At 50.3% G+C, this 142719-nt stretch overlaps 1 protein-coding gene across 1 annotated transcript; it reads right to left on the bottom strand.

Annotated features, from left to right (window-relative positions):
* Nucleotides 1–22225: 22225 nt before the first annotated feature.
* Nucleotides 22226–94823, bottom strand: NECTIN1 (nectin cell adhesion molecule 1). Its single transcript, XM_072884469.1, has 6 exons — nt 93996–94823; nt 45340–45690; nt 44330–44632; nt 43782–43899; nt 39426–39577; nt 22226–29325 (listed from the first exon to the last, which is right to left on the bottom strand). The coding sequence occupies exons 1-6, from the start codon at nt 94075–94077 to the stop codon at nt 28784–28786; spliced, it is 1548 nt and encodes a 515-aa protein (XP_072740570.1). The 5' UTR covers nt 94078–94823; the 3' UTR covers nt 22226–28783.
* Between the last annotated feature and the right edge of the window lie 47896 nt (nt 94824–142719).

The raw sequence follows: 142719 nt of genomic DNA, 5'->3' as shown, positions 1-142719 counted from the left end.
CCTTTCCATCCCATTCACTCCTGCTTAAAATAAACCAAAGCTTTTACGCCACAAGAGCTCAGAGACAAACGCTGCAGGCAACCCCATCACCCTTATATGCCCACTTCTGCACCCTTAATTTTCCACTGCACTGTCCTTGCATAGTTCTGTGCTGTCAGCTTCATGTTATCTTTCCCACAGTTTGCAACACATAAACATACATATTCATTTGTAGCCTCTGACACAGGGCCCACCCCTGCTGCCTTTTGCAGGTATTCTGTCCCTGCAGACATGCCCCAGCCTCTCCCCTTCACCTGGTCCCCTGCCAGCACGCATCTGCACATGTCTGCACACACATACCTGCACACCCTCTTTGAGGATTCCTCCTCCACCTGCCTCTTTTATTTTCTCCTGGCACCTCTCCCATTTCCCCCTCCCTTGCTCTTTGCCATCTCTAATCACTTTCTGACTCCCATTCTAGTGCTGTGAAATTGTCAACCCCAGGCAGTGGCTTTCATGCCGCCTTGTGATGAATCTAGTTTATCCCAGATTACGAGGTTTTGCACAATTCATTTAAAGCTGAATGCACCCGCCCCACTTTCCTGCAGAATCCGTTCCCTTCAACTCTCATCTTCTTCACTACCCTCCCAAGTCAAATCTCCAGATGAACTGCAAGCAGAACAAGAATAACCTGCTTTTCTCTTGTGCCGTCCCCTCTAAAGGATCCCAGAACCACATATACAGCAGAGCAGCTGCCTACATCTGCATCTGAACACAGTGGGAGGGGGGCTGTATCAAAATGAGGTTGGGAGAGACCCAGTGAAGCTGAAGGGAAGGTGCGTCCCTCCTCATCCTCCAACTGACCCATCTCAGGCAAAAGACTCTTAAGGCCTACGTTGCCTTCGTCAGTCCCTTAGCATGCTGTTGGAGTATGGTGACTGGGCCTGAGTGTGCTGGTTTTGGTAACCACCACTATCCCTGCTGCTGTTCCCCGGAGGTTTCCATGCAAGTGCTATCCCAGCCAGACACTCCTCAGCATCTCCTCTGCAGGGAAGTGCATGTCTGCGACATGAGCAGGAGGCCTCTGCGATGCTTTAGGGGTGAAAAAAGTGACATCTGTGAGTGGTCCTGCAGGGAGGAGGGCAAAAGCTGGCTCCCTTCAAAGCGTGGCTGGGCTACGTGATGCACACCTGGCCATGGCTGTGGCAGCATATACTGCCTGTGTTATCTGGGAAGAATCCAGCAAAACCAGCACTCCTTGGCAGCAAAGTGACACCCTCCTTCCCCTTACCAGTCACGAACTTGAATAGCCTGCCTGCCCAAAGGATACAGCAATTTAGCAAGAAATGGGAGCAAGCCTCATCTCGTTCCTGGGGCAAAAAGCCAAAGCATGGTGCATGTGTGTGATGGGGGAGCCTGATACCATTTACAGGGACTGCCAGCCAAGCTGACCAGAGGACAGGACAGGTCCAATTCACAGCTGTGCTAGACTTGTGCCAAGAGCGGGCACAGCTGTGGCAGCAGCGGTTGAGTCACCCGGACACCGCATCCCTACTGCAAAGGGAGTTTCTTCATGGGCCAAATGAAATGAGAGCTCCACAGTCCATCACCTCTTGGCTAAAACCACGGGTAAGGAGCAGCAAGTGCCAAGCGTGGGACATAGAAATGCACCTTCTCAGACCAGGATTGAGAGCAGCGAACTCGGTTCCCATGGTTACAGAGCAGCTACCCATCAGGCCCCATCTCACATCACTAACTCTGCCACTTAATTAACTGACTACTCGTTATTTCCCGAAACGAGCTCCTCCATCCTCCTGCTTGCCTGAAATTCAGCTCTCAGATGCTCTCCACAGAGCAGCCTGTCTGGCTCTAGTGTCCTGTGTTTCATTTAAAACTCAGCTACCACTCAGCAAGGATTAGAAAGAGCTGGAGACAAGCCCCAGGACTGAGGGAGGGCTCCAAAGGGAAGTTTTTCTTTAGGGACACCAGCCATGTTCAGCTAGGATGAAGTAAATAAGATCACATCAACACAGCTCAGCACAGAACTGTGTCTTTCTATTTCCAATGCCCTCAGCATCTGTCTCGCTGTAGACTTCTGCTAGCTAAAGGTCACTGGGCCCTGTCCTTCCATTATCTGCACAGGAATATGCATTAAAGGGTCATACCAGGATGAACTGGAGGGAGGGTTATAATTAGTTACGTTCATAAAATATTACTCTAGTATGGGCTGATAGTTATACTGCTTTCTCAAACAAATGGGTTCACATTGCTGAGGTCTAGAAGCACCGGGCTTGGTGTGTACCACTCTGAACCACCCCTTGTGGAGGAAGAGTTTGAGAGAGACCTGCAGCATTTAGATGGGGATCCTGTGTCTCCCGTGGAGGATGGGGGAGAGCAGCCTCATGCCACGGGGTGAGGGAGGGAAAGGATGTTGTCCAAGGTCTGGGAGGAGGAATGTTTTCTGTTTTCTCATCAAGGGAGGACTCTAATCCTACCTGTTCTCTGTTTCCTATGCCTTTGCCCTTTGAATCTAACATTTCCTCCTTCAGCCTCAGTCCTTGAAAACCAGCCTTTCCCGCATGGCTGCTAATATCTCTCCCTGACCCTTAATCTCTCTGCTGCCACTGCCTCACATTAGTGTCTCCCTATCTGAGGCTGAACAAATCCACACAAAAAAAGGGGTTTAAAGAACTTGTCAATTGAGAGTCAAACACTGGCACACTCTGCCCTGCAGATAATTGCTTTGTGAAGCTCCCACTGCAGTGCATGCTGCTTTTTAAGAGCTGCTTCATTCAGCTGCAAACTCTAACAGGGGCTCAATTGCAGGAGGTGAAGAGTGACCAGGGTGGGATAGGTGGCTTGTAGGCTTAGCTGTCACATGTAGGTAAAGATGAGATTACCACAGGTTGTGGTAGTCCTCTGATGAAGATTTGGAATAAGCAGGGTGTTTTACTGAGGAATGACCCATAAAGGCACAGCTCTAGGGCCTATGGAAACCAAGGGCAAAAGGGGCAAGTGCTGAATTAGGGCTAGCGGTATTTGAGAGGTGGGCTGAGATCAGAGTGTGGAGGTTGCCTTCCTCCAGGAGAGGATACTCCTGGACTGTGAAGGCTGCTTGTTCACCCCTGTGGATGGTGGGGGTCTTTTGTTTTTTAGGGTGAGAGATCCTGTGTGAAAGGCAGTGGGGCTGGCGGTGAGGCTGAGGCCAGGAAGCACTCTTAGCACCCTGATCTCCTTACCAGTTTGTCAGTGTAGGGAGAGGGCTCGGTGGCTGCCATGTCATAGTATGGAGTCTGCAAAGGGAGTTTCTGGATTTCCTCCTCATGTTTCATGTTGTCTAAGTGAACAACCTGTAACAGAGGAGAGAGAAGAGGGATGAGAAGAGCAAGTAGTATCCTTCTGTCACAGCTTGGGGCAACATCTGCTTCAGGTGACACCACCACAGGATATCACCATGAAGGGCAGTGCATTTTACTTTCTCCTTTGCTCCTACCATATTATTTGCCTCCTCTTCTCTTTCTTTCATTCTCACACCCCTCACTACCACTCGAGACATTCAAAATGGTGGGAATGCTCAAAGTCCTCACACCTATAAGCCCATCTGAACACCATCTCATTTAGAATTCAATCCCCACAAAAGGGAGTAAGCAGGATCCAAATTACAGCTTTCAATTAGTGCCAATCTTTGGGAATTCTGGGCAGACAAGTCCTTTCTTGCTGTCCCTCAATCTTAGGCCATGAGCTTCTTTGCTCTTGCAAACTCCATTTTCCAAAATTTAGGCACTGTGGACACTGCTTGAAATCAGTTTTCCTTGCCAGAGGAAGGAACTTGCAGCTGGGCTGGGGAGGCATACCTGGATGTCTTCTGCAGTCAGGTGGCTTTTCATCTCCTGTTTCCTCTTTGGTGGGGGGGCAGGTTTGTGGGATGGAGGCAAGTCAATTCTGCAGATAAAGAAGTGGTTGCCGATTAGAGAGAAAGAGAAAGGGATCTGCTTGCTTTGATGTGCTGTAACAAGCTGGATCCTGCATGCACCAAAGATTGGATAGTGTTTGTCACAGAACTGCCAATATAATCATATAGATGATTCTCCGTAACCCCCCCGTGCCCTCTTTCTCACCCCAATTAGAATTGTTAATAGAAATAAACTCCATCCTAGCATTCTGTTCCTAATTCCAAGCAAATCCCCATGTCGGATTGCAGATCCCGAGGGTGCGGCTGGGATACCTGTCTCCCAGCACTGTTTTGGAATGGCTCCAAATCATCCCATGGGAGGTGGTTCATTTTATGGCTGTAGGGTACCAGAAAGTGTCTGACAGTGGTCACTCCAAATCAACAAGGTAATGTCAGCCCCATTCGGGAGCTTACCTGGAACGGTAGCCCCTGCCACAGGCTTCCCAGTAGGAGTTTGAACCTTCCTCATAGACATGCTATGCCACGCAGGAAAGTTTATCCCTGACCCCCAGTCAGGGGATCAGCTTTTGCCCCAGAGCATAAGGATTGGCAGACATTATAATCCCAGCCTAGAGACTGTCTCTGCAAATTCTGTTCATAGGCACAGATGTGACTAATCCTTTTACAAAACTTATTAAAACTCTGATCCACTAATTAGCTGGCTCCCCCTCCCTTGTCTCTGTACAAACTTCACCAGATCTTCTGATAGAGATGGGTGACTTTCCTTGGTAACCCAATGGATTCCAGCATGGCACCAGAGTGTACGGGTGAGGGGGAGAGTAAAACGGGTCCCTGAGGCTCTGGAAAACATTGACTAAAGAAAAGAAATGCTATTAACTTTCGGAGGCTTTGGAGCAGACTGCACAATAGAGGCAGCACCTCTGCAGGCTAGGGCACCATTGTGTTTCTATTCTCGGCTAAAGTGGCTCTTCCCTGTGCCTGAGTGGAGGGCCATTGTGGGAAGTGGCTTGTCTGAATGCATCTCTATCATAGGGCCGATGCTGTTGATGCAATTTCACCTTGTGGTGCTATTTTTTTATTTGCGTGCCTTTCTGTCTCTCCTCCTGCTTTTCCCGGTTCTCTTCCCTCCCTCTCCTGCTACCCTCCAATGCCCTCTCTCAAATGGGGTTAAATGGAGCACAAAATGTGACCAAGATGTAACAACAATGAGGTAGGGGGTTGTGGAAGATAAAAGCAACTCCTAGCCTTTGGGCTTTCTGTGCCTCCCCTATGAGGTGGGACCGAAGGGAGGGGGTGCTCAAGCCCCACTGCTCAAAGGCGGTGTCAAGATAGAGCTTTTCGGGAAGAGGCCAGGGTAAACTGAAGAGGGCTCTGTTCATGCTGCATAGGCTGAACTCCGCACCACCGAATTCCCTGCCTGGGGTCTGTGCTGCACAGTGTAGGGCAGAGCAAAGCAACTCCCTGCCGAAGAGGAGCCCCTGGGGTGTCCTCTCTCCCTACTCTCATATTGCCAGAGTTCATGTCTTCAGGCTGGCACCGTATATACAAAACTGGAATGCCGAGTGGATACATACAGCTCTTTGGGATACGTTCAGAGCTGCTCAGACCCTATCAGAGACCCCTCTCTGATGACAGAATGTGATTCAGTCTAAAACAGGAGCCTGAAGCCATTTCTCTGAAAAAGGAGGAATAGAATACCACTGGAGGCGGGAGTGGCCCTGAGCAGCTGCACCGTGTCCAAGGAAAATCAGCATCTTGGTGAACACCGTTGTGCTTCAGTTTCCAAGTTAAGGCTTGCGATAAGAGTTCTAAAACGGGAGAGAGCAGGATGGAATGCACTTGGGGGCCCCAAGGAAGGGAAGAGAGTCAGAGGAGTGAGCCAGGTGGTGGCAGACAGGAAGAAACGGCAGGAAAAAGTTTGCCGCCAGGCTTTTCTTGTGTGCAGGTAGTGGAAGGGCCAGCGGTGCTCTCTGTGTGCTGCCCCATCCAATAGCCCCTGTACCATCACTCTGCTGTACTTCTGCGAGCATGGGGCTACTTACAGGTCATTGTCCGTTTCATTGCGGTTCTTTTGTTGCCGCCTGTAGACAATAATTACGGTGACAGCCACGCCGATGATGAGAGCTGCTGCGATGACTCCTCCCACAATCCCAATAATGCCTCCTGGGGCACCCTGAGGTAGTGGCTTATCTGCAACACACAGGAAGGCACAGGAGAGAGGGTTAGAGCATCGGACAACACAACCAGTAAGGCACAAAGACCAGTAGAACCAGGGACTCCGGGAGCAAAGATGCTAACATGCTCTGAAACTGCCTCAGGTAGCCATGTGCGGGCAGCTTCATGGGGGGAGAACAGGTCATACTGAAATGTAGTAGTCAGAGCTCAGGAAGAACAGAAATCTGTGGCTACAATCGCAGCCCACTGTGTCTCCAAGAGCTAACCACTTCCTTACTCTATTCTGCAATTCCCCCTTAAATCAGGTGGTTATTCCTGGATCTGTTTTCCTGCCTTTGTTCTGTCCTCGAAGAAAGAAGGGTTTAGGGAATAAAGGTTCTTCTAAGCAGCCACCCCATGTGGTGCAGAGGGACTCATGCGGACCTGCTACTTGATATTATTTAACTATCTTGAAAGCCTTCTGCAGGGCTTTGTCACAGTCGCTTCACGGAATTTCTGGCGCTGTTGAAATGAAGGAGAGCTTTGCTATTAATGTAGACCTGGAAGACCTAAGGACCAATGCTCAATTTATTGAGGTGGAGCAGAGGTATGTGCACCCCTAACCCTTACAAAAAAGATGTCCTGAGTGTAGGATTTAGGGGCGAGGGGGAGGTATATCATATCTTGCATTTCATCTTCTGTTTGCCCCATGGCTGGAGAGCTCTGTGACTTGGGCCAGCTCCTCGGTGACTAACGTGGACCTCATTCAAAGGAAACATATCCCATGGGCCTGATGGAAAAGTGCTTTGAAACGTACGATAAAAGGATTTAATTTGCTCTACCTTCCAACCTAATTAAACTTGAAAACTAGCTAATTGGTACTTTGTACTTACAGCTCCGGCAGTGATGAAAGACGGAGATAATTGGAATGGAGGAAGAAGGAGGAGGAAAAGGAAAATAAATTCAGGGGAGGGGAGCGAGGCAGGGATGAGGGAACAAGGTGCTTTGTAGAACTTGTCTGTCACACCTAATTTTTGTACTTTTCTTAATGCACTGGCTACTGGCTGCTCTTAGAGACTAGATACTGGACGATATGGACCTTATTCTGCAACAATTATGGCTTTGGGTATCATAGTGGTAGCCAGTATCTCCACTAAACTACCTATCCCCAAGGTCTCAAAATTATACCCACTTTACATGTGTGCATGGTCATAAAATGTATATACACACATTCCCAAACCACACGGGACAACTTATACAGGACTTTTCAGGGTGAAAATCTGCCACTTACTCCCACCTCACATGCATGGATTCAGCACTTGCTTAGCTCGAAGGCTGGGCTCCCTGAAATCCCACGTACCAGGTGCAATTGCAGAACTGACTGTGCTGAATCATTGCCAACAGCCTATTCCCAGATCTCTCCTCACAGCCAGCCTTCTTCACCTTTCAGATTTGCTGCTGTCATCCAGAAGTGAACCGAGGTGTATAAACATTTCCCAGGGAAATCCCCTCTCTGGTCAATACCAACAAATTGCACAGCAGAGAACTGGCATGTTTACTGTATCAGCACAAAACACTTGAACTCCCAGCACCGTGCTGAGGCATTGCTACCAATGAAGAATTTGCCCTGGGAATTGTCTTGATGCTGATCCCCTATCCCTTTCCATGCAAACCTGGTTTTCTCTTGCCTCGCAAGGGCACCCCAGAGCGTCCATCGGTCAGCGTCCCACACCCTGCCTTCCCCTGTTCCTTAATTAAGAGCTCAGAGCTGTGCGTCTTCGAGTGGCAGGATGCTGTAGTCATCAGAACATGAGGCCCCGCTCCCCACTGTTGTCAGCAGTGACAGTCACTTTTCTTTCTCTTCCCTTCTCCATAAGCCACATTATCTTGTAAATAATATTTCTGCCTTGAGACAGCTCACTTACAGCCATGCTCAGGCAGCCAGCTGACGTGTTGCAATCCAAACCCCCTGACAGCATTCAAGATTGTGGCAGGGACGGCGACTGTAAAGAATCTTCCAGTCACTTTGGCTGGGGCATTTCTGTGATGAATTGGCCCCTAATGGCTCTCTGGATGGCAGGTAGCAAGCAGAGAACATCAGCCTCCTGCTACCGCTGTAAATCAGTAGGTGTGTATATGTGTGTGGGGGAAGGGGGTGGAAGGCGAAAGAGGGAAAGGGAAATAAATAAATAAATAAAGCTAAAATTAATCTCCAGGAACCTGAACAGGGCTGTGTGATAGCGGAAAGGGGCCAGGAAAATTTAAAGAGGGGAAAATGCAGCCATCAGTTTGCAGAAGAGCGAGGGGTAAATATAGGGCACTGGGTAAAGACAGTAAGGGGATGAGGAGAGGGAAAGAACAGAGGAGCACAAGGAGAAATGCAGATGTTTTGGGGTGTATATCAGAGTACTTCCTTTTTGCCAAGCTCTCAAGACTATGGTATGAACATCCTGGTGTTGGTACCCATCCCAGCTGCCTAAGACAGGGCTGTCTGGCAATGCAGCGCTTCCACAGAATGCCACGTACCAAAAAATGACAAAATCCTATGACAACAAGCCCTGCCCCTGCATGCGCAGGTCTCTTTCTTGAGGACAGGCTGAGTGAGCCATCCTGCAGAAGTGGTGGTCACATTTTTGCAGGAGTCCAGCTAGGAAGCTGTGAAAGGCAACAGGGATAATTGCTGGCAATAAGAGGAAACACCAGGAGACAAGGAAGATAAATGAGAGATGAAGGTCCTGAGAGAGCAAGAAAGCGCAGAGGAGAGGAGAAGGAAACGGGAAGAGGTAGAGAGAGACCTTCCTTTCTGTTGGCTCTTCCCTCTTTCCTCTCCCCCCCCCCCCCCCCTTCTTTTATCTGCATCTCCAGTTGTTTATTTCCTCAGTCTCCCCTTCCTGGGGAAGAGTCATGGCTAGTACTATTTGGGGGGCTCACCTGCAACCCAGCCTATTTCCTTCCCTCCTCTGTGTGCATTGCTCTTTAACAAGTAGTCAGAGGCACCAACAGGGCTTTTCTGGAGGGCAGGGTGGCTGCAAGAAGGGGTGTTGTAAGTCAAACAGGAGGGCACTGGGAAGGCCTCAGGAGAAGATGAGAAGAACTGGCAGATGAGGATTCAGTTACCTTGACAGGGCTTTTGGGCAGCCCTGGGAAGATGTTTGCAAGGCTTGTGAATCAGGATCAGAATAAATTGGCAGGACAGCTCAGGGGCCTCCAGACTGGAGTGGGAAAAGGCTTTGCCAATTAAGAATGTAAAACCCCTTGCTCTGTGTCACGCTCGAATAATTTAAAACTCTCCAAAAAGTTTGTGTGAAGCAGTTGGCAGTGAGGCAGGTACCGGAGAACCCAAAGGGGCTGAACGAACAGTTCAGCCTTATCTGGATGTCTAAAGGCTGCTGGGAACTCCTCATTCCCAGTAGAGGAACTCCTCTACTGGAAACAGAATTAATTCACAGTATTACAGTTAAGGAGAAAAGAAGGACATCCCACCCCCCATCTCTTTCAGAACAGTTTTGTTCATTACTTTGTTCTCCCACGGCTCTTCTGGAGATGGAAGCAGACATAGGAAAGGAAGAAAAGTAGTTATCTATCTGTAAAGCATCCTTCCCTGTCACCTGATGGTGTGTGTCTCCGGGTTTCCAAAAGTAACTAGTAACAGATGAAGATCTTTCTACCAACTAGATCAATTAACACATTTTGTGAGGTGCTGACACTGTAATTCACCAGTCCCAGTGCTCAGTTAAATCACATCCAGCAGTCCAATGCTGTTAGTTTTTCACATCTCCCAAAGAAGTGAAGAATGTCCACTAGACAAGAATGTCCATCCTGGAGAGATGCATCAGGCACAATCACAGTGCACAACTGATGCATAGTTTGATAGCACTGGCTATGAAAAAACCCTCGTCCAAACAGCTGCAGGGCTGATGACTCTTGTCTGTATGGACAGAGCCATGGCTCAGATTTACTGCAAACAGCCATGGTAGCATTTCAAAGCACAGAGACAAATGGACGGAACTGTCCACACGCGCTGTGCCCACGGGGTGAAATAGTGCAGCTGCAGAGCGCAATAGTAAATAATAATAGAGGAACAATGAAGGCTTTGGAGAACCAGCTTGCAGGAGAGCAAGAGAGATGTTCCCAAAGGGAACGTGAAGTGAGGCAAAGATGGATAAACTGGAAAGCTTCCAGAGAAGGGTATGCCAGAGCAGAGGAAATGACTCACTTGCTCTTGGTATGGGGGGAGTGATGTGGAGGACTTTGCAAAAGGAAAGGAAAGAAGAGACAGCGTCTGTCTCGCTTTTGGAACTAGGGTCTCTTCCCTTAAAGCTACTTGTGTGGCTGGGACATTTCCATCATGAAGCAGCCTGGCTGTTCTTAGGATCAAGACTTGAGAGCGGGATATGTTATGTCCCCACCAAGGGTATGTGCCTGTCTGGGATTGACCTTTTATGTAAAGCTGTGATCAGCCAGATAATTCTGCACTTGCTGCAGTATAGGCACAGTGACATCCAGCCTGAGCAGGTGGGGAGGAGCAGATCTGTGGAATGGGGTCCTGCACGAATTGCACAGACAGCTGTGGGATGGGACAAAGGTGCTGGCAGGCAGGAGGGCTTCATTTGGATGAGAGGGCTGGGCCTCACACTGGCATTGCCTTCTTTCTATCCTGACTGCCTGCCATGTATTCAGCTGCCCCAGGGAGAGCCTGAGCCCCATCTAATTGCTGATGCACTAACCTGCATCCCCCAGGTAAATCTGGAAGCTGAGTCAGTCTCTGGGCCCAGTTCACTGCAGCTCTGAGTGAAGCTAGTTTGCTCTTCTCCTGTCTTTGCCTCCTAACTTCAACTAGATCCCTCGGTACTGCACAGAAAACCAGCATAACAACATACAACACGTCTGATAAGCCATTTGCTCAAAGATCTGCCTGCACCTGTAACCAATTGCAAAGTAGGGTTCCCTTTCCATTTATCACCTCCCCACACAAAACAAATCCCCATCTATTTCACAGCCGGCTAGCCAAGGTACTCAGTCTGTGCTACCTTGCTCACAGACACATTGCAAATCAATGGGAAGGAATCGTGATTCTTCTCCTTTCTTTATGCTAGCAGCTTTGAAGCTCTTCTAGCTGCCAGCCTTGCTAGAGTTAATGTTACCTTGGTGCTCAATTACATCCCTGTTCACAGGTATATACAGCCTGCATGTCTAAAGCAGCCTGTCTGGTGGTACAGTGTCAGCTCAAAGTAAGCCTGTCTGTGACCTGGATTGTCACCCTGATCCAGTGGAAGGAGTTAGCACTTGCTGGATTCTTTCTGCCTGCTGAACCTTTGAGGAAGACGATGAGATCAGATGATGCATATTTATAATACACCCCACCTGACACATTCCAGGGAGCCTGACACACAGCAAGTTCACAGAGCTAAATTAAACAGAGTTGAAAAGCTTGGCAGAACAAATACATCTCCAGTTTGGTTTTAAAGACAAGATCAGGATTGGCTAATTTGAGACATGCTCCAATAGCATGCACACCCCTAGGCACAAGCTGGTTCAGAGCCTCATGACACCTTGTGTTTGCAAAGGGTTAATGAAATGCTGTTCCCAGGAGACCCGGAGATGTGAGCTGGCAGAGCTGATGGGCCAAAGGGTAGGATAAACAGCAGGGCTTGCAAGTCACTGGAGATTTTAAAGGGATATTAAGTCTGAGGGAGGAGAGGTGGGATAGGTTTCTCTGGGGGCAGTTCCCTTCACTGTGTATATTGAGTGAATCCCTTGCAGGGACAGCTAAGCATCCAGAGGATAAAAGGGATTAAGAAGGGAAAGACACTGCTTGGAAAGTTGAGCCAGTGGCACTGGACCATTAGTGTGTGACGTTGAAGTGCCATCCTGCCCCCTCAGCAGCAGCATTTCCTTCATCCATCAGAGCTGGGTCCAAAATCTTCATGCCCCTTCCTTTTGTCCTGGCCTGAAGTGGAGAGGAGAAGGGCACCACAGGGACCACAACATCTCTGTCTCCTCACACCTAAGCCCCGCTCAGACCTCGTTCCAGCGCAGATCCTTGCCTAACTGCAGGTGGAGGTGACCAGGCTGCAAGAAACACTTGTGAAAGCACTTCACAGTGAGGAGAATCTGTCCCTGTGCAAACACAAATCAATGTTCGATGGTCAGTTTGTGGTTTGCAGCACCACTTAACCCCTGCAGTATCCAGAACCAGCTCTGTTACCAAGTGCTGTTCATCTAGTGACATATGGTGAAAGAAGGGGAGTTAGACCTCAGCATGGGGAAGAGAAGCAATTTGGTTAGCAAAGGTGGCTGTCAGGGTTTTCTGAGCAGGAGGAGCGTCCGGGCTCCGCTTGGTGACAAAGGCATAGCAAGAGCAGAGCTGATCTAGCAGCCCTCCCCATCCCTGCCTCCCAGAGACTCCTCCAGCTACAGAAAGAGCTCAGGATCTCTTTTGCTAGAGAAGGTGCTTCTGGGTTTGTGTCACCTCAGGAGCTGGAGATGCAGCTGGCCAAGCAAAGGTTAAACACCAAAATGAAGGCAGAGCTGCTTTTCTGCCTCTATGTCCTGATATAAGTCAGAAGGAATTTTAAAAGCCGTCACAGCCTGTCCCGCCAGGGTGTTTGTTGATGTAACTCTCATTTACACAATTAGCCACCACCCATGCGAGTGCCAAGCCACGGCTGCAATCCTGACACTGCTGCCGCACAGGGCTTCAGCCTCATTCCCCTGGAAATCCCCCACTGCACGGGCTGGCTCCGCAGGGCTCTGGCGAGGCAGGGGAGCTTGCCCCCCACAAGGGGCTGCTCCGCTTGCTGCTGCACCTCCCTGCATCTGGTCCAAGCAAATGGGGGCTGGGAGGGTCTCGGTTATACTGCGTATTTCGAGTGGGGCCAAAAGCCAGTGTCGCCAAGGGTGGTGAAACAAACAAATGCTCCTGACTGCTCTCTGCATTGTCCTTCCTCTCCCTCCCACAAGTGGGAATCCCTCACAACTGCCAAGCCCCTCTGTGAGTGACCTGATATATCCCCTCTCTAATTCCTCCCTGCTGAAGGCCAGACGACTGGCTATCCTCTGGGTCCTGAGTGCATTCGGAGCATGGGTATCCCACTGTCCAGGTATTAATCACAACATCCCTTTAAGATCCCTGCCACTTTGCTTTCCTCTGTAATTTTTACTAGCCCAACTGGCACTTAAAGACTTTGCAAACCACTTGCCTGTCTCTGATGAGGTTTTGGGAGAGCTTGGCATTGTGGTGTGCAGAGCCAGCCCTCCCTGGGGTGCCTGCTTTGAGGAGCATGCCCAACTGCAAGTGGACACATGGATGTGCTCGATATTAGTGGAGATTTCACACACATTCCAGCAAAGGCAATTGCTTTGCCATTCACCAAGGGTGGAGGCACCTTGGCTCTCTCCAGTAATGACCAGCTTTCTTCCTTTCCTCTCCTGCAGGGGAAGCAGCAGAGTCATCTTTGGTTAAGTAGCATTTGGTTAAGTAGCTCCTGGCTGCAAAAGCATGTCTGGAATGCAGCTTTAACCCCTGATGACCTTCCCTTGCAATGCTTCCCAGTGGCCACTAACAAGGATGGGGTTTGGATAGCAGCAATAGGAGCAGCGTGTTAACCCCATGGCATCCAGAAGAGATGAGGACTGACTTCTGCAGAGTAGCTGTTGTAGTGGGAGCTCCCCTGCAGATACCTCTCACTGGGCTGTTTTTTCTTCCATTCCTGGAGCTAAGTGTAGCAGTTGTTAAACAGCACCTGGAAACATGGTTTGTAAGCTTAGGAAGGAAGCCTTTTCTCTGTGTGAAAGGACAGAGCTTAGCAAAGTCATTACCGGGAAACAGAAAGAGCCAGTTGTTCAGAGGGTGCAATAGCAAGCAGTCATTTGCAGCAGTGTCCGCCCATAGAAACTGAGCCCTTCTGTATATGCACGTGCATGCTTACATCCCCATGCTTTCCACTCAGGCAAGAAATGTCTGCATTAACTCCAGATTCTGGGATGTCCCCGTCTCTCTGTGCCACTCAGTGGCTCTAGCAAAGAGGGGCCAGACATGACCTTGTTGTCTCTAACCCATCTATCCAAATCCAGCACAAACCTCACCCTGCCCTCTCTCCACCCTGCTTGGCCAACTCCACAGACCGCCCTGCCTTCCCAGAAGCAGGGGCTTCACAGCTCAGTGCAACAGTATGGAGAGTGCCCCAGCCTGTTTTGGGGGAGAAGATGGGCCCTGGAGAAGATGGGAAATGTTATCTGACGTTTCCTCTGCCTCCCAGCCCTTAATTTTAGTTCTGCTTCATTTCCTTGCAGCTCAGCAGAGTAATGAACAATCAAATCCCTTTAGTAATTTCTTTCTTCTGCTGTACAGTTTCGAGGAGGTGATGACACTTGAAATTGCCTCTCCTGGAGGGATGAAGGGGCCAGATCCTGAACCCCATTACACCAGCGTGTGTCTCTCTTGATCTTAGCAGCCTGCTATAGCTGCCCAGAGCACAGCATGGTCCCAAATCCATGTTTAGCCAGAGATACAGCCTTGCTCCCTTGATGAGTCCATTAAGGTCATGCTATTACAAGCAGCCACCAGATGAATTCTGTCAGATAGAAGGTACAGGGACTGCAGCTCAGACTCTTATCATTTGCGTTAATAGAGTTAATTTGCTCAACAATCTTCAGCAGCACTCCTGGGAATGTCTCACTCTGCTTGGCCATGTGCCCTGGGCCGTATTTGTCTCCTATTGCCTCTGGCGTGCTTACAGCACGGGACAGCTGTATCTTGGATGTCCCCAAAGGATGAGATCAGCTCCCTGTTTGCATCTATGCAGAGAGACCGCTGGGAGTTAGGTGCAGACACAGGGTATGTGTGGCAGGGCGAGGAGGAACTGCTCTGCTTCTCTGTCCTCTGGCCAAAAGTGCATGAACAGTTGTGCAAATGGAAAGGTGGACAGGGCTACAATTCTCTTTTCTCCCTTGGTAGCTGCAGCAGCAAGGAGGGCTCAAGGCTGCTGTGCCTCTTCACACACACCCTTCCCTTCTCTCCTCTCCCACAGCTTCCCAAATACCCTGGAGACCTGCTGCAGTCCAGACAAAAGAATGACTCTTCAGCCTCCTGGCGCAGGGAGGGAGCTGCCAGCCATTCTGGAGTGATGTGCAAGAATGAAGCTGTTGGCTGCTCATGTGGCTCTGACCTGGACTCTAGTGCCACTGCCTCCCCTCCTGCTCCTCACACGCATCTTCCTGACCGGCAGTGCCAAGGGTAAGATCTGCTTCTCCCAAGCCAGGACGGTCACTGTGCCTGCACTGACTTAGTGAAAGCAGCTGCAGCATGCCCCCAGCTGCCCCCATTCAATCCTACTCCAGGAGGGGGACAATGATGCAGAAGGCAACTCAGACTTTATGTTCCTGACCCTTTTCCCGATTTCTCCCTCCTGTTAATGGCAACGAAAGATTCCTAACACACCTTCCCTCCTAACTTCTCAAACGTCTTGCAAGCTCTGCAGGACAGTCTCTGCCTTAGCATGTAACCACCAATATTTAGCCATGTAACCTTATTCAGCTGGGTATTTGTTAGCTTGCACATGGGGAGCTTCCCCCATCTCCAATATAGATCAAATGGAAAAGCTGGAAAAAGAGCAATTAGTCAGTATGAAAGAGAAGCTGTGAAGGACAGGCGATTGGTACAAAAGCTAGGGTTACCCTGGGGAATACAACAGGAATAAATGAAATCTCTGCAATGCTCTGTAGGCACTTTACCAGATGGATATGGTGAAGAGGGCAGTAAGGATTCAGAAAAGGCAGAAGATTTTAATAACTGTTCATGATCTGTCTCTGGAGACCAACAGACATTTGTTTGTGGCTTCTGAGATGACAAAACAATTTCCACATATTTGCGGATGACAAGACTGAGGAGCTTGCTGGACACCATCTCCTTGGATACTCCACTTATAAGCAAATAGATAGGTTGAAAGACTTAGCTGAGGAGATCCCTAACTCACTGCCGTTAGTTTTTACTAGTTGTTGAAATAGTTAAATTCTAGAAGGTTAAATTCTAGCAGACTGGAAGAGGACACATAGAATGACTTGAATACTATAGGGTGATTTGCTAGCACCAAAGAAAAAGCTAACACAGGTTCCAGTTAATAAAGAATTAAAAGGCAGGAATACAATCAATGCCAGTCTACATGGTTTGTGGAAGATGGGTCTTGTCAGTCAAACACAATGTCATTTTTTGCCTACTAAACCAGTCATCGCATCAAAGTAAGTGTAGAGATGGAATAGAAAATAGATTAAGAATGGCTAACTGACAGGTCTCAGAAGGAGTTGTCAAGAGGGAATCACTGTCAGTGGGCACGTTTCTACAGAGTCCAGAAGGAGGGGTGGTGGGCCTGATGCTACTCAATGTTTTCACAGGGCTTGTGGAAACAATGACCACCTCAGTGCCTTAGCAGTCCCTGGATGAGACAGAGGTCGGTGGGTTTGTAAAGAAGCCCATTAATAGACTCAGGACATTGTAATTCAGCCATTGCAATACTCTGTATCCCTGCTGAAGCACCCCTATTTTTAAAAGGAAGAGGACCCAGAAGGGAAGAATGCAGACGATGCCCAAGTATAGCTTTTCAGTAAGCCTATTGAAACTGGACCTTAAAGAATGTTCCTTTACATCACCCTGGTGAGAAAGAAACTGGTGCCAACCTGCAGTGGAGGAACACGGGAACAAGCAAGGGCTGGGAGTTGAACACAGAGTCCCAGAGGCTGCCAGAGCTGATCAGTCACGAGGTCATGGTGTAACCCACGGACAAGCCTTCCCCATCGCTAAATCGCTTTCTCCCCACCCTAATCCCCTGCTGTGTGTCAGCCTTTTTGGCTCAGCAGTCAGCTGACCCCCTCTCTGACACAGGGAAGGTTGCAGGCCTTAAGGACAGAGCGTCCTAGGGAGAGGAGAGGGGTCTCAAAGCCTTTGTGGAGGGTGCAGAGCTGCCTGCGCACATTCCTCTGTGCCGAGGGCTCTACACATCCTCCTCTTCAGCTCCCCCTATTCTGTTGCTCAGGTAACACTTTCAAGGCAGGTCCTCCAAGCAAATTTTTAGGTCAGTTATAATTGGGAAACCTCGCATGGAGCTATAAAACATCAGTTAATATGCTGGAACTATCTAGTTAAATGCCAATTATAAAACCCCATAAGCTCTTCAACTCAAATATATTAATAACATAATTAAACATTTATTGCTTATGCAAATTAAAAGTTAAGTTAATCGGACATCAACAAAACCCCAGGAAGTGACCATTTAAGTAACTAATTTCTATTTAATTATGATTCCTTCCTATTATAAAGCCCCCATGCCATTATTTCTGGACTGCTCTGCAGTGTTTACTCGAGACATTCAGACTCGGCATCCCCACTCTGGTATCCATTCATAATCCCAGACAGCTGCAGCATTCAGATCAACAGCTGTGGAGCTCGCACAGCTGGCAGCAGCTGGACTGGGTGCCCCTCCTACTTGTTGCTCCTTCTCCTACCTCCTCCTTGGCTAAGCTACTAGGAAGGGCACAGCCAGAATTACGTCTCCTCCAGGTTCTGCAGATTCAGGGTGGGTAGAGGAAGGGGTATGCACTGGACCTGTGGAAAGGCACCTGCTGGGGATGGCAACAGTGAGCATGTGTTTGTATATATCCGCTCCGATGAGCGAGATAAGTATTCAGATCTCCCGAGGCCACCCCTGAGCCTTCTCCCTGGTTCCTTGCACAGCTTTGCTGAAGTAATTTCACTTCTCTGTATCACCCCCTCCCTCGGGAAGGGCACTCTTTTGCACAGCGGGGAAATTATGGACCTCACGGGATGAGTGTTTCATGATGGGATCAGCTCCTTGGGTGGACAAAACCGTGTGCCAGCAGAAAGCCACTGTTCATTATTATTGTAAAGCGGTAATTGAAAGGGCTGGGAGCTACAGCAGGACAACGAGATGAGGCCGGGAGATGGGAAATGAAGCATTTTGTTCCTCAAGGGATGGAGACATTTCCCCTGGCGAGCAGAGCCTGTGCAGCCAGGGCCATACGGATGGACTCCCTCCCTCCAAGCGACAGGCAATCAGTTAAACCTGACAGGTGTGAAGTTGGCAATTTTCTTTTCAAAACCGTGAGATAAACAGGCTGGCAGGAGTTTGAGAGGAACAGAGAGATAAGGGAGAAATGGAAACATTCGGGTACCCTCTCTCCATGGGGCTAGCAGTGGCTCACACACGGATGCAGGAAAGCGTTTGCTTTGCAAAGCCCCAGATATACCAGGAACTCAGGTGCTAGGCTAGAAAAAGGCTTAACAACCAGGCACTAATGAAAAAGAGAAACCCCTTCCTCTCACAGCTCCTCAAAGGGTGCTCCCTTTGATCTCTTAAGATTTGATCCATATTCATCTCCTGGGATTTAGCCAGCACGGAACTGCTCCTCCTGAGCTCCCCGGCAAACTACAGGACTGTGTTTTCTGCAAAGGGGCAGAAAAAGCATTTAGTGCCTCTTTGCATGCAAACCATTTTCTTCCCTGAATTCCACGCAGTTCAGGCAAAAACCCTGCCTGTTTCCTATGAGGATCTGGGTTTGGTTCAGCAGTTGTGAAATCTACGGAGGAGGGAGTGTCCCTAACTCACCTTGTGCTGGGCTTAGTCAGATGAGGCCACAACATTCACCTCAGCTGCGGAGGCTAAGGAAGCAACTCCAATGGCTGGTATCCATAAATTACTACCTTTCGATAACTCAGCCCCTGGGGGGTGATACAACATTTTTAACCTACATTTTAATCATATACACATTTATCTTGCTCTGCCCTTGCTTTGCCTGCACAGCCATGCATGACTCTATGATTTCTGCTAGCTAGTATATAAAATTTTAGGAGTGCAACACACATCCAGGATTTTTTTTACAGGTTGATCCTTGTTCTACAAATACTATATAAGAGAGAGCCTGCATCTAAACACGTCTGGGAAGGCTGTGAAATGCCTTTTTTGGAGGAAGAGTGAACCAGCCCCTTGCCTTCTGCCAGGCACCACAGAAGGCATCTGAGGCTCAACAGCTCTTTTCGGTGTCACAGGTCCCCCAGCTGGAATACATTTGCATAAAGCAATTTCCTCTAACAAATATGTTCATACAAATCAAACTCAAGTTTGCAAATAATCTGAAACCATGAAAAAAATTAATCAAACCTATTTGTTCCTACAAGTAATTCACCCAGCACTGTTCTAAATTGGCAAGTTTCTCTCAGTTCAATTTTTCCAGCACTAGCTCTAGGAGACTTAGTGGTATGTGCGCCCGTGAGTGCTCCGACTTGAACTCGAGCACAGATTACCTCTTACCTCACAATGAATTTTGGATTGAAAGTCACATATTTCTGGACTGATGCTCTGTGACCTGACCTGTCTCCAGTGCCCCTTGAGCTCCCACCCTTTCAAAGCCAGTCTGGTTTGACATCTCCCAGTTATACTGCTTTTTTTCTCTTAGTCTGTTGGAGTCCTTTGGCTTTTGCACTTCCAGTTCTGCGTCTGCCATGAATGTGGATCCCTGGGAGATCCATCTGGTTTTGAGTGTTGTGCAAGGCATTAATCCCAGCTTGGGAGGGACATCTCCTTCCCAGGTACCTGTGCCCAGGGATATCACGCAGGTTGCCTGGTAATTCCCTGACTACACTGGAGTATATCTCACTCTCACTCAATATAAATCCTGCTTAGCCCACATTCATTTGTGTGGGTGGAAATAAGCGTAACTCCATTGTAGTCAGAAAAGTTGAATGTGCTTGCACCAACCGGGAACCTGGCTCTATATTTTCATCACGGACATTTCAGGCTTGAACTCTGCGTACTTCTCCTAGTTCCAGGGAGGTGAATCTCATGGTGTTCGCTCTGGTCTAGACTGGCTCTCTGCTGCTGGACCATGCTCAGCGGTGGGCATACAGCCTAAAAGCAAACACAAGCCTCTTGTTCATCTCCTCCTGCCCTGATCCAGCTCCTCCCCTGGCTCTCTGCTGGCACCTCTGCTGATTGTCAGGGCTCTGAAGTTGCTTTTGGAGCCAGCAGTGCTCGCCTGCAGAGATGTGGCTTTGAGTAAAGGTCCAAGCCACGCTGCCATTTTTCCATGGGCTACATGCATTGCTGGCATTCCCGCCCCCAACGTGTTTCTGTTTTGTTCCACAGAAACACAATACTTAGGGGCACTGCAAGGGAGTCAGTTCCTGCTGTGTTCAGCTCTCTGCAACCTGAGCTGCTGAGAAGAGGCCCCATGCCATGGGTTTTATCCATCATCGCTTAACTGTAAGACATGGCCTGGGAAATCAGTGCAGCATTTCCCAGGGGCTTAACCCAGCAGGACCATGGGCAAAGATAGCCCCTCCTTATCCTTCTTTCCATCTTAGACCCCCATCCCAGCTCCTCGGTGCTCCTTTTCTTTCTGGCCTTTCTCCCCACCCCCAAACTTGGCTGATGTGGCTGAGCCAGCTGCTGGGGATCCAGTCCTGTCAGATGCTGCTCCTCGGCATCACTGTCATGGTCACTCCTAGGGCTACTGACCTGAATGGCTGCAGCTGAAGCAAAGCTACACTTCCAACATCTGTCATTACTAAGAGGAGCTGGCAGAAAGGGGAAAATGAAAGGAGTAAAATATGTGGACGTATAGATACAGCCCGGATAGCGGTCACAACTCCCTTGGTATGCTGAAGCCTGATAACAAGAGTGTTTCTGGCTTTTCCCCCGCTTTGCATCTGAGGAAAGCCTCCCCAAGGCTATCTTTAACTCCTTCCAAAGTGAGGTGCCCAGCACACTCCTTTTTCAGCAGAATGACTGAGAACTGGCTCCGTTAGTGGCATGGGGTCTGGAGGGAGCCTGTCTGCCAAGCAGCACACAATGCATCATCATCGAGCCTGGTATCAAAGAGCCTCCTGCTGCTCTGGCGCATGCTCCACGTCTGCTTTGCTGCTGACAGGGAATGAACAGTCTGCACCAAACCACTCCTTTCCAGCCTAATCCTGAACACTTCCCTCTCCATCCAGCTCATCCCTTCACAATGGAGACCAGTTCAAATTCAGATTTGGGTCAGGATTCCTCTCTCTCTCTCTCTGTGATGGGGACTGCTGGGTTTTGGTTCAAATCTCCAGCAGACCATCCATGTGCTGAAGCTGGGTGCAAAAATCCCTTCCCAGGGAGTATTCTGCTCTCTAGGCCAAAGGCATGGCAAAGTGCCTGTTGATGTCAGTGCAAGGAAGAGCATGCACATTTTCTGTGATCTCTTGCTTACTTCGTCTCTCCTTCCCTTGCAAAAGTCTGGGTCTTGCAGAGTTGTCTGCTTTGATCTTTGGGAACAAGACTTTCTTTGTAGCCTATATTCACAGCCAGGAAGCTGGAGGAAAGGGGAAAGGCAAACTGTTCTGCCCAATGCAGAGATCAGTAACGGAGCTGCAGGGATGCAGTCTGACTGATCTTGCCTCCCAATGGACCCTTAGCATCCCTATAGCATTTATATGTTTTTGATGCACAATCGTCATGGTAGCCAAGCGTTGCACTATAGGAACATCCTACTGTGTCAAATCAAAGGTTGGCCTAGCCCAGTACCCTGGCCCTGACTGCAGCTAATTACACGTACCTAGAGAAAAATGTAAGAAGACAGCAAGTGTGTATTGACATTTTTCCAATAGCCTGTCCCATCTGCTATAGCTAACAGCAACTTAACAACTTCCTAAGCTAGAGACAGTGTCGTAATTTTTAATAGCTTTTGATGGATTTTTCTTCCATAGGTTTTTCTAGCCACTTTTTTAGCTCAGGTTAACTTTTGGCATCAGCAGCATCCTTTGACAAGGAATTTCACTGTTTACATTGATGGGGGGAAATGCTCCCACCTCCTTTTGTCTATCTTGAATCTGCTGTCCAAGAATGTCACACAATACCATCTACGTCAGTGGCAAAAACAGTCATTCCCTGTCCACCTTCTCCAGGCCACTTGCTGTTTTGCAGATCTCTCAACTCTTAGCCTTCACTCTTCATCTGCAACAACTCCCATTACAAAATACTGCATATCATGGGAACAGACCTAGGTCATTGGAAAGCAGATGCCGTTTCTGCTACTGTGACTCTCCTTACAGCTACCAGTCACAGGTTGCAGGACGACGCAGTCACAGGTGGACAAAAAAAAGGAGAATGTATCTTTTTTTAAAATTCTTTATTTATAAAAAAGTACATTTTTTTCCACAGCTGAGCCACTATTGTTTTTATACAAGTAAAAGGAGGGGTGATGCAACACCCCACCCACACAAATTATAACCATGAAAATGCCCCCCCCGGACCCCAAACCAACAAATTATTACAAAGGATGGAAAACAAAAAAACCAAAACAAAAATCATTAAAGTCCATTACATTATTATTATTTTTATTTTTTATTTTTTACAAAAGCACTTACAACACAGATTACTGAAAAAAAATGGGGGGGGGGGGGGGGGGTGTTTGTCTGTCTGTAGTCTTTATTCCACAATGATAATTACAGCAAGAGGAAGAAGAAAAAGAGAGATAAAATCACTGGAGTTAAGGAATCACGTTTTAAAAAAAGAAAGGCAAAAGAAAAGAAAAACCAGATCCTCAAAGAGAGTACCTCCACCAATACCAGTTTATGCTAGCAGAGGATCTGACTCCACATGCTTGTTACATTCACCCCCAGGTACATTACCTATGGAAAGTCACGCTGGTCTGACGTACAAACTCGCCCCCCTCTCTAAGGCTTGGGTGTCCTTCCCTTGCTGGTGGACTGAATCCTCCTCTTCGCCCCGCTGCAGAAGGCAGCACCCCCCGCTCTGGCACCCCAGCCCTGGCTGTGCTCTGCCCCGGCGCCTCAGCCAGGTCCAGCCCTTGGCCCTCCCCACCCCGTGCTGCAGACCGGCAGCCCCTGGGGAGAGGCTGACGAGTTTTAGGAGCAATGGTGAGGCAGCGGTTGGACCCCCGGCCTTCGCACCCTCCTCTGCCCCAAAGCCTCCCGTGCCCCTCTCAAGGAGTTGCTCAAATTGTCAGCAAATTGCATCAGATACGAAGGGGAGGGAAAGAGGGGGGTGAAACTGCAGGCTAGGGGAGGGTAAAGTGCTATGGTAAGCCCCGCAGAATAAAGAACAGGCATCACTGCACACGATGCTGGCAGCGTCTCCTCTCCCCACTGGAGCCCACTGCCCACAGCCCAGCAGAGCAAACAGACCCGAAAACTTTGGTGCTACGGCAGGAGTGGTTGTGAACGTGGGAACCTGACGGTGAATTTTAACCTGCTGGCAAAAGGCTACAGCCTGACCTACTGCTTCTCTTAGAACAAAATGGGCCTGGGATACCCCGCTCATTTCCACAATACGGAACCTCTGAGCTTTGTGCAGCCTGCGGGCGTGACACATTCGCCCGCCTCCCGCACTGAGCTGGGCAATGGGGTTTTCCCCTCCACTCTGTGAGCGTAGTGACTGGCGCCTGAAACTCCGAAAATCTGTGTGCATGTGCGTGTGTGTGCGTGCTTGTGTATGGGAAAGAAAAACAGCAAAGGAGAGCAGCAGCCCCCGTTCTAATTGCATTCCCTTCTCTAATTGCTTGAAGATCAATCTTTTGAATCTCTCTCTCTCTAACCCTCAGTGATTTCTGCTGAACAGTTGTTGTGTTTCTTTTTTGACTCAACATCAGGAAAATGGCTCCCTTTGTCCCTTATGTCTTTGCAATCAATTTGGTGCTACCATTTCAGTTTGTTTGATTCTTTTTACTAAGAAATCTTCAGGGTTTTTTTTTATTTTTTTCCCCTGGCTGAATGAAAATGATTTAACAATAGGGGAAAAAAAATATCTGGTAATTAAATAAGGGAAAATAACATCACTAGGGTGAATTGCAATGAATAATCCTAGAGATAAGCCCCAGCAGGAAAACAGCTGGGATTTCTTTGTACATAAACTAGAGGCTCGTTTTGGGTTGTGACACAGATGTGTCTGCTTCAGTATGGCTCCCTGAATACACACAGGGAAGGAGCTGGGGGCTCAGCCCAAATTCACCTGCATTTTCTTTGCTGAGATGGTGGCGAGACCCAGATCGATGTACCACAGGGCTCAGATTGACCTCCCTCTCATCTACCTGTTCAGCTTTCCCATCCACCCATCTTAGTCTTGAAGTACCACAAGTTTTGCCTCAAGTTGCTGTCCAGGATCAGGGTTTGGGAAGGGAAATACACCATGCTGATAGGTCTCTTCACTGGGAAGAACCCAGCAAAGGGATCTGGACAACGATCCCTTCAAATGGAGGTACGGCAACCGACCGTGCCTCCAAGGCACTTTGCCCAAACCCAGTCCCCAAGCAGTGCGATGGCGCTTCCCAGGCAGAAAGCCCTCTCGGGTGCAACTAATGTGACACACCAGTTCAGGTCCAGCGTAAAACGGGGCATTTCCTGGAGAGCGGCAGCTCCCTAGCACCTAGGCGGGGAAGTGGCCAACACTGCGCTCACAGCAGGTGCTGGGAACTGAGAGAGGATGGGGACGTGCTCCACCCCGACCAGAAGGGTAGCCTGGGGTCCCCACCCCATCCTCCGCTGCTGGCTGTGAAGCAGGAATGGCACAACAAACAGCTTCCATCTCCCAGCTGGAAGCTTCCGCTTGCTCTTTGCCGGGTCCCACAGGGACGTTTCACACCTCCTTAGCATCTCTGATGAAAGGGGGGGTGGAAAAGCAGGGATTTTACACTTGAGGCAGCCTGAGGGTCCCTCAGAGAGGTGGCCCAGCCTGGGAGCTCGTGTGCGCAGCTGTAAGAAGTGTGTCACCACTTAAAATAGGCAGCTTGACTCCAGCCTGCCAGAATCTGGCCCACTGTGAGAAATTGAGGCACAAAGGAACAAGCGACACCGACCCCCAAGGAAAGAATAGATTGCCCCTCTGCCTCCCCTCGCAGCCCAGGCACTGGGAGGCCCTTGGGGCCACCAGGCAGATTGCCCCTGCAGGGTGAGTGCTGCACTGTCTCCAGCACCAGGGGAGTGAACCCTGCAGAACTCCCAGGAAGCAGGATGCACATGGTCTTCAATTTGGCATCTCTACTGAGCTCACCCTCGCATTTAGGTAGAGACAGGTACCACTTGCTTCCTGATGCTGGTGGAAAACCTGATCTAATTACCTTCAAGGGCCCCCTCAGGGCATTTTAACCCAGAGAAGGGACTGATGCTATTACTGGATCAAAACAGCTCTCAGATGAAATATCAATCTGATTTTTCCCCCACACACCTCTTTTTTCTCCTACCTTGCTATGGATGAATGGCTAATAACTTGGCTACTTACCACCCCAAGAGTCTCTTGGACAATTAGCTGAACTTGCAAGGGACAGCAAGAAGCAAATCACTGCACAGAGGTGGCATTTCTCTATGGCTGTGGGGATAGTTGCACCAATGGAGTGATGCTGAAGGGCCCACGGATGAGAGGAATGCACTACTGAACCTTGAACTTGCAGGGTACCTCGCTGCTGTGCCAGGCAATACTGTCTAAGGACCTTCCACTCCAGGCTCGCTGAGGTTCTGGATAAAAATAATCATTTGACTCCTCTTCTGAAGCACACTGATGAGCTACGTGGCTGAGCTGTTTCCTAGATTTGTGCTGGTGCAGTATTGGGGAGCAAAAAATAGCAGAAAGGGAACTGTACATAGGCTCTAGCTTGGAAATACCATATTGCTTTGCTATCTCCTTTCTCTGAGACCCACTGTTTTTTTGAGCCCCCATTCAGCTAACTATGTGGACACTGTGTGAATGGGCAATGAATAAGCCAAGGAGGCTACATCTCAAAAAATGACACCTCTAAGTGCAAGGCTAATAACTACCAAAGCATATTTCTGATTTCCTGCAAGCCATACCTTAACTCAGGAACAGTCACACTGTCCCGTTCTCTCCCAGGCCTGTCTGCTCCGTTTGCAAGGCTTTGTACCTTTGGTCTTTAGGACTCGACTTCACTGTGGGCTAGGGCCCCGCAGTGCTGGGGAGTCAGTGCAACGTGAATTTGCCAGATCACATCAGTGGCCCCTGCCTGTGACTAATGCAGAACATGAAAGAATCACTGCTGGACCCTGCAGATTTTATAAAAGGTTGCTTTCTTCTAAATCCATCTCCTCGCAGTATGTATCTGTGCTGGGGGAAATTTGCAGAGGAGGGTCTGTGCCACCAATTTCCACTCTGCGCTTGGTCATGGACCACCTAGAGTCTGGTGTTGGAGATGTTGTCACAACCCTTTTTAGAGCCTAGTTGTGAAATTCAGATCTAAAGGATTATTCACTTGAGATGGACTTTGTTGAGAATTATCTCTGAATCACAAACTGTGCAGGCTCTGTAGCATACTCCATGTTACATTAAAGTAAGCTGTGGCTAAGGTACAGTGCTCAGCAATGCTGCTCTGTCCTGATCCAGCTTATAGAGTTCACACTTTGGGGAATTAAAGCCCTGTGTATGCTGTTATCCCAAGGCACTGGAGGGAAGTCATCCCCTCTGCAGGTTTACAACCACCCCTAATAATCAGCCCCTACTAGCAATCAGAGATATGGAGAGATGTCAGAGATTTCACTTCCTTTATTGGGGGGTTGCTTGGTAGCAGAGTGCTCCTGGTGGCAGTGGACGGACACGGGAAGGTTTAGCCGTATTTTTTAAGGTCCAGCCTGAGAGATCCCGAGGGAATCTCTGTCTGCCCTGCTTTGACTGGACATAAAGCAGCCCTCCTGTTGCATTTGGCTGTTCTGCCAGAAGCCAGGAGGGCTGGGAGGAACAGCAGAAAGATTACAGCATAACAGTTGGATTTCCCACTCCCCTACACCACTAACGCAGTAAGAGCAAGCTACAAACTGTGAATGGCTCAGGCTGAGCTTCATGTTGTCTGGACCAAGCACCACACACTAAAGGAAAGCATTGGAGGCTGCCTGGATCAGAAATCTGACCTTGACTCATCTGCATGGGTCTGACTTTCCACCCTCCCTTCTGTAGCAGGATAATCGCTGGATGCTATGGAACAAAACTCAGTGGGTAAGGCAGGAGGAGAATTAGTCCTGCTATTTTTAGATGTGCATGATAATACAGCTCAGAAAACTGGGGATTTCTTTTCAAACAAAAGATTTATTTATACATCAAATTAAAAAAAAAAAAAAAAACAACCCACAAGAAGAAAAAATAAGCCCCAACCCAGTGAATCTAATTTGGATACGGTCAGTGTCAGACAGAGGGCCCTGAAGTCTGGAATCCCATTTATCCACAGAGCACAGATAGCAGCAATCCAAGCCTCCCCATCACAGTGCAGTGGCTCAAGGGAAGGAGGACAAGATCAATACCCCCGGCTCACTCACTCCTGCCCTGTCTACCAAGCCTTTGCTTAGAAGAGGGATGTGATATTGAAAAAGTGGCAATCAATGCAGACTAAGCCATATATCTGAGGGCTGGGGTTGTTGCTAGGAGAGTTAAAGAAAAGCGTCCCCATGCTCTGACCCAAAAAAAAAAAAAGTGTAAACACATGACAATTAAGTCTTAGTGGTATAATAAAACTTTGGGGCCTGATCCTGTACTGAAGCCCTCAGAGACACTACATGGTACCCTGGGAGATCTGCCCTGCCAGGGTCTGCAGACCAGAGCTGAAGGCAGTGAGACTGTGGGAGAAGTGAAGTGGTATTGGTTGGTCCCCTTCCCCAGGCAATGGCAGCAAGGTGCGTGCACGACACGCCGTGCACAACCGTTGTGCCAGAGTTAACTGCTCTGTGGCTGGTACTAGCAACAACAACAGCAACAAGAACAAAAAGAGCCAGCATTTCTCTGAGCCATCACAGGGCAAAAAATGTCAGCAATAAATACTCCTTTTCTTTCTTTTAAAAGAACACTCAAACAAAGACAGAAAATGAAAAGCCAGGAAATAATAAATTTTAGGAGGAAAATGGCAGCTGTTTCCCTGCCCTGCTATCAGCCCATGCACCTGGGGTTTGTTCTAGGGCTTTTTCTCCCCCCTTTCTCCTCATTTTCCTTTTATTGAGTCATTAAAAACTGGGAGTGGATCTCCCCAGGTGTGCAGTGGGCAATGGGAATGATACCCAGACCCCACTGAAAAGAAAGTGATGAGGGGAAAAAAAAAATCAGTTCACCTGATAATGGCACCTATGGTTCCATTGCCATAAGCTTTCCTGGCCTCTGTCCTACGGACAGCCCACTTGACCCCCTCCCAAGGTTAAAAAAAACCAAAGAAGACAACATACAAACAAATTCCAGTGTTTCGGGGGTGCAGAAGTGGGAGGAGGAACCTCAGGGAGGGAAGTGGGGCCGAAGGGCACTCTGAGACATGAAGACACAAACAGAGTGTAATATACAGGCTGGGCAACAGTCGTTAAAGCAAATAGTAACACCTAAGCCACCGACCAATACAAACACCACAGAAGGGGACAAAAGTCATCAAGAGAAATTAAAAGGCAAAACCAAAACTGAGAAAATAATTACCCAACCTCCCACCTCCCCTACACCCCAAAAATGATCTGTAAGCAAAGCTGCCCTCCCTCCCTGCTCGCCCCAGCCCGCCCTTCCTGCCAGTGCTGGAAGCGTCCAAAGTCTCTGCCGAGCGCCCAGGGCTGGCCGGGGGCGTGCGTGCGTGCGTGTGCGGGGGGGAGCGTGCGTGCAGTGTGTGTGCAAGCGGCCGCGGCACGCTCGGCTCCGCTCGGCACAGATGTAGTGGGAGTGGGAGGGCATCACTCGTGTGTGTGTGTGTGTGTGTGTGTAGCAATGGGGTGCCGAGCTACACATACCACTCCTTTTTGGAAATAAAAGATCCGTCGTTCTGTGAGACCATGTTCTCCGCTATGTCGAGCTGCTCGGGGTCGTACTGGAAGCCAAGTGTCCTTTCATCATAAGGTTCAGGGTGCGCCTCCCCCTCGTCTACCGTGAAGTAAGGCCGCTTAGCATCCTCCTCGTATTTGTTGGGGCCACCCAGCTTGCGCTCGCCTCCCGCATCCTCGTCCTCGTCTTCATAGGTGCTGCTGCCCAGCGGGCCCGGCTTCTTCTCGTCATCCGAGTCGTCAGGGTACTGGAGGTTTTGGGCCATGGGGGGATGATGCTGCGGGATGCCTGCCTTGCTGTAGCCATTGCCGTACACATGCTTCTTTGTGCTGTAGTCACCCTTGAAGGTGTGACGCCGGCGCCGGAGTACCACAAAGAGCACCACGGCCACCACCAGGACCAGCGAGACTCCTCCCACTATGCCCCCAATCACCGGTGTGGGGATGTTCGGCTGCACCATGGATTTGCGATCATCGATTGGAGACGGGGTGTAGGGAAATTCTGGGTAGGAAAAGACAGATGGAAGGGGGAACAGTGTCAAACCATGCGGAAACGCGCCCTCCCTCCATGCTTTCATTGCCATTTTTTGGGGGGTGAGGGGGTGGGAAGATGAGGGTAAGGAACAGGGAAGGGAAAAGCGAGGGAAAGGGGAAAAGGGTGCGTCCCCACAGGGGTCAGCGCACAGGAGCTCTGCCTTAGCCAGGGGAACGCAGCGTGCCGTGCCAAGCTCGCCAAGCCTCATGCAGGAGCCCAGCAGGCTGGAAGCGGTGTTTCCCTCCCCACCCCACCTGGTTTCTCCAGACGTGCTCAGATCCCACAAGCCCAGTGCCTTGAGTCCAGACGCTTTCCATTTTACTGGGTGACATTTCAGGTCCAGTTTGCCAGAGCATACTGACAGCCCCACGGTGCTCCTGCCGGGGAGCAAGACCCAAACCCCATCCAACGGTGGGCACCGAGCTGCCACAGCTACTCCTGTTGATGCCACGCTGGACCTGCCAGCTTTGCATCCCCTTTCTCGGCATCCCAGCCCGGCCTGACCCCAACCAGTCTAGGTCAGGCCAGAAGGCAGCGGCACCTTGTGATCTCCCCTCCCAGCCACCCCACAAGCGATCTGTGGCTGCACAGTGCTGCTCAGGGTCACGGCTGGCTCCTGAACCCGCTTGCTGACCCAGCTGTGCTCTGCAGCACAGGGACACAGACCTCCCACTGTTTCTTTTTCTTCTGCTATGACTGTGGCCAGCATAGTGCCACTACTCATGCTAATCTTGTTCCTACAGTTACCCTGACCTATTTAAAAAAATAAATAACTCAAAAGAGAAAAAGAAAAGAGATGAGAAAGAAGCTCTCTTCTCTTTCATGCGGCTCAACACCTACACTTTGGCACAGAGAAAGTTTGATCCAGGACTTAAATCAACCTTCCTAACACTCCCTGGGCACAGTTACAACCCCTGGCCAAACTCAGCTTTCACAAACTGCCTGTTGAGCATCCGTGTCCACGAGGCCTTAAGCACCACATGGCTGTCTCAGTCCTTCACCTGCCTCTGAATTTAGACAGCAGGCGCCTGGTTAATGCCCCTTGGCAACCTTGCCCTTGCACACCATGCTCAGACCCCTCACTCTGCTTTTTCCACCCCAAGGCCTGTGTGCCAGCCCTGCTCATAGCTGCAAGCTGTTATTGCTGCTCTGGAGTGTCCTGGCCCTCACTTTTTACCCCAGCAGCCAAGGAGAGGTGCGGACCGACTAGCAACCTCAGCACGCCCTCCCAGAAGAGCAGCCAGGACAGAGCAATGGGGGAGGGAGGGGCTCAAAGGCAGCAAATTCAAACAGGATATGAGGCAGATTCTGATTCCTGCCGCCTCTTCACGCACCTGCAGAACTGCCTGCTGCTGGCAGCCATGTTTCTGCATTAGGGCAGGAAGCCCTGAACAAGCAGGAGCTGGGCAGGGAGCGGGTTTCCCTGCAGCACAGCTTAGCCCAGCCGCTAAGGAAGAGGGGAGAAAAGAGCTTGCCCTGGGTAGAAGCAGTTCCTAAAAGAGATGCACATTTTGGACAAGGGCACTGAATTCAAGCAATTGCTGGCCTGATCCTTGTGGCATAAATGTTTTGCTTGTGCCTGAGAGCTGTTTCATTCCTGCCTTTCCTGAAACATCATCCCAACAACAGCATCTTGGTTTCTGCAGCGCTGACTTGCCTTGAGCAAAGCCTCATGAGCCTGAAACCACGCACAGAGCAGCATAATGGGCAGAACGGGGTGGGGGACAAGCAGATGGAGGGGCTCCCTGCTGCAGCCAGAATGAGGAGCAAGACGCTCTGCAGGCAGGAGCCAGCAGCTCTTTCCAAAGACAGCCTTCAGAGCAGGAGCGAGGGCATGTATTTCAGCATAGGGAGCTGGGGTTGTGTTCTGGAAAGCCAAAACCACATGTTGCATCAACAGAAGGCTTGTCATAGCCAGCTGGTTAATGCAAAACCTCTCTGCAGAGACAGCAAGAAATGTCACGTCCATCCCCCGGTAGTCCTGGCTGCTGAGGGCTCAAGTTCAACCACACAAGCATCCACAGAGCTCTTGCCACTCCTGCCCATGCCACCTCCCAAGGCTTGCTCCTTGCCATCACAGCTTCTGCAACCCCGTGGTGCCCAGTTCCTGAAACTGTGCACAGAGCAGGGGTCCACCTGGAGCTTAGGGAAAGTGCAGGGAAAGCCCAGCAAGCTGGCTCAGACCCCAGGAGCTCTATCTTTGATTTTCCCGCACCCCACAGCTCCGATCTGAAGCCTCTTCCTACCTTGTTTTTCCCCACAGCAAGGCTGATTTTGTGCACGGGACCATGGGTCCCAGTACCCCACCTTGAAAAGACCCAGATATGGTGTGCATGCTGGTGCAGGGTCCCTAAAGCCATACTGATCCCCTCTGCCTCCCAGCTCTGGAAAAGCGGCAATCTGAGAGAGGCAGTCTGTGCACAATTTCAAAAGGAGCTTGGCCCACTTCTCTATTACAAGTCTCATTACCAGCCCAGGTTGGATGCATGAAGTGAAAGGGGGAATGTTTTTCTACCTTTCTCATATATATTTATTTTTTTCCTGCCCTTTGTGCTGCCCGCCCCTGAGATAGCACTCGCCTACATGCCACCCCCCTGCCACTGCCAACGCCGTGGACACGAAAACTAACACGCCGCTGTGCTGGTTTTCACACGTTGCTCGGGGAAGGAACTATTTTCTGCTCAGATCCCATCCCCGTCCTCCTCACAGTGGCCCAGTTCCCATGCCAGAGAAAACAAAACCAAACTGTGGGAAGAGAGGAAAGATGGGAAGGTCGCAAGCCAGCAGCCGGAATCATCCCCTCCCTGCCCGCAGTTTCCCCCCCGTCCACCCCCCGCGCTCCCCCGGAGCCTGGAAAAGCGAGTGGCTCTGGGGATGCAGCGGGGGAGCGCGGCTAAGCCCCGGGGGGGGCGGGGGCGGGCACAAGCGGGCCGTGAGCGACCCAGCCAGGAGCGGGACAGGCTGCACCGGCGCAGGGGAGGGCACCCGCCGGACACCGCCGCTGGATGGCGGTACAGACCGCCGCCGCTCCGGAGCCGGGAGGGCGCCGCCGGAGCCCCTCTCCGTGGCCGCTGGGCTGCGGCCAGCCCGGGCCGAGGCGGGAAGGGAGGGGAGGGCAGGGAGGGGGAGGTCCCCGGCCCGGGCTCTGCCCTGGCGTGCCTCTGCCTTGCGACGAGGTCGCCTTCGCGAGGCCAGGCGGTGAGCGGGGAGCAGCGTGCCACCCCGCGCCCCAGCCCCGCGCCCCCCGCAGCTGGCTCCCTTTGCCTTCGGCTTCCTCCGGCCCTGCCCCAGAGCCAGGCCTTGGCGGGGATCCCCGCAGCCCCCGGGCGCAGCCTGGCACGCCTGCAGCCTCCGGCCCTGCCCCGGCCTCCGGCAGCCGGGTTAATTAACGACCCGGGCCGGGTCGGCCTCTCAGCGGGCGTCGCTCACACGCATCCGCTGCCGTCAGCCCCACAAAGGGGGATTTACCCCTCTGCCCACCGCGTTTCGTGTCTGGGGTGCGAAAGAGAGGAGAACTGCAGCCTGGGGAGAGAGGGGGAAGTGTGGGAAAGGGATCCCCTTTTTGTGTTTGAGGGGTGCGTGAAATTTCTGGAAACTGGTGCGATGCCTGAGCACGCTGGGGGCCCCATGTGAAAAATCCATTAGGAAGAGTCTGGAGAGAATTAAAGCCGCTGTGAAAAGTGGACTGGAGAAACAGGAGACAGCAGCGTGGAGGGAGGGGGAACAAGCTAGGCTTTAATGCCAGCATAAAAAGCCTCCCCCCCTCCTGCTACCCCCCAGCCCTCATAAAAAGAGGGAGTGCTGTCTGAATAGGAATTACAGCAGCAACACTATCTGCCTGCTGCCCGGCTCTGCCAGCTGTTGCATTCAGCCCAGCTTCCTGTCCCCGTGCCAGGAGCCGGACCTCTGGGGCGGCAGCTGGGAGCGCAGGGAGACAGGGGGTTGCCCTGGGCTTCGCTCTGGCACCCGGCCGAGCCCACAGGTTCTCTTTGATCCCCCCGTGCAAGGCAGAGGGCCCGAGCATCTCCAAGCCCTGGCTCCTGCCTTCTCCCTGCAGCACCCAGGGCATAGCAGCACTGCCACTGCAGAGACAAACCAGGCCTTCCCCGTCACAAAAGTGGCTTCAAAAATACACATTTTAAAAATCACATCTTTCTTTGAATGGCTGGTATCCAATAAAAATGAGACATATGCAAATCATCCTGCCTGTCCATCAATCCTTTATCTAATGCTTTTTGAACCTGCTGACCCATTTCAGTGCTATCTGACAGAAGAAGAATGAGCCAAAATTATCCCTACCATAAAGCTCTTGGAGAGAGCTGGAGTGAGATCCCTGGCAGAGGTGGGAGCTAAACCTCATTAGACATCAGAGAACCCACAGGGACAAGAGGCTGCTCCCAAGGGCAGGAAGGGCCCAGATCAGAAAAAGCATATTTTTAGACACCAAGTAATTCTTCTACGATATGCAGATCCACAGGAAACCAGCTTTCAAAAGCCCTTCTGCTCATCACACTGCTTAGATATTTTAAAAGATACTACTTCCTGTGGACACATTTTTTCTTGAAGTCACATTTCCATCCTTTTCCCTTCAATCATAAGGGCCAAGGAAAAACCCAGCACCAGCTGAGCTTCTCACTGTAGCCATGGGCATTGAGGAAAATGTCAAACTGCATGAGAAATTACCTCTTGGACATGTGTCAGCCCAAGCTGCTCCCTGCATTGAAGGAAGGCCCTGGATTTCCTTCTGCCTTCCAAAACCAAACACCTGCTACAATGAATGGGAAGCAGGGGCCTTTGGGCAGCTCTAGCCAGGGCGAGCAGCAGCTCCGGGGAGGAGCAGGAACCTTAATTCCGATGGGCTCATAGAGCTTCCCAGTTCCCAGATGGCCTCAGCAAATACAGTGGTGATCATGTGGGTTTTTTTACAAGACAGATTGCTGGTGGCAAGCTTTCCCTGCCAGTACCGTCCACGCCAAATTACCCCAGGACTTTGACCCACTGCGTTACAGACGCGTACATGAGTGAAGATAGGGAGATACCTCTGGACCTGCCTCAGCCCAGACATGGCTGTAATTTGAGAAGCCCATAGCACTGCTGTCCTTTTTCCTTCACAACAGCCCTTGCACCTATGCATGCCCATCTCCAGCTTCAAAGGATCCTGCCTTTCCTCTCTCTACCAGGGATTTCTGCTCTCCTTGTGCGGAGCAGGGCGGGAGGGGACAGGAGGCAGTGGGGGTGAAAAAACCTCTGGCAACTAATCCAGAAGTTTAGCAGCTGCCACTGGCATTTCAGAGTGTGACGGCTTTTAGGCCAGATGCCAAACGTGTCTTAGGTTTTAATCTCTCTGTCAGGTCACCTATCGCTTGTCAATCAAGTGCTGCTCCCGCAGGGGCCCTTGGCACAGATGCCATCAGACAGGGTGCAGCAGACACTCCTACCCGCCATCCGGAAGATTAGCATCAGACAGACCCCCCAGGCTTGCTCCTCTTCAGCCCCCGGCCCTACGTCCTCCCACCTAAAACAGTCACAAGCACTTGCTGGTGCAGCGTGGCATGGCCCTGGCCGGCGGCTGGGCTTTGGGTACACCTGCTCTGGGCTTGGGATTTAACGCTTCCCGGAGAAGGCTTTCTCTTGCGCTCTGAGCCTTAGCAAAGGCCTGCTGACACATGGCAGAGGGCTCCAGCAAGCCCCACGGGCTGTTTGCAGTGACCTTGCTGGGACGAGATCACTGGTGGTGTGTAAATAACTCCCTGCTGCAAGCCAAGCAAACGAGCGGGGGCCATCAGCCCCTGCCAGCCTCTCCTCCCCACCACAGCCTGTAGCACGTTCAAGGCCAGGGCTGGAAAGCTGCCTGCCCACGGGCTGGCACATCCCTGGGCAGGGAACGGCACGGAGCCTCCTGTCCTCACAGCCCCTCCCCGGGGCACCTGCACAGTGTGTCCTGTCTCCTGGCAATCCGGGGGGTGCAGAGGTAGGGCTGCACCAACCAACTGGGGGAGCCTGCAGTATCCTGGAGGAAAAGGCCCCTTCCTGGCCTCGGGAAACAGGCGGGAGCCCTGCAGCAGAGGCTGATAGCGGTCACTGCCTCAGCACAGGCTCTGCTCTCCCTGCTCCCGCAGCTCTAGCCCTGTGACTCTCCTTCGGTTTTGATGTTTGCCTGGTGCTTGAAGGCCCATGGGGAGAAGAGATGTTTTAACAACATCTTTCTCCTTGAGCTTCCTCTGGCTGAAGCCAGCACCCAAATGCATGAACGTCCCCCGCATACACACACAAATGTCTATGTACACACGTGCACAAGGGCCAGGGTATGTATATGCACTGCTGCACACAAGCCCGTACAGCCAACCACATGTTCATAAATACATGCATATTCACACATGCCAATGCACTGATGCTCTTGTGTCCTGCATGCACGCACGACTGTGCAGCAGGGCATCCCTGTGCAGGCATGCAGGTCTGGGAGGCCCATTTGCATGCCAGGATGCAGATCGGGGTCACACATATGCGTGTATGTATGTGACCAGCTCTCTGTGCAGGACCACCACACCCGTGTGCAGGCACGCAGGGACACGCATGCAGTCTATAACCACAACCTTTTATTATGTCACCCAACCGCCTGTAATAAATAGTTACATGTCACACTACATAGCTTGGCTGCGACTGACAAAGGTCCTGCAAGGCAGGAGAAGCTATTATAGGAACAGATTGCTGGAATAAAATATTAAATTTCCACTTATCAATCTCTTTAATGCGCTATAACTCTAATAGACGCGTTCAGCCTTCTCCCTCTGAACAAATCACCCTCCCCATGAGGGGGCTCAACTAGCCCTGCACTCCTCCTCTCTGGGGCTGGAAGGAAGGATGCTGGGTGGCAGGAGGGGGGAGGTCTGTACCCGGGGAGACAGGAGGGGGAAAAGCCGCTGCAGGGTTTTCTCTGCATCAGCCTTCTGTTTTTTTTTTTCTCCCAAGGCTGGCTGCTCACTCGATTGAACTCCATTTATTGCATGCAGCTCTTGAAAGAGGTTTCGTGGTCCACTGACAATCCCTAAATTGCCTGCAAGACCCAAACAAATGTACCTGTAATAGCTGAGCGAGGACGGCTGAGCCCTCCCCAGCACTGGCCTAATCGGTCCTTAGGGAGAGCTGGATAAACATATTCAGATCCCATGAATTATTAAAAGCGGTATTTTTATGTGGTGGAGGCCTGGCCTAACGGGTTGGCTGCTAATCCCTCCTAGTGGGGCAGCTTGCTGGTGTGTCCTTCCTTCCCTCTCATTTAACCTCAACCCCACAGTTCGGACCTTTGGGAATAAATTGAGATTACAGGCAGGCAGACATCAACCCAAAGTCATTCCCCAGAAATCCTGCCAGTCCCCACTTCCCTTGCCAGCACTGTGCTGATCGAGCGTGAGAATGATGCTCTAGCAGTCCCCTGAAAAACCACCAGGAAGGGAGACATTTACCGAAGTCCAGAGGGGGAACCCACAGACCCTTGTCCCTAGAGGAGCCCGTGCCCGCGCAGGCGAGTCGGTGCAGCCCGCCCAGGCTGCAATGCTATTGTGGCGCTGAGACAGATAAAACACTGGCAGGTGGCAGCAGGAAATAAGAAGAGAGGGCTGTATCTGGTGTTTGGGAACATGTGTCCTGACACTGCAAGAGATATGAGGTGGTTGGATAGACAGAACAACAGCAAGATATGGACATACAGGCTACGCAGAAATGCAAAATGAGACATGGTGAAGAGAGCCAGTTCCCCTCTACGTCTTCAGCAATACCTATCCCACCTCCTTCTCTGTGACTGAGGACTGAGCTTGGAGGCTTTTTCCCTCCAATCACTGTTTCAAATGTGACCCAAGGTGCTAGTTAGTGTGTGGGATGGTTTTCTATTTCCGATGGGAAGCAAGTCTGCTCGGTTTGTACCAGGCAGTTGCCTGCACTGTCCCAGAAACACAGTGCCTTTGGTGGCAACTCCCATGAAATGGCCAGCGGCTGAATGGATTTTGGCCACGACCTTCCCCCGGCTTCGGGCGGTTAGGCAGGGCTGGGCAGGGCGGGTGCTGCACCACGTCTGTCCTGAACAAAGAGCTTTGTTATTCTGGTGCCTTTCACTGGCAAATGAAAAATCCCCCAGAGAAAAGCATATACTAGCAACTCAGCAGGCAAGGATCCAGGACAGGAGGTGTGAATTAAAGGCCTGCTACAGTGATAATGATAATAAATACTTGGTAATTAGCATCTAATTAGCACATCTCATCCATTGACCTCCAAGCACTTGGATAGAGGCAGATTAGCCCCATGTTACAGAATAGGGGAACTGAGGTGGTGAGGGTGCCAAACTCAGTGTTACTGCTAATTTCAGGAGGACAGCTGCCCAGGCCTCGTCTTTACGCTTGCTCAGCACTTACCACTGTAGAGAGCGGGTGGAGGGGGCTGGAGCTCAGCCCCTCTGAGAAGCCCTTTTCGTCACTCGCAGGCTAGACAACTCTTCAAGGACTGGGGTGGCTCAGAGAGGTTCGCTCGCTATCAGAACAGCAGGCGCTCTGATTTGCCTCAGGCTGGACAGCAGGAAGAGCTAAGAACCCCGGGAACCTGTCCTGTATTCCTCATGCCTTGGGAGCCCCCAGCACGCCTCACTGCCCGTCCAGCTCGGAGGCACCTGTGCTGTCTGTGGCATTTGCAGGACGTGGGCAGCCGGCTGCTCTCCAACTCACCTGGCTGCAGTCACAGCCCCGCTGCTCTCCCCAGCGAGAGCAGGTCTGGAGCTACAACACCCCACGGTCCCTGCTGTGAGCCCAGCTGGAAAAGTGGCCGCGTGCCATGGTTTGTGCTGCCTGCCCACCTGGCAGTGGTCCCAAGGTGGGGTGTAGGGGTGTAGGGGGTGTAGGGGGGTAGAGGGGAGCACCTGAAGGAGACCAGCGCTGAGCCTCAACAGCGCTGCTGGCCAGCTGGGGGGCCAGAGGAGAGCCTCGGCAAGTTGCGCCAGCTGCCAGGCATGTCTCCTAGGCAGGCAGCGCTGCTTCATCAGATGGTCACTCCCTCCCCTGTACCCCGAGAGCCCGGAGCTCATTGCAGTGTGGCAGTGCTCCAACTCACTACTGCGAGAGGTACTTCCATCTCTCTCGTGAGACCCACAACTGCTGGTCACTGCCTGTCATTAACCCCCTGATAAAACAAATTGCTCCTTTTACCCCAAAGGAATGGGGTAAACTTCCCTTCCCTGCTCTCAAAGCACCCACAGCCACTTTTCCCCTTTGGTGATGCCTTGAAATACCACTTGGTCTCTCTGAAATCAGGCTATTGCCATATGTTATTTCTTCTCTTTAGCCTAATTCTTGACATCGCTTTCTCTCCCTGACACTACTTAAACATGTCCACGTGTCTTTTCCTCACTCCTGTGACTACACTTTTTGATTTGCAAGCCGTCAAATTCCTTCTGTCCCATATGACATCACTTCCCATTGTCTGCATCCTGTGATGTTATTCCTTTCTGGAGCCCAGACAAAGCTACTCAAGTGCTCACAGCCTCTCAGTAATCTGTGGCAGCCAGGTGAGCAAGTGCACAGACCAACATGGCATTGGAAGGAGCACAAACGAAAAATTATGAGAGTTGCCTAACATCAGAAACACCAAACATCATCCTGAACAAATGACTCATCCATCTCATGCTTTACTGCTTCAGTGGCAGTCTATATCCTCATTCTACTCCTTCTTCTACCTTCTAACAAATATCTCTGACATGTCTTCACTTTTAACATGTCCAATGATCTCTCTGCATCCAAAGCAGAAGACAAGGGGGAAATAAACTGAATGTATCTTGGTGTAAGAAAGGAAAAGACACCAAGAGGAAAGGAGAAAAAATCCAAGCCCAACCAGTGCAAAACCAGTGTAAAGCGAAGAACTTCACTGCTCCCTTTGCATCATGAAACTCCCCACCCCTAGAAGGAGACACTGGTGATGAAGACGGACGTTAAGGAGATGTAACTGACTGGTAGTTGTCAGCCGCTCACACTCTCCGCTCCCCACCTCCTCCTCTTCTGCCTTTCAAAGCACACCAAGTGTTTTCCTACCTGTGACATTGACTTCCACCAAACCCGACCGTGTACCGATGGCGTTGGAGGCCTCACAGATGTAGGTGCCAGCTACGCTGTAGGAGACAGGCCCTTTAAAGTAGATGGTGTTGTTCTGGATTTCCACGCTCCCTGGCAGAGTCCCGTTTGGCCTAGGGGAAACAAAGATCATGGTTGATTCCAGAGATGATACTCAGTAGGGTCAAGCAGTATTGCAGAGGCGACACTGACATGCTGGTTCTGTGCTTGCCCTTGGGCAGGTCCAGAACCCAGTGGTGCTGGCTGGAAAATACCCATTAATGTAGTCAGCCTTGAAACCAAACCCTCAGACTGCAGCATTACAGGAAAGGGTCGGTAGAGTGTCTCCAGGGTAAATCCACTGCATGACGAGAATCAGGTTCTTTACATGGATTGGTTTTTTCTTTCCCCTTCTCTGTGATTACAAGGGAGATTGGACATATTTGGGTCACATTCAGCCCCTTGGATTTGGCTAACGGGATGTGGAGTACTTTCAGTCTATGTTCTCCCCTATCCAGAAAACAGACCCAGAGCCTTAAAGCGGTTCATTTTCCAGCACAATCCCCGAGTAGATACAAGCTTAGGGTAAGATGGCCAGGTCACTCTGTTGTTTCGGGTGGCTCACCTCTAGCAGGCTCATCTTCAGAATGTTCCTCCATCCCTGACTTTCCATTTGATGGAAAACACAGGAATGGGACACCAACTTGACCCTGCTTTACTCCAATTTCTTGCCCATGTAACTCTCTTGGGCAGCTGATCAGGCAGTGTTAATTGCAACTCAAGCTCGAGCAAAGCGGTGCTGATTTAGAGCCTTGCCATCTATGACCTGCCCATGTCAGAAGAGTCAGGTAAGTGTGAAACTGGAATAATGCAAAACTAAGTTTAGAGATACACAGAATAAATGAACAAAGGCAGATAAAAGTTAAAAAAAACCTTGTGTGTTAGGAAAAGACACACATGGCCTGGTTATTCTTAATTACTGAAGCAAAGTAAAGTAATTACTTCTCTTAGGCAATTAAAAATTACTCGAGTAATTCTTTCCCCTCCTCCCAACAAAAATGTGCACATATTGTCAGCAATTTGTACGAAACAAAAGGGAATAATGGGGCTATAATTAGGTTTGTAAAGAAGTGCCTAAATGCACATGCACATATTTTGCATGTCTACATATATGCATAGGCACATATGTATAGCAAACACATTAGCCTTTCCCAGCTACATCAAGCCAATGATTCCAAAGTTGATGGAAGAATAGGACAGCCTAACGTTGGTCCTTTGCCTATGGGTGAATTAAGGCCCTGAATCTACAAAGACAAGGGCATATCTAAAAACTGTGCTGTGGGATGCTAAAGAAGGCTATTGCTTCCTCCAACAGCTCCCCTGACTGTTGCTCATCACCATCCAAATAAGAGGAGATGAAAGCATGGCTGTTTTTTACATTCCAGGCAGGAGCAAAACAGCAGCAGCAGTAATTGCTTCCTGACTCCCGGGAAGGGGAAGAGGCACGTATGAGCACATGGATAAACCAAAGATGCTGGTGGCTATTTCTCTGGCTGCCCAGCCAAAGAAATGAGGAATCAGTTTGATATTACCGAAGTGGCACTGTGGGAAGGAAGGGGATGGCCATGGATCTTATTCCCACTCCTTAACCTCCCTACACACACACACACACGCTGCATGCCTAGGTGGTTGGCTGCAGTACAATTATTTAACAGGCTTTCATCCCATCTGCTTGGTCTGCCTCTTCCTCGCAGGGCCCTGCTCACAGGCAGCCTGGGGCCAAGAATGGGAGAGCAGGAGTCTGGGCTGAAAGAGCCAGGAGGTAATTCTGTGCCCCAGCTTTTGTTTCCTCCTCCTTTTCCTCCTCTATTTCCCCCAGTCTCACTTGCTCTCTCTCACTCTCTACTTTCCTCTTCTTCCACCTCCATTCTCCTTACCTTCAGCTGCATTTCATCTTTCCTTTCCATCCTCTCTCAGGTCAATAATCCTATACTCAGTCCTAACTGACCCACCAAGTGTGCAAAAAGGGAGAGGCAGAGGAATCAGACTGAAGTGCTATCGGACTTAGAAACCTGTACTCTTTAATTCCATGCTTCCTCTCTCTCCTTTTTTCTCCCCACAGTTCCTTCTCAAAGCAAAGTATTGATGCTCCTAGCCTCTTAGCTGTAAGTCAAGAAACCCTTACAGGCTAAAGACAGACAAATGGACATACACACAGGTCACAGAGAATCCATAGGAAAACAATTCTTTGCAGTGTTTTAAACAAAAAAAATGATCAATCACACAAGCACATAGGGACCAACTCAAAGCCTGGCTCAAAGACGTGCTGTTCCCAAGAATCATTTCTGCCGGAGCTGAATTTATTACCAGCGCGGTGTGTAAACCAGGTGTGCAAATGACACGTCATACTCAGTCATGCAGCGCCATGCTCAGCCCTGACACCTGCACCCCCGGTTGTGTTTGAGCCTAGCTGGTAACTAACCCTCTTTCCTGCCCTGGGCTACAGAAACATCACCTGGCTGAGACGTTTGGCACCTGGTTACCCCGTGCTTCAGCTCTCAGCCTGCCTTCAGCATCACTATCACAGCAGGAGCAGACTGCCCCAACAGACATGAGGGTCTGCTTGTGCTGCTGGCTGTGTCTGTACACAGCGACAGAGCTCCTGCCACAGAGAGCCTGATGCCCAGGAGCCCAGCAAGTGCTCAAACTCCAGCCCCGCATGTGAGCAGAACAAAGGGATGAAATGACTTGCCCAAAAGCAGAGCGAAAACCTGCCTCCTGTCCCCAGCTCCATCTCACAAGGCTCACTTCAGCTCAATTCGCCAGCCCTGCTACACAGAGATAGCCTAAACTGGGATCTCTTCTGCCTTGGGTGCCACAAGGGACATCTTTGCTTCTAACACTTTCCTGGCTATGTTGTGAGGAGAGAGCCCCAGAGAGTCCCCTCAGAGTTTAAGTCGAACTCGCAGAACCAACAGAGGGAGAGAGCTGGGGACGAGAACTAGAAAAAAGGCAGGAAAAACAATCCTCTTCAGACTTTCACTGTGAACAGTTTGATCTGGGAAGCGAAATGAGAGAGAATAAGCCTAGCTCCTTGCAAAGCCATTTTGAGAGCCTCTTTCCTGATGACAAATGCCAGCTGAAAAGAAGAAAGGATCCATTTGATCTTTCTTTTTTAAAGCTACATGAGTGCTTATAGAAAAGAAAGAGAGGGAGAGAGAACCACATCAGGTTGCATCAATTCCTATCCCACTCCCCGGACACCCCTCGCTCACTTTTCAGTCCCTTTAGTGTGTTCAGCCAAAAGCTGAAATCCTGGAGGAAAAAGAATTGCTTCTGTTTAATGTCAGTTGGGTGGGGATGAGTGCTCCAAAGGGGAGCTCCTGCTTACAGCTGGGGCTGATTCCAGGGAAAGGTTTTTTCACACGCAGACAAATTTTGTGCTATTTGTGCCCCTTTAAGGAAGGGAAATCCTGGGTTCTTTTCCAGCTCTGCTATTGAAGCACTTAGTGGTGCTGGGCAAATTATTCACCTTGTCATATCTCAGCTGCTTCACGTCACCAGGGCAGAATATTATTCCAGTGAAGTGAGAATAGGAAGTTATCCCGCGTATTAAGGCTGCACTGCGCTGGTAGCAAGCTCCATCCCAGCCCAGTGGAGAGGGGGTGTGTATGATCCTTACCCACTGCCCTTCCCTCCTGAGTCTGAACTCGAAGATGCTGGGGGAAGACCCAGCTGAAAGACAGGGGATAACCTCTGTCCATTGGAAGATGAGGTGGCTGTGTGTGGCTCAAATAAAATGCTAGTCCCAGCTCTGGCAGCTGGGGCCACAGGCAATGTGAAACTTCTGATAAAGCCCATCCACCCAAAACAAGTCCCTTGCCCTAGTCACTTCAAACACTGGACTGCCTGCCTCAAAAGCACAGGCTTCCCTCTAGACAGGGCTGGCAGGGCAGCAAGCCTTGTTTTGGATCTAACAAGCTCAGCTTCAGAGGATGGCCAGCACAGGACGGGGTGAGCCAGAAAGGCCAAGGCTGAAGACAGCAGCTTCCCCAGTTTGCAAATAAAGAAATTCATTCCAGTCCCTGTGCAATGAAGGCCTCCTGGCAGAACTCTGCCAGGGAACCAGAATCAGCTCCAAGCATTCTGCAGGAGCACAGCTCCAGCAACTACAAGTGTCCAACTCTCTCCTCACATGCACAGGTTTTACCTTGGAGTGACACTGACAGTAATGGGACTGGGCCCTAATTGACCAGAGCATGACTGAGGTTGGCCCCTCCTTGGCCCTATTTGAAGATCGTATGTGCTGCTGAGAGCAGAAGCATTGTAGGCACTTACAGCTTCCATTCATAGGTGTGAGCTGGGGGGTTGGCATCAGATTTGCATATCAGCTTCACATCCTTCCGGTTGAGAAACCAGTTGCCGTCAAAGCCCTCAATAGTGACTTCTGGCTCATCTGCAGGGGGATGAAAAAGATAGAAAAGCAGGATGGAAAAGGAGAGGAAAGAGTTATGGAAAAGGAAGGGGGAGAAAATGAAATAGGAAGAGATGAGGGGGCAGGGGTGGGAGAAGGAGAGAGATTGCAAGGTGGGAAAGATGATGGGACAAGGAATGTGAGAGAGGGTGAATGAAGGAGAAGGAAGAGGAGGAACAAAGGGACGTGGCAGAGGCAGAGAGAGAAAGGTGTGAAAAAGAGAAAGCATATGATTATTCCAAGGGATCATTTCAGTTTTCACCCTCCAGAAAAAGACAGCAGCCCCCTACGTCAGCCCCTCCACCAGACCAACATCTTCCCTTCAGAAAAATCCTCTTTTGCCAGACTTTATCACCCACCCCAGGGACTGAGCACAGAGCATTGCTCTCCAGCCCTGCCCATGCTGACTTACACTGCACGTTCAGGGTCATGCTGTCAGTGAAGCGGTCCAGCTGGTAATTGACCACGCACATGAGCTGCTGCCGGTGGGCCTCCCGGCTCGGCACCAGCCGGTACCGGCTGATCACTGTGATGGTGCCATTGCTGTTCCGGATCTCCTGAAACTCTGCTTCCCCTTTGAGCTTGGTGTCCCAGGTGACAGTGCTGGGGGGCTTCCCATTAGAGGAGGTGCAGGTAGCTACCAAGATCTTTTCTGTCCTGCCAGATTTAGCAATAAGTGGCCGCTTGGTGCCCTCCATCCGATTTGTGGGCTTGGCTGCAAGACAGTGCAAAAAGGAGGAGGAGGAGAAGAAAAGGGTTCAAAGGGATGGTTAGAAAAGCAATGCTACCCTCTCAACTACAACCCAAGAGACATCTAGCACCACTGAGCCTGTGACAGACCTTGTGGTGAATCCAGAGCTGCTGCAAATTTCCAGCAACCTACTTTGGGGAAAGAATGGTGGAGGTGCGCTAGATGCACAGATACACAATGGAAAGTCAATCCTTTCCTGCCATAGGTTTTCAGCCCTATGTTAGAATGAGAAACTGAAATTGAAGAGCAAATGAATCATGTAGACCTTGGGTGGGGTCTATTCACTCACAACCCTAAGCTCCATGGACAAGCTCTACTTGTGCTTAGGATCTCTCTGTTGTCTTTTCTCTTTGTTCACTTGACAGCCACCAGCTCATTAAAACTCACCACTCCCTTAGGGAACAGGTCACTGTTATTGCACCTGCATTAAGAGATAGGGGAACTGAGGCCTGGAAAGAGGAAGAGGCATTCCTGTGATAGCTCAGCGAACCACCTACTCTGGGTTCCCTGCTCTTTGCCTCTTTACAGTCAACTTGAAAGATCAGCATAGGTAAAATTTACACCCAAGATTCACCTTTGCCCTGAGCTCCCAGGACATGACTCTCAGGTTCCTCCAGATCTGTTTAACTGGAGGCAATGGTTCACACTACAAAGCTTGTCCAGTATCTTACCCAGCACAGTGAGGTTCAGTTGACTTTCCCGGTTGCCGGTTGGGAAGGTAGCAAACTCACAGATGTAAACTCCCTCATCCTCCAGCTCTAGCCGAGAGAGCTGAATGGTGCCATCTTTGAAGGAAGGATTCCGGAAAGTCACCCGCTCTTTGTAGGGAGAGAGGATGGACACCCCCATGGCAGGGTTGTAGATGGCCACATTCTGCTTGGAGCCGTTGGTGGCTTTCTGCCACGTGACCTGCGTGATCTTCACATTGGGGAGCGGATTGGTGAAGCTGCAGTGCAGGACCACGTCTGTTCCGATAAACCCCGAGACTGTGTCATTGACTAAGACAGTCTGAGCCTGCAGCCCTGCAATAAAATGGAAAGACATGAGTATACGTGTACTTCTCAGACAGAGAAAGAGAGAAAAAGAACAGTTCATGGTCATTAGGCCCATGAACTCCTTTATTTATTCCATTTGCTTCTTCTTGGCATGGCTGACACAAGAACCGTCTATGGCTACAGGCACTCGGTACCTTCTGCAACCACCTACATCCACCTGCAGCTCCTGCAGCTTCATTCCTCTTCATAAACACCTTCCTTCCCACAATTGGTGTTCACACTTCACTACGACCAGCCCTAATGCTCTGCAGCCAACCTAGGGCTCACGATCACCAAGAGGCTGGATCGATAATACTTTCCTTCCTTTTGCCTTCAACTTTGGATGACACTAAATCAGTTATTGTAAATATAGAGAGCATGCGTATCTGGAGGCATATGAAAGCACTGCTATTCGCCAGCATAGCATATCCTAACATATGCTAACACACACTCAGACGTCCATTTAATCCTACTGGAAATGCATCAGTAATTAAATGAGCTGCAAAGACTCAGCCCTGATTTCAGAGTAGCAATAGTTCCCATATAAGAATAGATTTACGGCACTGTCCATACACCTTGCACGATCTACCTGGATGATCTAGATCATTTCTGTGGCCTTTTTTTTAACCCCAGAAGTGGCTGCATTTAGGAACCTTCCATCTTGATTCTGCAGAGTAAAGATGAAAGGTGATTGGGAAAAGTGGTGGCTGGTGTTCACGACTGCTATTCTGTCTCAGCTGATTCCTCTCCTGACAGCTGGAGAAAAATGTCTCCCACCAGACTGACCCTGAAATTCATCTTTGGCTGCCACTGTGTCTTTCCCTAATCTGTATGTTTAGAGATAATGCTCTGGTAATTATACAGCCAGTATTTATATGATAAATACAATAGAGAAGCAAGGTGGTAAGAACAAGAAAAGCAGGTTTTGCTCACAGCTTCTGGCAGAATCTACAATTTGATGTATTCTGGGAGACTGAGAGTAAAGGAAAGAGAGGGGTAATAAAAAAAGAAAGATGTACGAAGACTGAGGAACATGAAAGGGTAATGAAAGAGAGAGAGGCTGGGGAAAGAGAAAAATGCATAGCAAGAGAAACAGGACAGCATCTTCTAACTGAGGGGACAAAGCATTTCTGAAATGTCACCCCTACCCTGTTCTTCCAGGGGACCAACGGGGTCCCCGTAGCAAGGCCAAAATGAACTCCTCAGTCTTAGCCTCCACAGACCCCTGGCAGATGTGCCCTGTGACTTCTACATGTGAACCTGAGCAAGAGTCTCCTTCCTGCAGTTTCACACACACAAGTGCACGCATACAAAAGTCTTCTCACTCACAAACACCACCTTTACTGTTCTCTCGGAATGCTCCCATGTTGCCCCCTCACTCCATGCCTGCTGTACTCAGCCTGATCTCAGTCCCCACATCTCACCTAAGCCTCTTCTTTCTCCCCTTCTCCTTCTCCCCGTGCCAAGCCTGTGACCCTGAGGACAAGCCTCAACAATCCAGCCCGGCCATGAGACGCCATCAGCTGACCACAGTCATCAGCAGTTAAGACTGAAACTCAGTCTCTAGAGCTTTGTGTGAACTTGCCCCCTTCCCTGAGTCAAGTGCTGGTTTGCCCCACACCCTAGCATTGTGGCTGGGTGCTGAGGAATGTTTTTCAGCGCTGCTTACAGCCACAGCAAAGCACTGGTGCCCTCATGTGCCTGCATGCATGAAGCCATCGAGTCCTTAGAGGCTGTCAGCTGAGCTGGCAGGGTTGCATGACCCCCTCCCAGTGTAGCCAGGGCCATTTTTGCCATGCATGTCCCTCCAGAAACCAGAGGGAAGGATGTTCCTGCTCTGATAAAGTCACAGCTGGACCAAGTTTCTCCACGCCAACCGGAGGCACTGGCCTATTGGAGAAGGATGTAAGGAAGGCAGTAAGAAAGGAAGATTGGAAGGCAGTAAGACACAGTGAAAGACTTTTCTGACACCAGTCTGGCCTGTGCCCTGCGGGACCCCGCGGCCCACAGCTGCCTTCCTGTTGCAATGAGGGCACTGGGTGCAGAGCAGGGCTGGGTTTAGATAATGCTATGCTGGGATTTGAGGAAAGAATGGGTGGATGGGGAGGGGGGAGATGTCTCCATCATGCATTGCAGCATATGCTGCTCTTTCTACCCCGGAGGTGAGAAAGCCTCTTGCAGAATTGCCCACACCTGCAGAGGTGAGCAACAGCTTTGCCAAGCAGTCTGGCTCTGAAGTCTTTAGAGCCTTGCAAAGCATGTGAGAGCTTGCCGGAGAGCAAAAGCAATCACGTAGCAAAGGCTCTGGGAACAACCTGCCACCCATCTCATGGCTGCCTGGCCGTAGGTGTGCTCAGCACTCCCTCTTTCTCCCAAGGCTGGAGGAGAGCGGATTCATCAGCACCAGTCCCCACCTCTTTCATCAAGGGCCCATGCCCCCGAGCAGAGCCTGCCCGGGGCTGGGGCGATGGCACAGCTGGCTCCACTCCCACACAAGCTCCCTGACCCGCAACGGGCCTCAGCGGTTCCCTTTGAACCAGGCTTTCGACATCCCAATAGAAGAGGCCCCGTTCGCGACAGCAGGAAGTACTGGCCCGGCGCCTCCTCGCAGTGCCCGAGAAGCGAGAGATGAGCCGAACCCCAGAGAGGAGAGGATGGAAAGTCACCGGCTTCTCCTTGGACTCGCCCTTGCGGGGCAGCTGGGAGGACAGCCCGGCCTCTCCCTAGCAGGTGTGCGGACGAGCACTGCACGCAGGAGGCTATGCCAGGCTGAAGGCCACCACTGCCCAAGGATGGGCCCTAAGACGTGCCCCTTAAATAGATATTGTCTGCCAACCTGGCAGAGAATGTGATATATATCACAAGAGAGAGATCAATCCAACCCCTCACTTCATCATTACTATGACCTATCTTTATGTTATGATTTCCCTGCAAATTAATGAATTTAATAATCACTTTTAAAAAACAAGTGATTTTTTTCTTGACCTTGAGTGGTAGTAACAATTCCCAGTTCTACCCTCCCCCTTCTATCCTACCCCTGCCACGGGATCCATGCATCAGTGCAGACTGTACTTGGACACAAACTGGAGAAAAAGCAGACTTTGGTGCTGAAGAACTTGACCCTGAACCAGACCCCAGAATGGTCCTGCAGAACCCTCCTCTGCCCAGGTGTAAAAAGTCAGACTTTTGGCTAGGGTAAAAGCCAGTGCCAGTTGAGGACTGCTTGCCAATAACAAAATGCTGTCAAAGCTGGGATTCAGGCCCCTACATGTAACAGCTTTAACAAAAACACATTCCAAACTTTCTAGAGGCTTCAGGGGAAAAGGGGGAAAAAAAACCAGCAGAAGAAATAACAAAACAAAACAAACAAAAAATATCCCAAAAAACCCCAAACACTGTGCGGAAATCGCGTTTCCTTTCCAGGTTCCTGAATAACTCATGGCTCTTTTGCAAGACAGGGTAAAATCTTTATGTTCCACTCCTCCCAGCCTCTCATCAGGGAAATAACACACCCATTGCTCTGCTCCGTACCATGGCAATAACACCCACACCTCAACAGCAATGATGGGGAAGGGGAACAGATGGAGTAAAGGGGTTTTGCAAGTTGCTGGACAGCTTCTCATGCTCCCCATCCTAAATCAGAAGCCAGAGGGCAAACTAGCTGCCGTCATGCTCTGGGGAGCATTTGTTTGCAAGGTGACTGAGCTGGGATGGTGGGTCTTCCCTTGCCCCGTTACACACTCAATAATTCATCAGGGCAAATGCATAGATAATTAATGGCAATGAGCATGCAAGGCCCGGAGAGGAGGAGAAAATAAAATCACTAATCAGCCTCTGGAGAGGCTTGAACATATTAAGCAGGATGTGTGTGTGTGCATGTGCAGTGCTGTGGTTCGCCTTGTTTTTCTTTGCTGAATGATGTGTGTGGTCGGTATGGCAGAGAAAAGGCTTGGGATACATCCTGCCATTTGCAGTTCCTGTGCCAGATCTCCCAGTGCCCACCAATCCACTCTGACACCTCCCAGGGGGCAGCCAGCACACGACGAAGGATCAGCTGTATAGGTTGAAGCTTGCCGAGTTGCGTTTTACTCATTAGTTTTTTGGTGTTATTTTTTGTTAAGGACCAAAAGCAGTAAAGAAGGCCCAGCTGAGTGCCAAAGACATGTTGGTGCCAAGACCTCATTAGTGGAGACCTCTGAGATCCTACTCCTCCACCTTGGCCTCTGAAGTGGTTTGTGTTGATGCCTTTCCCCACGATCCCAAACCCAGATATTTACTAGGTCATGCAAGGCCTTGGGGGCACTGTGCAGAACTCACGGTGTCCTGCGGCACGGGCAGTGGGCTGGGAAGGAAGATCTGGACTCTTTGGGTGTGAGGGGCACTGGGGAGGGAGCAGACTAAGTGGCAGCTGGTGGCTCTTGAACCTGAAAACCCTTTCTCCTAAAAGCCCAGCAGGTGCTGTTACATTGAGGCTCCCACACTTGCAAATCTGGTTCTTGCTCCCCCCATACAGAAAGCTCTGGAAATGATCTCCAGGCACTAGTGAGCTCTGTCACAACAGCGAGCCTCCAATCAATGCCTCTTTGTTAAGAACCATGTGAACTTCACACTGCTTTGCACAACCTTGCCTCTGCTGAGCCTCTCACCAATTTCTCTCCCTCCCATTCCCTGATACTCATCTCACCCCAAGGGCACTGAAACAGCCCTTGGCAGAAGTGTGATGAACCACCCTTTGGTGTGCCAATATCCAAATGTCAGAGGAATCAGTCCTAATAGTCTTTGCATCACTTAGAACTAAACTGAAGGGTCACAGTAGCTGGACCTTACAAAAGGACAAAGCAACGCATCACGCTTCAGCCTACAAAAGACCGTACACAAAGCACCTGATTTTGAGACAGCCCCTTGCACTGCACCTTGACTATGGGCAACGATGTCCTGTACATGGTCCCGTATGCCTCACAGACACTTCAAACAGACCTCCAAGAACTTTCCATGAGCGGAAAAATAGGATGGAACAGGAGCTCAAAACTTTCCAGCTGGTGGCACTTGTAAATTTTTGTCCTGGTATTTCTGAACACATCTTTCAAGTCTTCCCTATTTTTAAATGGCAATCAAGGCCTGAAATGCAACTGTCGTGGGGCAGAACACAACCAGCCTCCAACAGCCCAAAGGAACACCACAGGTGTGTTAGGCAGGGTGGGAAATGGGAAAGAAGATCCTAAATCCCAGCAGGGGAATTTCAGGTGGCAAGAAGCAAAGGTTTGAGCTGGCGCTTGGCCAAGATGTTGGGGTTAATACCTTTCCTCTTGCCAGAGAGACTTTGTATTGATTGCCAGGCATTCAAAGCAGTACTCTGCTGCTCTTCCAAAAGAGCACAGCGCCTGCCTCATCCCGCTTAGTCAACGGCTTGCAGCCGACTGCAATGAAGGAGTGGTCTCCAGTGACTCACCAACATGCACTTCCTGCAGCAGCACACTTTCACTGGAGGTCTCTCTGTCTTGCACTGATTCAGTTCTGCCCCACCTAAGTGTGGAGCTTGAACACCAAAGGGATTAGAAGAGGAAGACTGAGTTTCCAACACAGGGGGAGGGGGCCTTAGAAAGAAGATGAGAGAAGAAGAGATGTGGCAAGATTATAGCTCCAGGTGACATGGCTGCACATGAAAGTGAAAGGCCTGAGATAACATTGTGATGGGGTGGGGGCACACCAAGAGAAACTGCAAGCCCAAGCATCCCTTCCCCCAGCTGAGAGCTGGGAGCTTTATGGGAGCTGACGGGAAATGGCAGCATGTACAATGGCCCATCTGGCTCTCATCCAAATCCCCCTCAGAAAAGAAAGAATGGGCTTGGCTTTGGCTTGCAAACGGGAAACACAGGGCCTTTTACTCTAGGTCACTGGTTCATATCCAGAACCAGCACATAGTAGCAACAGCAGAGATGTTATTATCTGAGGACCAGTCAATGGCTTGTATTGAGGGAGGTCGCTAGCCAGCCCTTCATTGGCTGTCTGCTGGGACAGGACAGTGGAGATGCCTTTGGGAAAAAGCAGGGTTGCCTTCTCCTGCCTATGGAGGAGGAAATAGGCCTATCCTATTTCCTCTTTGGATAAATAGAGCACAAAGCAGCCTCAGGATCCACTTGAATGAAAGATCTTTCCCAAAGGGCCTGATCCGTTGATGCTCTGCTTGTTCTCTGTTAAGGTTTGGGAAATCTATTCATTGAGCCACTACTGGGATTTGCACAGAGGCCCTAAACAAGACCAAGGCCATGTTTGTCCTAGATGTTCTTCATAGAAACAGATGAAAGACAAGCAGACGCCAGGCTGAGACCAGCCACAGATCAAACAGGCAGCAAAAAGCAGAGACGAACACCAGACTAGACCACCAGTTCTTGCTGTCTGTGCTTCAACCTTACAAACAGCCTCAGTTGCGCCCAGCCTTGTAGTTCTCTAGGAAAAGGGCTGCAAACCAGAGGAGTGTGAAGGGAACAACCATGCCTGCCTTTGCTCCCGGCTTTCACTTTTTGCTGTACCTTTCCTGGCTTTCACACAGCTGCTTTGCTTCACCCCCCAAGTCAAGGGGAGGGGAACATGCCCCATGGCAAAAGCTGGAAGGCTGGCAGAGCAGGGCTCCTGCTGGAAGAGCTGACACAGCACTGGGAAAGGCCTTCCTGCAATAAAGCTATGAAACCCCATGCTCAGCAACAAAGCACAAAGGCTCCTCAGTCACCGCGGAGGAGCCAGCTCCTGTTGCCCGCCCCGCCCCGCCAGCATGTCAGCTAATCCTTTGGCAAGAGCTGCCCGTTCCCACACACCTGAGCAGCGACCCAGACTGCCCCTTGCCTCTACCTGACGTGCACCAGTGCTCGGTACTTGGCCCACTTTCCCGTCCATGCAGCCTGTCCCTCCAGGCCTTTTGGACTGGACTTTACTCCAGCTTCTTCCTCAGCTCTTTTCCCACTGTGTGCTCTTACTCATACCGGTCCAGTGCCTGGGTTCAGAAGACTCTCATCTCCTTTCCCCTGTGGCCTTGTGCAACTTATTACAGCTAAGCCACATCTCCCTTCTGCCCCCACTACCTGTCTCCATAAGGCAGGAGAGGACTGCCTCTCAACCTGGTCTACAATGCTTGTTTCTTTGACTTGCCCTCCCTCCATTTTAGCCTTACAAATTTTCTCACCCCTCTTGGGTCGCTCCAACATCATCACCACACCCCAGGCCACTCACTTGCCTCTTCTCATCGCCAGCCACTAGTTTCTCTGGAGGGGCACCAGTGAATATGTCCAGGATGATAATTCTGCACTAGCAAAAGCAGGCAGCTGGCCAGGCAAAGACAAGGGTGGACAAAGAACAAAAAATCAAAGACCCTTCTCTCAAGAGTCATCTCTTTGCCTGCCAGCAAGGAAAAAGCCAGGGTCTTCTTGCTTACCAACTCTGACCTGTTAAACAAGAGGGAAGACTGAGAAAGGGGACCACATTCAGAGCCAATGCTTATTTGGTGGTTGGGTGGGGAAGCGAGGGCAGAAAAGAACAGTACAGCTGGAAAATCAAGTGTGGAGGAGGGGAAAGAAGCTGAAATATTGAGCAGGGGGAAGGTAATTAAGCTGAGACTGTCCTGAGACCATATCTTGATGGGCTGAGTCCCCAAATGTACATGAGTATTTTCTCTGCCCTGCCTCTTTCTTGGACTTCCGCGTTGCCTTGGATGTTGTTCAAGGAGCCCTGGTCCAGGGCTAAATATTCTCACTATTAGAGCTCTCCAGGTGCTAAGGAGGAGGGATTTAATGAAGAGCTGTGAAGAGGGGATCAAGATAGTAACCCATAGAGAGTCTCATTTCCGAAATGAAGGAACTTGAGACTGAAGAGATTCAATAAAAACAAAAATAAACTTGATGGCACAGAAAGAGAGAACACCAGATCCTTCCTTCCCTCCCTGGGCTGACAGCTCAGAGCTGGAGCAGGAAACCGGGGAGCTCTCAGGGCTCGGCCTGGTGATGACTCACTCGCCTCCACAATGGGAACGCGACAAAGCCGAAACTCTGCTGACTCAGGTGTGACTTCAGTGCCAGGGTTAATAACCAGCAGCCCTAATGTGACTGCCCCCACCAGCCTCACCACCCCCTGATTCTCTCTGTCCTCACTCAAATCAAGCCTCTTTTATCAGAGGGGTAGATGCCAGGTCATGGGAAATTACCAAAGCATACAAACTCCCCGGTCTTCTGCCCAAGACATGGTGAAAAATGCACCCCTGCCAAACCATGCTGGTATTGGCCAGGCCTGCAATTTTTGTGAAGAAGATCAAAACACCTACTTTCCTATAGTTTAAATGCATGCTAACCAGTCACAGCTTTCTGACTGTGGTCTTGCTTTCCTCTTGCCTTTCCTCCCATTATCCTTTTGGTATATAACGCATTGCTGATATTTCACTATCTCCTTAAGTTAGAGAGACATGTTTTCTGCTATTGCAACTGGGAATGCCATGCTCTGTTCTACTATAATTTGTTCGAAGATAGAAACAACAAATTTTTTTTGTGACCAGAAAAATGTGATTTATGTTCTGGCAGCTCATGACCCGTCAGAGCTGACAACTAGGAAAAATCTTTGCAAACAACATGAATGCAAACATGGCACCCAACAGATGCAATGGACAGACACCCTTCACCGGCTGACTGCCTGTGATTTCTCTCGTAAAGTGTTTTATCTTACCCTAGAGATATTTCTGCAGGAAAGGGGAAGAGACTCAGACCTCCCAATTTTGTCTGGGTTGTTTAAGGATTCCTGCCCATGAACAAGAGGCTGTAAAGAACAATGTGTACATATAAACCCGAACTCAGTGCCCTGCCTGATTTCCAGCCTGCTGCTGCTCAGCTTTCTTGTCATCAAGTCCCTGTGCAGGGAACTTATTTTACAAATTTCACCTCTTCCCGGAGTTATGATCTCCACAGTGCGGAGTGACAGACACCACGCTTCAGTCCTACCTGGGCCCCATCTGTAGGAATAAGTCTGCATATTTGTGGAAAGCTTTGCATCTTCAAAAAGCTTTTCAAACAGTAACTAATTAATCCTCCAACACCCTGAGAGGCGGGGAAGTATTATTACCCTTGCTTTCAGGGATGGGGAAATCAGAGGTGCTGAATGACAAAGAGATGTGCCCAAGGCCACCCAGGCAATCACTGGCAATCTCACTTGAATAGCTTGGTTTAGATGTGGGTATCTGCATATTATGGTGACAATTCTCACTTAAGGAAGCAGGTATGGAGGCATTTGTGGTAAGGCCTCACAGCCCCACCCACCACTCTTGCAAATAGAAAAGGTCACCCTCATTTTTATGGCTGAGGAAACGAAGGCACAGGGAGATGAAGTGGAAAACCTATTATACTGACAGAGCCTGGAAGCAAACCTAAACATTATCCACATCAACAGCTACACTAAAGGTTCCCAAAATGTGGCTCGAGTTTTTCTCAACAAGGAGCAAACTGGCCGTGACCAAATCTATGACATTTTGTGTTAAGAACATGCCAGAAACAATGAGAGACATTGAGGCTGATGGTGAGTGTCCCATTCAACCTCTGAGCAGAGCCAGCTCCGCAGTTCCAGTCCCCACTGCCCCGAGGAGCTGACGTGCACTCCAGGTTTGCCTCATCTCTCTGGCTTGCCAGAGCAGTGGCTGCTGTGATCCTTCTAGCCCGGGTTTAGGTCTGGCATGGCCCGCTACAGCTCAGCAGGAATGCCGCCTCAGCGAGGAGAGAGGTCTGAACAGGGCAGATTTGGGTGCACGGGAGTCCCTTTGACTCCAGACCTCACAGCAGCTGGTGGGCTTGAGCAGAGGGCGGCTGGCAGAGAGGTCGACTCCATGCTGGATGGAGATGCAGCTCTCATATCTGTTAAGGTCACAGCCTCCACTCAGGCTGTCCCGGGAATGACTGCTGAGCTTCAAAACGGCTGCACAGGTGGGGGCTTAGAGGAGCCTGCTGAGCTTGTAAACTCAGGACTGTAAACAAGTGACAAGACCACCCATTAAAGGCAGCCTGTGCTGGCCCCAATCATGAGCATCTGAAGGGGGGGAGGAAGGCAATGAGTGAGGGTCAGAGCCTGGCGGGGAGGCCTCCCACAGGGGGTCACGCTCCCTGCCTCGTCCTGCCTGGAACACAGCTCTGGGATGCATGGGGCGGTGGCTTTGCTTTTCTGGGGATGGTAGGGGACACCAAGACGGTTATATCCACTCTTACCTGCCCAGAAAGGTGAGGGCAGCCAGCGAGGGCTCACTGCACTGTAAAGACAGATAGCATTTAGCCCAGGGCAGAGGGCACGTCAGGAGGAGCAGGAGTTCAAAGGGACTTCTGCAGAAAGAAGATGATTTGTCCTGCAGAGCGGAGTTTACAAAATAGGGACCACATCGCATTTCCCTTTGGACACCTCTCAGTGGGAGCAAGGCTTGCTCTTTCTGGTGGGGCAAACGGGTAACTGGGGACTGACTTAGACTTACAAGTTGCATATACTTAGTGATTGTGGTGCAATGGGGGAGGCAGGCAGACTTCCAGGAAAAGAAGCTAAGGGTTTCTCCATGCCTTATTATCCCCTCCTCAAACAAGGTGGCTTTCTGCTTCCAGGTAGCCCCAGGGAGGAGCTGGGTTGTGACATAACACTCAGGGGAATTCGATGACAAATGTCACTCAGGAGGTGGAATGACACACTGTGCTGAGTGACTCATCGGGCCTCTTATGTCCAAGTACAAAGATGTCCCTTCATACACATCCTGGGAGGCATTTCAGCTATGCATCACCCAGAGTCTGATGGATACATCAGCAAGCATTTACACTGGATTGCTGCTGTTTGGGCTGGTTTTTGGAGGCCTCTCTCAGCATGTTTCACTTTTTTCCCCAATCTGGGGATGCCTGAGCAGGAAGGCTGGGAAACCAACAACTGTGACAGGAGCTGCGGGTAGCTACAAGGCCTGAATCCCTATGGCAGGCTTAAATCACTTATTTGCTCTAAACCTAACTGTTCCCGAAGTCTAGATTCATGAAAGACAAGCCAGAACCAAAAAGCAATCAGTTCCCCATAAAGATGTATTAACAGCTGACAGGATGGAGCAAGCCGAGAGTCAACATCCCATTTCCAGCCTCCTGCTGGAGAAACTAGGCCCAGACACCGAGGGTTAAATATCTCAGTTGGCCTTAATTGACATATTTCATTGACTTTCATAGTTATTTCATTGACTTTTCTTGAAACTGCATCAGCACTAGGCTCCCTGTCTCCTTTTTATGTAGCAATAAGCTGTGTTCAAAAGGCTGGCTATGTGGATGGGAACGGCAGGCTGCTCAGTGGGGCATACGTATTTCCCTCTGTGCCACTGGGGAGAGCTCCAGTGAGTCATCGTGGTCTTCAAAGACCAGTAGGTCAACTGCTCTCTCGAGACTTCTGTGTGCTTCGTCCAGGGACTGACGAAGTTGCCACAAAAATGGAAAGCATCTGGAAAAAAAAACTAGAGCTAGTGGAAAATTTTCCAGCACGGCATGTTTTTCTGATGGAAAGTGCCATTTAGTCCAAGCCAAAACTATCCACTGGAACGTGCTGATTTTGACAAAATTCAATTAAAAAAATAAAAAGCCCTTTGATAAGGTTGAAATGGTCCGTGCTAACCTTGGAACAGAATGCTTCCCTTTTTTGTGGTTTTAGTTTTTCCCATTTTAAAAAAAGGGGTTTCTCATTTTAAGACTGATTAAATTTATTGTAGACCAACTTCTCCTTTTGGACTCTCATTTCTTTTGAATGGTATACGGTAAAACACTGACCAGAACTGCAACCAGAACGAAATGCTTTGGTTGTAATGCAATGGGACATTTTGGAATACGCCAGACCAAAGTTTTCTTTTGAAATTTCATTCCCGTGGAAATTTTCAAATGCGACTTTGTTTCAAAGCAGAAGGAAAACTCATGCTGAAATGCCCAACATCCCCACTTGCAAGCCCATTCTGCGTTTTAGTCATCTCCACAGCTGACCTTTCCAACAGCTCTCACACCCAAAGAGAAAGCGCCTCCCGCCTGCCTGTGAATCTCCCCACCTTCATTTTCCACAGCCCACTCTGAGCTCCAGTCCATCTGGATTCATTCTGTAAGAGTCTCATCCCACCCCATCCCCGGGTTAGGAGTTCTCTGGGGCCTCGGGCCAACCCGCACAGCCGTGTGATGTAGCCCGGGATGGGACCGCTCCCGCGCCTGTCCCTTTGGACACCGTGTCTCTTCCCCGTTCCCGACAGATGGATTTGCTCCCACCCTCCACCTGCCTGGTGTGCCCACCTCCTCCTCCGTCTGCTGTTTGTGTCTTCCCACTTGCTAACAACTACATGGGAGGCTATTTAAGAGAACTCGTGTTCTTTTCAGACTGTGGGGGGGGAAAAGGAGGAGAAATAACACAAACCAGGCTATTACATTTTTTAGCAGACACGACAATATGGACACAGTTCCTGCAAAATGTTGTACATTTTTAAAGACAAACTTTACCCAAAAAATGTCAGCCAGCTCCCCTGGTGGGAGGAAAAATGAAGAAAAGAAAGGGTCCTTCAGGTTTCCAGCAGAACTTCTATATTTTCCCCTTGGAAATATAGAAGCTGAGAACAAGCGGGCAAGATCTCTCAGCACCTGGCTGCATAGTCAGGAGGCCGAGTGCTTGGCTACTGCACGCAGCAGCTGCTCTTTGACACGCTGCAGCGCGCCTCTCGCTCACCAAGCGCGAGCTCCCGCAGAGCGGTGCCCCAGCGTCAGCCAGCATCCAGCTCCCCGACCTTCCCTCACGCAGCAGCAGGCCTCGTCTGCCGCCTCCCGAGGGCTGGAGCGAGGACGGGCGCTCCCCAGTACCAGAGCACCCCGCAGCCAGCGCTCCTGCAGAAGCGGCCCCGTCCCCCACCAGGGCAGCACCCGAGGATGGGGGAAGTGGCTCTGGAGCCAAACCACTGGAGGCAGAAGCAGGGAGTTGTAGGTCAGCCGTGATGGGCTTCCTTGACCTACCGTGCCAGGTCCCACAACGGCTGAGGACCATCATACAAGTGAGGGAGCAAGGGAAGGAGGAGCTGTGCAGAACGAATCCCTAGGAGACAAGAACACCTCCCCTGGGGTCCCGATGCTCCACAGAAGGACGGGACAAGCCTGGCCAGGGCTCTCCTTGGTGCTTCACCTCCTCTGGGCATGGCAGCTGGGCTTGAATTGCTCACAAGCTGCACAGCAGCTCGAGTGTCACTTGTTTGCCACCCCTGCTCTGGAGCAGTCATTGCCTGAGCTAACAGCTGTTAAGAAACATCTTTACTTGTTGCTTAGGTACCAAGGTGACAGATATAACACAGCTGGATGCTCGACTACCTAAGAAGATGGATGGAAGGTTATAAATAGCTAACAGAAAGAGAAAAGAGGACAAAAAGTCCCATCTCCAATTTTGTAAAATATGACCAGAATAGTAGTGGAGAAAGACTTCCAGAAATAACCAGATGGGTATTGAATTAATGCAAATGGGGGCAATAAAAAGAGAAAGAAAAAAGAAACCAGGGAAGATATTAAAGGGAGCTTCTTAATTTGTCCGAACTGTAATTCTCCCATCATGGTAAAAGAGTTAATGTCATCTGGATGCCACAAACTGTTGTTGTTGGTAAGGTACCTAGATATTTCAGTGTGGGGAGTAATGGGGTAGGCAGTGGAAAAGAAAGATAAGTATATAGATAAATGTCATTAACTCCTGTTAGTGTGGGGGTTAGAGAGCTCAAAAGGTCAATCTTCAGTTAAGGGTAGAGTTCTCAGGGGCTGTGTCTGGCAACAGAGGCTTGCCTGTAGAAACGCTGAGAGGACGCAAAGGTGGGCAGAAAGAAACACTAGTTTTAAGGCATGTTGTCGCCTTGTGTGAACACAGAGCAGAGCAGGACGTATCTTCCTGGCACAGCACAGTGTCATGCAGAAATAGATTAACTTGCTCATTAAAAGTAAGCTCAGGCACTGGAAAATGGTATAGCCACTCTGGTAAAGGACTCTACTTGTGCTAAGCAGCCTGGTTGATCTAAGCAAGGGGAATACTGCTGCAAGACCCAGACTGGTGCCTTGCCAGTATACCCACAAGTTGGATGAAATGAAAGAATCATTCCTTAAACCAAAAGCTAAGTTTCTTCCTAGTTCTGGAAAGGCTTGAGAATCTCCTGTTTCTGATGCTGTCTGATGCAGTCTGATGCATCAAACAGTCTGATGCTGTCTGATGCATCAAACCTGTGACAGTCATAGGGAATAGGTCTTTGGACTTGGACCCTCAACAGATCAATAGCGTGGCGAGCAGATCAGTCCACACTGGAATCACCCATACGAGAATACAAAGGCGATGGGTTTGACATCTAGAGTCACCCTGTGCCCAGACCCAGCAAAACACACAGGCAGTGCGATGGAGGAAACAGAGCACAAGAGGATAAGAATGATGTGCCCCAAAGGGAAACGAAGAGACTTCATTTAGGGGAGAGACACACCTTCCTCAGGAAAGATCCCATCAGAAAGAAATAACACCCCTGAAATGGAAAATAACTACCTCTTTGCAGGGCTGAAAGCAACCTGAAAGGACAGCCCAATCTTATCCCCAAAGCTATTTTCAACCCTGTGGGCTATACAAGCTCAACAAGCACTAAGAAAAAGACTGGGATTTTTTGCTGCAGATCTCCTCAAGCAAAGGACTCAGACAGGGAAGCAACAGGAAGCCCAAGAGGAAGAGGAAGTTTACAGTTGTCCTCAGAAAAGTGAATGTGGCCTTTTCTCTCAGAGCTTCCATATCCCTTAGGAAAGCATAACAGCTTATGTGCAAGTCTGCACAGGACTCTCTGGGAGTCTGAACCTCAGGCCTGACAACTCACTGGCATAGTGTGAATCTAAAGTAATTGCATTGTTTGCTCTGGGAATACTCCAGATACACTTGGCATAACTGAGAAATAGACTCCAAATTCTCCCATTGTAGAATCTACAAAGCCTCTGCTCTTTCACATCCCTAGGATCTGTTTTTTCTCTTCTCTTCTCTCATGCCCTCTTTCTATCCGTCGCCTTGATACCAGAAAAACGTATTTTGAGTTTCTGCCTTCACTCTCTCACTGTGTAATGAAATCCTTGTATCCTCCAAACATGCCTTGCAGTTAAGGGGTTCTCTGGAGCAGGCAATGAGGTAAGGGTCCCTTGAGCATAAAGACAAGTTATCTGCAGGCAGCTGTTTGGGCTGCAGGGTTAAGCCATTTTAATTACCTGGAAGCAGAGCACTAGCCAAAGAATGGTCAATGTGTAAAGCAAGCCCTGCTGTCCCAGCGGGGCTGGGATGTCTCAGGAAGGCTGCCTGCTGATCTTCTGCTAGATTAAATTCTTCTGTGAGCTGGCCTACAGTTTTATGGCAATGGGGATAACTTCTTTCCTGCACCCTAGAGTCCGTTGTTTGGTTTGGGGCAATGCCTGTGATCCCAGAGCAGTGCAACGGCAAACCTCCCATCTGGGTTACAACACCCCCTGCAAAATCCCAGGAACCGTGACTTCAGCAGGGTTTGAAGTTGTTGCTTTTCCATTCCTATCTTTGCAGAGAGGCAGATCCCACTTTCTCAGAGACCTAGAGCTCCAGGAGATCAGTGTGTCTTCCAGGATGTGTCATCCCCAGAAACAGCCATTGCTGGGTCAGAGGCAATGGACTTAGGGTTTAGTACGGTAACTCCACAAAACTGATACGCAGCTTGTTAAGAGAGTGGGATTTGTTTCTTTCCAAAGTAAGGACAAATTAATCAGAAAAAGGGAAAAAGAAAAAGCCACATCCTGAACTCCCCAACCTGCTTTCTGTTTGTTGTTTTCTTGAAGTTCAAAGTATTCTGATCACCTTTATGTTTCCCGGCTGCCTCTGCAGTCTCAGTTCAGGTTGGCACCCCCTGTGGAAGTTTTTTAACAGTTGTTCTCATACACACTGTGCTCAAGTAAACTGGTCCCAGGCCAAACACCCTCACCATGGCTCAGCCCAGGACTAAACGGGAACGTGGGACTGAGCTGTGCAAGGGGACTCACTCTGTCGTGATCCTATCTCACCCACTCAGCAAGTTGCTTGCACCTCTGGGCTCCGTCTGCCTATCTGAGTCCATCTGTCCCCAACCTACCTAGCCCTACCCAACTTCCAACAGTTCCCCATGGCTTCTGGTCCCCTCATATCCCTGCCATCTTCCTCACATGCCTGCAGCATACCCATTTGAAAGAAAATGGTGTTTGGGTGTGTTTCTATGTGGGCAGAGGGAAGAGGAGGAACAGATCTTTCCCAAGAGACTAAGATGGGAGCCAGTGCTGAACAGGAGCTCTTCCCAATGCAGGGATGGCCATTTGCCTGCCAGCTGGGTCGCCCTGGCCCTGTGTGAAGTCACCTGAGGGTATGGCAGTGTTCCCCATCAGGAGCTCTATTAGCCCATATGTGGCATATTGCTTGGCAAGCTGTGCTGTGCCTCCATCGAAACTCCTGCAAATGCCTAACTCCCCTCTCTGCTCTTCCCCTGCCTCCTTCCCAAGCACTCTGCAGGGCAGTTCAAGCCCTGCTGATCCAGGGAGTCCAGTGGTGTTCCCCAGGGTAAACCTATCCTCTCCCGGCTGGCAATGGCTCCGCTGCATAGACCCCACATGGAGCTGCTCTGCTGAGAGAAGCGTGCCTTCTTGGCTCCCTGCCTCCTTCCCTTCTCTCTCCATGTTTGCAGGTACTAGGAAAGTCACAGCTTGGTCCCACGGGACTCGGGGTCTCCAGTCTGCTCCCGCTTCCCTTGCCCTGCCATGTGGGAAGCCACACCCTGACCTCTTCGAGCTCTGACTTGCTTTTCCAAATTCAACTGGTTATGGGTAGGACATGCTGGGGCCTGCCGCCTCCTCCCTGTCCCTTTGAACACAGACACGTAGGCAGCGAAGCACGCTGTATGCAGCTGCACACTGCAGGATCCAGCCCTCAGGCTTTTGTGTGGAAAAACCACAAATCCATGAGTCACCTGGATTCAGCAGAGACAGGGCCTGCAAATGTTCCTGTTCTCTTCCCTTTCTCGGTGGGACAGGCGTGCTCCCAAGACACCATGCCTCCCTCCTCCCGCCCCAATAACTGGCATAAGCCTCTGGAGGGGACAGACTTCTGCCTGCTAGGCTGTGCTGGGCTTTGGGAGCAGGATCTTGGACTCCGAGCTCAGGATGGGCGAAGGGGAGGCCTTTGTGCAACCTGGTGTCCCTGCTGTGAGAAAGGGGAAGGAGAGGAAGGACAGGGTGCCACAGCAGGTAACTAGAGCAGTTGGCTCCCTGCAGAGCAACCTGCAAGTCACGGAGGCCTGGTGTGCTTCAGCCTCGACTCCGCAGCAAAGGAGCCTGCCTCGGCTGAAGGATTCTCCACGCTCACCACCGACCCCCTCCCTTTTCCCCTTTCTCACAGACCCCTTCTCCTCCTCATCCCATTATCATCCCGTTCAGCTGCTCTCCTTCCACCAGCTCTACCAGTGCCTCTCCAAGGGTAAGGGACGAGCGTGAACTGGGTGTGGGAAGGGTGCTGCCCAGCACTGGAGCTGCCATCTGACATGCGGGGTACAGAGCAGGGTGCACGTGGAAAGGACATTTCGGGGAAGAGGAAAAACATGCTGTATTTCATGCATGCACGCCACCTTTCAGGGCTTGGCACAAGTGTTTCTCAACTCCTGCAGCCCAGCTAGAAATCCCCCACAAAGGCCATTTTCTCAGCCAAAGAGACAATAGGGATCTAACATAAACAACCTCGTACGGTTAGCACACGGGTAACTAGCCTGCCCCCGCTGCTGCCTCTCCTCCCCCTCAGCGGAGCTGAGGCTAGCACGACACAATGTGTAATTAGGTTAATGAGCTAAGCACAGATTTTAATTGGGATTCCCTGATTTACTGGTCTATCTCCTCCTTTTGTTTTACTGTTGGTGAAGGTTCCTAAAAGCTGCCCTTGCTAAAGGCTTTGATATCAGAAAGGTCTTACGGATCTTTAATTGTATTTAATCATCAAGGTAATTAATGATCCTTGAGCAAAATGGAGATTGCATCTAGAGTAGTTCCAGTCTTGCCCTTCAGCGTCTGTTGTGTCTGGACAGAGGCATCCTGCAGACACGTAGGAAGGGGGTTGAAACAGAGAAAGACAAAAGGATAGTAGAGAGAGAAGAGGGATGGAAAGAGAAAGGGTTGGGGAAAAAAAAAAAACAACATTTAAAATGGAGAAGGAGCTGAATAGAAGAGAGGGAAGTATGGAAAGGGAAACAATGCTATTCCTTCTCATCATATATGAGCACTGCATTGTCTCATGGCTGACTCATATGATGGAGGGAAACCAGGTCCTTCAGCCACATGTTCAAGGTGACCCATGATGCTCCTCTGCCTTTCTTGCAAGCTACCCATCAAATGTCCAGCTATCTATGAAATAGCTTGAAGTTGCACAGAGCTCTCAGCAGGTACAGCAACAAGGCAAGGGGGAGGCTGGCTTCCACCACTGGAGCCTAGACCCCAAAGGCAGAGATCCAGCTGTGTGTGGGCCCTGGGAGCTCAGAGGACCTTCCTGGATCCACATGGCCCCTCCTGAGCTACCAGAGTGGTGTGCCACTGGGGCGGCATTCCCCAAGGGGATAGGAGACTACAAGCCATTTAATTCCAGAGCCTGGAGCATTAGCTCATGGGCGACGGCTGGTGTTCCCTATGCCTCCAAACAGTACAGCCTCAACAGGTGCTCAGTGCTCAGGCTCCAGCAAGTTTACTCCCATAAGACAGAATCACCTGTTTCTGCTGTTCCCCTTTTTCCTTCTTTGCTTCCCTCTGGCACCTTTTCACACCCCTTTTTGCAGGAAGATATTTCCAAAGTTCAAAACCCTGAGAGGGAACCGGGGAGAGGGGGAGCAATGGGCAGCAAGTTGCAACACATCCCCTCTCCCAGGCCACAACCGTGCAACTCCCATCCCAGCTGAGGCCTGCAGCCAACCTCTCCGTTTCTCCCAGAGCACAAAGCAAGCCTGTCCAACCAGAAACTGGGCTGCCTGCTCCGACTTGCCCCAGAAATACAGCTTTAGTTAGAAATGTCAACGGGAAAGCAGAAGGCCCATGGAATCAGTCCCTGTCCCTTGGGACTTATCAGACAAGGGCCATCACAAACACAGGGATGTGCAAAGCAGGGAGAGGTGTGCGTGTTGGGGTGGGGGGGTGTCTGTGCTGGCTTATTGAGGAATGTCCTCTGGTTCCCAGCCCTAATGACAAGGGATGGTTTAGTGCAGAAAAACCATTGCCCTCCCGTTCTCCAGCCTCAGCAAGGGTGGGCAGGCTAAATGCAGCTGCTCTGGTGCTAGAATCGAGGACAGATGCAAATATTGCAGATGAACCAGGGGAAGGATAAATGGAGCCTGGGGGTGGGGTGATATTTGGGACTGCATGAGTCCTCTGTAGAGGAAAAATCCAGCTGTCACAGCAGGATCCACCAAAAAGGTTTCCTCTCTCATTCCTGTTCTGGTGCTCCATGGTTGAGCACAAGTGAAAGGTCCTGGCGTGGTGCTAGAATGAGCCTGCTTTTATGCTGTCGTTGTAAATTAGCCCTAGTGTGGCTTCAGATGGGACCCAGATAAGCTCTGTGAGTTGTGACTTGCAGAGAGAAACTGTTGGGTTGGGCTTGCATTTCAAACTGGGCATAAATTGGGTTCACAGGCTTCCTCAAGCTTGGAGCAGCCTGAAGTCAAGGTCAAGGGTTGGGGGCAGAGTTCCCCTCCAGATACTGAAAGCCCAGTTTTTCCTGGAAACCTTGGGCTCCATTACCATGAGAAAGGGACTGCACAGAGCCAGTCCTGACTGGGAATCTGCCCCTTCTCACTCTGGAACAAGCCTCCTCACCAGGCAGGTTTCAGCTTGCTTGGGCCGTCAGCTTGGCGGCTCTCATTTCTAGTGGTTTTTCCTCCTTTATTGCCTACCTATCTGCCCCAGGGCTTGAGAAAAGGCTGCCTCCTTCTTTATAGCATTAGCAAACACGCCAATTTTCCCCACTTGGAGTATTTCATACACAGGCTCTTTTCTCCCACGCTCGCTCCCTATCCGCCTTCTCTGTCCCACGTTCAGCTATGGCTACTGCAGGCTTGTCAGGCGTGCGCATTCAGGTGCTGGCAGGTGCAGGTGGGCAGGTAGTGTGCCTGTTCCGTCTGCTTTACCCCTCCATCCATAACACAACTGAGCAAACAGGAACACTAGATGTGAGATATGGGGCGAGGCAGAGCGCCAGGAGCTGCATAGGAAGGGGTGTCACCCTGAAACATGGGACAAGGAGCAAGCCAACACAAATGCAAAGAGAACAGGAGGGGAGAAAGTTACAGGCTGGCTTGTGTCTGTCCACAGCGATGGGCCTTGAAAAGCATGGCACTGCGGTGAGGAGAAAGGAGAGGGCTGGAAAACTGGGAAAGCAGTCTGGCTACAGCGGCAGCATGACACTGGGGTCAGTCATGCTTGCAGAAAAACTCCCCTCCCTGCAGGCAGAGCAGGGTCTCGGTCTCCCTACCAAGGCTGATCTCTACAGACCCTGATCCTGGGAAAGGCTAAGATGATTGCAGCAGCAATGAAGATCTGGATCAATCCTCTCCTCCCTCCCAACACATAAGATCAGGCTGCCTGATTGTGTCATTTATTCCCTGTAAACAAAGCAGCCAAAAGAGAAACTCAGCCCATAAATGAGAAACCTTCCTAGAGACACAGCTCAGCACGGAGCAGCTGGGCAGAGCAGGAGGAGAGCAAGGCTGGTGCTTCCTGCCCTGACCTCATTTGTGCAGGAGCTGCCTTCCGCTGGAGCACAGCGGGAGGCACAGCACCTTCATCTGTTCCAACTGCCCTGGTGCAAAGCCCCCGGGGTGCCTGTGGGCCTGTCTTGCCCCACAGGACCCACACCCTGGTGCAGACCACATGCAGAGAGGACCCTCTACACAGGAGGCACCCCTCAACCAAGCAAGGGGGTGATTTGGCAGATGTGGGGGGGAGCTGGCCAACACTGTTATCATCACAGGCATGTTACAGTCACAGGCAGGCTTCCCCTTTCGCTCTGGGCACAATGCATTGTCCCCGCTGGCCATGTCCAGCTCATTCCCTGCACCCCCACAAACCAAGAGATGCCCTCCCCAGGGATGCTCCTCCGGCAGGTCCTAGGGTCCTGCTCCCACAGCCTGCTCTGCCCTCCTGCTTCCCAGCCTGGCAAAGGAGGGAAGAGTGAGGCTGGAAGTGGCTTCTGCCATAACAACTGTGCATCAGCCTCTTTCTAGGGTGTCCCCCCACAAGTGCAGACCGGGTCGTGTTCCTCCTGTCCCTCAAGGCAGGCCACCCGTGGGGCCCTTAGCCACACCTCAGGAGGGGAACACAGACAGCATTTCAGCCCTTGTGCTTTAGGGCAGGAGCTGATTGTGGCTTGCCACACCAGGGAGGAATTGCCCCTTCAAGGCATGTTACTTACTGTCCCTTCTTTCCTACTCCTAATACCAACCACTTTCTCTTGGTCGACAGGCAGGACCTAGGTCCAAAGCCAATACCTGCAGAAGTGGGGCTCAAATCCTGCTGCCTGCTAGCAACTGGGTTATTTTATATCCCATGAAGGAGAGACTTCAAAAAGCTCCTACAGCTCACACCATCCTGTTGGGATGCAGACTGCTGCGCAGGGTGACTTGGTGAGCAACCCCCACTGACAACCATAGCTGTGATAACACACAGGCATTTAAAATTGTCCCATTGTCACCAGGCCACTGCTTCCATTGCAAACACAAGTAGGCAATGAAGGAGATGCTGGGTAATGTCAGCATCCGCAGAGCCCGGAGATCCTGACACAAAAGGAGGAGGCGCTGGGCTCCTCTGTTTGCTAACTTCAACCTGCGTCCCAGCTCAGCTCTGACATACCAAGAAGCAGAGTTCCAGCTCCCCTCCAGCTGTTCCTGGGAGCCAGGGCTGGCCTTCCAGAGGCAGGGTCCGGAGCTTCAGCACATGCTCAGCCAGGCCTGTATTGCACCAAGGAAAGCCCAGGGCTCTCTTTGGAGCTGCTCGGTGTAGCTGTGGTGCCAGGGCCTGCTGGCAGCATCCGTGCCTTCTCCTGGGGGATGGCGTGCGGGGGAGGCAAGCTGTGCTGGAACTGCTTGCCTTGGGGTCCCTGCCAGCACGGTGATTTCCCTCTCGCGTGTCAAGGGCAGCCGGCAAAGAGCTGGCTGTGAAGCTCCCCCTCCGTCTCTCAGCTCTGCCTTCCCGGGAGGAAGGAGCAGCAGAGCGGCAGGCTCAGAAACACGCACAAATGCGCACAAATGCACCTGACTTACACTTTCTACCTCTTTCTTTTCCTTTTCTCCCACCCTCCACACTCTCTTTTGTTCTGCCCTTCTGGCACCTCTGCACACAACAGCATTGTCCTTCTCCGCCAAAAAGAGCAACCTGGCAAATTTAGAGCAGCAAAACTCAGCAACGGCGTACAGGGAGTCGGGTGTGTGGGAAGGGGAGAGCTGAGGAGGCTCACTTGACCCCGTCTCACTGCAGAAACTTTTCCCTGCTGACCCCGCCTTGAAACATCTGCACTTAATAAACATGAATGCAAAGACATCCACCAACTGGAAACACCACCATGGTAGTTTCTGGCCACAACTCAGCGAAGAGCCCACACTGTCCTTGTTTGCTACTGCCTGCCAAGGAAGGATCAGGCCCAAGGGTCCTTGCAGTATGCAGAGAGCTTGTTTGAAAACTGATCTCGATTCGCTGCCTTTGTTTTCTACAAAGAGGTAGAAACAGAGCAAAAAATCTTGAGGGATGCAGAGAAGTCACTGACTGAATAGACAGCCCTCGAAACCTCACCAAGACATTGTGAAACCTTTGAACCATTGTTCAAATAGATTTTAAATAGAGTCCCAGGCCTTGATACGCTGAAGGTGATGGAGAATAAAATGAACCAATAATTTTTCAATGCACACATTGAGGACAAATGGCTTTTTCATTGATAATGCCAGGGGCTGAAGCCAGGGGATTCATCAGCATATTTTGGCATCCCGCGGGACTGCAGGATTCTGCCCATACTGGTGTTAAATAACACGTTAACGGGAGCAGAAGTGCAAGCAGGAGTGTGAGGCCTCCCAGAAGCTGAAAGTACCACATAAGCTGTTGCCAGACGCACTCAGGAGACTTCAGCTTTCAGAGTCAACCTCTCCTTTAGATGAATGGAGAGTAACTAACACCTGCAGTGCGGACACCAGTTTGCAGCCAGGTCACTTGGCTTGGATCGTCCTCCGCAACACTACTGCTTCTGCCCCAGAGGAAGCACTGTACTGGGAATTACTCCCAGTGAGCACAAGCAGCTGAAAGGGAGGCGATGGCTTAGCTTCTGTCCAGTCATTCCTGCTCTGTCTTATCCTCAGCTTCCTGTGCACATCCAGCCTGAGCACCGGGATGCCACCATGCCAGGATGCCACCGTGCCCCGTCTGCCCAGGCTGTGTGTTTTGCTCTTCATTCCCCTCAGGAGGCTTTTCTCAGCCTCGCTGTTGCAGTAATGCGACTCTTGGGACCAAGTCACTGGCACGTGGGAACCCAGGCAAGGAGATGAATCTTGGAGAGACAGTAATTAATTTATTAATATGACAGAACTAATAAATCTCTCATTTATTCTCCAGATTTAATTTCCCATCCCTGTGTTTTCTCTTCCTGTCACACAAACACTACTAAAAAATGTTGGAAGGCACAAGGAGAGATTGAGAGAAGCAGGGAAGAGGAGAAGAGGCTCCAAGAAAGGGGCCATCTTGCACTCTGTAAAGCTGTTTAGCATCTCCAGAAAATGATGCCAAGCTACTGAAATGGCTCCTGAAGCTGCAGTGGCAGAAAGGTGAGAGGAGTAGAAACTCTGCCTGCACAACAAGCAGTCCCTCTCGTGGAAAAACACAGCTCACGCTGCACAGTGCAGACATCTTCATCTCAGCTGGCTGTCTGCACTAACTGCGGAGTCAATGAAGAGAAATTTCTACCGCATAATTCACCCAGTGTGCATAAGAAATCCACCTTGGGCTGGATGAATCTTAGCCTGAAAATGCCTATTTATTTCCTTGGACATGAAGGAGTCTGGATGATTCGCTCCACATTCCCATTTGATGTCGCAGGGTCTTGCAGGAACCTATCCCCAGTGAAATCAAGCCTGTCTCACTGACCTGGACTAGAGACAGGGCTCTGCTCATTCAGTGACTTACCCAACAAATGCTCAAAACGCTTGTTCAGGAGACCTCGGCCTATGTTTCCTAAAGGGGCTGCCTAGCTGGAGACGCCATTTCATGAGAGCCTGTTCTTTTCAGAAATGACTTATGAAGTGCTGGCCTCCTTAACGGGTCTTAACCTGGACAGCCCAAATCACAAGCCACAAGAGGAACATCTGCTGAACCTACCTCCTCCTCCAGAGCCTCCTTGGCAGTACTAGTTCTTGCCCAAATTTCTCAGCAAAACACTTGTCTTTTTTCTTCTCCCTTTGCAAACTACCCCTCTGTGAAAACTGACACTGCCTGTGGATCAGACTTCTGACTCATCACTTAAAGATGATGCATTTTGGCCCAATGCTCAATCCAGCCCTTGTAAAATGATGCTTGGCCTCTTCTCTCTCCCACCCCCTCCTGCCCTCCTGGACGGCCGGTCTATGAGACACAGGCAGTAGTAACCCAGATGTATTTGTTGCAGGGGAGGAGGCATCGACAGTCTGATGCTGCAAGGACTTGTCGATGCTTCCCATCTCAGCAGAGAGAGGGGCTCAAGGGGAGCATCCATTTAGCAGTAATAGGAAAGGGAGGAAACTTAAGATCCTGCTGTGGGCCATCAGGTCTTTTCCATTAGGAAGGTACACACCGCATCCTGCATCTCCTGAATGACCCTGTACTTCCCTACCTCGCTTGCGATTTCTTCCTGGCAAAAACAGAGGCAGAAAGATGTGAAGTTTCTTGCCAAAAAATACGTGGTCAGACCAGGACTACGAGCGGGCACGTGACAGGAGTCCTACCTATAATCAAACGCTCCTGCTCAAAGCGTGCCTCTCCCGTGCACCTGAGACAGCAGGCTGTTCACCTGTGCAGGCGCAGGCCTAAGCCAAAGTCTTCCTTCCTCATCGCTTTGGGGAAGCAGAGGGGAAAAAACCCCAAGGACGGCTGCAACCCATGGCCGCGTCCCGGCCAGTCCCGGCCACGTAAGGCGGAAAAGCAACAGGAGCAGAGAGCAGCCCTTCCCCGCCCCCCTCCCCTCTCCCTGCAGATGCCTAATCCGCCCGGGTGGCCGGGCCCCAGAGCCCCCCTCCCCGCGCCGGCCAGCAGTGCCACCCCGCAGGGGGCGAGGGCAGCCCGCCCGCCCCCGCAGCCGGCCCCGCAGCCGGCCCCCGGCGCACAGAGCCGCGGGCAGCGCGGCGAAGGGGCGCGGCCGGCCCGGCCGTTCCGGCCCGGCTGCGCAGGGGGAGGGAGGGATGGGCGGGGAGGCGGCTTCATCCCTGCTCCTGCCGCGAGCAGGAACAAAGCGGATGGGGCCAGGAATTCAGAGCAGCCGACGGCATTTCTATGCTAATGAGAGCTCCGAGTTGGATCCTGCCGCCTGTGGCAAATTGGAGAGAAAATCCAGGCTTGAGAGGATGCAACTTTTATGCCCGATGAGCGTCGCTGGGCTCCGACACCAATCCTTCTCCCTCGGTTTATTTTTAATTGACTCCCACTAAGCCGGAGTACACGTTCATCCGTTCCAAATGGAACAGCTGTTGAAACTGAAAATCAGCATCATAAAGTGCGGACGTATATATTTTGTGGTGTTCACTTCTTAGCACTCCATTTCCAAACCTCAGCAGCCTGCCCAGAACAAAGGATGCCTTGGCAGAGCCTTAACCCCATCCTGCAACCCTTGCATCCCCTCGCGCTTGTGCGGAAAGGGCTGCGGGCTGGATCCTGCACTGAGCGTCACCTGTACACTGTGGCAGTGCAAGGTGACAGACTGGAAAAGATGGGTCCCACATGACCTTCATAACCTGCAGGAGATCTTACCGGCTCTTCCTTTTACATCTCTATAGAACCTGAGACTCAGGGTACCAGCAACAGAAATATTAATAGGAAAGACCAAGGATCTGTCCCAAACGGTGCAGAATTCCCATGCTTTGGCCAGTTAAGGGGGCATGACACCAACTTGCTGGGTCTATAAAGGGTGCTAAGTCTTCTCTTGGCTTCAAAAGGACCGTTGCATTTTCTATGGCCTGAGCAACAGGTCAAGGAGATTATGGGCCAAGACAAGGCAGGGGGTGTCTGACATGGTCTGCCTGTCCCAGTCCGCTTCCTTTCCAAAGACAGTAGGAAGCAGGTACTCAACACCCTTTGCCAGTTGTGAAAACCCCAACCTTACGCACCTCCGAACAACACCCCGTCCCTGGTAAGTGCCCTGCTCCCCATCTTGCCAACCATTCCCCAGGCAGCTACACTTCAGTCAGCCCTGTGCTACAGCCCCCGCAGGGAGTGGTTTGATCAACAGGGTCAGAACCAAGGTCTCTATCCTTTGGTTAACTGTCCACCGACAGGCCAGCACACAAAACCCTGCACCCTCAGAAACAAGACCTGACAAGGCACTGGCCCCTGAAGGTGGACTGCTGGACTCCATGACCTAATACAATCGCTGGTTTTTAGCAGGCATGATGTTCTGATCATCAGGCAACAGAGCTGACATGCCGGTGCTTGGTCTTTCTCACAAATAAACCATGCCCTCCTACACAATGAAAACACCAGCTGGCGAAGTCTTGGCCATCCCACTCCTTAGTCTCAAGGGATAATAATCCAGAGACCTGGCATTGCAAAATATACTGGAGAACCCCATGGATTGCCAAATTCCTACAGCAATCCGAAGTCAACATGGAAATGTTGCAAATGGGAGCAATCGGGATCCAACCCAGGAGCTGTGCTCTGCAGAGCAACAGGATCCATCGAGCAGGGATTGAGCTCTCTGCTAACACAGTGCTGTGGGGTCTGGCGGGCTCTGAGTACAGGCAGGGTTCACTCATATCTCCCTGGAAGGAGACCATGTACTTTGAGGTGAAGAGGGGGAACAGCACATTTCTAAGGCTGGTGTGCCAGTGTCTTTCCCAAATGCAAGGAGAAAAGGGGCAATAAAAACTCCACAGGGACCAAGAGAGGCAGGATGCTGCAGAGCAGCTGGTGAGCGGTATCCTCCTTTTAATTTGGATATTAGGAAAAATTTCTTCACCAAAAGGGTTGTCAAGCATTGGAACAGGCTGCCCAGGGAAGTGGTTGAGACACCATCCCTGGAAATATTTAAAAGACGTGTAGACGTGGTGCTTAGGGACATGGTTTAGTGGTGGACTTGGCAGCGTTAGGTTAACGGTTGGACTCGATGATCTTAAAGGTCTTTTCCAACCTAAACGATTCTATTCTATCCTGCCCCTGGTACTCCAGTAGGTTCAGGACTTGGTACGAGGAGCGTTCCTGGATGCTTCTCGCTAAATGTTACATCTGCCACTTTCCAGTTTGGCAATAGCCCCCTCAAAAGCCTGGCGTGCCTCTTCTGTTCCCTGGCATTGGCCTGAAGGAGTCAGAAGAAGAAAAGTGGAGCGATGCTCCAGATAGCCTGGCCATGGAGTCCAACTGTAGATACCTGCTAGAAACGTTTCTGTAGGTGGCAAGAATTGCCAATGGGGGAATCAAAGCTCAACCTTACTCCCTTAGGAGCTTGCAGCAGGGTTTCTATGCTAACAGTTGTAAAGGGCCTGGATCCCTAATACCAAAAAAGCCAGAGGGAAGACCTCCTAAGAAAGCTAGAGCCTGTTGCAGGAAGGATATCCCTCTCGCCTCCTACCTGTATCCTGGGGAGCAGAATCCAGCCATGTGAACAGACCTGGAGGAAAACCCCAAGAAGGAACAGGAGAAGGGGGAGTGGATGCAGATAACGCTTTGCCAGCATGTGTCAGCAGGACTTTTTCTATAAATAATATTCCACACCAGGGGCATGCTGGGTGCCAGCCATTTCAGACGCTTTGGCATTTATTAAGGTGGTTTGCTGGGAGCCGAGGTGTTTAGAAAACCTGTCACTGACCAGTGTGCTACAATCTTAAAATAACTGATTAATTAAAAGCTGACCCTGAGCTTTTTGGAAAGTCTGGCCCTATCTGCCTAGCTCTAAAAACAGAAAAAGCAATTTTTATGTTTTGCCAACCAAACAAATCCAGCTTCAGACCTCTGATTAAATATTAACTACTGTGCACAGACCACAAGCAAGATCCACAGCTATTTATTGCTCCAAAGGCAGCTGCAGCAAGAAACAAAACAAAACAAAACAAACCAGCCAGGAATGAACGGTGTCGTCCACATCAACAAGTTCCCATGTGTGCTTGAGTCAGCTTGAAGCCAGGAGGCATTTAAGAGCACGTTTCACTGGCCTCAGCGCTCAGGGACCCGGCGCTGTTGGTGCATTTCTCTCCCAGGCCCACATGCCTCCCGGCACCTACCGCTCCTCCCTGCACCGCATGAGTGAACTGACTACGGGCCCAATCCATAGGCTAATGACGTCAATGATCTTCACTTTGGATCTCACTACAAAACCTCTGTGATGCCTGCAGAGCTAATATCACTTTAGGAGGGTAAACTGGTGACTGCCTGATTTATCCCCCTTTCATTCCCTTTCCAAAGCCCAGTTTGGGACCAGCAGAGGCCCGACAATGACGTTTAGAGACACAGAAGGAGGTGAGCGTGTGCAAGAGGCACAGATCCTGTGGCGAGACTGCTGCTGCTCGGAGTGGTGCTCGGCCAGCACCGTGAACTTGTGGCCGCAGAGGTCAATGAGGCTGCCATTGCCGCAATGTTTGGCTCTGTGCAGTGACAGCTAGGGCACAAGGGGACACCGGTGGGAACCAAGGTCAAAACAATGTCCCCATGCCAAAACTGTCCATTTCTTGCAGCCCTGTTAAACACCTGATCACACCACGACAAAGATTTGTCTGTTTTAAAAAAATGATTGCTCATTTCTCTGGACAGTACAGCCTTCGCCCTTCCTCGTCCGCCTCCTCCTCCCAAGCGGAAGGGCCGTAGCGTGGGCATGAGGGTTGTTTCCAAACTGTCCGGCACGCACCGACCAGCAGCGTGATTGTGGGCAGTGCGTGTGCAGGTCTGCTCACCGCTGTACCCCCGGCAGCTGCCCGGTGCCGTCCCACGACGTACAGCGCACAGAGAGCTGCCTCTCCTTAGGGCTCCTCACGTGCCTAGAGTTAAGCGAGTGCTGAAGGGCTGCGGAGAGTGGAGCTGCCCTCTTTGCTGTGCATCTGCCTGCTCAGGCAGGTATTTGCAGCCTTCAATGACTCGGGGCCTTGCTAAAGCCAGGCTGAGGTGGGGCAGCCTGCAGCACTGGCTCGGCTTTGTCCCATTAAGTGGCTAGGTAGCGTTGACACCCCTCATATGCCCCATGCATGTCTTTGAAGGCTTTTCCCCGGGGCTTCCTAGTATCATTTGATGCCCGGGAGCAACAGGACAAAAGGTGATTGTTCCCCACCTTATTTCTAATTATTATTGGAAATAAAAAAGCAGCTGTGCTCCTATTTGGGCCCTGAGCCAGCCCTGGTGTGTCTCCCCCCGCCTGATTTCACAGACATATGCTCAGGTTTCTGACGCACAGAGATCAAATAACCCATCACTCAGGGTAAGATATTATCCCCTATTACCAATTCAATGCAAACAGCTCTCGTCTTCCCCAGATTAAAAGCCAATTAAAGAACCTTGCTTTTCAAGGGGAGAGGAAACTGAGAGGAGTTTTTTGTGGGGTTTTTGTTGGTCTCTGGCAAGGAGGCAACATCCCCCATAAGTGTTATCGATGAGTTCTTTTCAAATCACATTGATTTTGCTCAGAACAGTTTGGGACTCATGTCTCCAGAGAAAAAGAGAAATACAGAGAGGACAACAACAAAATCTCAACAACCTGTGTCCTAAAAAGGAAAAAGAAAGAAATTTTACTTGCTGGAGGATCAATGGTGTTTGCTTAAGTCAGCAATTGGTGTTTTGGGTTTCAAAGCTTTCTCAGGGCAAAGAAGCCTTACTCTCAAGGTGAAGAGCAAGCTCATAAATCTGGGAGAAGCTTCAAGACCAGAATATGCTGATTCCCCACTGCAGGGAGGGCACAGCCAACAGGAAAAGGGCATTTGCTCAGCAAACAAGGAGCAGGATGAGCGCTTGTAAATCGCTAGTCACGAGGGAACAGGTGACATTCAGTCCTGCTGCACTCAGATCTGGGATACAAGGGGAGAGAAAGGTGACCTTAAGCCAGCTCTGCACTCACAAGGGCCACCCGAGCGCCTGGTTTCTCCTCTCAGCTCCCAGAACAGGTCAGTGAAGCCTCAGGTCTGATACTTTTCCCACAGCTCTCGCTGAGAAACCAAGACTTATCTTCAAGGCAGCAGACTTGGCCCTGGCCCCAAATGCCTCCTATTGCCTTACTGCCCTGGGAGCAGACATGTCCAGAGACATGTCCGGTGCAGGGGTAAAGCCAGAGATCAGAAAATCTCCCGTCTGGGACTGCAGCCAGCACAGCGGGATTCCAACACAAAGGTATACAGTGATAACTCACTTCATCGATCCCGTTTCCCTAGATTTAGTAGAAACAAACAAAAAGCCTCATCATCGAAAACCCCAGACTGCCTTTCCAGCAAGTATCGTACCGAAAAGGAGCTCTGTGTTTAGGCTTCCTCCAGCTTGCTACTGTTTTACTCGCTGCCTGTTGACCCCCCCTGCCTCTCTCAGGGCCCACGCTCCTCATAGCCCCGTTACCATGAGTTTGCAATCAGCGTGCCGGAACTGCCCTGGGCTCGGCCTCGGAGCTCCTGTCTGCCATGGCCCTGCAAAATCCTGCCACCGAAAGCAGCCTTCCAGTGTGTCTGCTGCAACGTGAAGGGGTGTTGAGTTCTTGACAGAGGGTGTTTAGCACACCCATCCACTTCAGTAGGTAGGCAGATGACCTCCCGAGGTCCTTCACAACCTGAATTTATCTTCTGTTTCTATCAGGATGCTAAACTAGCATAAAAACATGTCTGTCTTTCTGTCAATCTGTCACTTTGAGTTCATTTCATTTTCATCTGTCACACATTAGCCCAGATCTTACTGTCTACAAGCAGATATTTATTGTTTCCTCTTTTCTTTTTTAAAGCCATTTCCACTCGAAATATACCGACACACACCCAGACACAGGCACACGTACACAAATAGCAGGGCACCATTTTCACCAGGCTTACTCTCTATTCCAGGCTGATTTAGTGAGAAAGACTGGGAGTGACTTGGTCTGACAAGTGACTCTTTGCATTAAAACCAACGGCCAAACTGCAACAGCCTCGTCTTGGTTGCATACGCGGGCAGGGCGAGGGGATCTGCTCAGCTTCTTTGCAGAGCCTGAGCTCAGCTGGTGCAGAGGCAGAGCAGGAGGCCAGGTCGTGTCTACACTGCCAGCAGCAGATCTCAGCCCGCTTGCCAGTCCACACTTGCCCACCAGCCAACATGTTCCCATGCAACCACAAGTTTTGCATCGGGAGAGGAGGGGCCTGACCACAGCCCAGCAACCAGGAACCCAAAATCTTGCTCCCACTGTCTGGGCTGAGCGTGAGCACAAACCAAGCCACCCACCAGCAGACTTCCTGAACATCCTTGTGCTCAGCACCGCACGTCCTTGTGCTTCAGCCTGAGCTACCGCTGGACTGAGAGCCACCGGCCCAGAGAGAAAGTGGGGAAGTGGTGGGACGTAGACACAGCCACAGCTTGTGGGGCACTACAACAGCTTCTCCCCGGGTCAGTAAGCGTGCTCCAGCAGCACGTGTGCCGGCGATGGGCGCTAGGCGGGAATAGCACCAGGGCTGGGGGAGAGGCAGAGCCCAGTGCGGCTGCTCAGGGAGGCACCACGGCCTCTCCTTGCAGCACCCTGTGGGCTCCCTGCCTGCTGCCATGCCGGGGGAGGCAGGACACCTCCCAGCACACACCTGCACAGCCGCAGCCCATCTCGCTGCTGCCGCATACCTGCACGGGAGACCCAAACTGGAGGGAAAGGGAGAGACGGGGAGGGAAAGGGGGGGCGAGCAGGAGGAGCCTGGGGTCAGGACAGCCGTGCGGGGGCACGGGGAGGAAGGAATGGACGAAGCCTCCGCCGGCAGGATCCCTCCCTCTCCCCTTCATTTCCGCCCAGGAAAAAAAGGAAGGCTTTTCCCTGCCTGGATTTTTTTCCCAGCGTCCCCGGCCGCCGCTGGTGAAACCCCATCTCAAGCCACCCCGTCGCCATGGCAACGGGCCGACAGGAACAGATGGTCCTGGGCAGCCAAATCCCAGCTCGGGGGGAGCCGCACAGGGGTGCGGGCAGGGCAGGAGCGGGCCCTGGCCACGCTCTGGGGGACAGGGAGGTCACCCTCCTCGCGCTCCTCTCCCTCATCCTCCAGCCATGGCGAGACACTCGTAGGCTTGGTGCCACCCCGGGGTGGCCCCGCAGGAGGGAGGGACGTGCGTGCTCCCCTCCCAAGGGGCACGAACCCTCTGAGACCCACCACCCCATGAGCTGCACACTTCCCTGGCTATGGGAACAGCCACGTTTTCTCAAACATGTGGAGCATCTCCCTGCCCGCCTTCAGCAAACCTCACCCCCCGAAGACGGGGGATTGCACAGCAGGTGGGCGCGGGGCCAGACCTCTCCATCTGTGAAGTGAGCGGGCCCAGGGCTCAGCTGGCACAGCCTCGCCGGGTCTCCCAGATGGATTCATCCGAGCAGACCGGGGATGAGGACCGGGGTGGGTGCAGATAAAACTCAGCCACTAATCTCCCTGTGGATTAACTGTCAAGCCTGTCCACGTGGGGCGGTGGTGTGGGGCTTTGGAGCAGACAAACAACATTTAAGCCCTCCTGGAGATACCCACGACTCCTCTGGAGTATTGGAGAGAAGCAGCCAGGCATGCCTCAGACACCCAGAGAGAAGAGGGTGTTTCTCAGGGGCACAGACTTCTCTCCCCATGGGATTTGCAGAGTGAGCTGCAAACCCGATACAGCTTGCTGTGGTCAGCTCCATAACTGGTTGCGTTTTGGGGGAAAGCAACAAGTGTGAAACTCCACTTCAAAGCCTATAAAGCTGTCTGGACCTGCAGAGGGGAAGGACTCTCTATGGGGAAACATAGGCTAAAGACGCCAAGGAACATTGTTGCAAGAAAGAAAAAATTAAAAAGTGGCTTTTCCTTTAGGAACCTTAGCTCCTAGCACAGGCTGTCTCAACTGCTCAGGCCCATTTTCTCCTGAAAAACCCCAAGCAACACTCACTCTCCGGAGCCAGTTTTGGAGCTGTTAACCACCATTATCACAACTTCCTTAGCTCCAGACAAGTTCAGTCTCTGTGGATCATGGCTGAGTTTTGCAGCCTTGTCCCCAGATCCACAGGGGCCAGACAACTGCTTTTCCTGCCCATGGAGTCCCGGGGAGCTTTCGTCCCACCTGGGAGCAGTGTTTTCAGGGCTCAAGGGCCAGAAGAGGCTGGGGACGGAAAGCTGGCGGTCCCAAGGTAAGAGATGAGCGTGTTGGGAGGCTGCACGGAGCGCTGCAGGGAGGGGAGAGCTAAACCCCCTCCTGCCTAATAGCAATCACTTCTCCCTGCGCCAACCGTTCCTGCGCCAAGCTGCTCCCTTTCCCGTGGCCCTGGCACGCTCACAGAGATACTGGCCTTGGGGGCCCAGCCTGGCCCAACCGGCTCCCAGCTCACACCCGTGAGAAGAACGAGAGCCCATCCTGCCTCTCAGGTGTGGCCCCTCGCCTCCGGGCTCCCGCCCGGCGAGAGCGCTGGTGCCAGCTTGGATGCAGCCACTTTTGCTGGTGAGAGAAGGGGAGCAGGAGCCGCCGGGCAGCAACACCCTACCAGGGAGGTCTGTGCCAGGGCAGCGGCTCATGGGAGGCTGCAAAGCCTCCTGGTGTGGACGGGGTTGTCCGCAGCACCCCTTTTCTGTGCTTCCTCTCCTTCAGAGGGGGTTCCCAGATTTTTTTTCTGCTGGCGTCTGGGTTCAGCCCTTTCTTCCCCAGCTTGACAAGCCCTGGAAACCCACATCTTTTCTCTGCAGAACAGGTTGGGTGCAGGAGCAGCCATGCCCGCTTCCCACGCACCAGCACAGCCCAGCCTTGGCCCACACCCTCCCCCTGCCCCAATAGCCCATCTTTTTTTTCCCTCTGCTCTCTTTCCCAGATCAAAGCTGCCTCCCCTCCCTGTATTACAAACATTATTCAGCTGCTAGATAAGAAGCTCTCCAGCAGCTCTTTATTAATCCCACTGGAGGCAGAAAGAAGGCAGAGAGAAAGGACTCAGCGTGGCCAGGACAGAGACTAATGTTCCACGAAACACCTTTGCAAAAGAGAGGCATGTCTTTTTCCAGAAAGTCTCATGGGAAGCTTGGGTAATAATTAACAATTATCGAACTTTAAACCCTCCATCTCTCTCTCTGTCCTGACCAGGATTTTGTAATAACTCATCCAGTCTGAAACACTCCCAGCCTGGTTTGCTGGGGCAGGAGGGGTAAGGAGGGGGATGCAGACAGACTCCAGGGCAGGCAGGAGGCAGTTGCTGAGCCTGCTGCTTCCTTGCTTTTACACTGAGCTGCAGTGTCCCAGCTCCAAGCTTCCAGGAAGCTTGGATATGAACCTCCTTTCCTTCCTTCAATGCATCTTGCAGCTCCTTTGGCCACAAAAAGAAATGGCTTGTTGTGGAACACATCTTCCTAGGGAAGTTTCCCCCAGCCTTGGAATACCATAGACTCTTGCATATGGCTAAAATCGTTATCTACCCAGGAGATAGACTAGAAAGCTTTTATAGCATAAAGACACTTGTTTAAATCCATCTGCTGTCTGAGGCAACTATAATCAGTACCATGTGATGGCTCACACGTGAAACAAGTCGGATGGCTCATAGGGCCTGGGTTTGCATTGCTACCTGCCCCCTCTTATGGAAGGACCACAGAGTTTTTGAAGTGCTTGTTCATGCATCTGGCAGGGTATTTCTGTTATCTGCATCCTACAGTGGGGCGACTCAGGGTGTTATGAAACTTGCTCACAGCCACCTAGGAAATTAGTGGCAAAAGCAAAACACACTGCAGATATCTGAAGACTTACATTACTGTCCCCAGCGTGCAGCCACCCTTCCTGCCTCACAGCACATCCACCACGGACAGGGCACAACATGAACCCCTGTCGCCTGTCCTGCCCCGTGCATTGTCCAGCAAAGAGCCAGGGTGTGGGTGGGAGCTGCCCCGGGCTGGCAGGGCAGCAGGGGCATGGAGGGCTGTGCAGCCCACACCTCTCACCTACCTGCAACCCCCCCCGCATAGTGACTGGAATGCAAACCAGAAGTGACCCAAATGCAAAACTAGTGGAGCGAGAAATCAAGAGGCCTTTGAATTAAACCAGGCAGGGAAGCCAATGGACCATGTTCACCCACTTCCATTATTTCAACCCACACATCACACACTCAGAGCAGTAAGAAACTGGGTCCAGTGTTTGCATTGACAGAATATTTGTACACCGATCTGTGCAAAACAATTTCTTGTCTTCTAAAATCCCTGGGCAAAGAGCTGTCGGCTCCTGGCTGCTATGAAAAATGACAAAATAAAGGGGAGTCACCTTTCCCTGTGCTTTGCAAATGGTCTCCTGCTTGTATAGAGTAACGTCGGCAAGATCAGTTGTGCAAGGCGCCCTGCAGATACAGGACAATACGAGCAGAGAAGAGAGGGACTGCTACCGGCAGCTTTTGACAAGGAAAGGCACATGGAGGTGAAGTGAGCTAGGCAAGGATATTCCAGGGAGCTTGTGGCAAAGCCAAGAAATGATGCCAACCCTTCTGAGCTCAGCCTGCCTTTGCCATCACCTCCAGGCCATTCTTTCCCTTTAAGTAAAAGCTGATTCATGCCTGGTAGAAGTCAGTGTGAGGCAGCAGATATTCCCATTTCCAGTGAGGTACCGTAAGGTACTCCACAGGCATGGCAGCAATTGGGACGTCAAGAATACAAAAAAATATATACACCTAAAAAGAATTATTTTAGCTTTTTATTTCCAAAGTGAGTTTAGAGCCAGTGAAAGGTCTCAGATCAATACCAGCAAAACTGCAAATTGGAGTCCTCCCCTTAGCCACAGAAAGGGTACAGCTGAGACAGCATCTGCACAAACAGCCTGCCCACAGTCTCTGCCAGCGTGCCTCAGCTCTGACCTTGAGGAGTTGCCTTGAAGTACAAGAGGGAAACTCCCCCTTCCTCCTTCCTCCCCCCTTCCCATGCAGCCCTGGGCTTTTGTTCCCCAGCAGGGAGATCACTGCTGGTTTATTTTACTTGGGTACATTCTGCCTAGAGAAGAAACTGGGTCTTGACAAACTCATTCCACATGCACACCAAGAAGACCTGCTTCATCATGCGGGTAGAAAGAAGTCCTAAGGGGTTCAAGGGGATTTTGCAGCACAGATTTTGAGACAAATCCAGCCCTAGAGAGAGCTTAGCTACCAGGCTGGCTCTGGCATTTCAGACGGTGAGATGCAGTTGCCTGTTCATGTGCTCCATTATAAACAGGCCTTTCTTCCCCTCTTCTGCTCCACAGCTGTACATGTGCTCGGCCCCATGCCCCAGGGACCTTTGAAAACTGCATTATAGGTTCTCCCCATACAAAGTTTGGATCAATACAGCTGTCAGGCTTTGGCCACATTACCCCTGCTAATCGGAATTACAATAGGCAGACTGCAGCTTTCACTCCATCTCTCTGTTGCTTGTCATAACGTAATCAAAATCTCTCTTGCTCTCTCTATCATGGAGCGTGACGGGAGCAGAGGCGCTGGCAACCACGCGGCCTCCAGAGACTACGGATGCCTGTGGATCAGACTGGGGCTGGGAAGCTTTGGCACAGGGGTGGGAAAAGAGCCCCTCACTGCCAAAACTCTCCGGCCTGCCTTTGGCCAGGCAGGTTAATGGAGAGCCAGCCTCAGCCCCCCAGCTGGGCAGGGACCTGGCCGGGCACAGCAGGCAGACAGAGGTGGAGGCTGAGGGGCACTGGTAGAGCAGGTGCTGCGGGAAGGAGGTGCAGAGTCAGGCTAAGACCAGAGGCAGCCACAGCTTGATTGTGGAGCTGGACACTGGCCAGCAGCAGAGCCCAAACCCTCACCTGGCCGTGCCGAGGAAGGAGCCTCCCTCCTCAGTCAAGCGGTGCCTGTGCTGACCAAGCACGGGGGCACGGGGAGGGTGCCTCCTCCTCACTGCCTCCTGACATCCCCGGCTCCTGCCTCCCCAGCAGTGCCCAGCCACCCCCACAGCAGGGGGTTCCCACCAGCTGCCAGAGACAAAAGTGAGCGGGGGATCACGGGATAAGCAATGCGGCAGCTTGGCATGGGCATGGCATGGGGCACTGACCAGGACTCGGGTGGCTGGACAGGAACGAGCCAAAGCTTTGTGCTCGCATAGGAAGCTGCCTGCTTCTTGCTTAGCCCTAGTACAAGCAAAGCTGAGATAGCATCTAAAGGCTTCAGCGAGGTCAGGATCCCTGCCACGCTAGGTGCTGTGCAAAAGTCCCTGCCCCAGCAAGCTCCCCACTATGCTGACTCACAAACCCCTGCCCACATCTTGCTCACTGCTCCCCGCCTATGTGCAGCAGCCCTGCCAGCAAGAGGCCATGCACATCTTGCTCACACCGGCTTCGAAAGCTCGGCCAATTTACGGAGCCGGGGTGATACATAGCGGGCAATAGATACAGCATCTGTGATTTGTTGATCATTATCAAACGGCAGTAACGCAGGGCTGAATTACCCAGACGAGGGAAGGATCGGCAGCCCGGACCTACTCAGCTCCCCAGAGACTGGCCATAAACAAAACTTAAATAATTAGAGTGCTTGGGCGGAGATGCAGCCTCTAAGTATTCTTAGGCTCACACAAATAAAGGAAATAAATTCTTGGAAGGTGCCAGGCTGGATGGGGCAGAGGGAGGCTCATTTTCCACATCACTTGAGAGCAGCCGTTATAAATCTCACTGAAAGATGCACCTCCCCAGGCTAGCGATATTTTTAAACTCCAGGAGAGAGGGGAGAGGAAAAACACATTTTAGTATTTACACCACAGGCGAAAAGGGTATTTAAAAATCAGGGTACATTTTTGAAAGTCTGTTCCTGCCATGCCAAGAAAGAAAGAAAGAATTTTCTTTCTATAGTGTGATAGCTGGAAACATTAGCCCCGGAGAATTCATTCCTACCACCATCCTTCTGTTGTAAGCTGAGAAATCAAACTCCCAGAAGGATTGGGGGCTGGGGGGAGTCAAGGGATAAAGGTTCTTTTACTGACAAATTGCTCGTTCAGTTCCCAACTGAATCAGTAGCAAATGCAAATCGGCTCCTCTGAATCCTGAGGGGTGACTTCTGCACTGTCCCTGCTTCCTTGGTGTCTGGGATAATGTCGCACAGGAGATGAGACGACATGGCTTTACGCAGTGGCACCCTCACGGGAACAGCAGTCTGGTTTGCTGTGCCAGGAGCCCAAGCATGTAACCAGACACAGCGGGGATGGGACACCGGGGCACAGGGACCTGCTTGTGGATGTCAACGGAAGGACATGGCCCTGGAGTTAGCGCCAGGGCAGAGCCCCACGTGGTGCTTTGCCCGCTGGAGCAGTGTCCCAGCTGTTCTGCGTGGCAAGGCCACCTGAGCTTTGGGGCAGGGAAATCCATGCATCGGCTTGTGCAGGATCACCAGGCCAGTTTTCCTTTCTGATGCTTTATTGTTCCTCCAGTTGGTTAGTGTTTCCTTCCCTGCGCAGGGTGGGGAGTGGGGTGGGCTCGTTTTTTGGCAGTCATCTAGGAAATCGTGTCAACGGCTGACTGATCACAGATCGACTGAGTACAGGTTGAATGACGCTGCATGGCAACAGTCTGCCACAGGAGGTGTAACGATGTGAGAGTTCTCAGCCTTGCTCTCAGGGGGGTCCTAGAGGACCCAAGGATAAACTGCCAGAGCACTGCCTTCCTCTGCAACCACTGCAGCTTTCCTCCTGCCAAACTCAGTCCTGCTCCCAATTCCCTCCTGGGTCCTCAGGCACTGAGAACATTCCCCCTTTTACAAGCTGTGCTCTGTGCAAGCCTCTCTCTCTCCCATCCCTCCCACCCCTTACCAGGACTGCTGTCATCCTCCCAAAAGGATCCTATTCAGCTTGTATCAAAGGGATACATGAGCACACCCGTTAGGCATCAGAGCATCAAGCAAATCCCCAAACAAGCTGCCTCTAAAGATCAGAGCACACTGTAATCACTCCTTCTGCAAGGAGATCCCAATAAGCTCTCCCCCACTTTCTCTGGGTTCTTGCTGAACCCAAGCACATGAGATACGTTTGGCAAGCCCAGCCCCATCACTAGTAAAAGTGTCTTCATAAAACTTGCACACACAGAGCTCCTGGCCTCTCCCTGTTACCCCGCAAGCCCTCTCCTCCATTTCAGCGCACAGCACATGTTCAGAGGCTGCCCCAGCCCTCGTACCCTGCAGTAGAGGAGGGCATTGCTGCTGCCCTGAAGGTCTGGGTCTCGCATCCCCACCTGCAGCTGGAGTGCACCACCTGGGCTGGGCAGCGAGAGGGGCTGCCGCAGACGCCACAAGCGATAGCAGCAGGTCCCCTTGCCCCCGCTGCCCTCCTCTCCCTGCTTCCCCCCGGGGAGACACCAGAAAAGCAATGCAAGCCCAGGGAGAGGGGAGTGCTGGCCGCAGCGTGGACGTGCCTGCACAGGGGCAACACCAGGACAGAAGTGGCACTCCGGTACATGCGTGTTGATTCACGTGTTGGTGCACATGAGTGTCTTTCATAACCATGGCCTCGAAGAGAAAGGCAAGAAGCCTTTTCTAAAGCCTTTCGTAAGACACCATGTGCTTTACCAATATGACACAACAAGCACAGCACTTGGCTTTGAAGTCGTGATGAGAGCTGTCCTGTAGATTTGGATCCTGGGCTGCCCTTCTTTCAGCACCTACCACCTAGGTCTCAGCCCCTCAGTACACAAAAATGAACTCATCCTTCCCGAGTAAAATATACAGAGCTCCAGTGTGTCCAGCTGTGGGGTGCAACGCTCAGACTAGCAGCACCCGGCAGCACTGCCTACAGAGCCAAGAGGGGTCCTGTATCCAATGGAAACTGTGGCAGCTGATATAAATTACAGCATGGCAAGGATGCTGCTATGCAACACATCCCTGATCCTGAATGACCATAAATGGGCACAACCTTGGTTCTCCCCCACACCCAGAAGATACCCCTTCCTGCAGCTCGGTCCCTAGCCACCGTGCCAGTGCAGCTGACAAGGGGAAGAGCACGAACAGGCCCAGTAATGAACAGCTTGTGCAGTTGTCTCTGCTGTACACCACCAAATCACTAGCTGCTGCCTTCTGTTCCAGCCCTTAAAACAACGTTGCTTCTCAAATGACACGGGCCTTGGCTAAGTGAGTAAGGTGACATAGGCAGGAGTAGCAAGGAAATAGTGGGTGCTGCAGCCTCTTCGGAATAGGGGTGATCTTTTTCTTGTGTGTACGTACAGCCCCTAAACCGACTGTGATTATCCATCCTTAACATTTCCTCTAGTTTTGGCACCCCCAGGCTAGGAAGGCCATCGGCACAACTACTCTGGTGGGAATGTGACTCTGGGCTTGCACACAAGGAGTCTCAGTGCTGATTATTTAGCCCAGGAAAAGTCAAAGAGTAAAGGCCATTAGATGCCTCTCCCTACGAAAAAAGTAGCCCCAGCCTGGTGCAGCTTAATTCTCCAGTGAAACCGGCGTACTCCTGACTGCAGGCTTCGTATGGATGTTTAATGTGCTGGAAGCAATGCGCACCCTTCTCCTGCCCGCCCCAGCATTCACCTTGCTGGGCATATAGCACTCATCGGTCTCTGGTGCAGCGGCTGTAGCTCCGGCAGTTATGTAGGAAAGCTGGGGCTGTAGCACACCAAGACACCAGGACAGTCTCTTTATTTCTAGTCCCAGCCCAGTGGGAGGGGGAGAAGGTGTTTCAAGGCAGGGGGAACCTCGGTCACGGCCATGGATTTGGGTGAGGGGTGAGTTATGACTCCACAGTGTGCTGATAACTCACCCGGCCCTGGACTCCGAGCTCAGCTAGATCATTTGTTTGGGCTGTTCAAGGACAGGGCAGGGTTCATTCCTCCCTTGCTGCTCTCCCCTGCCCCGAGTGCCACAGTGCCTCGCACAGGCCAGCATAACCATCGTGTATCAAGCTGCTCTACACAGAAACCTGGAGAAGACAGTGACAGAAACCCTGACCTTTCTCCTGAACTACCCAGCTCTCTGTATGTGCCTCCAAGTAAACCCTGTTCATCATATTAAACTCTCCCCTAGGTCTATGACTTCTGCCCATCATGGACCATTTGTAACCTCTGGCTTTGCTAGGACACTCAGCACAGCAGCCTCTAATTACAGGCCTCTGCTTGAGCTCTTGAGTCCCACCAGCCTCTTCCACAAGTCAGCATTAGACCCTGAGTCCATAGTCAGAACTCTGCCCCCAGACTGTCCGCCTGGGCTGTCTTTCCTAGGGACAGTGCAAATGGTCAGTGAAAAGCTTCTCAAGCAGTATCCCCCTTGCTCCAGAGGGTATCTTGCCAGGGGATAAGAAATGAAACCTAGTTTCGCCACGTGTGGGACCCTCAGTGCGAAAAGTAGATACCTATAAGGCCAGCTGGAATTGTCCATTGTCCCCCTGGATCCGCATGATGTGGCTACAGACCCTCCTCTGCAGCAGCCTGTACTGATACCGCTTTAGCCTCACACAGAGAACAAGGCTGGTTTTGCTCTCGGGTGGCCACACGGTGCTCTGCTCCAGCCCCCTCGTCTCCCCCACAGATGGGCCTTTGTGCTGGGAACTGCTCCCGCCTGTCACCAGAGCAGAAACGCTGGATGTTAGCCACTGGCTGCGAGCTGCGTGGACCCTCTGTCACTCCTGGCCATGCCTCCAGATGTCTTGCTCTAGCTCAGGGGGAGGAATGGATCTTCCATGGGAAAGGAAAAATAGACCCCAAATCAGTCTGATTACAGGGTTTTCCCAGGTAGAGAGAGAACCGCTGAGAAGAGAGATGGAGGCAGAGTCCTCTTGACTAACCAGGCTTGGGAGCACCTGCTGTCTCATAGCCAGGTGGTCCATCTGGTACCTGCCGCTGCTTCAAGGCAGTGATGTGATTTGCAGGTCCTTCTGTAGCATCCCTGCATGGTCGGGAGCAGATGGAGGCTCTTTGCCATTTCCTGCAGTTAGAAAGGCAAATAGGCTGGGATGGGGAACAGAAAACCCCATCCCTGTGTTTTCTCTTTCAGGGAGGAGAGTCACACGGATCCTGCCTGTCCTTAAGCTCTTTCCCCCTGCCCACCTGTAGGTCGAACGAAGATGGAAAGCAGTGCTGTACACCACTCTCCAACTGGACTGGCTCAGAGCCAGGGTGGGCAGGCCTGGAGCAGAGTGAGGGAGAGAGGCAGAGTTGGGTGGATAGTGCTTAGAAAGGCTTTCCTCCTGCATCACACCAAATAATGTCAAAGGAGGATTATAAAACCTCCTTCAGGGACACCTTTGTCATGGGGGAATGGAGAAGAGATGGTTCATCAAGTTGGGTCAGTTCCTCCTACCCATCCCCAGCACCCCACAGAGATGCCGAAGGGACAACAGACCGCTGGCCAGATTCCCCCTGGCCCCGGCCGCTGCAGACCTGTGCCACGCAGGGCAGAAGCAGCCTCCCTAGCCTGGGACCCCCTGTCCTCCTGGCTGGACAGTCAGCAAGGGACTGAAGCTCTCTTTCCCTCTCTCATGCCCAGTAGCTGCTGTTCGTCTGCGCTGGGATTGTTGCAGAGCCGAGAGCTGCCGCAGTTTTTATGATGCCAGACTGCGTGAACGGCTGCATCAGCCCCAGAGATGCAGAGAAAGAGCAAATGGACAGCAAGGGGTTAAACTCCCCGCACTTCCTCGGGTGCCCATGGAGGCAGGGGCACACAGAAATGACAGCCCGGGGCATATAAAATAACACAGTGCTGGGAAAGGTAGCCCTTGTGCCTGCAAATTTCGTTTCTCATTTCTGTGTGTGACAGTGACAAGATTGCAAACGCAGGACTTTAAAACTAGCACGGTGGCACAGTGGAAGGACAGGGAGGTGCCTGTCTGGCTCCCATGGGCTCTCACTCGCAGACTGAGGGGAAACTGTCCTTCCTCCCATAGATGATACTTCTGCATTTGAGCAGCTTGGGCAGGAGTTTCTTTTCTGCTGTCGAGCCGAGGGGTTCCCCTTGAAAACCAAGCTGGAAGGGTACGTGCATGTGTGCTGGGCGGGTACGTGCATCAATCTAGCCTGGGCTAAACCTTCACTGGGAGAAGCAAAGAAGACTGTAAGGCCAAGGAGAATATCTGTGGCTCAACAGCAGCCAGGAGGAAAGCAAGGGGATGTATCATGGGAGGTTTCATTCCTTAGTTAAACAAATTTTCACCTGAAACAATAATCTGGGTTAGGGAGTCCTCACTGCAGAGCTCTGAATTCTCTGTGCTGGGATGGCTGTGCTCTGGTAATTAACACAATAGGTGTCTCAAATGCAAACTGGGTCCCAGCTCCAGTGGCTGGTGGCACCAACTCACCCTGCATCAGAGCTGCCCTGGTTTAATCTGACGTATTTGAAAACGTAAGAAGATCTCTAGGCGTTGCTCAGGTTGGAGTACCTTTGTCCTTCTCTCATTTGTTTCTGCTTTTTGCACCGATATGCCTTGCTGGCCTGTGAAAAGGACTGAGCAAGAGCCATCACGACCTTGAGCAACGATGTTGCAAGAGGCAAACCTTTTCTCAGAGGCCCTGAGGATTGTGGCCGTCCATCTGAGGACTTACCAACTCATCCCTGCAGCATTCACAGGCAGCCTGACTTCTGCTCTTCCAAAAAATCTTCTTCCCCTGGCGCTGGCCCACCATCTCCCCCACATGCCTGTCTGCTGGTGGTGCTGTGTGACTCCCCCGGGCACTGGAGGTGGGAAAGAGCCTTCCCCTGGCTAGTGGTGGCCACTCGCTGCCCTCCCCCCACCTTATGATGGGCTGTCCCCGCTGTCCCCAGCCTTAGCGGCGCTAGCAGAGGGCAAGGGGTGCCAGTGGAAACGCAGGCCTGGGAAGCAGGTCACGACAACCGGCTCTTCTGGTTCCCTTTGTGATTCAGCTGAGGTGTGAGCGGTGCCCAAAGGATCCTTCTGGTGCCTCCCTGTAAACTTGGCTTTGTGGCTGGTACAGTTGCAGCCCAGAGGAGGGGTGATGCGAGGAGAGATGTGCCAGGCTCCGCCAGCATCGGCATCTTGTCAGCCACCAGTTAATTGCAAGCATTTGCCTCGCACTAGATGTGTTCCTGGATGTGGTAATGCCCCTGCTTCTGTACGTCTCTTTGCAAATGGATCCATGTGTACTGGGCTGGGAGCTCTCGCTTGATTAACGCTGCCGGCTCAGAGAGCAAATAGCATTAACCACGGTCGTCCCCTGGCTCTGGCCACGGGGCAGACACCCTCCTGCTTGTGGGCTGAGCTGTCTCTCAATACAGCCTGTCGCCTCACCCACACTGACACATACATGAGCTCATAAATTCACACCAGGTTAAAACTCGATGGGTCGGTTCCACCGCAACAAGCGAGGTTTAATGAGAAAATACCAGCAAAAGACACACTTTTGCATCCTGAAATAGCCTGATGTTGTTGTTTCTGAGTTTTGGGAGGAGATAGGTGGGGGAAAGAAAAAATCACAACTAAGAACTCAAACCAAAGGCTGAACTCTGGCAACTTTTTGCCTTTTGGAAGCTGCTTTGGGATATTAAAGCAGCTCTATGGAGTACAAGATGGACCAGATCCTGCAGTGACACACTTTGACTATTCCCAGCACTCCAGAGAGCTGTCGTACCTCCCCAAAAAGGAACCCTCCCTCCAGCTGCAGCCAAGTTTGACCTAAGGCCTCCAGGTCACTACAGCTCAGTCAATGCCGCTTTCAAGCGCCGTGATGTAAAAACCCTGTGTCAGAGCTTCAAACACCTCTCCAGCTCTCCCCTGCTGAGGATCTCAAAGCACTTTGCAAAGAGAGACTCACAGGCCCCTCTCGGAGCCCAAGAGGTAGCCCAGTGACAGCAGACAGGAATTTGTCCCCGGACAGAGGAGAGCGTTTGGAAATAGGAGCCCAGATCTGCAGATGCAGGACCAAGCACAAGATGAATGCCTCTGCTCTGTGTGGTTCAATCTCAAGCTGTACCGAGTTTGATGGCGGGGATAAACAGATTGTTGAGACTTGTAAAGCATAAATTTAACCACAAGTGTTCCTAACCTCTGAAGATCAGCCTTCTAGGATCTCTCCTCGCTAGTACCCCACGGCTTTTCAGTAAGCCCTATTCATATTAATATCTTGAAGCCCCAATGCCATAGCCTGAGTTGATACCTGGTTAATGGTTCCAAATGGACAGGCAGGCAGATTTGCATGGAAGGCTGCACGAACCCTGAATTGAATCCGTTCTGGACGATTGAGCCGATCACATTCAAGACAATTTGTAAAGCAGATTTTTATAAGGGACTTTTTTTTGGACAGCTTTCACAGCAGGGAACTTTTATTTCCTTATCAGAAAAAAAGCTAACGTTCTCAGAAGGGGGAGGTAGTATATGTGGATGGGAACAAAATGAAATGGCATTGATCAGATGTGCACGAAAGGTTTTCCACAAAGCGGGTAGTGTCTCCTGCCTTCCTCCCATCCTTCTTGGGTGCTAGGTACCAAACCACATTTTCCAACAAAGTTCACAGCTACTAATTCACTTATAATAGATGATCCTAAGTTCCCCTCTCCCCTTCTCCTTGATAAGCAAGCCTGTCTGTGTTCCAAGCTTATATGTGGCTTGTTATACATATACCCTCAGCTGATTTCAGCACGATGCATTGCGAACTTGAGGAACTACCTGCCTCAGTATGGCATTCAGACCTGTGGTTTAGTAAGGACTGTCAGTCTGCTGTGGCTTTGTGCAGCACCTAGCACAGTATTGTGCTGGTCCTTCCCTGCAGCTCTGGGATGCGTCCACAGTACAAATAAGCACACGAATGAATGAAACGAATGAATGCATAAATACGTAATACAGGATCAGTCATTCCTGCAAATGTGGTGCACCCACCACTAAACTGGTCCAGCCCAGAGTCTTGCCCACACAGGCTTCAGGGTACTCGGTGATCACGGATAGGGGTTGGGAAGGATTATCTTCCCAGAGCATTGCAGAGCTGGCTGTACCCTTTCCTTGGCAAGGCACCACTAGATACACCACTGGCTTCTCCTGGCAGAGCTGTCAGCGGGACAGTGCAAGACAAACTACCGGACTACTGCAGAGTGGCAGGAGGGAGACAAGATTGCCTGACTGCTGGCAGCAAAGCCTCGAGAACAGCCAAAAATAGAATAAGTGGGGGAAAAAAGTCTCCCTTGGCAGGACAAGGTGAGATGCCAGGCTGGCCCAGGGTCACTGTCTGTGTGTCTCCTTGGTGAAAGCAATTCCTAGAGGGACTGGGGGAACATAAACCCCTTTTGGTTTACCCAGCACAGTCACCACAGCATTACTGCACCTCCAGTGCCTTTCCCAGGGGTTGTGGGGAGGGTTTCCTGCATGGGGCTGCCCGATGGAGGGGTGAGAAGGAGGGAAGACCAGGTGAAGAATGGCATGGAAAGTTCTGAGACTCCTTGTGAGGAGCCAGAGCTCAGCCAGGCACCTGCCTGGAAGCACAGAGGAGTGCAGGGAGCCCGAGGCCGTCCCTTCCATCACCTCTTTTTGCAATGCACAGCAGATCCCTTTGTCCTGGGAACACAGCGGTATACCCAGACCTAGTTTCTCATCACTCTGTGAACCTTTTCCCTCTCACAGTCTCCCTGGTTTCTTGACCACCACCCGCTCTCATTTCACCTCTGTCCTCACCCATTTTAGCTGGACCATCCAGTCACTGTGCTCTGTTGATCTCCCATGCCCTGGATGATATCATCTCTGTCTTCGCTAGCACTGGGGAACCCCAGGCCCTGGCATTTGCTCGGATGCATGGTCTTTTGGCCCAGACCTTGCTAAGTGTGACCACGACTCAGTCACAGCCCATCCAGCCTGGCTGCTCTTCTAGGATGCTGCCCGAGCCCAATAAGAGGAAGAGCAGAGGCAATTCCACCCTGCCTTCACTGCAACTTCTCCTCTCCAGCTGCAGACCCCCCTCCTTCTGCAGGCACAGGCTGCCTCTTACCCCTGCAGAAGGTTGGACACCGGCCCGGGGGTGGCACATGCGCCCGCTGCCATGCACTCCAGACCCAGCCACCAGAAGCCTAGCCTCAAAAAGGCAAAAATCGGTTCTGTTTGCATTTCCCAGTTCATTCACAAAGCGCCGTAAACCCAGACTGCTGGTCTCCCTTCCACGTCTCCGATAGCCGACTCCGGAAAGCCCTCCAGGATGGCGCTGGACCCATTCTGCACTGGAGCAGAATAAAAGAATCTCCCCCAGGGCACTTCACAAAGTGGGTCACTCTCCCGCTTCTAAGAGCTGTGTAGAGCCCATGGCAGGACCAAGCCCTGGGGTGGGGACACACGCGCTGTTCTGCAGCCGCCAGGTTAGGTCGAATGAGCTGGGGAGAGGTCGATCCAAATCTTTGCCCATCTCCTCCTTTCCAGGGATGGATCAGAACCAAAGGGATGGATCAGATGCCATCAGGCACCCAAGTGCAAAAGCAGTGAAAGGAAGGTCTGAAACCTGGGAGCAGTTCAGCCCCTCCGCAAAAGAGCCCGTGGGAAGTGTGTGTGTGTTGAGGGGAGCGGGGATTTCGGGGATGCTGGACAGCCGAAAACCTTCCGTCTCTCCTTCCGAAACATCTGTGCTCATTACCCAGCCTTGTGGCTCCCTTTCCCGGGAAGCCTGGCTGCTGTGCCTCGCTAGACGTTGCTCGATCCAAAAAGCAAACAAACCGCCTCAGCTCCCAGGACTCCAGAGCCCACTGCCTGCAGCTGCTTCCAAAACAAACGATCGTGTTGTTCCTCTCCAAGCCAGAGATGAAATCGGCCCCGACTCTCTCCCACCCTCACGCAGATGCTTCCACACCTGCTCCAGAGCCGGGCGCGCACCCCAAAAAGCCGATCCCACCCTTCCCCGCCGCTCCGCGGCACCTCCCGCAGCCCCTTCCCCCATCGGCACCCCGCAGCCCTCCTCGGGGGCTGCCCCGACCCCCGCAGCGCCCCGGCAGAGCCCACCGCCTCCCGGGGCGACCGGCCGGCAGCGGCTCACCTGGTAGGAGCGCGGCCGCCAGGATGCAAACTCCGATAGTCCACCAAGATGCACGGCAACTTGTCTGCAGCTGTGAAGCCATGAGAGTTCCTTAGGAGAAATGGGCAGGGGTCGGTCTGGCAGCGTCGCTGGGCCCCCCACCCTCCCCGCCCCCGGTGATGGTCAGGTCTGCTTAAAAAAAAAAAAAAAATTAAAAAACGTAGGTGCGGGAGGACAAAGAGGTGGTGCGCCCAGCAGGCAAGCCGGCGGGAGGACGGGCGGCCGGAGGAGAGCTTCGCACATCCGCAGGGGCCCTGGGGCTCGGCGGGGCGCGGGGCCCCTCTCCGCGGGCGCGGGGCGGTCCGGCCGGCTGCGGGCGCCGGGGCAGCGCGGGCGCCTTCCTCCGGGAGCGAGCACGTCCGCAGAGCTGGGCGAGTGAGAAGGGGAGGGGAAAAATATAACAAAAAAAAGAAAAAAGGGGAAAAAAAAAAAAAAGACGGGGGGAGGAAAAACAAATAAAGAAAAGCGAGGGAGAGCCCTCCGCGGGCTGCTGCCGCCGCTCGCAGCGCGGCGGTCCCGTGGCTCCGGCGGCGGGGCTCGGCAGCCCCCGCCCGCTGCCTGCCCTCCGCTTCCCGGGGCGCCGGGAGCCCGGCGGCGCTCAGGCGGCGGCGGCGGCGGCGGCGGCGGGCCGGCTGCGGCGCTCCATGGCCGGGCGGGGGGCGCGGGGCCGGGCCGGCCGCGGGGCGGGGGGCGCGGGCTGCCCGGGCTGCAAGGCACGGCCGCCCGCTCGCACACGCACACGCACACGCACACGCACACACTCCCGGGCGGGGCGGCGGCGGCGGCGCTCGCCCTCTCCTGCGTGATGTCAGTGCACAGCGGAAGGAGGGCGCAGCGTTAACTCTTTGCCTGCCCCGCAGCCCGGCGCGCCGCCGCCGCCGCCGCCGCCGCCCGCCCCCTCGGCGCCGCCGCGGCCGCTCTCCGGCAGACGCCCCGCCGGCGGGGGGATCGCCGCGCCCCGGGGCCGCGGCTGGCTCCGGGGTCTGCCCGCCTCGGCTCGCGGGCGGGGGGCGGGCGGGGTGCCCCAGCCTCGCCCCTCGCCTCTTCCCCCCCTCCAGCTGGCTGCTGCTGGCAGCTGGCCTTTGTTCGGCGGGCGTCCGCCGCCCTTGCGGGGGATCACCTCGGAGCCCGGGGCGCCTCTCTGTAGGTTTCCTAAGGTGCTCTTCGGCTGTGCCTCAGCAGCCGGGTTTTGTGGACTTGAGGCTTGCGTTCTGAAGTCCCTTACGGGTGGTGGAACGCCTGGGCCATGGCTGCTGGCGGTGACAGCAGCCTACCTCTCTGGCCGCTGATGCGACATATAAAACTACCTTACATAAACGGCGTGTGAAATAGACATAGCTGTCCTATGGAATCGAGATTTACACTCATAAATGCTTTGGATGTCGATCCTAAGTAATACGCAGCGTTTTCACGGGGCCTACTGAAAGAAGGAGCTTGTTCTGGACACGTTCTGTGTGCGCCGATAAGCGAGGGGATTCAGAATCGGCACAAGGGCTGATGCACTGGAGGAGGGAGGCACTGGTTTGCTGTGCTTTGTAACAGCCCTTATTATGTGGACACAGACACGGCCTTTGTGGATCTTTTGCTAAGGAGGTGTTTAGCCTGCTAATGCCCGCTCCTGAGCTGCCCTGGCCTCCACGAAGATGCTGAACCCCAAACAAAGATGTGAACAACAATGACAACAACCGACAACAAAGTCATGTTGATTTCAAGCTCCATTAGAACAACACAGGAACAAATCGATGCCTGGCAAGCAGAAAAGGACAGAATCAGTGGGGAAGGATACCACACATAGTGGAGGAGGGAAGGGGGGGCAGCCAGCAGCTATAAAAAGATACCTCTAAGGACCCCTTCAGCAGTCTCCTCCTCCTTTTAATTCCTTTAGAACTTAATTCCTGTCCAAGGGAAGGATGGGCAGCTCTGTAACAAAGCGGATTAGCCAGATACAAGGTTTGTTCCAAAATAACAAAGGTTATTACGTAGTAATGAGGTTCAGTTAATAGATTCACAGACTTTAAGGCCACTGGGATTCCTCTGGACACCCTGCTTGTGGAGCGGAGGCTGCTGAACTTGCCCTGACGATTTCTGCCTCCTGCCTCTTCTGTAAAGCTGCAGGCCAGAGCTTAGGAGCGCAGCCCCCTGTCCTTGTGGACAGGCAAGCTATGGAGAGCTCCCAGCATCCTTGCAACAATTGTTTCAGTGGTTGCTTTTCCTGTCCTTGGAGTGTTTACCTGGCTAGTTTCACCTTTAATCCATAAAATCTCATTATTTCTTTTCCCGACTCCATTAAAGAGATACCTCTGATGAGACATTGCTCCCCTAGGCAGGTTTCTCTAAGTTGCGATCAAGCCCCCCACATTGTTCCAACTTACATTGTTCCCAGTGCGATAGTCTCCAGTCTCCCTTTTAATGTGTTGCCACTGGCACCTGAGCTAGCCTCTGCTGAGATGCGTGGGGCAGGCCAGACCTCGGTACTATCGTTTTAAGCTTTCTGCAAATCCAGGCAAAGACATCTTGGGATGGTTACCCTCGCTTCACACGTTCAGGGTTTCCTTCACAGGCCCAGCAGCTAGAGGTTTTCCTCTGTGATAAGAAAGAGAATAGCCAAAGCTGTGATTATGCAGTGCACCAGGCAGGTCTGTTCTCACCCCTGGCAACCCTTTGGTGCACTGCTTGGCCACAGGAGCAGTGAAGGTTTGGCAAACACTGAAATTGCTCGCGTCATTCACTATGAGGGCTAGGAAGGGGAAGGCTGTTCCTGGGGGCTTGCAGGTGACACAGAACAGACGTGGCAAACACATGAAATTCCTCTCCCGGTTTGTTGCAAACTCAAATGTGAAATCAATTGCAGAGAGAAAAACTTGGGATTGATCATAGCTTGGTCTAAGCAAGGTGACATTTCAGTGCTACGTCTGGGGTACGATTAAGATTTCCCTTCAAGGATATGGGGAGATTTGATAGAGCCTTGGGCCTCGGCCTCCCAAATCACAGACCTCAAACATTTGAGACAAAAATGTAAATCCATTAGCAGCAGCAGCAGTGGACCATTAGCCCTGGTGCATCAGGCCTAACTTATTGAGCCAGAATGTATTATTTTCATGATCCTGCGCAAAGCAAAACCCATCACATTTGGCACAGTTCTGGCTGTTAACTTCTAAGATTTATTACACAGTGCCATGGGGCCCCTGTTCTGCAGCTTTTTGTGAGTCCAAAATTTCCGTGAAGCCCAAGGGGACTTCTGCATGAGCAGGAAAGGCAGGAGTAGAATACTTTGGTTTGGCAGTTTTTGTTTTTTCTAGGGGAGGAAGATCATAATATGTAACATATTTAATTGCATCATACTTATTTTTTTGATTTGGGGAGGTCTCTGTGTGCATGTCCTCTGAGGGGCTGATAGGGCTGCCTTCTGCTTTGCTATATCAGCTGGTTTAGCCGATTGTTTCTTTCCTTGTTTCTAACCCTCACAGCAGTAGTTTTCTAAAGCACATCCCAGCCAGAGAAGTGGAGGAGGAGTCCTAACTACTTTATCTACCACGGTGCCTGCAATAATAGGACAGGGGTTTCAAAGGTTGCCCATCCTTTCCACTCCTAGTACAGGAACACATGAACCACTCTGAGGCTCAGAAATCCCTTTAATGAATCTATAAACGTATTCCACTAGAAACAAAGAGAGAAAAAAACAACCCACCTGGTGCTTCAGATAGTCTGAAGGACTGCGCTGTGAGGAATCCCCCCTTCCCCAAGGAAAATCATTCATAATACTGTACAGAAGCGATATTTACCCCCTCTTGATTTTTAGGGATGGTAGAAGTCTCATTTTAGATGGCAACTAGCCATCAGAACAGAGATCCAAAAGTTAGACAAGCCCCTTCCTCTACACCCCTGTGAAATCTGTTTTAGGCACAGATACTAGAAATGGTGTAGTAACTTGGCCAACACTTACATAAGTTGTCATGCTAATATAGTTCTTGAAAATTGCAATTAAAGCATGAAACAACATTTGGCCAAAAAAAAAAAGGGCCTGCTTGTAGTCGAGCACTGTTTTGTCCGCCCAGCATTTTGGCTGTTCAGCCAGCACAAGAGTTTTCTGCTGATGCTGACATGTGAGGTAATGTCTCTGCAGCAACCTGCTGTAATAGGACGTTTCACGCGCACCTCCCAAAATCCTTCCCACCGGCTAACGTGGTTGAGCATGGTCTTTTGGCAATGTGCAGGAGGGCACAGGGTGGGTTTGGTAAGGGTTCTGCAATGACACAACTCCTTTGGATGGGGTCTTCCCTGGCAAGCTGATACACATCCTTCCCCGGGGCTGAGCAGTTGCTGGGCTGGAGTCAGGGCAAAATGTCTCGTCCAAATCTTTGTAAATGCAGATCCTATCTGCTCCGGGATGAGCACAGCACGTGCTCAGGAACAATGGGGCTGGGCTGATGGATAGCCCTCAGTGGACCACTGCGTTTCCATCCTCGGCTGCTGCCTGCCACGGAGGAGGAAATGTCACCCAGGAATTCCCCCGCACTGGTGAACTCCAGTTCCTCCACTGGTGTCTGGGGCTGTGCCTTCACTCCCCTTCCGAGCAGTGGCCGCTTTCCAGTGGCTCCCTGCACACACACGGTCTGGCAAGGCCCTGCAACTTGAAAGGCTCAGTGGGAATGGACATCCCATATTATTTTTTACAATTATGGTTACCAGAGGGGATTGGAAGGAGGGAGGAATTGCTCTTTAAAACATTCCTCAGTGGGTTTTTTCAGCTGCATTTGTTTGATGAAGAGCCCACAGCAGAGGCCTGTCATTCTGAGCTGGGAGCACATTTGACACTCCTGTCTCCATTGTGTACCTGGTGTGTATTTGCTGCAGTGCTGATTACATTAACTTCTGTGTTTATAAACATTTTGAATCAGTGCAGAAGGCTGTGTTGAACAGAATTTTAAAGCCAGCATCAGTTTTATTTTTGCTTTTTCATCTGTAAACACACATAATGTGTCTGCAGCGCAGTCAACAATGAGGGATCAGAGGTGCAAAGGGCTTCCTGAGCTGATTCTCTGCTTGGCTTCACTTCTGAGCTCTCCCGATACAGCCTGCTACATGCTTACATGAACACACATACATACGCACACATATACACTGTACAGACAGCAGACACTCCTTCAGATTGAAAGCACCATCCTTTTAAAAGGCAATTCAGTGCTGATAGTCACTCCTGTCCTGCTGTTCTCTGGATAGGGCCAGCAGTTGGAGAAGAAATTAAATGTGAACTGGCGAGAAAATCGCCTCCCAGTTAATGGAAGCTGATGCAAGTTGTAAGCAGTCTGCAAACAGCAGTGGGGTTTTTCTGTCCCCCTCTGTTGAAGGGTTTGTAATAGCCTTGTTGCAATGCTATCGGAGTGCCTGAACCCTCTCAATCTCCACAGCACCCCCTTGTGAGGCAGGAATTAAACCATAATCCTCATTATACATGGAGAAAAGAAGCCCAGGGAGGTTAGGAATCCCAGCCTTGCAGAAAGCAGTATGAGTTCTGCTATGGGCTTTCAGTGGAAAGTGGCTGGAAGTGCAAGGCTGGTGGGCTTGGGATGGGAGGACCCGTATTTTGGAAATGCCCAACAACGGCTCATCTGAGTGCCTTTCAATCCAACCAGCCACAAATTGGGGTGAATTTGCGCTGGATTGCTCTTGCACTTGGGTAAGACTGCTGCAAGCACCATCTACGCCTAGCTCGAACCACTGCACCGCGCAGCTCTGTGGTCCACTCTTTTCTTCTTGGCTTTCTGTGCCAACGCGCACCGTCCACTCCAGCCATCAACAGTGAAGTTACTGCGGGGAGGTGTTGTTAATTTTGGGTGCTCTCTGAGCTAGGCAGAGGAAAGGATGGAGGCTCCATCTGTTGAGAGGTTAGGAAAAGGGCGCCAAACTTTGTGAGCGCTCTTGAGGTGCCTCCTGGCTTACAACTGCAGAGCAGGGGCCATGTCCCTGTGCAGGCAGCGCCGGAGCAGAAGGCGGGGGTGCGGCCGATCCCACCGCTGCCGGGACAGGGACCACAGGGGCAGATGCCTGCCCGTTGCACGGCAGGAGAGCATTTCTGACGGAGCAGACGGGCCGAACCGCCTGCGAGGAAAAAGGCGGGCGAAAGGGGCCGGTGCCTCCGCGCCGCTCCCCACGGGAGCCCGAGAGCCGGCCCCGGGCACCGCCGCACCGAGCACAACTGCCGAGCACCATCTAGCGTCGGCAGGGCCGGCCCCGCCGCCTCTGCCCCGGGGAGCAGCCACAGCCCGGGGAGCGGGCGCGGCCGCGCTGGGACCGGCCGCCAGTCCCGCGGAGACGCAGGCGGCAAAGGGGCCGCGGCCGAAGCTGCCTGACGCCCGCCCCGGCTCCGAGCCCTGCGGAGCCGTCCCGTCCCAGCGCCGCGGCGCTTCCCCAGCCCGGGCCGGCTGGGGCAGCGCCGAGGAGCGGCGGCTCCCAGGCGTCGGGTGGCTGCTCCGCGGAGGGGTCCGGGTGTGCGTGAGCGGGCTGCGCGTCAGCCAAGAACAATTGCTTCGGCAAAGCTGCTTACATGCTGGATGGAAGGAGCTATCGTCTGCCTTGACGGAGCTGACATCTAAGAAGGAATTAAAAGGTCTGTCTTACACGCACGCAGGCGTGCGGGCTTGCACTCGGGATTGTGTGTGTGTATGCACGCATAGAGGGCCAGTGCTAGGCAGAAGATTAGGCGCGGCATTCGCAGAGATATGATGGCATAGAGAAAGGAAGTATAACATGAAATCAACAGAAATATTTCAAGGGGCGTGTGTTCCCGGCATTGCTAATGAGGTCCGGCAAGGGGAATTCTCTCTCTTCTCTTCAAGACTTGTGTCTCAGCTGCAACGTCTGAACCGACACGCTCTCCAGCACTGGCACAGCTCATTCAGAGCGCACACAAGCCTCAGTGGTTATTGTATTAGAAAACAGCATGCATTATTGAACGGCACTGTGGCCCTGCCTTCCTGAGTGCCTTGGCAGTGCCCATGCATGGCAGGGACGGCAGGACACAGAGTCCCAAACCAATACCCAGAATAGCCTTCTGACTGAGGGTTTTAGAAGCTGCTGTGCAGCCATCCATGAGGGAAAAGCCACAGAGTTGATTTCTTCTGAACTGGAAATTCACTGACACGCTCTGCTTCGGAGTTGAATCGGGACCAGAACTTGCTGTAAATTTACAAGTGGAAATAAGCCCTTTGCTTTTAGTAGTTGGACAAATAGGCTTCTTTTCTTGCCTAAGCTCTTCTGGGACCTGATCTCTGGATCACGGGGCGAGAAGTCAAGAGGTTTGCAGGCCTGTCTCATTTGCAGGTTGTCAAGTCAATAGCACGAGAGTGTAAATTTGATGCTATGGCAGTAGAGCTGCTGCTGTGAACGGGGAGCAATGCCCCTGTAGCCACCACAATGAGTCTGGAGGGGCACATTGCCATCAGCAGGGTAACTCCACTGTCACCCTGCTGGAATCCCTGGAGTTGGACTAGATCAACTCCCCCGTGTCAAGGTGTACCTCTGGAGCACCTCCAATGCATTAACTTTAGCAAACCTGCAGCAAATCCAGCCCAGACATGGGAATTTGTGGTGTAAAGCTGGAATGAGTTGAGCACAACTGCTGCTGTGAACATGCAGCAGCCCCACGTGCGGGACGGCGGGGCAGCCCCCGCCCTGTCTATGCTGGAGTGGCTGGACACAGAAGGCAGCCCAAGACCCGTTCCCGGCTGGCGCAGCTACGCAGGTGCGAGCTCTGTCAAAATCCACATCCAGGTGGGGAAACATTTCTGCTTCACAAGCAGTTTCCCCGTTCAATCCTTGCCGTTTGCTTCTGAGGCACAGCCAGCAAAGACTGTCCTCTCCCTCTCCCCCTCTTCCAGCCAAGCCGTTAATTTCCGGCTGTCACAAACGAGCTGTTTCTCTGCGAGCAGGGCCCTCTGCCCCCCTCCACCAGGCGAGGCTGGCATCAGCCTTGTCAGCATCAGAATCGGCCACAGGAATCAACACATCCTGGTGATGCTGATTTATCGCCCTCTAGGTTGTCAGCATAAATACTTGATAAATACAGATATGAATAATACAGCCTGAGTTTACCTTGTCGGCATTAATGAATCTCCTGTTGGTGAGCAGGGGGAGACTGTTGCCAGGCTGTGCATGCAGCGGAGGTCTCTTGTGCGTGCTCCTCCACCATCCCACGGAAGGCAAGGGGTTTTACTGCACATAGTGCTTTTGCGAACCTAGAGTAACCCCCCTTGCAGCCTGTTGTGTAAATGCCAACTGGGCCTGGCTGATGTCTGTTCAGAGGAATTTTGCTGCAGTCTGAGGAGTTAGCAGCATTTGGAGGGACTCCAAGGGAAATGTTTCTGTCAGCCTGGAGTAACTGCAGAGGGGCCAGTGAAATGACGTTACTCTTCTCTCTCAGAGGACAAATCTCTCCTCATGGGCCAGTTTCCTCCTCCTGTCTAACTGTGGGAGCAATCTATCTCCTCCATCCATGAGCTTCTGCTTTCTTCTGCAGATGCTGGAGGGAGGAGGTCACCTTCCTTATGCTGAGCTCCTAGGAGATTATGAGACCTTTCCAAAGACACTGGACACGGAGGCTTTGCCCATCTCCCTGGGAGAGCTGCCGGCCTGGCGCTGAGGACGAGCATTTGTCCCCATGGCAAGTCTACCCAAACTTTCACTCAGCCAGCCAAAGAGCCAGGCTCTGCCTGCTAATTCCTACTAGCTGTTTGGTTGTGGGGTTTTTGTGATGGAAAAAGATATTAGGAAAAATGTGATAAATCTATGGTACTTTTCAGCCTTCCCATGAGGAGAAAGGATTCACCCAGGCCTGGGACTTGGGGGAGCCAGGTTTATTTTTCCTTCCTCCTAGTGTTCGGGGATAATGTGACTATACTTCAAAGTGCTGTGAGACCCTGCCATCCTGGGCACCCAATAAGAGTTGTAGACTGACTTAATGAGTCATCTCTTTCCAAGTGGAGAGAAAAATGTCACATTAAATTTTTGTTTGCAAATTTTTCAAATGTGTAGCTTCAGTTCTTGACATAAATGAGCTTAGAACGGAAGCTGTCTGCAGGGCTGCATTTTCCGTGGCCATGTTTTTGGTGGAGATTTGATGGTGTTTGGTGGTGGTCTGGGTTCCAAACCCCCTTTCATGGAGTGACAGCTAAGCCAGTATCAACATGGAGTTTCATGGTAGTAAAATTCAGCGTGTCTTCTAGAGATCTGTGGCAAAAAGACAGAAATCTTCTAGCAGCAGAAATAGACTCCTGAGTTCAGCCTGTGTTTCTGACACATATTTTCCCATGTAATCTTCTGTGTGGTGTTCAAGGCCAGATAGGGCTCAGCTATGGGTTTTTTTGCCCTGATATAAACAATTGGGATGAGAATTCACTTTGCAGCAAAGCTACCAATGCCTGTCTATGATATGTATTCTGCTAGTGTATCTGAGCATCCGGATCTGGGTCTGAGTCTTCATCATTTCATGCCTCAGTTTACCACCAGACAACATGTCATGGCTAACAGGAAAGTTTGGAGGCCAAAAGCCCTTAGTGGCTGGAACATGCTCAGCCAGAGCTTGGATAAATGAATAGATGGTTTACATCTGGAGCATTATGGGAAATTGGACCTCTTTAGAGGTGACGTGTTGTAAGATAGATAATAGCAGGGACATGCTGTTAAGGGCTTTCTGTCCTTCTGCGGGCAGCAAAGGTTTCTTTTATCTTTTAAGATAACCTGAGAGGAGTAGGACTATGGGCTTACTCCATTTGTGAAGTGATTTTTTTTTAATGTATTTAAATAGTTTTACAGTGTCTGTTAATGAAACTTCGGTGACCCCGGGGCTCCTGAGGGAATCCATCTGCATCTAAGTGATGGAAAATGAACTCGTTAATGGCTGGGGCCTGCTCAGTCAATATAGGAAATCAATCCCTAGTGATGAAGGGCTGTATGGGAAGGGGCTTGGCTAAGTGAGTTTTATCCTGAGAATGAGGAGGGATGGGTGGGTGGGCAGTGCAGAGCAGTGACTGATGAAGAGAATCAGATGGTGGCTGGGAAAATGCCTCATTTTTACTGCTAACTGCAGAGATTTAGAAGGGCTTGCCAGACTGAGGTACCTGTGCCTGAAGGACACCCAGAAATCCTCTGTAAGATCTCATTGCAATCCCCCTACTTCTCTCTTCCGTGCTTGTACACCACCTAGCACCACGGGAGGTCTTCTTTCCCTTCCTTCCCAGTTTCCCTCTGGGAAGGAGAGATGTCTCTCCAAAACCACCCATCCCTGTTCCCATCAAACCTAATTTCCTCCTGTCACAAATGATTCAGTATAGGAAAGGACACTAGAGCTCCTGGAAGCGCTCACAGTATGGATAATAACAGAGGATAAAGGCTGGCACTAACAGAAAGCCATTGGAAAGCCATGCATCAGGTGCCTGGGTCCTCTGAGAAGTGCTCTGGAGTAGTTTGGAACATCTGTCCTGCATCTAACAGGAGTTATTTAGTTATTCTGGGGAAGGGCTTGTCCTGATCTTGCCTTCACTTGAGCTAGCAAGCTCCCATGAACTCCATTTCCAGTGACTTTGGGACACTTGCCTCTCCGCCCTTCTCCCTTTGCTAAACCTCTTCACCTCCAGCTCGCTCCTTTCCTCTATGGCCTTTCCGCACTGCAACAGGGACCCCAGGTTTCCCCACCTCATGCTGAACTTGTATACGAGCAGGGACTTGCAACTCCAAGGGTACTTGGAGTGGTAGAGTTACATTATTGAGGGAAACATGTAAAGGGCAGAAGGTCATACCTGGCTATTTGGCAATCTGCTGCAGGAAATGGGAATTACCTGTGTGGCTGTGGAGACCCATTGCTCCTGCAGGAGGGGAAAGGTATGAAGGTGGGGAGGAGGATGACAAATTAGAAGAGGGAAGAAGGGACCAGGAAGCATATTTTTCTGCATTTGGGGATGCTGGCTGTGCAATCCTCCTGTACACACCATCTGTGCACTGGTAAAACCATGTTGGGTCTTTTAAGAGCACTGATCCACCCTTTCATCTCTCACGCAGGGCAAAACACGTACTGTAGAGCTGGGAACCGAGCCTCAGACAGAGTAAATTGGTCATGTTCTGCTGGTATCCACAGGGTGATGCTGATTTTCATTACAGAGGCGGATGGCCCAGCGAGATCAGAACAGCAGGGCTGACTATGGTTTTACTCAGGGTCCCTTTACACCCCCTTCCTCTGCTTCAGGGGGATCGCCCTGATTTAAAGCAGCTGAACCTTCAGGGAGTGTATGAAAAAGGCAAGTTTGGAAATGTGAGCAAAACCTTTATGGCTCCGAAGCAGCTTTGGATGTCTGCAAAATGCTTTGAGATCTGCAGCAGCCAGTTGCCAAAGATGAGCAGTTTTATTATGATGTGATTGGTGCTATGCCCTTCAATGATTCGCACATCCCGTGGGTCAGATCCTCAGCTGATAAAAGCTGGGAGAACTGAACTGATTTATGTCCACCAAAGATCAGCTGCAGCAAGCCCATATTATACCATTTGATGAAGAGTCTGCTCATTCTCTTCTCTCTCCACTTGCCTTTAGTCACTAAAATCTGCTTCATTAACTAACTCTCCCTAATCACCGCTCCTGAGCAGCGGAGCACTTTGCCCAGTGGGGCTCTGCATGAAGCTTCTGCCCAAGGATTGTTCCAGCGAGTATAACGCACACTTTAATGACTTTGCTTCTCCTTAGCCAGTTGTTGGAGGATATGGAGCAGTGATATTGCAAAGTTGCTGTGCCGGGAGTCTCTCATGGGTGGCTGGATGTTAGCTGTGAATGTGCTCACATCCTGAACCATGAAACATTTTCCTTCTCTAAACAGGGGACGGTCTTTTAGCCAAAGGCATTTTTGCAGAGTCAGAAAGTGAAGGCTAGGGGGATGGTGGAGGTGACACTTCAGGTTTTAGGCATGTCATGGAAAGAGTTTAGGGGTCTTTAAGGATTTCATTTCTGTGCCAGGATTTGGCTGGAGATTTTTGCAAAAAAAAAAAGCTTCCAGGAAATACAGTTTCCTGATCTGGAAGCGATTAGATTTTGTCTACGCCATGGGGGAGGGAAGGATGGGTATTGAAAAGAGCAGGTTCAGACCTGGAAGCATGATCAGGATATGTGCTCAGCAGTGGCTGTCGATGCTCTCCGCCCAGTGGGCTGTTCTTGCAGCCCCGCTCTGTCGGCATGGCTGATGGAGACCCGCACCCAGCCCCACAATGCAACGTGAAGAGTACAATTTAAGCTGTTCTATTCCTATCCTGGCGCGGAGCCATTTGTTTGAGATGTAAGAGTCTCCCCCACACAACCCCTTGCAGCAGCGTTTTTGCTGTGGGGAGCCAGGCGCTCCGCTGAGGTGCTGGGGGAGCAGCAAAGCTGTGAGGAGCAGCCCAGCCAGCATTATCCTGTGGGTGGCTTGGTTTTCATCCTTCCCACCCTCTCAGTGATGATAAGGCCTATTTTTCTCCCCTTCCATGTGCAGAAATAGCTTGCATTTGTCGTAAATCACCTCGGCTGCAGATGGTGAGTCACTGGTTGATCAAAGGCAAGACCCTTTTCTAGGTCTGAGGGGAAGACGAGATGCTTCAATAAATCATTAGGAATCGGCAGTAAAGAGATTTTCCCCTGGGTTTAACGAGAAAACCTCACCACCCCCCCTCCTTTGTCCCCCATGCCCCCTGGCTTGTGTAGTGTAAATTGCAAATTTTAGTGACATGAATGGGGATACCTGATTTAGGATCCCTGTTACAGCTATTCCTGGGCATTGGGCAGTAGTTTTCTGCCCTAACCAACAAGTCTGGACAGTAGCAAGGGACAAAGCGCTATAGCTGAGGGGGATAGATGTGAGTGAGTGTATGTGCTAGGAGAAGGGAATGAGAAAGGACACAGAGCCTCGGCATGTGCCATTCACCAGCAGGCAACAAGATAAGAAATGCAGAGTCCAACGGGATCAGCATCAGCTGGGCATGAGCTTGCCATGAGCTAGCGTAGTGGTGACAGGAGCTGGGATGCAGGGTGAGACAAACCACAGGCCCGTGACATAACTGCATCAGGATCCAAGATACCACACTGTGTACCTATTGCAAGGTGGGATGAGCTGGCACTGAACAGGACTGCTCACTCAGACGAAACAAGGAGCAGTAATATGGCAGTGGGGAGAGGAGGAGATACTGAACCCAAGCATGCATCTGCCAGCATCATGACTGCAGGGTCCTGCCCAGGAGAGAGTACTGGGTTACAGGGGAGCAGAGGATGGTGTGAGAGCTGTCAAGGGAGAAGGGAAAGACCTGGAATTGTTCCTGTACACTACATGCTCCTTTCCTCTCCGTGCCTCTTGCATGTCTCAAGCCAGCCTCTCTGGGAAGAAAGGGATCAATGGCTCTTGAGTCAGAGACTCTGCTGAAAGCTGAGCAGATGAAGGGTTTGCCATCTGTGAACAAGTTGTTCTGATTGAATTAGGGAACATTTAACATTTACAGATAATTAGAAACAGCCACCCATTACAAAGGGAGCGAGCGGCAGCAGAGAGAAGGGAAGCTTTTGAAAGGGGATTGGAAGATCCTTGACACATCAGTCAGGGGAGCTTTTCAGATACAACTTCTGAGCATTTCCAAATGCTTTGTGCTCAGTATATCCCTAGGTCTTGGAAGCCAAGTATCTATCTCTGTCTCTGTCTTCTGACCTCTCCATTATTTTTTAACTGCCTTTTGCCTTTTTCTCCCAGCCAGCGCTCAGCCAGCTGCCTTTCTGGGAGATTTTAACAGGGTGTCCCCTTTGGTCCCATACTGGGCTGTCAGCTGGGAAGCAAAAGGGAAGGAAATTTGTTTTGCTTCTCCATGGCTATCACAGTCTCCTTAGCCTGGAGCTGGGCGGTGCAGCCTTGGGGAGGGACAGCTCTGAACGCAGAGGCTCCTATGCTATCCTGACCTCTACGGGATGGACCTGGTCGTAAAGCTGGTTAGTATTTTTTTCAAACTAACTTTATTACATAAAAAGATAAATACACTTGAAATAAAAAAATAAAAATTTTTGGTTACAGATTTCAAAAAAGAAAGTAAAATATGTAAAATGCTTTCTTTTCCACTCAAAAATAGCTTCCCTCTTACCAATTTCTCTTTTTTTCCTTGTGTTCCCTTAATATGTTTTTACATCAACAGTATTAAGAAAAGCATGTTTCTCATACTTTTCTTTTGAGAGTAAAAAAAGCTAGTGGGAATTTAAAATTCCCCAAAACATAAAAAGGGATGATTTCCTTCCCAAATTTCCTCTGAAAAATAACTGACATTTCTCAAGCAGCTCGAGCAGTAATTGCGCTTACATCAGTGACGGTAATTGCATGGCATCTGCTGCAGAGAGTTACCCAAGAGGTGAAGTCATAAAGCTGCAGCTGCCCTTTCGCCGGAAGAAGCCTCAGCGACAGCTCTTGGGCAGCGGCTCCACGACTTGACCTCTCCTCCCCGCGCCAAGGGTGACTCCACGAGCAGGGGCAGCTGCAGTCACTGCCCCTTGCTGGCCGGGACTGCTGCACCTCGCAGCTCCCGCTCCCAGGCTGACACAGCCTCGCTGGTCCCTCTCCTCCCTGCCACGTGCGGAGGGTCTGCCCGCCTGCTGCCGGGCTACCCCCTCCCGCAGGCGGGAAAGAGAACCCGACCGGGGAATAGAGAGGCGCGCGTGTTTGTGCAAAGGTGGCTGTCCCCTCTTTCCAGAAAGGCTGCCACCTTCCTGAGCCTGCCATCCCTCCCAGGGGTGTCCAGGCCTCAGAGCAACAGGGTTTATGGTAAATGGCAAAGGAACCACCGAGGGCTCCTGTCACTGTGGTTCCTGTTCTGGAGGAGCATTAACAGAATGAGGCCAGATTCATCTCTCCTGTTGATACGGAGGGATGTGGCTGCCAGCGGGACCAGAACAGGTCCCCTAGGCCTGGACAGGGCAGGGCAAGAGCAAGGCTAGAAGTGCAGAGTTTAAAGGAGACTGGAGGGGCAAGAGAGGGATGAGCTCGGGGATGTCTTCAGGAGGTCAGCTCAGGCCTGGTGAGTTCAGGACAGGACACATTCGAGAGTGGGATGACAAAAAAGTGATGTAGCCTTTGCAAGGCATCCTCAGCTCTTCAAAGAACTTGAGCTTCATAAATGTTTTGTCCTTGTAGGACAGATTTTGGGTGACCAGTCCTGCTACCAGGAAGGGCTCATTCAATGGTTGCACAGCTGATTTTGCTCTTGGCTGGTATGGGAACAGCATCTTTTTCTTGTCCGTGGTAGAGTACAGGTGAAGGCCTTTCTAAGCAGCCCTAATGGAGGTACCTACCTAGAGGTCATGTCCTGAGGGGAAACTTCAAAACTTGTCTAAAAACAGCTGCAGTGAAACCAGAGAAAAGCTATGGTACACAGAGATAATATTCAGGTTCCCTACATTTCTTAGAAGAAAATAAATGTAAAATCGAGATTTTTTCCACAGGTACAAAAATATCAGAAATCCTGGCTGGGATAATGATGTGAGAAACAGACACGGCTTTCTGCACAACTCGCACCCCAGCCTTGTCTCCCTTGTTTACCAGGGCTATCCCTAGCAGGCAATGTGTAGGACCCTGACAGACATCTAGTGGCATTTTAGTATAACTACAAGCACATATGGCTAAGAAAGGGGTGCCCGGGGAAGCGGTGGGGCATGGTGGTAAGGAGATGGTTCTGCTCTCCAAATAAATAACAGACTTCGGTCACAGGGAAATAAAAGCCCCCGCCCCTTGCACTGGCATCCATCTTATGGAAGAAGGACGGGAGAGATCTGTGATCTAGCAGCGTGATTTCTTGAAGAGTCAGACTGAACACGAAGGAATCTCTGCAGGCGGCTCACCCTACACAGCCCTGTCCCACTGCCACTAATATCTCTCCTGCTGTTGCTGGGGAAGGAGAGGGTATGGAGGGCAGCCCCTTGCCATCAGAGACAGTGCACGCTGGGGGGATCTGCACGTGCCCACATCTTGGCTGGGAGCATGAGAAAATGCCTCCAAGGGGGTGTCAGACACAGTTACAGTGAAACATGATATTTATAACAAAGTGTGGGGGAAGGTGTCACATCACATTACGCTGATGCTCCAGCACCAGAGGCACAGGGACAATGCTGTGGAGTGGGATGTGGTGAGGGCCAGCAGGCAGTAAGATGACTTTGCTCTGCAAATATTGATTCTTCTCTGCAGTCTTGGCAGCATGGCACACCGAAGCAGCGTTTTCCCGGAGGCAGGGGGTGAGGGCAAGCCTCTCATGGGTGCTGGCATCAGCTGGTGGTGTCACCTGGCTCTTGCATTCCTGTGCTCTGTGCCTGGCCTTGCTCTGCTTTCCAAGGGACAGTAGAGCTAGGGTGTATGGTGGTAAAGTGGGGGAAATAAAATCCAGATATCTCCAATGTCCTTAAACACTGGTCTATTTTTTCTTTTCTGGGTGGACATATCCCACTTGCTTTTGCGTCAGTGCAAGGATGTTGGCTTAGGAACTTAACCTTGCTGACAGACCTTCCCTTCCCAAGCTAACAGCAAATGCTGTAATCTTTTGAATAACCAGTTCTTTAGAGAAAGCTAGGCTGTGTCACTGCAAGCATCTGGGATTGCACAACTCCCTCCCTGAAGAATGAGTCTCTGAAAGCACCAAGCTCTTTCTAGTTGCTGCAATGAGTGGGCCAAGCCATAGGAAGCTGAAGCCAAGGGTCAGGTCTCAGAGCTGCAGTTTCCCTGTGCAGCAGGAGGCGGCCTGGATCCCCATGCGGAAACACCCTCACGCGTTGTAACAAGAGCAGTGGGAGCTCCTACACATACACAAGCATATTTCTGTGCATTCAGCTCCTGCTCCTTCCCCCTGCCCTGGCAATGGTACAGTAAAACATGGATGCAACGTAGCACAGCAACTGCAGCCTTCACCAGCCCCTTGGGGCTAATTGCCTGGGAATAACTTTTGTCAGCTGCTGTTTCTCCCTCACTGCAAACATGCGAGCATCTCTTGAGAGAGCAGCCGGCACATGGGCAGACAGAACTGGAGCCTGCTGCTTCTCCCCCTCTCTCCGGGGAAGGTATTTTGTGCAGTTCTGGTGGCAGGTAAACCCTCTCCCTATGGTGGTGAATGGAGCCCGGTCCCCACACGCCCAGGCCCAGGGGAGCATGCAGGTGGGCTTTGCACGCCCTGCAGTGGGCTGGGAGCCCCTCCTTCCCTCTCTGCTCTGCCCTGTAGTCCTCTGCGACTCGCTCACCAGAGGAGTCAGCCACACTGCCCTGCAGTCCTTCGCGGGCCGGTTCAGCCTCTGCCCACCCCACGCTAGCCCTGCTTTTCTCCCCGCTTCTGCCCCATGGAGACAGCCCTGCCATTTCCTTTTTGGGGATTCAGCTGCTCAGTGCCTGCAGGGATTGATGTTCTTTCCCAGGGTGGTTTGAGGCCAGTTTGAGCGTGGCAGTTCCATCCAGAAGTGGAGACCTCATCACTACTGGCATGTCGGTGCCAGCTTTTATTCTCATGGGAGCGCCACGCTGACTGCTCTCACTTGAGTGCAAGCGTGGGTACGGGTGACCTTGGCCCCTTTGCCTGCCCTTATGAGGCTGCTTCCAAGTGCCTGCAGTGCTGAAGCCGCAGTCCCTGAGTGGAAATGGCAGCAGCGGCTGCAGTCAGGGAGGCAGGCTCTCCCGCAGCTGCCTGCAGGGGAGTGTTCCCTGGGAAAGGCACTGGCTCCTGCTCCCTTTGCAAAGCAGGCTTGCACGTGTCTGCTCTGGGAGAAAGCAACTGTTAATCTCCTAGGGAAATGAACACTCTTGGCCTCAGCCCCAGACCAAGCCAGCCCTGAACTCTGGTGGGCTCCACTCACCAGCCACTGTGTGTGGCGATAATCAGTAGGTGGATGTGAGATGCCCTCGTTAGGCTATCGCTCAGGCCTGGGCTCGTTCACTTGAGGAATGAAAATCTCCACATGAGGAAAGAGCCAGGAGAAAGAAGGGGCAAAAGCACAGGCTGGCATGCAACGCCAGCAGGGCAAAGGGCTGGAGCACCTTAACAGGTATGGTCCTTCGTTAGCACTGCTGTCTGGGCTGCTGGTAGATCTTGGCTGCTTTTGGGAGGAAAAGGGCTAATGGAGGTGCTAGAAGCATGCAGGTTGCTAAGTGAGAGCCATTGAATAGGTTGTAGACTCTGTCTTTGTGAGATAGGGGTGCATATGTATTGTACTATATGCATCTATATGGTCTGTATAACACCCATCTGTGATTTTCTTTATGCAGCTCTGTTGCATACCTACTGTGACACAGGCCAGGACATGTACCGTGACTGATGCTTGAGTATGACTACATGGGGAAATACATTTGCACAGAGTACAGCTTTGCTGTGGTACGTTTGCAATGGGATCAGAGAGGGACACAATGGCCATACAAGTACAGAAAATGGCTGGGTCCCTGCGCACCACCTCCATGCATGGATGATACATGTAAGCATTCTGCCTCGGACATATTTATGCTGATGTCTGAATGCAGACGTCACGTCCACGTGGTGTGATGGGCTGAGGAGGGATGGCATGTGTGTGGCTGTAAGGCATTACGTCTCTCTGCATCCTGGTCGGCAGACGTGTTTGCCTGCCGATCTCTAATATGTCACGTGTGAGTCAGCGTTTGCACGAAAACTAAGCATTTGGTTCGGATGTCCCTGACTATGTGTGTGGGTTACCCTGCTGTATGTGCCTAACACGTTTGTTTTGTAAGGCACGTTCTGCAGTGTGCGTGTTCCCATGTGCCTGTTCACTGTCAGCCCAGCCCTGCCTGAGGTCCCGCTGGCTGTATGCCCGCAGCGATGGCACAGTGCCACGACGCAGCCAGCCCTCTCATGTGGCTACTGTTCCTCTCACTACACAGGCAGTTTAAAGGAGGTCGTCCTTTTCCCGCTAGAGCCGGTGACTAAGGCAGCCTGGCATTTACCCAGGATTTACTTGGACACTCTAGAGCCAGCTGCACACATTTTTTTTTGTTTGTTTTTTGTCTGACTTCATGCCCTTTTGGTGATTGCTTATAACCACAGTGCAGGGAAGGGACTAATCCCCTCTGCTTTCAGGGGAAGAATTGTGCAGCATCCACCAGATGCAGACAGACCAAAAGGGAAGCAAGCAAAAAAAAAAAAAAAAAAAGCCTCATGCATTATGTGTCCTGGAAATGGCATGTTCTTTGTACAGTTCCCTTTGACTTTTTAGGGAAAGATTTATTCTGTCCTTCCTCATGACAGCAGAGTTTGCAGTGTTCCTGTGAGTTTGGACCAGCCCAAATTAACTGTGCATCCTGTGTCTGATTAGCTCTATTTGCTGTGTTTTTATTGACCTATGCAAGAGAAAAACTAGGTCAAGCCAGGCTGATGAGGCTAAATCTGGCTCTGTAATATAAATCAGTACAAACAAGGCCATCCATTCGCTGAGCCATCAAATCACGCTGTGGGGTGGGTTGCCTCCAAAGTGTCCAGGGGACATAATTAGGAACTTTCCCAAGCTGTCAATCAGAAGTGAAGCGTGGTTTGGAGGTAGAGGGCAGGTAGATTTTTTTAGAAGCTGCTCTTTGTTTCTGTGGTGAGGGGCTTTTTATCAGCAAGTGGATGAAGCACAGGCACTGGGATGGCTGCAAATAGAAATGGCCCCTGCCCGTCTGTGACTCCTGCGCAGTCTCTCCAGAGAGAAGGGATGGAGGCAGCTAAAAGAAGCCGGCAGGGCTGAGATGAGTTTTTGCTACAGAAGCAGGAGGGGAGGACAGAAACTTTTACCCAGCTTCCTTGCTAGCAGACCTTGTTGATGGCTTTTGCCATGCACAGCCAAGGGCGATACAGCCAGCTTCTAGTATGGAGAAGCCATTGAGACTGTCTGCTCCTGGTGGTCCTGAATCTCCTCTAACGTTGCCTCTCCTGGTTTGGGTGGATCGGAGTAGGTAGCAGCCTGTGACCCAATCTGCTGCTGCTGACTTAGTCACCCTGCTCTGGGGAGAAAGGAGGCGGCAAAGGCTGTGACAGGCTGATTTCAGATGCATTTAAAAACCCCTCCATCACCCTGGAAAAGCTCTTTGCAGGGAGACTTAGGTGTCTGGTGCTGGAAGTTTCCAGGACAGGAAGCAGGGAGCAGCCTCAGCTGGTCTCGTCTTCAGTGTGTGATGTGCTGGGAGTGATATGTCACACAGCATTAACTTCACTTTCGGTGGGGCGGAGGCGGCCGGCAGTCGCACTGTGACAGCTCGGGCTCGCAAAGCCACCCTGCAAGAGGGCGGGGGGGCAAGGGAGCAACGCAGCAAAGCAGAGGGGGCCAAATCCCAAACAGGTTGTGCTGGCGTGGCAGGGGACTCAAAGAGGGGCTATGGGGAAGGGGGTGGAGGAGGCTGGAGTGCGGTACGCACAGAGGGCATGCCAGGCTCTCCCTGCTCATCATGATTACCTGCGGGGCTGTCAGCAAGCCGCTGTTGGATTGGCTTCTGCTTTGTGGAGCAGCAGCCTGTGCAGGAGGGAAGCTCAGGTCAGCGTCACGTTGGGCTGCCAAGAGCCACACATGTGATGGCCAGGCAGCGGGGTCGCGAGGGGGAAGAGTCCCTGAAGAAGGTCATCTGGATGTGAAAGCCAGTTGGGATCTGCTTTTGAAGAAGCAAGTGGTTTGGGCAGAGCTGTGCAGGGTGAACTCAGCCATGATAACAGATCAGGATGTTTTGAGTGCACATGAGGAGGCAGAAGTCTCAGCATCTTCCCAGGCCACAAATGCCTCATTCTTCACCCTCAAGAATATCTGCAGTCCCTTCCCACTTAGTGGGATCTGAAGGGATTTTATGTGTTGCAATATACAGGGCAGAAGCACCTTCAGTGGGAGTGTCAGGATGCTGCTGGAGGCAGAAACTCACCTGTTATGAACAGGAACAATCCACCGTCTTTTGTACAGCTATGCACCCAGCTCTGTATTGCAGGTGTCAAACATGCAGTAAATGCTGTTTGTCTGGGGAAAATTTGGTCAATAAAACTAGAGGAATGTCAGCTTTTATGGAGAGAGACAGAGCTGATGAGACCTGGCTGTTAAAAGCCTGCTGGAGATGCAAGGTATCCTCCACTGAACTCAAAGGTCCATTCAGCTGAGTCAGCTTCCAAGGAGACACTTCCCATCTTCTGCAAGATGCTGCCTTTGCTGGGTGAGGCCAGCGGCTGATGGGAATGCAGGGTGCTGCTGCTCTCACAGGGTAGGGGCCGACACGGGCATCTCTGCCTGTGCAGCTTCCAGACCTGCCTCTCCTGGCTGAGCTCAGCAGCAACCCGGTGTGAGTGATGGCCCTGACTTCCCAGATGCATTTACATTCCCTTTGCATGCTGCTGTTGCCTTCCCTTCTTTATGGCTGTGATTTACTGATGTCACAGATGCAGCATCACAGAATTGAATTTACAGGAGGCTGAATTTATGATTAGAGAAATGAACCCTTCACCACTTCATGCTGCCCCCCGCTTCTGTACACACATGCATGCACGCGCATGCCCCTCGCTCTGCTCCGCAGCTCCACGGTACAGTGACAGAGGTGGAAGAGAGGCCATGGAAGACGCTAGTTCATGGAGGATAACTGCTCCCGTGGCTGCAGACAGAAATGAAGGCATCAGGGAAAGGATTTGACAAGGGCCTGGGCATCCAAAGTTCCCGGACTCTGCCCATAGATCTGCAAGCTGGCACTACAGCCACTCTTGTAAGCTGGACTCCTGGGTTTTGCATGCATTTCTGAGAGGAGGAGTGGGTTGCAGCCCATGAGGCAGGGGTCCTGACTGCTTTGTTTCATATTAACAATGATGTGTTCCTACTTTTGCGTGATTTCCAAAGCGTTCCCAGCAGGCATTTTTCAGCCTTGCCATCTCCTATCCCTCCCCTCCAAATTTTGCCCTCTCTCCAGCTGAACTTCTGGATAAACTGCAAGATCAGTAAGCCAAACAAAGAAGGAAGGGGATCAGAAATGAGAGAGAGTTTACAGGTCGTAAGCCAAACTCGTAATAGGACGCAGCTCTCTGTAACTTGAAGCATGGCTTAGTTAGTGCCTGGGTATGTTGGAGTAACTCCATCCTCCGGAGCTAATTTAGGACGTCCTCTGCTCTCTGCCTGGGGAGGAAATGGCTTCTGTACAGAAGGCACTTGTCTGCACCAGATCACTTGTAAACAGCATGATAGCTTGATGTCAGACACGCTGAAGACATCTTTATCAGGTACTCTGCCAAAGCCCCCAGGGGGAAGCTGTAGGACAGACCTTGGTCAGCAGAGATTTTTCAGGCACAGAATGGCTGAGATTCAGAGTCAGGCTGCATGGAGCCCTCACTAACCCAAAGGCTTGGGTAGGCTGCTAGCTATTAATAAAAAAGGAGGTCTGTGTTATACCACGCTGCGTCACAGACCCAGCTGTCTCTCAGCAGAGGAGCTTTGCTGAGATATTCTAGGCAGAGGCACTAAAGAAAAGATTATATAAAAAATGGAGCAGGTTAGAAGAGCAGGATGGATAGAGGATTTCCTGCGCTGGGGGAAGGTCAAAGCCTTTTTTTCCAAAATGAAAATCCTGGTGGTTTTCATCAGTCATCAAACCCCATTTTTGTCTGGGCTTAATCACAATGATTCAGGTTCATGTAGGCCTTTATACATTTTTTTTCCCCACTACTTCTGTACGTGTATTAACTACCTTTCCAATGAAATGTCCCTTCATACCAACAATCCCCCAAATCTTGTTTTAAAAACTGGATGAAAAAAATTGCTATGTTTCTTTTTCTCTGGAATTGTTATTAAGTGAGAGGAATCAGTCTTGGTTTTTCATTAACAATTTTGAGTTTTGTTGTTTGCAGGAATCTGAAAGCAGAACAATTTTAGTGGGCATCAGTGTTTCTCTGATGTGCTTGTTTCTTTCCAGCCTCTGAAAACAGTCACCCCTGTGCCTGCTACCAGTCCATCCATCCATTCATCCATCTATCCGTTCCCATCTCTCCCTGCATACCAGAGTACCCTCTGGCTAAGCCGAAACATACCGAGCTGCAGAAATCGTGCACGAGGTGGAGAAATTGCAGAAGCACAAGGAGCCTTTACAGCAAACGGTCTATTTATCGATATTTTATTATGCTGTTTAGCAGAACCCTGGTGCCTGTAATAAAGCATTAAGGAAGTGTAGCAGCACATTCTCATTGATCCCATTCAGTACTGTGATATTAGCACGAGGGCCAGTGACAAAGAAAAGACATAATTTTGTTCCCCTCCCCTGTGCTGAATTGCTGATGGCAAAATGCCCTGTAAGCCTGAAGATTGGTTAGTTGTGCTGTGACCCCCAGCCGAATGATCACAAACTACATGCAAAAAGAGAAAGGCAAGCTTTATTTTTCATCTACAGAACTACACAGTGAGGGATCTGGAGAAATCTGTGATGACTCAGGGGAGCTCAGATCTATCAGGCCTAGTATTTCATGACTGAAGATGGAAATGGTCTGGGCTGGTCCTGAAGAGCAGCCAGGAAGGAGATGAGCTGAAAGTTTCTCTATGCGACAGAAGTATTTGCAGCTTTGTCTGCTCTGGGTTTTCTAGTTGCAGGGCACAGCAGCTAGTCTGGATCGCAGCACAGGGAACAAAGCACTTCAGCTCTCAGGTCTGTAATCTCCTGGCTGGTACGTTCCCCTCTGCCCCTGACGGTGACCCGACAGCCACCTATGACATCAGCAGAGAGGGAGAGATGCAAGCCCATCAGTAACAGACCACGGTGAAGGTGCTACCCATCGCCCGAACAAGAGACATCCTCTACCTTCAAGAGTTTATACCATAAATACAAAGAAGGTGAGAACAGCGGCAAAATGGTGAAACAGTCCCCCAGCGTGCCAGTGGCAGAATGGATGTAAACTGTGCCTGGCCTCTAAACGACAAGCCAGAGACCCCGCGCGCTGCCCACCAAGCCAGTGAAGACCTCTTGTTCTTCCTCCCTGGTCCTTCCCAGGTGTCAGTGGCGAGGCCGTGGTCAGGCTGGGGCAGCCTCCTGCCCCTCGCCCCACGGAGAGCCCCGTGCCCCAGAGCCTGCCCTGCGCCTGGGCAGGGCGCGTGCCTTGGAGCCCTGCAAGGAGAGCAGCTGGACTGACAGTGCCAGGAGCTGGGAGCCTCTTCTCTGGGGTCTTTCTGGGGTCTCTTCTCTGGGCTGCTCCCCGTGCTGCCAGGCCCCCGGGGACGGGGCGTTGTGCTCCTGCTTTCTCCTCTGTTCCTCCAGACAGGTCTCGGCAGGGCCCACAAGCGCTGCTCCTGGGTGAAGCGCAGCTCCTGCACCCCGTTCTCCACCTGCGCCGCCTTGCCCCGGGCAGGGCGTGGTGGCTCTCCGTCAGCCTGCTCCAGATTAACGTGTGCAAACGTTGCGTTAGCCAAATGGCCTTTCCAGAGGGAGGAGGTGCCTGGATGTTTGAGGAGGGATTTAGCTCTATTATCACCCGGACAGCTGGTGTTCCAGACCCAGCGTGGCTAAATATTTACATTCAAGCAGAGTGGATGGGGATCACAGCACATGGAGTCCCCCTTCCCCAGCCAGCCCTCGGTGTACAATTTCAGCTGCACTCACACCACTGTCTCTGCTGCTCAGTGGAGCTGTGCTGCTGCTCACCAGCAGAGGAATGACCCCCGAGGTCTGCTTTCTAACCCTGCTCCTCTACCAGATTCCTACATGGGCTTTTCATCCTCTGATGCTCCTTTCTCTCCGCCCTCTGAAAATTAGGGTAATAATAATAGTAGCCCTTAGGATCACTGGAAGGGGACAAATCATTAGCTCCGATAATGTTCCCAAGGGTCTAAACCTCTCATTTTGTGCGTCGTGGGGTTCACATCAGCATGAACGTGCTTCCTCCTATCTCAGCAATCTCCACACCCCTCCACTGTGACTGTGGGGACAATTAGTGGCTGTAATCTTCTGAGCGTTGTGTAAGGAGGGGAAGAATCTGGTAATACCTGGCTGGGATTTTGTGTGCATTAATTAGCTACCGTTTGCACAGCTCTTTGAAGCTTCAAACCTATTCAAGTGCCAAGTATTATTATTAAATAGCGATCCATTAGTTCTGATCATTGGCTACAGCCTCTCCGTAGCCCCTCCGGTGTCATTTTCCACAGCATCATATATTTGTCCTCACTATTCCAAATACATTTATTAAGGAGATGTGGCAGTAAAAGAGCCCATCTGCGGTTTTGGTTTAAATGTGGTTCTGGTAATCATACTCATGATGGCTGGGTTATAACTGTGCTTAGGAGTAACAAGTGTATTAAAACCTGTACTTTCCTGGATCTGGGTCACCTGCTCCTGGACAGCTGAGTACCAGGTGAGCTAAGCACAAAACTTTCATCGGTGGGCTGTGTCCTTCACGGTGGCAATACAATGCCTTAAACCCCTTTCTAGTTTGGCAACTGGAATTTTATCTGGCACCACAGTTGGGAAGGAAATGTGTTAGCTGAGAACTCGATGAAAGCTCTAATGCATCCAGCCTCACATTTGAGACGTGTCCAGCTGGTTGCCACGTTTCAGCTGGGCTATGATAACTCATGAAGCCATGGGATTTGAGTCCTGCTCTGAATCCCGTTTCTGTGCCTGCGGAGCTATGGCTGTTGCTGGTGCATGGCACCAGAGCACATCTATGGACTCAGGACCTGCTCATGCTGCAAGAACATTGCTGCTGTGCCGTCCTACTCCTCCTGGGCCGTGTTGGAAGAGATACCTCCCTCCCAGCTGAGCTCCAAGGGGCGGGTTTAGTGCTAGCAGTCGTCATCTTCCAGCTTGCATCCCTCCCGGGGCTGTTGGCTTGCCTGTTTCCAGCACCATTGCTTTCATGTGGGCTGGGCTGGCCTGTCACCTTGCTGACCAGCTATGCTGGGTGCCAGTGTCACAGACAGGGGACAGGCAGCTGCGCGATGCTGTCGCTAACCTGAGCATCGTCTCATAGGACTCGCCTTTCCAGGAGCGCTGTGACAAGTGGTACGTGCCAGCTGTTGGCCTCCCAGGCGTGTGACCCCTGTGTGCGGTGCCGTGCCCGTGAGCTGGCAGACCCCTCGGGAAAGCAGGAGCCTCCCTCCTTCTCACACAGGTCTTGCACAATATTACTCTGCTGGGGTGAGCCATACCAGGGACAGATCTGTGAAGCTCCCTGCAAGCCAAGACCAGCTGTTTAAACCAGCTGAGGACTGTGTGCATCTGTGAGTTTACTCCTGGTACTTACCAATGGGAAGAGATCGGAGCCTCTGGCACTGACATATATATGCGGGTGCATATTTCTATCTGAAATTGAGGTTTTATTCTTGTAAACATTGTATTTATTATTTAAAAAAACCACACAGGCTGCCGAATTCATATTGCACAAAAAAGCCATAAACCTCCCACTAAAGAGCCAGAAAAATGCTGTGAGGAGAACAAAGCAGGCATATATCACTGTATTTGGCCAATCTTAAACCCAGTCACGGCATTGCAAATAAAATACACAGTGCTCCTTTCACCACAAATGTATTCTCAATCAGGAAAAAAATATATATAATTCGAGATCTGATACACTCTAAATCAAGATGTGACTTATGTTCAGGAATCAAAAAGATAAAAAATCTGGGCAACTTCTAAATCGTTCAGGTCTCCAAATGCTAGTTTTTCAACTGATGTTTAAGGGAGAAGCTTTGGGAACAAGCAAAGATCGTTAAGTGGGATAAGTAATTCGGAATGCCTCAAATTCTGAGACTGAACCCCAGGTTTCTTAAATTCCAGTATCACACCAGTGAAGGTAGTCAATATTGCTCATCGCTTTTGAACAGTTTTAAGCTGTTCCCCACACATAGAATTTTATCTTTATGGGATGATTTAACTCTTGCTCTGCCTGATGCAGGCTGAAAATTTCAAGGATGGGTGTAAGCCAAGAATTTCATGCCTGAGGTCCTGATTTCTGGGATATCAGCCCTTTTACCCCTTATTATTCCTGGTTAGTATATGGATTGGGCTGCAGTTTCCAACGTGGAACAGAGAAGAGGTTTCCTGGCAAAGTGACCACTTCCCAACAAAAAGAAGATTTATCCTAGACATCAAAACTTAATCTAACAATGATACCTCCTTTCTCATATATGTAATCCACCTCCTTTTTTTTTTTTTTTTTTAATCTGCTGTTTTAAAACTGTGTTCTGCAAGTCTAGGCAGTACTTAGGCTACTTTTAAAGGATCTACCAAAGTAATTAGGGAAAGCAAAGCCCACTATTACCAGGCTTAAATTTGCTACGCTGGGTCCATACTTCTACTGGTAAATTTGTAGGGGTCTGCAAATGGAAGGTGAAAGCTACGTAGACACTGAAGTCACTATGGCAGTGACTGCTTCTCAGTAGAGGTCTGGACAGCATGTAGAATAACAGAGACCTGCCTGGCTTGGGAAATTTAAGCCCTATGTTAATATATAGGGAAGCGTCATGACAGAACCTAGACCTCTTTGCCAGAACCTCCAAATGGTGCCGCAATGTAGACCTATTTTGTGCTTGAATGTATCTGATACAGTTTCAGAGCTATTTAAGTCTAGCTTAACTTGATCTTGATCCCTTAATTATATCGTTTAGACCATTTCCAAACTAGTTCTCTAAAATATCTGACTCCTGAGTCTGAAGAGAGCTGTTATCCAACTTTTGATCCATTTTCCTGATAGGGCTTATGAGATGTGGTTTAGTGTGATACTACTTTCTCTTGATGCTGAAGAGGCCATATTTACAAGCAAGAGAGTCTGTGCATTTGGGTAATGACCACTTCAAATTGCATTCATGTGTTGGCCCATGGTGAGAGTTGTGAACAGTATACTAATATTTTGATGGCTCTACCAGTGTGGTGGATCTAACTCAGAATGTGGCTGCTCTGTATAACGTAGGGGGTTTTTGCCTAAATTGCAACCCGGGCCTCATTGTGCAGGGTGCTGTACAGGCACCCAGAGGTGCCTTGGGAAACCTCAGAGAAGGAGGGAGGCAAAAGACGTGCAGAAAGGAGTGTTATTCCCCCTGTTGTACAGCTGGGGGCTCTGAGGCACAGCAGGATTAAGTGCTCTGCCCACAGTCCCGCTGTCCAGTGCTTTACTCCTTTTCCAGGCTGGGAGCCCTGCAGGGCCCTGTGGGTTTTCCTTGTCCCAGTCAGATAAGGGATTAGGTCTTCAGCAGGCATAAATCTGCACAGCACCAATAGGCAATGCTTGCTTGCACCCACTGCCTCTGTGGTCCTTTGGCCTTTGTTTCTTAGCATGGATTAGTGTTCATTTAACACGTATGGGAACTTTTCCTTCACAGGTTCATCTATGCTTCTGGTTGCAGGGTCGTTTATTAAACACACAGTTGGAAATGAGGCTGCATCTTCCCTCCTTAGTCTTGGAGACCCTGCCTGCACAAATGTGGTTTCAATATAAATACAGAGTGCTGAGAAGCTCTTTTCTTATTTGAGGAGAAGGTGTAAACCTTTGCAGGATAAACATACCTCCATCAGTAAGGGAGAATGACTTCACTTCTGGCTCACAATCATTGCTTTTGTGAGCTTTAATCATACTGCTCTTTGTACTAAGCAAAGTCCTTATGATCAATCAGAACTTTGAAGTTTTGTTATAAAAATGTAAATGAAATGCATTTCTAAATGAAGCTTTTCTTCTGCCTTGCGCCTCTCCATTCTTCTACATGCACTCACAGAAAGCGCAACAGCACTGATAACAGCGCGATTGCTTCGCTGGGCCGTTTCAGCACTGAGGTGCACGTTTGCCTCCTTCCTCCCACTCTCTTCACTGCTTCCACTCTTCCACTTCTGAAAAAGGAAAAGAAAAGAGGAGCAGAGCTGCCCCCTGTACATTTCCAGACATTCTGATCCAACTGTGAGACAAAATGTTCTTCTGATTACAACTAAAAATAAAGATGGGGCTTGTAAGGAAAATATTGTGCTGCTGGTTTCTTCTTTTTTAAAAGTTAAGCCTGACTCCTGAGGGAAGCAAGGTGTATGCAACCTGCTGTCTGTCTGCATGTGTGGCTGGTACGCGCTGCTAATAACTTCTGCTGCCATTGGCCTCTTTCCTCTGACTCTCACAGAAGGAGAGATGTCTCTGAGGTATGAAGTTCCCATAAGTTTCAGAAAATCCTGTCTGTCCAAGCACGCTGGTTTTGTTCCAGTACCTGAGACGTAGCAAAATAAATCAGCATCTCAAACTAGTTCTTCATAAGCCTGGCCCCGGTGGCGTGCAGCTATCAACCATCTGGCCACAGTCCTCAGAGAAGCACTTCCCAAGGGTTTTGGCCAGGATCTGATCATGGCAAGGAACAGTGCTGGTGGATCTGTGATGGCTAGGTGGAAAGTGGAGAAGAAAAGTCTAGTGCTTAATTTCAAGCTGTTGCATCAAATTCCACTTTCACTGCCACTCTTAGCAACTTCCTGGGAAGCAGAGCCAGCCAAGTCTGGCAGACGTCTGGGAAAAAGACAGCTCTATCATGCCCTAAACACTTGTTCTGGGCACATGGGTGGATTTTTCGTTTCCAGTATTTTTCTGCATACAGAGTTTTGCTGGTCATTTGGTGAAACCTCTCAGTGTCCGTAAGTGCCTGCTTCTCTAGAGATCACTGCAAACCCCTGACTCAGGGCATCAGTGTGCTGCCATTCCGCTCTGCAGAGCAAGGGAAAGCTTGCTGGGACGTCTGCAGGGCTGCGGAAAGGTCAGTCTTGAGACCAAGGGTCACACATCTGAATGTGCCCAGCTGGCACTGGATCCCAGTCTCCTATCATTTCCTGAAGGCTTGGAAGAAGCATAGGAAAAGAAATATCATTCTAGCAGCAGGTGGATAAAGATGTCCTTCCTCTCTGCGCTCACCGGATTTTTCTTTTTTTTCTTTTTTTTTTTTTTTTGAGCATCCAGCTGAGGGCTTTGCTTTGCTCATATGCTCCATGGACTCCCTATGCTATAGACATGCTGTGCTCAACTGGCAAACTGAGCTGAGGAAGCACACAGCCCTGTGGGAGGCTGAGAATCAGAGCTACTGGCCTGGAGGACATGAGCATCTGTAAGAGCTGCAGCCAGCACCCCCAGCACACAGCCCCCTGCTCACCACTTCATGACCTGCATGGAGAGGAGACCTGCAGTCCCCTGGGCGCTTAGGGAGTGCGGGACAGATGGGAGGAGATGGTACTCAACGGTTGGAGGAATCCCTCCTGATAACTGCTGTTGTGAAGCAACATGAGCACACTCATGCACAAGCCTGAAGGGCTGACTCCATCTGTTTTCACCTGAAGCCCCTCCAGTGCACAAGTGCTCACGTGCTCGCGGACACTCTCACAGAGTGGCGATGCGAGGCGGTCTGTTCCTTTCTGTGATGGCCTTTCTGATGGCCCTCTCTCAAGCCGAGCCAGAGTGCCTTCAAAGAGCCAAGAGTGATTGCAGTCGTTGCGGGAACCCAGAGGCAAGGGGAAGAGCAATGCCTATTTTTTTTCTCCAGTTTTCCCTTGCTGTAGCACTTTTCCGAGGAGCTAATGTGACTTTGAGCAGCCACTTGACTCCGTGAATGACTGGAGCCCAGAGCAAGGTCTGGCCTTTTCGTAACGCACACGGCATCCCTCTCCTATCGCCGAGAGCGGCAGGCTGCCTCACCTTTCTACAAGACAGTTAGGGAGACTAATTGCATACGTAAAATGCTGACGGGGCAAACTTCTGTCCCTTCACTTGTAATTGGTATTGACGTGGTACTCCCTGGCCCTGGGATGCTCCAGAGCCAAACATAGGTTACAGGGTCTCAACCTGGGAAGTCTGCTTAGTAAAGACTTTCTTGAATATAAGGGGGGATAACACTTTTCATAGAAACCCATACAGACATTTGTTATGTGTTCTATTTGTTCTTTCCTACAGTCAAACTCGGCAGCATTTTTTAGCCCAGCTCCCTCTACTTCTCTCTCTCTCTCTCTCTCTATCTGCCAGTCCTGTTCTTAATCAGTCTGAACTATCGGCTGATTGCAGCAGATCCCCAGTGAAGTTCTGATGGGTTTTGCTAGCTGGGAGAATGAGACTGAAATTACTTCCCCAGCTAAAAGAAGAGCTGCGGTGTGAGCACAGCAGCAGTAATAGGCACCAGGGAATCCACGCAGGCCAGGGACATGCTGATTGCCCAGCCCTGAGAAAACCTTCAGTCAGAACTTGCAACTCATTTGTTACAGGAAATCTGTGTGGCACTGAGCCTCAGAAAACAACCAAAGCTTTGTTAGCTGCACAGCTCACAAGAGTACTTCTTTTTTGCCAACTGAATATTTTAAATCTGTGGTCATGTTTTTAAACCGTTAGAGGTCCCAGCACCATTTTGAAAATGGTATTTAGACAGGCTCCCAAGTCACTGGCCACTTGGAAAAATTTCTGTTTTGATCCTGTATTCCAAATCCAGCACTGCCTTTTATTCCTGAGCAAGGAGCTTTGGTCTCTTCTGAGCATTTCCACAGGACCGGCAGGTCAGCAGATACGCCAGGAGATGTTTTGCTGTGTCCCACATCAGTTTAGATCTGTGCTGACTTTCAAGCTGCAGTCCACAGATTTCGGGCAAGCCACTGACTATTTCTGATTGTTTGGTGAAAACAAACTCGTTGACAGTAGGCTTAAATTTGCTTTACAAGGATTTGCAATTCCAGGAGAACATTCTAAGGATTCAGCAAACAGGAAAAAGAAAAGAAAAGGAAAAAAAAAATGAAAAGTGCTCTTTCAGGCTGATCCATTTTGTTATTGAGGTCAGACGTTAAGTTTTTGAGTGGATTGTGATTTTAGTTTGGATCCAGTGTAGATCTGTTGATTCTAATGTCCACAGATAATAAACTCCAGGCTGGAGAGAGAGTCTCTAGATGCTAGTTGGTAGACTATACAAATTGATAGCACAGCATCCTTTCTCTGAAAGAGTATTTTACCGAGTATTTGATTTATGCCATTTACTACTTTATAGATAAAAGAGTCACTATGTTCTAAATTGGTGATGTACTTAGAATGGGGAATGGACTGGTTTAGTGGTTTCTGAATTTGATTGCTTAGAGGGTAGTTTACTTCTAGATTGGAGAGACTGTTCTAAATTATAGAGCTACTGCTTTTATGAATTGAGCAGGGTATGGATTAAGCAGGTGAGGGGGCTGTCTGTGCTGACTAGTGGCTTCACATCTTTCAGGATGAGTGGCTGAGGTCAATTCAAGTTCATTACACTGCAAGGAGTTTATGATTTCTTTGTTATGGAGGTTCAATACGAATTGATTTTAAAATAAACTTTTTTTGACCAATTTAATAAATTCACTTTATTGTGCAGGCTTTGATGTTATTTTCCATGTGATCAGCATAAAGCATTTCCCTTGCTGCCCCTATCGCTCTGAATGTTATTTAGACCTTGCGGCTCTTCTTTCCTTCACTCCAAAGCTTGATCAAAAGATGGGCCTGAACCTTAGCTCATTTGAGGCTTGCATCTAGATGCCGGTTTTGCAGCTGTAGTTCAGGAATTCAGCCAGTACAACACAGTGTGGGAGAGTCACTTTTTGCTCAAGCCAATATTTTCCCAGGTATTTTTGTTGGAATTAAGGAATTTCAAGTCTTTTCAATGAGTGGAAAATTTCAAACGCACAATGATCATTGGCATCATGGTGCAATTTTGATAATAATTGCAGCTATTCCCTAGGGATGTCTGAGAATCAGCTTGGCATAGGGGTATCTTTTCCACTCATCCAAGCAGTGGATGAGTGGAAAAGATCCAATGCTGGATCAATGGGCCGAGGCCAGTTGTATGAGGTTTAACGAGGCCAAGTGCTGGGTCCTGCACTTGGGTCACAGCAACCCCATGCAATGCTACAGGCTTGGGGAAGAGTGGCTGGAAGGCTGCCCGGCAGAGAAGGACCTGGGTGTGTTGGTCGACAGCCGGCTGAATATGAGCCAGCAGTGTGCCCAGGTGGCCAAGAAGGCCAGTAGCATCCTGGCTTGTATCAAAAATAGCGTGGCCAGCAGGACTAGGGCAGTGACCGTCCTCCTGTACTCGGCACTGGTGCGGCCGCACCTCGAATGCTGTGTGCAGTTTTGGGCCCCTCCCTACAAGAGAGACATTGAGGGGCTGGAGCGTGTCCAGAGAAGGGCAACGGAGCTGGGGAAGGGTCTGGAGCACAAGGCTGATGGGGAGCGGCTGAGGGACCTGGGGTTGTTTAGCCTGGAGAAAAGGAGGCTGAGGGGAGACCTTATTGCTCTCTACAACTACCTGAAAGGAGGTTGTAGCCAGGTGGGGGTCGGTCTCTTCTCCCAGGTAACAAGTGATAGGACCAGAGGAAATGGCCTCAAGTTGCACCAGGGGAGGTTTAGACTGGTTATTAGGAAAACTTTCTTTACTGAAAGGGTTGTCCAGCATTGGAACAGGCTGCCCAGAGAGGTGGTGGAGTCACCATCCCTGGAGGAGTTCAAAAAATGTGTAGATGTGGCACTTCGGGACATGGTTTAGTAGGCATGGAGGTGTTGGGTTGATATTTGGACTCGATGATCTTAAAGGTCTTTTCCAACCTTAATGATTCTATGATTCTAAGCAAGGAACAAGATCAAGGAAACCTTATCCACTTTGCAAACCTAAATGCTTTATTAAATAGGTCTTTGTGCCGGGGAACCTATGGACTCATAGTTCCAAAGGATGAGCGCTTGCATAGCTTCTTCAGTGTCTAATGGACTCATGCTGCAGCTTTTCCTTGAGTAGAGACAGTGCTAGGAACAGTTTCTCCCCCCAGTCCTAAGATGCAGAAATCTGTCAGAACTTTGCTCTCACACACTTTCCTGTCTCCTGTAAATGGAGTGAAACTGGACAGGGATTTCAGGAGTTCTGTAGGATAAACAGCAAACCAGCAGAAACACAAACAGCATGATTGTTTCATGGAGAATCAGGTGAAAGTGATATGAGCAGTCCTAAGCCTCACTTGGGCACGCAGGTGATTCAGTTAATTGGGACAATACAGTTTTCTCCTCAGACTTCTCCTTGGGAAAACATTGTCTCCCATATTCATGTATCAGTTTCTTAAGTCTATTAAAAATTACCTAAAGATGCTACCTTCTGTCTGAGATCTATGCATGGCATTGGAGTGAGCTATTATGATTGTAAACAAACCATGTTTTAGGCATTCTTTACCCAGCTGTTTCTGTTAAGGCCATGATGCCTCAACCAGCACCATCACCTGGGGGCACCGCCTTTGCAGGAAAAGTATTTATTGAGCAGCACAACCGCTGCCTAGACTTTTGTGTTACAAACGTGGTGCTGCTTCTTGGCTGATGTCCCGCTTGAGCTAGAGCTTTTGGCTGTTTTTTTGTTTTGTAGTGACACCTTACTGTGCCTGTAGGTGCAAGGTGATTTTCCTGTCTGCTCTACTCTGCCTCCCTCGACCTCGGAGTTGCACTGATAAGGTAGGAAAGCTTCCTGTTACCTCTGTTTTTCAGTCTCGTATGCCTTCCTCCAGCCTTGAGTGCTAGGGGAGGTACTGGAAAAATGCAGCAGATCTGTCAGTGAGATAAGTGCGTTTTAAAGAGCAGTGATATCTGTCAATGAGACAGCAGCTGCACAGTAATTCATTTCCATCTCTGCCTCCTCATCTGCCCCAGAAGTGTTGACACAGCACTTTTCTCACTCGGGTTGTTTCCTGAGGTTTTTTTACTGCTTTCAGTGTATCTAAGGGCTATACTGAGGAAAGGACAAAGAAAACTGGAGAAAGCTCTGCTGTCTGTGTAGCCCAGCCCCAAATGTGTCCCTGCACTTTTCTCCTCAGTGGGCAGTGGTGGATGAGTGGAAGTTTACCAAGGTTGTGCCTCAGGAGGTCTTGTGTTGCTTTAAAGAGTATCAAGGGGAACAGCTAAAAATTAATCCAAAAATGCCCATCTGTTGGCTTTGCATTGAGAGTCTGTCCTGCTGTTCCTCCCTCTCTGCCCCTCAGTAAGGTCAGCCAGACTGCAGGGCCCTGAGTGTGCCCCACAGTGTGTCTCGGGATCCCTTGGGGGGTGTGGGGCTGCTGCAAGCTGCAGCCAGGCTGTTCACAGGGAAGGTCTCCATGAGGTGAGGAATAAGTCAGTGGCTTTTGTTGGATGCAAAATATGGGAGTTCTGGTATTTGCTGGGACCACCAAATATACCTCTGAGCCACTCTACTTAACCCTATAGCATTCCTAATGCTTTACCCAAATCCCAGCATCCTGCCTTTTTGCACCTGCTGGCCTCTAAGCTTGCCTGTGCCCGAGATCTCCATTAGCACCTCACGCCCCCTGAGCTACCCAGCTCCCATCACGTTTGCATGGGGCAGTAGCAGAGGAACCTAGGCAGTGGTCCTAGTCCCCTGTGAAAACCCACACCCCACTCTGAAATCAGGATGCTTTTACTAAAAACAGGAACTTTGTCTTCATGTGAGGCCACTTGCGATCACTTTCTGCAAAGATTAGTAAAGGGACCCCTGGCTTTGGTAGGCAAATGTCAGCTGGCAAGCAGCCCTTTGCATCTCTAGATAGCTGCGTTTGCCCAGTGGATACAGATGCTCCAGGTTCTCTCGGTAAGGCTTGCTGTTTCTGTGTGCTTGCTCCACGGTTGCCACAGCCTGCTCCGCACAGCTGCTCTCTTGGGCTGCAGAGGAAGTCTGCAGTGTTTCATAGTTCTGTACGCCCTGGATTGTGCTGATCAAAGAGAGATTGGTAAAAGTTATTTACAAACTGTCGTTACAAAGAAAGAGGGAGAAACTGCAGCACACATAACTAATGCAGGCAGCAGTGATGAAAAGCAGCAGGCTGAATACCTACTTTGAAGCAGCATACTTTCCCGAGTTACCTACCCTTTTCTGCTGGTGCTTGTTGCCAGGATCGAAGGTTCATTGTTTCACATCTTTGCTAAAGAAGACTTAAAGAGCATTTTTTGCTGGCCCTGATGGGGTGTGGGGGGAATATCTTCTGAATATATCTGTGTATTGGAAATTCACTTGGTGTTTCTGCTCTTGTTTGAAAGGCTTTTCTTTAAGCACCTGTCCTTTAGTCTGTGCTACTGTATGCAGTCAATCATCGGGGTGCTGCTTTCTGCAATGCAAACAACATCTATCATGTGACAGAGGAAGTTATGGGAACACTTTGTTACCTGTTCCCAATCATTTGCAATACACAGTAATAGCTGTGATGCTGATGAATATGCTTAAGGGTTTAAGTGTAAGCAGTGTAGGTTTACCCAGGTGTTCTGCTGGGATGATTAAAAATGTGTTTGTTGCTTTAAGTTAGGAATGTGTCACTTGTAATGGCTTCTATTGTTTCTGTGTGGGGAGGGATATTGGAGAACCAAATGATTACCTGGTGTAAGTCGGGATAGCTTCTCTGGAGTTGCATTACGCATGTTTGGGCTTCAAAATCTGTTGTTTCAGTGGAACTAGGCTGATTTATGCCAGCTGAAGATCTGTTTCTAAAACTGTTTAAAGCTTAGCATTCCCCTCTCAGCATCCCTGTGAGATAAGGATTTACTGCAGCTGTTTGAAAAATGCAAATTTTTTCACGAAATATGTTTTTTCATAAAAATGATTCTTCAGTGAGTGAAAATATTTCACAGGCATCTTTAAGGTTTTGATGGGAGATAGAATGCCAGAAAGCAAAACACTTTGAGCTTTCTTTTTTAGAACACTGGGTTTGCTCATGGTCTCAATTATTTACATTTTCTTTACGATAAAAATTGTGATAAATGAAAATAGGCAACTTCCTCATGCACACAGAAAGTGGTATTTTGGGGGAGCCTCTTTTCAGTGAAAGAATTGCATTGTATTAGTGTTCCAGCCAGCCCTGTAAGTGACAAGCTTAAGCTTAAAATAAGAAAATCCTGGGTTCAATTTTTATTTGGCAGGTTTCTTTTTTCTTTTATCAGTTTCTGCAAAGCAGTCCATGCTTCCCCTCCTAGTTAAAAAGCAGAATCAATACTCAAGAAGGGTCAACCAGCTTACAATTCATTACATGTATGCATTTCTAACTGACAATGCAATTCTTGTTTCTCATTTTTCATGTCAACTGTTTCTCGGAAAAACAATAAAAGAAAGAAAGAAAAGCAGAAAAAGACAGAGACAGCGAGATTTACCCAAGTCATCAAGTGAAATGAGAGCTGACAGGTTCTCTAATGTTACATGCCCAGAACAAAAAGGATTCCTCACTCTGCTCTTCTGTAAATGTTTGAGAATCCTTTGTGTGTAACTGTGCTATTCACTGGGAACCTCAGCTCCAGGATTCCCCGGTAATTCCTTTAGAAATGTGCCCAAGATGCTCCTTGGCCTTGCAAGAATTATTCAGCAGATCAAAGGCAAGCAGCAATGAATTGTTTGGATCTTTTCCCATCTTTGTTGCTCAATGTTCCCAAGTTCTCCCAGGCACATCAATTCTTTTTTTTGCCTCAGTTTCTTTCCTTGTTGCATGGCAAGAATAGAGGCAACTTTGGGTGGGAATGGTCAAGATTCAAAACTTCAGGGAAAAATCCCTGTTGGAGAGAAATTCCTCTGTTGATTAAAGTAGGCTAAGTGTCTACCACCCTAATGAAGTTTTAATCTAATTCAAAATTTTCCCAAGTTCAGATATGCTTGCGAGTGCATTTGAAGGTCACAACCACCTCCGCTCAGGCATGTATAGTTAGGACCTGTAAATCCAGGGACAAAATCTTGGTTTGTGCTTCACACTTCAGCAGATGGAGACAGTTTTCCTGGTGATGACATTGCAGAGACTGTCAGAGGCTGGTGGGGATGTCAGTTCAGCCCTGGGGCAACGTTTAAGGGGAAGTTGCAAAGCAAGGCCAAAAATATAACGAGAGCCATGGAGGTCCTGGGTTGTCTCCTTGCTGTAGTGCCAGCTCTGCTTTCATCGACAAAGCTTCCAGGATATGTAGGCTGAAATCTCCCAATTAAAAGCTCATTGATTAGTGTTAGAGGTTGGATCTGGGTCTGTTCCAGAGACGGTTTTGGAACTGCTTGACCAGAGCAAATGTCTGGGAGGGCTTAATCACAAAAGCTTGTCTCTCTTCTAAAGGGTAGAGAAACACTTTTTGCACTATATCATCCTGAAGGTTGTTTTGAGCCAAACCTAATTTATCTGCAGAGGCCAGAGGAAAAAAAACTTGACAAAGTTGTTCCAGTTTGGGCTGACTTTTGTAACTGTTTGTTGTGGTAGTGTGGTAGGTCCCTTTTGTGTTTCTTTCTGCCTCATCTACCCCAGTTGACTTCCACCTGGGAGCTCAAGCAGCCAGGGGTTGAGAGGGACACAATGACTGACAAAGAGCCTCCTTAGTCTTTTCTACCCCTTCCCCTTGAGACACAGCATACACTGCTGGCCTAGGTAAACTCCAACACTTTCCTGTCCCCATGAGAGAAGTCCACTACTCCCAGAACAGACTTGACTTTTTGCTAGAAAGCAAGTGTTGTGGTTTAACCCCAGCCAGCAACTAAGCACTACACAACTGCTCACTCATTCCCCCTGGTGGGATGAGGGAGAGAATGAGAAGAGTAAAAGTGAGAAAACTTGTGGTTTGAGATAAAGACAGTTTAATAGGGAAGGAAAAAGCTGTGCAAGCAAAACAAAACAAGGAATTCATTCACCCCTTCCCATGGGCAGGCAGGTGTTCAGCCATCTCCAGGAAAGCAGGGCTCTATCATGTAATGGTTACTAGGGAAGACAAACGCCATCACTCCAAACATCCCCCCCTTCCTTCTTCTCCCCCCAGCTTTATATACTGAGCATGACACCATATGGTGTGGAATAGCCCTTTGATCAGTTGGGGTCAGCTGTGCCAGCTGTGTCCCCTCCAAGCCCCTTGTAGCCCCTCCAGCCCACTTGCGGGTGGGGTGAGAAGCAGAAAAGGCCTTGGCTCTGTGTCAGCACTGCTCAGCAATAACTAAAACATCCCTGTGTTATCAACACTGTTTCCAGCACAAATCCAAAACATAGCCCTGTACTAGCTGCTATGAAGAAAATTAACTCTACCCCAGCCAAAACCAGTACAGCAAGCTGAAACCTCTTTTATTCCCTGTCTTTCTGTTAGTTTCCCCTCCATCTCCTGTGTGACAATATTCCCTCCTGTCCTTACATGGTCCAATGAATCTGGAGAATCATACTGCGACTCAGCACTGTCTGGGGGCTCAGAGCCTGCCTGTCATGGGGGAAAGGAGGCAAGAAATGAATTCCAGTCCCCAGGGGTGGCTTGCTGGGGGAGTGGGGGTTGGAGGGAAACATTGCTCTTGAGAGTTGACTACTCTTCTTTTCTGCCCTGAAAGCAAGAGCTCATTCAATGAAAATCCCTCTTAACTCTTGTAACCTAAATGCAAAGTAGAATTACTGGGCTGAGCAGGTTTTAAGGCAATGCTGAACTGGGGTATTGTCAGCTGCTTTGGAGAGGAATGGAGAATGGGAAAATGGTTTGCTGTGCTAATTGACGGAAGGGGCTTTGCATCTTCTAGGTGGGGAAGGGAAGACCAAAAGCTAATTTGGCTGCTTCTTGCACTGTACTAAATGAAGCCCCTCTTCAGGGTTTCTGGTGCTGGTCTGCAGGGGGCAGGAAAAATCTGCACAATCAGCCTTTCTACTTTTCTCCCATCTTTAACTTCTAGATTGCTGCTTTTTGCCTCTTTTGGATTATCGGAGAGATTGGTCCCACCTAGAGACAGGACACAGGATGGGATGTACAGGTTTTCCCAGAGACACTGAGAAACTCCTCTGGAATCTGGTGACTCTTGCTCACATGCTTGAGGACTGACTGACCACTAGCAATGAGGTCAGGGAGGAATATGCCCCACTCTGAACAGGAGCTACTAGAGGGGTTTCCTCTGTAACACAAGGCATGGCCCTGCTCTAGGATCATATGCTGTATTTCAAGTAATGTGTTCCTTAGGACATGGATAAACCCCTCAATTTCTCCTTCTTGGTTCATTCTTTGCAACATATTCAACTCTTAGCACTTCTTCATATACAAAAGAAATGTATAGCCATAGAAATATGGGGCTGGTGGGACTCAGAGCATCTAATCCATCCCCTTATCCTCCGTACAACTGACTGTATCGCACCAACCCTGACAGATGTCCTTAAAATCCTCCTCTGACAAGGATTCAATGCACCAAGTAGTCTGTTCCAGTACTTATTTATCCTCAGCCTTAAAGTTTATCCTAACAAGAAACCTAAATCTACCTTTTTCTGTTTCCTCCCCTGCAGATTCACCCTATTTTCCCCTGTCCTGCCTCTAGTGGCCTGAAGGATAGTTGCTCACTTCCCTTTTCAGAACAACCTTTTACATATCAGAATTCTGTTATATCCCCAGTTCAGAAAACTCTTATCTGGGCTGAGCAAGCCTATTTCATTTGACCTTTCTTTGAGGCTTGTATTTTCTAAGCCTCCCATCAGTCTCCTGGGTGAGCTTGATGTGTGAGTTGTTGATACAGAGCCTGATGTGAGCTTCTGCCCACCAGAATTTGACTAAGCAATTTACTTCCCACCATCCCCTCGGGGCAGAAGGGTAAAAATCACAACCCTGCGCTAAAAGTCATGAGAGCCCATTCTTGTGTCACTGAGCCACAAACCCAACTGTGTTTCACTGTGCTGCAGAGCAGCTTGCTTTGGCAGGGGAATGGACCAGCCAGTGTAGGCAGCCTTTTCCCCATCTGGCTTTTGACACAAAATGTGTTTCCCAGTTTGACTCAAGCTGGGGGGGTGGGATCTGCTCACACAGCCTGGCCAGCTCATGGCCCTGTGTGTTGAAGCTGGCACCTGCAGGACCAATGCAATTTAGTCTCCTTGCCAGTCAAAGCTTGATTGAAGGCCATGGAAATCAGTAGTATCCCTTGTCCCAAGAAGCTCTGCGTCAGGTCCTCTGCCTTGATCTTTCCCCAAGTCTTTCTCCAGCTAGATATAACCCTATCACTGCTGACAGCTACAGCTTTCCATATTAGCTGAAAAAATATGCAGAAATAAACTAGTCGTGCATGTCCTTCTCTTGGACTAGCATGACTTTCCTGTCATGTTTTCCATGTTTTCTCCTAGTACTCGATGTTTGCAAGTCTCTTTGCTTTAAGCCATGTCAGCTACAGGCCCGGAACACGCAATAGCTACAATTTTCTTTCACTCTCTCCCTCTCTCTCTCCTCAGCTTGAGTGTTTAATTTGCTCCAGACTCTGCTTGAGCGATTTTTGGAGAGTACAGTTTATATTTGTGTATGCAAATAAGCTGAGCAAATATGCGAAGGAGCTCCAAAGATAGATCAGTACGCTTAAAGTACATGCCAGCCCACAGTAAAATCATCCCAGGCCATTCTGGTCTCAATTAACCCTTCTGCCTTCTTCAGTTTAGAGTCTGTTTGGCAAGTAGACAGTACTGGGAGATACTATCCCACCTCCTGTATTGCTGTAAGCAGATGAACATTGCTGGCATCAGTGCTACTGTTCTGCACCATGAGCCAGGCAACAGGACACAGCACTTTGCCCATGGTTACGTGTAGTTATGTATTCAAATATTAGTTATCTTTCACGTCCTTTTTATTGTTGAACAAGAAGCTCCAGGGGCTGCAAAAGTAACACAGCCAGCTTTCCTTCAGACTTATTAGTGATTTATGTTAGAGGCTCTGGTGTCTAATAAAATGTGTGCTTCTGAAGCTTTGTGCATGGCTGGAGAGTTCATAAAAGTGCTCTTCCCTGCAGATGCTCTGCCAGCTACTAACATAGTTGAGCATAGTTGTTGCCTTTTCTTTAGGGGCAGGGAAAGAATTTGACCTTTCTCCTCTAATTATCTGCTAGTGGTTATAAAACTTGCAAAAAAATTGATTTCCCTTAAACTGGTGGACCTGTCAAATTAGTTGAAATGGTTCAAATGTCTCCAGAACACTAGCTTTTTTTATATCTGGTTTCTCACCCTATAGGAGGAGAAATGGGAGATCATTGTCATTCTCTGGGCTTGCCTACGCCAAGGGATTGACTGGAATAGCTATTGCAGAATAAGCTGTTCAGCCGGAAGCCTTCCAGAATAGTTGCCTGCATGGACACATTCTTCTGGAACATAAGTGACTTTACTGTAGCATAATTACTTCACTTTGGAAGGATGATAATTACTTTGGAGTGTTTTTTATTCTGGAATAAAAATCTGCTGTCATAATGTCCTTTGGGAGGCATGATGGAATAGTTTCTCCAGCAGTCACTACTCCAGACATTTTCCTCTTGTAGATGAGGGAAATAGTCTGAAAAGACAGCTGACTATTCTAGTGCTGAACCTGTGCAAGATTTGAGGAAAAAGGATCTAAGCAGGTTTCTGATGCTTATAATGCAGGGCTTATTTAACCTTAGAATATGTGGAAGACGATATAGCTTTTCATTGCCATTTTCTAGCTTAGTTTCTTAAATGACACTTATATAATCAGTGTCTGTATACATGCTTCCCATAAGTTCTGTGCCATTAGCTCATTTCAGCCACATTTAGCAGAGGACAGGAGCTTTTAAGTGTTAGATTCCTACAAGTTTTGGGGCTCAGCAAGAGACATCCTGTGGCATCTGCACTGAGGGAGAGGCTGCAGTATGTGACTGTCCTGAGAAAACATCAAAGTACCTGCATACCAGAATGGCCAAACCTTTTCCCCATCAGAAGGAAAGCTCTCCACCGGAGGCTAATACCTTCCCAAATGGCAAAGCCCATCAATACCAGATCCACAGGACTGATTTCTTGTGTTCGTAGACTTTTATTCTTGGTGTTAGGTGGTTTAAATCTTCAGCTGCTCCCTAAGCTTTATAAACTGTTCTCTGTAATACTGAAATGTAGCCAGCTCTGGGGAGGAAGAGATGTTGCCCATTTTTTTATTCTCTGTTTGTTCTATTCTGCTGTCCCAGCCTGACTCACAACCCAGGCTCACTTGAGAGACAGAAAATTTTCCGTGCAGTCCTCCCACTTCAGATTGTTTTCCCTTATATCTGCAAAAGGGGAACTCTGCAGCAAAGCTTCCTAAATGGAATCAGGTGGCATCTCAGGGTGGTGTAGTAGTGTTGCAAATGTATTGCTGTGCTTGCACCCGAAAGCAATGTCATTGGAAGGCCTTGCTAGACAGTGTAATCTAAATCCTTCCCCCTCAGATCTGCACAGCTGCAGTGTACAATGAAAGGCGGTGGGATGTCCTTGTTTGCAGGGCCCTGCTTCCCATTGCCAAAACAAACATTTTCGTTGAGATTAATTTTGCTTCCACCACTGCACTGAGAAATGCAGCACCTATGACTACATCTGATCTGCTCATCTGTATTATCTTAGTCAATGAAGAGAAAGAGGAACAGATGAGGTAGGTTCTCCTGCCTGATATTAGGAGTCCACTTTGGGACATGGATAGGATGCATTGCTCCTTAGAAGCACCTACTGCTCTTGGTTAATTGTCTGAGGAGTCAGTCTGGATAACATGCTCAAATGAAGACCTTTTCCTGGTCAGTGTCCACATTCAGACAAATAGGTCCCTCTTTTTCTCTGCAGCCTGTTCAACCACACTAGGTACCCAGAGTGTGGTGATTTCAACAATGAGTAACAACCATAAAAATGCAGCTTATCTGGGGCAGATGGAGCTGGTAATCAATTGAAAAAGGTGAAATGCTCCAGGGAAACCCAGGGCTGGGAAAATAAGTTTTAGAATGTTAAAAAAAAGAGAGGTGGCTCAAATTACCCCTCTAGGTAGATGCCTCTATCTGCTCGGGGGAATATGGTCTCCAGATGGAGCCCTCAAATGGGACAGGCTGGAGGCAGATACATTCCTGGATTTTGAACACTCTGGGGCTTCCTAGTGAGTTATCTCTGAGCAGAATATGGATCCTTATGCAGTGACTGCGGAATAACGTAATGGGGTGAGGGAGCACTTGATTACCTGGGACATGGGAAAATAGCCCATGCCAGGAGGGTGCCACAGCCATCTGCTAAGTAATACAGCAGGCAGGATATAACCTGGAAAGTTGCTAGGGCATGGGGGCCAGTTCTCTGCATCATGTGGATCCAGAGTGGTGTGGTTTTGGGAAAAGGACCTGCTTTTTGTGTCCCATCATGCTCCTTTGGATCATCTGAGCAGCGATGACAAATCACCATGGCACAGGCAGTGCTGGGAGAGGTGGTGGATGGGAGACAGCAATGAAGGCAGGCAAAAGGTCTGCTTTTGTTGTCAGGTGCCTGTCCTTCTGGCGAGGGGGAGAGCAAGTCCTCTGCTCTTGAGTTGTGCTCCAGCAGCGTCAAACTTGGTGCGGAGGACCTTATTCCCCAAGGTTCCAGCTAGGTAGCCCTGACTCCAGTGAGAGCAGGCAGGTGACCTGGGCCCATGCCAGCTCCTGGCTGCCAGGCAGGCTATGGGAAAGGGCTGTTTCAGGTGCTCACAGTGAAAGCTGCACGTTGCTGCGGAGCCTGCTGCCTTGTCACTGCTGCGTGCCCTGGTTTGTGCTGGCAAATGGTGACAGGCAAGTGCCTGCTGGAAGGGCTGGCACCTTCCATGGGCTCTGGGATGTGTTCCCAGATCTGGGCATGGCAGGGATTTTATTTGCATGTGTCAACATTAGAAAGCAAAAGCCAGACATAGGGAAATATTGAAGAATCTTTTGCCCAGCCCAGCTCTTGTGCTTTTATTTGTCAACACTTGTTTTTGTTTCCTGATGCAAAGTGGAAACATTTGGTCAGTGTTTTGGCTTGTGTTCTTACTCAGACCACAGTGTCACTTGCAATGATGTTCCTGGCTTTTCTAGCTGTTTGTGTCTGCAGGCACTGACACCTAATGAAGTTGTAAAATGTTTGTTGCAGCCCCTACTCTGAGTGGGGGGTAACAGCATTCTACTTACAGGAGCTGTTTTGCTAGCTCAAGCAGCAAAGTGTTGCCCTTTGGTAGATGGAATGTTATAAAAACCTTCTGCAGAGAGTTGCTAAACTTCTGATCATTTAGCTTAGTAAATGAGATGATAGCGCACTGAGTTGAACAGAAGTAAAAATAGTTTGGCTAAGCTTATGCTCAATGGTCCAAGTCTTAGTTTGAGTCTTAATAATTTTAATGCAATTACCCTCAGTATTATGGTCTGATAAATTAATGCTCAAAGCAGAGATCAGGGAAGACTTGGATGTGTTTGCTCTGTTCTTTTTTCCTGTCTCTGCATCTGGCCACTATATGAAACAGGATAGTGGCTTAGAGGGAACATGGGTCTGATGCAGCACAGCCTGTTAAGCCTATAATTAAGACATTGCATTCACCCTTGGTATCACTTATTGGATTGATAAGCAGAAATGCCTTGTTTTTCCTTAATAAAGTAATCAAGCCTAGTTTTCTGTAACTTTCCACCATTGCTACTATGCTTATTTCAACTGCTTTATTCTCAGCAGTGTAAGAGAGGTCAGAGTGGCTTCCTTGCTGTATTAAGCAGTACCTCTTGGTAACCAGAAGCACAGTTGCTGTTTGAACTTCATTGCCCAGGTGCTTTGCTAGCTTTATATTGTGTCAAATGTTCTGCTGCTACTATGTCATTTTTTGCATCTTTGTGGTATGTCAGTAACAAGACAAAAAGGCTGGTTTGTAAAGATGAAGGGCTAATCCTGTGAGTGAAAGTGAAGGGCTAATCCCGTGCAGTGCCTACTGCCTTTGCTCTACAGACATGCACTCATTCCAGTTTATAGCACCAAAGATTTGTCTCGTATATTGAGTCATGCCATCTCTTCTATTTCTGCTTTTAACATAGACATCTTTTGACCTTGAGCAAACATTTACTTCCCTGAGCTTCAGTTTCTCCATCCCTGAATGGGATGTCTGGATCCCTCTACACCTGTCAGAGCATAGGGTTCAGCCTCATTCATTGCAGCTCATAGGGTGCTTTGAGAGCCTGGGTAGCAGGAGGAGCAAATAAACACAACCTGTGTAACATTATACTCACTTCTCTGAGAGAAGAACATTGAGGCAACAGCCAGACCTCCAAGAGGCTGGAAACCTCAGAACAGAGATTGCTTTAACTTGAGTTCTTCAGTTCTTGAGAACTGAGTTCAAGAACTCAGAACTTGAGTTCTTGAGTTCTTCTTAACTTGAGGCTTATGCCTGTATCTTATGTCTTTAAACACCTACAATTTGCGCTGCAAGACCTGTGCCCCTCTCCATGTGCAAGAACTGATGGTGATAATGGCATGGCTATTCTTAAGCACTTTTTTGCTCTCATCACAAACTGCCTGCCTGTATGCATTATTTATGATGCAGTCTCTAATGCCTGCACTGACTACAACACAGCGCTGAATTTCCACAAGAGCTTTGCCATGACAGTTGTCAAAATACTGAGTGCTCTGCAAACTTTAATGAATTTCTATTTGCAGAGCCCTGTATCTATTCTTTAACTATTTTTCTTTAGTGAGTTCCAATTTTCTAATTACTCTCTTTCCATCAGTATGGAGATCACGGCAAAAATTCAGCCAAAATACTGTTTATTTCTCAGTATAGGTGAGATGTGGTTTTTCCTCTAAAATAGCCTACCTTTCTTCTCAGAAGCAGGTAACTTATCCCAAAAGAAACTCCCCTGTCAGATTTTTGTCTAGCAGGCAGGCCCTGGCATGGAAACTCTTAGCTGAACTGATTAGCATGCGACAAAGTCATAAACTGAAGAAAGGGTCATAAAACAAAGTGCTGGGCAACCCACCTGCATGTCTCACCTGCATTGCCTATAGTAAATCTCACAGCGGAAGGCTGGAACCAGATCTGGCCTGAAACCAAAATGAGAAATGAAGATTGGAAGTGAAGCCTCTCAGGTCCATGGTCAATGGCTAGAACATACCAAAGCAACAGAGTACATGTTTGTACATCAATGTATGGTTGAAGAATTGATTCCTTCTGGCAGACTCTTGTAAAAGGCAGGCAGTACATGTGAGCTGATGCTGTCAAGTGAAATTGGAAGCTCACTGTTTTTTGACAGGTATATTGTTCCAGCTGCCCTTGACTTATTTACAAAACAAGGAGCTAAGATCCTGTGTGATGCAAGTCAGTGCTCTGGAGCTGCAAGAGGCCTCGTTTTTTAGCCCTTCAGAGCTGCCTCAATTTGCTTGACATTTGAAATGGATGGAGGAGGAAGGAAGAAAATTCTTTGCTTCATGGCCTGTTCACTCAAGTAGACAGACTTAAATTTAAAATGCTAGGAATGAAAGAATTTAGGTTTATTTTTTCCTGGCTGTGCCAGTAGGGATGGGACTGTGACAATCTCTTGCATCTTCTGCATCTCCATGTTCCTCCATCCAACTCTGTTGTGGCACTGATGCACTAGTACGAGTGCTCTGGCAGAATGGGTGTGGAGGCATATGGTGGGGAAAGCCTTGCTCCTTGTCTTGTTCTTACTGGTGCCAGCTGGGAGAGGTGGGATGTGAGGACCTACAGGGCCTTGGCTACCTGGGGGGCCAAGCAGGGCTGGGAGTGACTCTGACAAGGGCAGTGCAGTCACAGTTACTGGTGTCCTGCTGTGCTCTGAGTCCTTGGGCTGCACAGCTGGCAAAACCTTTGGTGGGAGCTTGGATTTATGGATTTAGTCTCATCCTTGTCAGGCTCAAGGGCCTTCATTTCCCTTTTCAAGCTCTCCAATTTCAGTTTCCAATCTCCCTTAGTTGCTTTATATATCTTATTTCTGGTCCTCCTTCATCCATCTGACAGGTTTTGTAAATCACCCTTAGAGTTTCTCTTCCCTGACCACCAATGAGGGAGGCTAGAACCATTAGTCTGTAGTGTCTCTGGTTAGGTGGTGTGAATACCTATATTTGTTCCTGCTTCATAGCTGTTCTTCCATGCTTGTTTTCAGACAGCTGAAGCTTAAGGAATTGGTTTTGAACAGTGGCTTGGAGCCTGCCTGCTTGAGGGAACTTCACTGTACCCTTGAAGAATTACCTAATGTAGTGAGATACAGTTGTCTGGTTATCTAAGTGTTTCTTCCTTGCGTTTCCAGAGAGGAATTGCTGACTTGTATCAATGTTTGACATGAAAACCTGTTTCCTAAAAGCTACACCTCTCCACTCTGTCTTTGCAAAGGCCAGAACTCCACTGGAGCAGAGGAGGGTATAAAAAGGCCCCTCAGTTAATGCTTTCAGCTACATTGAGATGATAAAAATCCCATCCCTGCCACAAAACTTCCTGTACGACATCTGTATTTTTCCCTTCTATATACAAAACAAATGCAATTATCCTTGCTTGTCTGTTTGCTTAGTTACGAAACACTTCAGAGCAGCTGATACTTACTGCATGCAGCACAGCCAGGCTTCAGTTACAGGTAGGCAATGTAGGTCCTACAACAATACAAATACTTCACTTTGTTTCTTTTCTGGCATGGGCGTGTATCCCTGTCTTCCCACTCCTTCCTGAAAGATAGAGCAGAGCCTTAGTAATCTAAGGGTTTTTTGTACCCAGAAAGCTCCCTGCAGGGCCAGGCATTTGGATTCACCAAACTCTGTGTAGTGGAATTGTCTCCCGGGGTAAGGATCTTGAGGATGCTGCAGGAGACAGTAAGTTGTTCTGCCTGTGCAAACTTGACATGAGACCCTAGTGGGTTTCCCTCTTGTTCAGGATGCTTTGAACCTGATTGTTCACGATGTGAATGGGGCTCTGTGTACTGTGTATATATATGGCAGTGTCTTTGTGACAGGAGACATGCTCTGGCATATGTTTACCTGTGTGCTTTCACTGAAGGTGATTTTCCTATATAAAGTGT

The sequence above is a fragment of the Ciconia boyciana genome, chromosome 20, assembly GCF_034638445.1.
Source record: "Ciconia boyciana chromosome 20, ASM3463844v1, whole genome shotgun sequence".
Taxonomy (NCBI): Eukaryota; Metazoa; Chordata; class Aves; order Ciconiiformes; family Ciconiidae; genus Ciconia; species Ciconia boyciana.
The sequence above is the reverse complement of the archived record's forward strand: the minus strand, read 5'-3'. Positions and strand labels throughout refer to the sequence as shown.

Bases quoted from the DNA above. Each gene is read 5' to 3' on its own strand.
- NECTIN1 (XM_072884469.1), bottom strand. From the start codon at position 94,077: ATGGCTTCACAGCTGCAGACAAGTTGCCGTGCATCTTGGTGGACTATC. The intron at 45,691-93,995 runs GTGAGCCGCTGC...ATTTTATTGCAG, and splicing joins GGCGGCCGCGCTCCTACCAG to GGCTGCAGGCTCAGACTGTC. The intron at 44,633-45,339 runs GTAAGATACTGG...ACTGTCTTGCAG, and splicing joins ACTGAACCTCACTGTGCTGG to CCAAGCCCACAAATCGGATG.